Source organism: Actinia tenebrosa, unplaced genomic scaffold (assembly GCF_029948245.1).
Source record: "Actinia tenebrosa isolate PJP-AT-01 unplaced genomic scaffold, QUT_ActTen_1.0 PGA_scaffold16__25_contigs__length_10494907, whole genome shotgun sequence".
Taxonomy (NCBI): domain Eukaryota; kingdom Metazoa; phylum Cnidaria; class Anthozoa; order Actiniaria; family Actiniidae; genus Actinia; species Actinia tenebrosa.
In genome coordinates this window covers 5,044,606-5,188,784 of record NW_028292576.1, presented here as the reverse complement: position 1 = coordinate 5,188,784, position 144,179 = coordinate 5,044,606, and the positions used below count along the sequence as shown (strand labels likewise).

The 144,179-nt window shown below is 38.5% G+C and overlaps 6 protein-coding genes and 2 long non-coding RNA genes across 9 annotated transcripts; 4 read left to right on the top strand and 4 right to left on the bottom strand.

Annotated features, from left to right (window-relative positions):
- Positions 1–49,665: 49,665 nt before the first annotated feature.
- LOC148910640 (uncharacterized) lies at positions 49,666–54,412 on the bottom strand. The gene is made up of 3 exons (XR_016119955.1): positions 54,241–54,412; positions 51,914–52,230; positions 49,666–51,077 (listed from the first exon to the last, which is right to left on the bottom strand). It is a non-coding gene; the product is annotated as an uncharacterized LOC148910640 (long non-coding RNA).
- A 3,469-nt stretch (positions 54,413–57,881) lies between these two features.
- Positions 57,882–61,209, top strand: LOC116304895 (lactadherin-like). The gene is made up of 3 exons (XM_031714686.2): positions 57,882–58,267; positions 59,245–59,561; positions 60,061–61,209. Exons 1-3 carry the CDS (start codon positions 58,009–58,011, stop codon positions 60,205–60,207), a joined length of 723 nt encoding a protein of 240 aa, XP_031570546.2. The 5' UTR covers positions 57,882–58,008; the 3' UTR covers positions 60,208–61,209.
- Positions 61,210–67,926: 6,717 nt separating this feature from the next.
- Positions 67,927–70,232, top strand: LOC148910639 (uncharacterized). The gene is made up of 2 exons (XR_016119953.1): positions 67,927–68,015; positions 68,313–70,232. It is a non-coding gene; the product is annotated as an uncharacterized LOC148910639 (long non-coding RNA).
- A 472-nt stretch (positions 70,233–70,704) lies between these two features.
- On the top strand, positions 70,705–84,763 carry LOC116295298 (uncharacterized). The gene is made up of 13 exons (XM_089031046.1): positions 70,705–70,902; positions 71,502–71,961; positions 74,382–74,567; positions 74,901–75,143; positions 75,584–75,739; positions 76,666–76,911; positions 77,370–77,530; positions 78,297–78,525; positions 82,995–83,113; positions 83,334–83,510; positions 83,602–83,860; positions 84,269–84,427; positions 84,527–84,763. The coding sequence occupies exons 1-13, from the start codon at positions 70,705–70,707 to the stop codon at positions 84,643–84,645; spliced, it is 2,712 nt and encodes a 903-aa protein (XP_088887172.1). The 3' UTR covers positions 84,646–84,763.
- Positions 84,764–87,529: 2,766 nt separating this feature from the next.
- LOC148910638 (fucolectin-3-like) lies at positions 87,530–97,605 on the bottom strand. Its single transcript, XM_089031044.1, has 3 exons — positions 97,566–97,605; positions 88,164–88,224; positions 87,530–87,798 (listed from the first exon to the last, which is right to left on the bottom strand). The coding sequence occupies exons 1-3, from the start codon at positions 97,581–97,583 to the stop codon at positions 87,530–87,532; spliced, it is 348 nt and encodes a 115-aa protein (XP_088887170.1). The 5' UTR covers positions 97,584–97,605.
- Positions 97,606–102,034: 4,429 nt separating this feature from the next.
- Positions 102,035–103,582, top strand: LOC116287047 (neuropeptide FF receptor 2-like). Its single transcript, XM_031693659.2, has one exon. It carries the CDS (start codon positions 102,079–102,081, stop codon positions 103,147–103,149), a length of 1,071 nt encoding a protein of 356 aa, XP_031549519.2. The 5' UTR covers positions 102,035–102,078; the 3' UTR covers positions 103,150–103,582.
- A 2,767-nt stretch (positions 103,583–106,349) lies between these two features.
- On the bottom strand, positions 106,350–112,695 carry LOC148910637 (adrenocorticotropic hormone receptor-like). 2 transcript variants are annotated; one of them, XM_089031112.1, is made up of 2 exons: positions 112,470–112,695; positions 106,350–108,908 (listed from the first exon to the last, which is right to left on the bottom strand). In XM_089031112.1, exon 2 carries the CDS (start codon positions 108,888–108,890, stop codon positions 107,883–107,885), a length of 1,008 nt encoding a protein of 335 aa, XP_088887238.1. In that variant the 5' UTR covers positions 108,891–108,908; positions 112,470–112,695; the 3' UTR covers positions 106,350–107,882. The 2 variants fall into 2 exon arrangements, with proteins under 2 accessions (XP_088887238.1, XP_088887237.1); XM_089031111.1 differs by lacking the exon at positions 112,470–112,695 and adding an exon at positions 111,563–111,801.
- A 106-nt stretch (positions 112,696–112,801) lies between these two features.
- On the bottom strand, positions 112,802–116,129 carry LOC116292163 (uncharacterized). The gene is made up of 3 exons (XM_089031114.1): positions 116,043–116,129; positions 115,024–115,276; positions 112,802–114,174 (listed from the first exon to the last, which is right to left on the bottom strand). The coding sequence occupies exons 1-3, from the start codon at positions 116,083–116,085 to the stop codon at positions 113,472–113,474; spliced, it is 999 nt and encodes a 332-aa protein (XP_088887240.1). The 5' UTR covers positions 116,086–116,129; the 3' UTR covers positions 112,802–113,471.
- Positions 116,130–144,179: the final 28,050 nt, after the last annotated feature.

Here is a 144,179-nt window from a genome sequence, read left to right as displayed (position 1 = left end):
CATATTAAAAGGGGGCGGTTCGTTACGCTACGATAGGCAGGTCAGAAGGCGGCTACTCAAAATCCTAGGGTTTCCGGACATGCGGTCTTTCCTCATTGTTGGAAAATATGAAAGCTCAGCTAGCTTGGTCAAATTGTATACTAATTAAGATCTGAAAACATCCAAACCTTACTGTATCAATAATGCACAGAAGAGGATTTAAATAATGCGACGGGAACAACACCCCTACTCCCATTTGTATTCAGAATACCCCCAGAACGAAGGAAAAAGCTTATTCTAACCAAATCAGTTTATCATTAAAGTCTTGCCCCCACTCCTCCTCTGGTTCACTAATGCATAGTCAGTGAGGTTCGTCCAGATAGGCCTTTTACAACAACAGGTCACGTGACCCTACCCAACTAAAAAGAGGAGTTGCCTCAAAATGTATACCAGAGAGCTCCTCGATATTAGTAAGAAGGCGAAGTTTCAGCTCATGTTGACTACAGGAGAAATGCTGTTAAGTATACAATCAAATGTTTACATGTTATATGCGTTAAATGTTATAAGCTGAAACTTTGCTCCCTTACAGATATGGAGATTCTCTTTTCATTTTTTGCTGTTGATTTTGACACAATGTCTTTTTTACGGGGGTATAGTCGCGTGACCTGTTCTTAAAAAAAGTCCTCTTCAGCTTCACTTCCCTCCCCTCTCAGGTTCCTGGATCCGCCCATAGTGCAATGCTCATTACTTTTTATCTTCCAATACTACTCACCCAATTTCCCCAAAATGAGATGTAGGTTCAGGCCAACTAGAGGTGGATGGAATGGCAGAACTCACAGTTTCTCCGAGGCTACCATATATCTTGACCAGAATAGAAGCATCTGCACTTTTATTGTGAATTTCATTTGTGAAAATCCGCACTTCGAAGACGTCACTTTCTGCTGGGATAAATTTCGTTCATTATTCTAGTTTGTAATGTTTGTAGTTGGAGTCGCAGTTGCAGCTGTAGTTTTTTTGTTGTAGTTGTTGTTGTAGTAGCAGCAGCAACAGCAGCAGCAGCAACAGCAGCAGCAGCAGCAGTAGTAGTAGTAGTAGCAGTAGTAGTAGCAGTAGCAGTGGCATTAGCAGTAGAAGCAGCAGCAAAAGTGGCAGTAGTTCCTGGTGTTATTTTACTGACCTTCCCCAAGGTTATGCTTAGCAGCTATCAGTACCTAAACAATAACAACAAAAATGTAAATATTTTGCGTTCTCATTTGTTGTCAGCATTACAAGAAATTATCGCTAGGCTTTAATTTCGCGATTTTTAAATAAATAAATTGACCAACCATAATGTATATTTGAATTAATAATTGGACATGAAAAAGTACTAACCAGTTCTCGTTGTCGTTGCTGTTCCTTAATAAGGCCGTAAACTGTGTTTAGTACCAGAACTGAACATGCGAAATAAAAATCGCGAAATAAACGTGTCGCGAACATTTCATGTAATAAGGTACATTATGATAAGGCTGTTCAGCGGTACAAAGATCTGGAACAGCCTTCCGCTGGACCTGGGGGGAGGGGGGGGGGGGGGTAAACGACTTAACAAGATTCAAGTCTGGCCTTAAAAAGCATTTTAGATCTCGCTAAAAATTAACCTTGTATTTTTTGTATTCTGTACTATATTTTCTGTATGTAAGTTTATTTTAAACAGAGCCCCATTCAAAGCAGTATTGCTGAACTGGGTACCTCTATATGAATATTGTTGATAAATAAATAAGAGGCTCAGGTTAAAAGTTGAACTTCACATGAGCCGAACTTAATTGAAACAATGGATAACAAGGCGGTCAAATAGGTTCGACTGATGTGAAGCTCAACGTTTCACATGAGCCTGACAGAGATTTGTACGTCCACACTCTTTCCATAGTTAAAATATATAATTATTTATGCCTTGATCCAGACTTATTATTTGAATGTTTGCCCGTTCTAATCGGTGCTGAATAACTGAAGGATTTAGAGAAGAGAGAATATCTGAATACTGTTTTACATATCTTTGACACTAGTACTGAATCTTCGACCTATATGACGTCATTCTATTGTTTACATTTTGCCACATTAGCATAAATCGAGTAACCAACTAAAACATGCATAAATAGAATAAAATGATTACGTTTTAACACTGCTAAAAAATCTTCGGTATAATATTTGTTTTTTGTCTGTTTGTTTGTCTTACAATTATTTTTTTAATGCTAAAAAATTAACAGGAAATGTATGAACCTGCGATAATACATTTAATATGATAACAATAATATAATATAATATTTTTTTCCGGTCCGGTATTCTAACAAAATGTGCGTTCTGATTGGCTGTTTGAGCGGGCGGTAGTTTGTCAGCATCTGCCCGCGCTCGCTGTCCGTATCCTTTGTTGCTAAACAACAAAACAAAACGATTACAAAAACAAAAAAATACGGGAAAAAAATAAATAAGTTATTTACCGTCCTATAGTCGGTCCGGATAGGAAACAAATGTGCCCTCGGTCTTGAAAACGGACCTCGGCCTAACAGCCTCGGTCTGTATATTCAAGACCTTGGGCACAGTTTTTCCCTATCCGGACCATCTGGCCGGTAAATAACATATATATTCTCTCTTGTTTATAATCTTTGATTTTAGCTTTGAGTTCAATTCATGTTAATGTCCAAAACGATGTAAACAATACAAGTTCTTCCCAATGAGTTCAAAAATATAAACGATTAAATACCATTTTCGAGTAAATACCCTAGCAAGCCATAGCGGTACCATTGTGGGATGAAAGATGAAACGGAACTAAACAGTTGCACATGCAGCTCACTTGGACTATTTTTCAATGAAAAATCTAAACATGATGAACTGACTGTTTTACTTACCAAGAACATTATCTTCATTAGGCGATCCATGGCTTGAACGGCTTTTCTCTTGCTCTCTCGTGCCTGTACCCGGATAACTGTATGCAATTCAGGTTTTGAAAATAGATTTGAGGGTGAATTATAAAGTTAAAATCAACTAGGAAATACATTTGTCATCGCAGCTGCAGCCGTTTGTATTAAATCTCTCGAAGATTAACTGGAGTAAGACACTTTGCAGTGCCGCAATAACGTTCAGTCATTACAAACAGTTCTTTGATGACCAAAGGGCATCATATTTGTCACTAAGCTATTTCTGTAATTGGTATGTATTTCATCAAACATGACACCTTTTCTTATAATTAGCTTCGTTAAAAAAAATGTCTTCCTTCAAGACCAATATGTATACACCGAACTTCCTGCATGGTCTATATAATGTTTGTCTTGAGTATTTTATTCATACCCGATAATAAATGTACAGCTTTTGGAAGTCAATAGCTTTGTCGAACCTTATTAATTTGAGTTGAAAAGAAGACTTTGCGCGGTGATAAGAATTCTATATTCGAGTGTTGCATTTAGGTAATATCTAATGAGTGAGCACTGGGAACAAGTTATATATGAAAATAAATCTGTATCTTCAGCCTCCCATGAAATATACCGTTTATATATATATCGATGAAATACTTTTTAATGGATTATGTACTGTTTAATAAACGAGCAGGAGTGTTTTATCGGGTATAAAACACGAGGCGTAGCCGAGTGGTTTTAGACCCGATAAAACACGATTTGCTAGTTTATTAAACGGCTTAAAAAACTCCTGATGTATGTTCTCATACTGTACCGAATTCTTTACGAAATGAACCAAGTTTGATAGAGAAAATCCAAGTTAAAATTTATGCAAATGAAGACGAATCTATATCAGATATAAAACCTCCTTCATGGTCATGATTTCTATTGTGTTTCCTTCATGAATTATTAATGACTTTTTTAATACTATTCAATGCGATTCCTAAGAATTCTTAAAATGGTGTTATTTTATATGTGAAACAGGATATCAGTTATAGTGAAAAATTTTTCAGTTATAGTGAAAAATAGTTATTTCATCGATGATTATTCTCAAAGGGCTTTTTGCCACTTTTCCCTTGTTCTATTGAGTATTTGTTCTATCTATTTACTTTTCGAGTCTTGTATATGTGTGGTTGACAAAAATGTCGTAGGTATAAGATGTTTTCAGCCGACGTCACGACAAAAAATGATGTTTCGTATGACATGGGCCTGATAGTATGCATACATTGCATTCTTCTTCGTATAACATTTTCAGTACCTTCATTAAGTCATAAATCAAATAGAAACAAAATACAATGTTCATTTGAGTAAATTATTGTTATTATTACTTTTATTATTATTTTAATAACATACACACAAAAAAAATACTCAATTCTGATTGGCTTAGAGCAGTTTTGTTCAAACGTAATACAGTGAAAAAAAGTGTAATTCAGTGCAGAAAAGTGTAATACAGTGCAATTACGAAGCGGAATTCTCGCTTTTGATTGTATAACAAACGAAAGAAATTGATTTTAACCAATAAGATAACAGATTATGGTGACGAAAAATTGGAGGGAAATTTAGCAAATGGATGGGGAAAATGGCAGCCATTTTATCTTAGGTAAAGGTAAGCAAAGATTTTACGGATTTTACTATCAAGCAATTAAAAGTTCAAAAAAGAAAGCACAATGCAAGCACATATTGAGAAGAAGAATGAGCCAGCCGATCTAAAAAAAAATCCTCGAGCTATTCTTAGCTGAAGTAAACCAAAAACAGAAACGAAAAAGACAATGAGTAAGACCATTAAATACGACGTGGTAAGTACCTACATATTTCGGGTCTACGAAATCCCAAGACTGAGCTGCAAAGTTTTCACTTTTAACTGTAAGGTATAATTTTTGTGTCTACTGCTTCGTAGAGGCGAAGCCACTATGTCAATATCATATCTGTTATACACATATCCACTTGGCGATATTGTCAGAAGCTATGGCTTATCATGTCACTTCTATGCCATTGATACCAAAATATATTGTGCGTTTAAGCCTGAAAAAGAGGGTGTCTCCATAGTAACTATTGAAGCGTGCGCCAAAGCAATAGATACATGGATGTTGAATAACAGGCTAAAATTAAACACGGATAAAACAGAACTGCTAGTGATTGGTCCACAACAAAAGGAACATCTCTCTATTGATGGTATAAAGTCGCTGATGACTATATCACTGGCTCTGAGTATGTAGGCAACATAGGAGTTGTTTTTGACAAGAACATCAACCTAGAGAATTATGTCAGAAACACCTGCAAATCAGCCTTCTACCACTTACGAAACATCGCTTAGGAACTGTCTTTTACAAGATGATGCCGAAACACTCGTGCAAGCATTCATTTCCTCGAAGTTAGATTTTTGTAACGCAATTCTATATGGCCTTCCGAAGTACGTTCTTGATAGATTGCAGTATGTACAAAACTGTGCTGCAAGTCTGGTATCACAAACTCAAAGATCAGAACACATAACTCCAATTCTTTACAAACTACATTGGCTCCCAGTCAAACAAAGAATTACCTATAAGATATTGCTTCTCACATATGAGGCATTAAATGGAATGACACCAAAATATCTCACTGAACTTGTTCAACGTTACAAACCATCTAGGCAATTACGGTCATCAACCAAGAATTTATTGAAGGTACCAAAAAGCAATTTTCACAGGGAGAACAATTGGAATGAAACCGAAAGCTAAAAAAAAAGAAAGATCGGGGAAAAAATCTTCAACTATTTTTTATTCGAGATGAAGATAATTTCTCCCATAATAAAAACCATGCAGTGAAATCGAATCGAAATGCACTACATTGTTTTTTGTTTTTTTGTCTTTTTTTTTTTTTGTTTTGTTTTTTGCTTTTTGCGCGAGTATACTCTCCCACTTAGGAATTTTGTACACAACTCACCACCACCCCCAGGGGCTAATTTTGTTCTTGGAAGATTCTTCGACAAAGTTTTCCAAGGCCGACAGTTTAAGGCTTTGAATTTTGGGTCCGTGGTTGGGTGGCCACGACACCGTTCAAGCACTGTTTTGGTGGCGCTAGAAAAAATAAAATATTTATAATTTCTGAAAGATTTTGCTATCAAAATGAACCTTAATTTATACTCTTTCGTTATATCTAGTTAAACCTGGAAATTATTTAAAACGTTTTGTCAAACGACTCCCATATGCATAGGTATTATGAGCCTTTGTAGACAGGTCTAGAATGTTAGGTAAATCTAGAAGCCGATATCTCCACTGGTATGTCGATTTGGAAACTGCCATTGCTGTTGAACATAGTTCGATTATAGCTTATTTCATTTCTGAAATAAAAAACTGGGTAAGTTTTAATGCGTTGCCGAACGATATTGCCAAACTTGAGTAAAATAGGCTTTTTTCTAGAATCGTTCAGCATTGTTGTTACCTCATAATTCTAGTTTTATTTTTTTCCTCCACAATAAAGGCTTTAAAAAGTTGACTTGAATGAAATTTATTACAAATCTTACTTTAAGAGTGTTCTTTAAATAAGTTTTCGATATTTTTTTTACGATATTACGCGATTCCGTCGGGTATGCCAAGGTCTAAACTAACACTACAGTCTGCTGCCGATGGATGTTCAAATTAGCGTACGTTTTAACACTAAGAATCAAAAAAAAATTCTCTACAGCTTCCCGATCAAGCGTTTGAATTGAGGAATATTAAAGCATTTTGACCATTTTTTTACGCAATAACGAAATACTAATATCATTTATCTAAAGCAAATATGCTAATTAACAAATGCCTTTGTCTTTCAGTAATGATAAAAAGGTAAATTGTACACCGTGAAAAGATGAAAAAACTTACTGACGTTTCGGACGCTAGTCCTTCGTCGGAGTAAAAGAGGAATATTAAATGCTTTAATGCTTTAAATGCTTTAAAGAGGAATATTAAATGCTTTAATATTCCTCTTTTACTCCGATGAAGGACTAGCGTCCGAAACGTCAGTTTTTTCATCTTTTCACGGTGTATAATTTACATTACTGTTTCATTAGAAACACCGACGCAGCTCACACTAGTTTTTAGCTAGTTATCTCTCCTTTGTCTTTCAGTATGATAGGTCAATGTGAGGTCAATGTCAGATCGATGATAGGTCGATGTTAAGTCAATATGAGATCGATTATAGGTCAATGTGAAGTTTATGTAATATGTGGGGTCGATGAAAGGTTGATGATGTGAAGTCGATATAAGGGACCTGTCATTATTTAAGTCGGGGGGAGGGTGGTTGGTGGAGGAGGAGAAAAATGGTTTTGATGCAGAAAACTTTCCAGACCTACTTAATAGCATTGATGTTTATCGGGTACCCCCCCCCCCCCCCTTCAATCGTTTAAAAATTCGTCCTAATCCTCCCCATCCTTTCATTTGAGTTTTGAAGGCCCCCCTTGTTCCACTAAAAAAATTGAGGGCCCCCCATTTTCTCCTCCACCCCCTCCCCCCCTTCCCTCCTACTTAAATAATGACTGGTCCCTAAGGTGGATGTGCGGTGGGGGTGGTGATATCGCTATCGACTATACATTGACCAGACATCAGCCTTACATTAACCTCAAAATGAAAGAGACTTAAAATATCTTTCCTGGATATATATATATATATATATATATTAAATTCAGAGCATATAAGGTAACTATCAATGACGGAAAAGAATCCTTTCATACTGGGACAGCTGACCTTTGTCCGTATTAGCTGCTTAATGAAAGCACGAGGCGTAGCTAAACTCATGAACAATTTATAAGATTTTGGTTCAACTGAAGCCACCATACACATCACGAACATAGACTTTTATACATCGATAGCAGTTCGTATGTACCTGTCATGCGCAGTTGAGGTTTGTACGTCACTATCATTTGCAGTCATTCCCAATAAAGGCTCCCACATTTTAAAGACAGCATGCTAGTCTCAAGAAAGGATTGCTAGTCAAATTAGATTTCGTGGGTCGTCGGTGAGTCTTCATCTAAATTGGATGTACCTTTATCTCTGATAAAGTCGTCCTTATTAGTATTCTTTATATAAAGAATACTAGTGTAGTGTTCTTTATCGGATATAAAGGTCCATGAACGTGACGTGTGTGGTGGCTCCAATTGGACCAAATCATCCTTATTAGTATTCTTTATGTAAAGAATACTAATGAAGAGGATTTTATCGGGTATAAAGGTCCGTGCACGTGACGTGTATGGTGGCTCCAATTGGACCATAAGCTTATGAATTATTGATGAGTTTTTGAAAGAAATATAAAAAGTTTTGAAAGAGTCTTTGATTTGTCGGTTCGTCTAGAAAAATGCTTGTCAAAAAAGCTGAGACCAACAAGGATTATGGGTAATTACATTTTACATGTTTCGACCGCTTTAATAACTGTTGATGGATTTTAGATCTTTTGCCATTTACAGTCTCACCTCTTCTGAGCATCCTCAAGCTGCAAATTGTATCAAAAGCTTTGCTTGTTTGATATTAAAAGTTTCCCATGATCCTCAGCTTTCTAGGTTTTTTGGTGACTAACTTTATTGAAATAAGTATATATGTATACGATGGTTTGCTAAAAAACACACACCTGAATTCTTGAAGAACACTTCTTGATCCATCTTTGCCTACATGAAAGTTGTTTGTTAATTATTTTGGTCTATAACTTGTCCTAAAGCGATTTTTTTCTGTGCATTTGAGAGCGGCATTTGTGAGTAGTTTTGATTTGACATCAGGCGGGATTCCTGTGTTGTGTACACGGACGGACGGACAGACGGAAGTGACGTCGGCCAGTAAGACCAAGACTCTTGATGATCTGTACACGCGAAAATAACTTTGAATAAACTGATAATCAGTATTGTACAGATAAAAGCAGGTATAGTATAAATTCAATTAAGAAACCTTTCAATTTGGGACATTTTTTTATCGAGTTATGTAAGTAACTCCGTAACACCACAGGAAGCCGAAAATTTCTCAATCCATAAACTTCGGAAATAAAGTTGTATAAAAATATCTTACGACACAAACAAACACATACAACAAAACATACAAGCATTGCCCAAGCCTACGGCTTAACAACACAGTTTACGAATTAAATCGGCCACCAAAAGTAACCTTCAATTAAAATGTGAAACTGCTACATATGTAAGCGGTAAATTTTGTCCGTGACTGGTCACTATCTCTTGCTATTTTCAACTGCCCCTAGATGTCATCAACTGTCCTTAGCTATTTTCAACTATCCCTTGCTGTCATCAACTGTTCCTAGCTATGATTACAATTTGAAAAATTTTTTACATACTTTAACGTGTAAATTTGTTAAACTTAACATAGGCCTATCTAGGGGGCTCAGGGGTGCCTGTGACCCTATTTTCAAAGCCAAAGATAAATCATCTGACCGTTGATGCAGTATGTGATATGATGTCATAGTGACAATTTGGTATGTTGTGACCCCCACGCCCCCCCCCCCCCCCCCCCCCCATGACAAATCCTGGATAAGCCCCTGCTTAACATAATTCAGCTATGATGCCTGCAAGTTTTTAAGTTCATTAAACTATATAACTGGAAGTTAATCTATATATAGGTTCAGGAAACCATTAGTAGAGAATGGTGAAAATAGCTAGGGATAGTTGATCATAGCTAGTGACAGTTGATCATAGCTAGGAACAGTTGATCATAGGTAGGGACGGTTGATCATAGCTAGGAACAGGTAATCATAGCAAGGGAGAGGTGAGGTATAAGTGTGGAATACTTCTATGGGAGACTATACGTATGAGCGACTATATGACATTCTACCATGAAGTACATCCTTTCCAAGGAAAACAAACACTTGATCGATCGATAAAAGTCAATAAAATACACAAACTGGACGACAAACTCGATGGAGACTCAATGTTTTGGCTGGTTTCAGGTGGTTTCAAGATGGTTTCAGGTCGTTCCAGGTCGTTTTAGGTGGTTTCAGGTGTTTTCAGGCCGTTCCTTGTTTTAGTAACAGTACCCGCACGAGTTATATGTATTAACTAAAGTAATGATTTTTGTTTTGGTTAGCTAAACGTATCTATTTCGAGTCCAATATTTTTATGAAAAAGGGATTTTCATGCCGAAACCTTCAACGAGTGGATGGACGAGGAATTTACTGCGTCATAACTTACATAAAAGAGTACTCACACGAGTTTTATATTAGTTTATTTATAGATCCTTTCACGGTTTCCGACGCCATATTGTTTGGGGGGCAAATTTACTAAGGAGCGTAGGGAAAGAGAGACGTTTTTCGTAATATTTCCATTCTGAGGTTACCCTGCGAGCAAAGTCTCCTTTACCTTCCCCCGAGTGAGAGAAAGGAAAGAGTCTTCTTTTTCTTTCTCTCACTCGGGGGAAGGTAAAGGAGACTCTGCTCGCAGGATATTCTGAGGTAAATTTTCGAGACCAAACTTTTTTTGTAGATGGAGAATCTTCTGTTCAATAATGTTTTGTGTGGTGTTTTTGAGCCGATGGAGCCACCATAACACTGGTTCTCAGAGAGACGGAGGCTTGCTTTGGGGTTTGCGACCAAGACTCGTTTATGCTGGTTCAATTTGACCGTAAAAAATATTCAAACCGCATCCACGGACTTTCTTCTGTCTTACAATGACTAAATCCCAAATAGTCTTCTACTCTATTCAAAGTATCCAATGTGCCCAGCACATTTGACACGTTTTCCCGTGTCAAAACTTGTTAGTATTATAAATTAGCATTATATTTTATGTTTTATTAGCATAGTACTAGTACCATATTTTAGTATTTTACTTAAATTATATTTATTATTATATGGATTTTTAGTCCGCGACCAATAGGTTTCCAGAGACAGCATCGGATACCTCCCGACTATTGATGTACCAGCAACCGAACTGGTGATTGTCCATGAAGTTCTTCAGCAATTTGTTATACCTAAAGATTAAACATAGATTACCACATTAATGCAAGATATCAGTTCAACTGACAGAACAAATCTGTCAGTTCCTTGGACACAACAGTATTCAATTCTCGACAGGGTGCCTGACTCAAATACTGACAACACTAAGCCAAAGAAACCATTGAAAGACATCCAGCTGATTGATTTAGGCAATTTTGCGGGTTTATCAACTATCTTGCTAAGTTCCTACTCCATCTGTCCCAGGTGCTAGGAACAATTCAACAGCTGACGCACAGGGAAACCGAATGGAAGTGGTGTCACGAGCACGATGCAGCCTTTGAGAAAGTCAAGAAGCTTTTGACCACTGCGCCATTACTGAAATACTATGACCCAGAGCGAGAACTAACAATACAGTGCGACACCAGTGAAAAAGGGCTTGGGACAGCTCTGATGCAGGAAGGACAGCTCGTGGCCTTTGCAAGCCATGCACTGACAGAACCAGAAACGCGGTACGCACAAATAGAGAAGGAGACGCTCGCCGTGGTTTTCGCCCTTCAAAAGTTTGACCAATATGTATATGGTCGAAGAGAGTGATCACAAGCCTCTCGCAGCCATTACAGCCAAACCGCTACGGAGCGCACTGAAAAGGCTCCAGGGAATACTGCTGAAAGTATAGAAATACGACACACGCATAGTATACAAGCCTGGACCAGAAATGTACCTGGCAGATACGCTGAGCCGAGCCTTCCTACCGTCATCCCGGAACAACCAAGGCGAGTTCGAAAGGGCGAATGCTGTCAAGTACCTACCGATAACAGCGAACGCCTCGATGAGTTAAACACACTAGATGATGATAGTCTCCAACAGCTAAAAGAGGTCATACAGTTTGGTTGGCTAGAGGATAGGAAGGACCTCCAAGCCATGGTGGCGCCCTACCACAGCTATTGAGATGAGCTGAGTGTGTATGGCGGACTTGTGTTCAGAGGTGAGCGCCTGCTCATACCAAAGTCCATGCGCCAAACCATGAAACAGCAGTTGCACAGCTCACACATCAGAGTAAACGCGTGCCTGAGATGAGTAGGAGAATGCCTGTTTTGGCCAGGCATGACCTCAGGCATAAAGCAGTGCATCTCACAGTGTGAAGCTTGTATCACCTATGGAGCAAAACAGCAGAGAGAAACCCTAATGAGCCACGAAATTGCAGAACGCCCATGGGAGAAGATTGGAGCAGATCTATTCACCATTGATGGCAAAGATTACCTTGTCATGGTGGACTATTTTTCTAATTTCTGGGAAATAGACCATCTACCCGACACCAAAGCAAGCACCATCATCAGGCAGATTAAGCGTCATTTTGCCAGACAAGGGATTCCAGACATCGTAATAAGTGACAATGGCCCTCAATTCAGTTCAGACAAGTTCAAAGCATTCACTAGTGCGTGGGGGTTTGACCACTGTCCTGGTAGTCCTGGGCACCAACAGAGCAATGGGAGAGCCGAGGCCACAGTGAAAGAGGCCAAGCGGCTTCTTAAGAAAGCCAAAGAGACTGGTGGCGACCTCTATCTCGCCTTGTTGGCACACCGCAACATGCCAACGGAGTCCATGGACAGCAGCCCAGCACAACGACTCATTGGACGGCGTTGCCAGACACAGCTTCCAACAATGAGACAGCTGCTGAAGCCACAAACTGTACGTCCAAAATTTGTAAAGCGAGAAACAAAGGCAAAACAGCTGAAACAGGCAAAGTATTATGACAGAGGAGCTCGAGATCTAATGCCCCTCGAAGTAGGAGATGTGGTGAGGATGAGACCATTTTGCCTTGGAAAGAAAGAATGGGACAAGGCTATGGTCGTCAAGATATATGACAAACGGTCTTACGAGGTTGGAACGGATGAAGGCACATACCGTAGGAACCGAGCAGACCTGAAACAACAAAAACAGCACCAAAGGATACCTGTAGCCAAGAGATTCCAAACAAGGAAGTGGCTGTGGAAGTAGTACCAGCACCTCCAGCAGCCAGCTCAAAGACAAAGACAGTGCAGCCCATGAATACACTACCAGCTGCTGCTACAAGGCCAAAGAGGTCTATCAGAGAGCCTACCTGGCTCAAGGACCATGTCAAACAATAAGGACTCGCATCAGTGCTAGTGCACGATTAACATGGATAGGACTGTGATTTCCAACAAGAATATAGCTGACTTAGATAATTAGTAAAATGAACTCTAGCTTGTATTGTTGAACCTTAAAGGAAAGGTGATGTGACATGACTTTGATGATGTAACTATATCTCAGATAATAATGCTACCACGTGATCATCAGTTAAATGTAACCATATAAAATAGACGTCCTATACATATTAATTATTTTCAACCACATGCAGGATGTAGTAATACGCCATATTCCAAATCCCTACAGTAACAAGATGGCTGAAAAACCTGAAAAGTCTTTATTTCATTTGTCATAGGAAGCTTGATTTGATTATATTTATGTACGAATAAAAACACTCACCAGTGTTTTGGTGCCAGACTATCAGGCAACAATTGTATGGCCACTATATAGAGTTTGTTGGTTTTTTTAATTCTGGATTGTAATCATTTACCTTGTGTGTGTGGCAATGGCAGGATCTCTCAGTCACTCCTATCCCAAGGGAGCATGGCCTTTGAGACTAGCAATGATTTCTATTTAGCATCCAAATAAGACTGAGTATATATGTACTTTGTTTATACTTTCTTAAAGGTTCTTGGAAATGGTCATGAAAGCTTGTTCCCCTTATCGTGAAGGTTTCTGTGAATTGCTCTTCACCTCTGTCATTAACAAAGTTATCTTCAACAGGAGTGCAAGCACCACCACTATCTTCAGAATCTGACAGTTCTAGCACGACAATTGGGAATTGAGCTTGCCCAATAACCGACTCCAAATTCTGGACTACTGATTCACCAATTATCCTATTTATAAATCTATTTATAACGGAAAATGTGAATCAAAACAAAAATTTTGAATATACCGTTAAGAGCCGAAATGTTTGAGCTACTATACGTGTAAAAATTTTAAAAAATTACCGATTGTTTTTGAAGCTGATACCAAGGGCTACCTGAGTAAAATACGCTGAGATGTTTGTGCGAAGCAAGGAAAAGATAAGTTCCCCTGCAGCCGAGTAATTCTTCTGGGATTTGATTTTCAATCTTTAGAGAACGTTCATTTGATGTCGTTGAAAGAAGCAGCGATAACATGTATATCATAATATAACTTATATAGCAGTTACGCAAATGTGTACTAATAACATGACTTTTTTTTATATGGGCATCGGATATATGTATCAAAATTAAAGTTTATATTAAAAAATAAAATGATTATTGAAGAAATGTATGTCGCATTTCTCATTTAAGCATACGAGTTCATATATTAGCAAAAGCAAAGATCATATCCTTACTACTTCAAGCAAGGAATATATACACGTATTTTTTAAATATAAAGGAGATTCAGAGCGTTTACCGGTAAACGTTTTAATTAAAACCTACATTTAATAAGATTAATAGTATTCTGGTTGGTTAACGAAAAGTATAATTTACAGATATTCAATTGCATAATCTGTCCGTATTAAATATGATATTTAAATGCGCTAGCGTAAATTCTAAATGCGCATAAAGCTTAGTTTAACAATATTTAAGTAATCCGTAACGTCATGGAAAAGTGATATTTAAAAAGCACTAGCGTAACTTTTAAATGCACATAAAGTTAAAAATTTACAATGTTTCTGGAGTTCTGAACGTCATGAAAATGCGATATTTATTATAATTTCAGTGTTTCATTAAAGTTAATTAAAGAAAGCATTTCGATGCCTTTACGAAGCCTGTAAATGCATGTCATTATTGACTTTAAGATTTCTTAAAGCTACCGTAAAGCTTATTAAAAACTACATTTAACTGCAAAAAAGGTATAAATAATGGACCATTAACTTAATATTTTCGCGCAGTGAAGCACCCAAAGCTACTGCGATCGACCGACTTTGAATCGATTAAAAGATATGTCAAAGTCCTCTCTTCTTTCGTCGACAGAAATAACCAGCAATCACAGTTGGCCTTGAGAGCTCCTTCAACATCCTTGAGTGATATTTCCTTCCAAGCCGGCAGCATTTTGAATAGGTTAAAAAAGGATGCAATCCCAGTGCTATTTTGCTTTCAGGAACATTCTCTAATTGCTCTTTTTCACTTAAGGTGGCTGCCTACTTTTGAACGTTCGAATTGAGCCCACGATGAGCGCGCGCTCAAAAACCGCTGAAAAATCTACAAGATTTTATTGAAGAACCATACACGTTTTGAGCTTCAACAGGGCAAAACCCTCACATTTTGCACGGGACTCTATATTTTTTGATAGCTCATTCGAAAAAACTTCTAAAAATTTAGGTTATATCAACATTTTAGGAAAAGTTTAAATCAGGAACACGTGAAAAAATAGATTTTTGTAGGGATTTTTGTTCAACTTGATGAGATTTTTTAAGAGCACCGAAACTACAAAATATGACAAATCAATGTATCCCTCTGTCTTTTTGTCGAAAATATCCAAGTATTATTGTAGAATGATTGACTAGCCTTCATTCATGCAATCATATAGTCTGCAAATAACTATTATCTTATGAATCTTAATTTTTTTCTAATCACTTCCGGAGGCGCAATTTTTACTCCAAAAGCTCGTGCGTAGGCTTCCATTAAATGCTGATTATCTCGAAAACGAGCTCGGGACATCCTATTTTTCTTTCCAGATTTGGAATCAGCATTAAATTTCAATTCGGAAAATCGAAGTTTAAAAAAAATCTTAAATCAATTTCCAAAAGTAGGCAGTCACCTTAATGTAAACAATAACCACTAGGAAGTTTAGCTCTTTGTAGCTCTGAAATAGATGTATATTCCTGTGTATTTGAGCTGTTAAGAATGAGCACAATTTATATGTAAAAGTTTTGACACAACAAATATTTTTGCATGCATCACATGTTTCACGTGACACCTTTGTGAGTGTGCCTGTGTCATAAGTGAAAGCCGCGTTTGCTACTTCGATTAAAACTTTTCCTAATCTTAAATACTTTTCATATCCTTTATTCTTATTATTTTTCACCTCCAAAGAGGGTGGTGACTATTTAATCCCCTTGGATCTGCCTATGAAACTAAATGTATTATATAAATATATATATATATATATATTTTTCACTTCAGATTGACCACAGAAGGAAAAGATTGTAGAGAGCAACCAAAGTGTATCGTGTTTTTATCTAACCTGATCTTGTTATTTCAATTTTGTCACCTGTGTTGTCACCCCAAGCCATCAATTTCCACGAAACAAACTGGGACAACAGTTTGCAGTAAATGTAAAAAGGCTTAGTCAGCCCTTGATATTGGGAAAATTCCCAGCTGTAAACATTCTTTTAAGTTTTGGCATTTTAACTGCTGGGGCCTCCATCAGGAAAGTGCTATTGGTGCTGAGGCACATCAACGTAATCGTCTATAATGAAACGACCTACTATTATCATCAGAGACATTTGTTAATACCAGCAAATGTTTCATTCTGGCGGCAGTGCCAGCAAGGTCTAATAGACAAATGAAATGGGGTGGAAGTGGATTTGGCAGGAGATGCGCGCCATGATAGCATGGGACACTCAGCCAAATATGGCACTTATACTATCTTCTGTTGTACATTGGGCCTCATCATTGATCACGCTTATAATTCGTAACTACTGGGACAAATTGGGGAGAGAGGGTACAGCTTATATTTTTTTGCTAATATCCACTTATTATTGTTCTTCTTGTTGTTGTGTTATTACTACTATAACATTGTTATTGTTATTAGTACTGCTAACTGTAATAACAACAATTATTGTAGAAATATAACAATGAAAGGGAATATTTGTTTTTTGTTAGTGGCCAATTATCATTAGACTCATGATTTTATGTTCAAATGATTTTATTCTTACAGGTCAATGAAGCTGGAAGTAGTTCCCACATGGAATTCCTTGGTCACCAAAGGTCCATTATGTACCTCCTCACCATAGGGATGCTGATGAATCAGTTCATATCAGACTGTCACACATCAATCACTGTATGGATGAAAGAAGATTGTCCAAAATTATGCAAAGACAAGGGAAAGCCTACAATCCGCTATCACTTTGATTTAAGGCACACTGCAAAAAGTATGTGTGTACACACACCTATATTGCGGCTAAACAACGAAGATCCACACATGACGAGAGTAGCAAAGACATACTGTGTATGTTTTGTGGCAAGAAACATGCAAAAGATCGAGAGCAGTGTCCAGCATGGGGAAAAAAGTGTTCCTCATGCCACAAGCCAAACCACTTTGCAGCAGTCTGCAAATCCACAAGCAAGTCAAGAAGCAATACAAGACAAGGTTAGTATGGTAGACCAGGATAGCTCTGATGATGATGATGTATTAACCCTTGGAGAAAAGGAATCAATTGATGTAGTACGCTTTAAATTGGACAGCGGAGCAACAGTAAATGTCATGTCTGACCATATACTCAGCAAATTATGTGGAAATGTCAACCAACTTGAAAACTGTAATACAACACTGGTAATGTACAACAGGTCCGAGGTAAAGCCTGTGGGAAAGAAGAAGCTGCTTGTCCTTAACCAAACCAACAACAACCAGTACACAGTGGAATTTGTGATTGTCAAAGGACAGTGCAAGTCTATTCTACGATTGACCACGTGTGAAGAACTGGAATTGTTGACAGTGAATTGTCATAACATATCACTAGTCTCGTCAGACCCCGCAAACATGCAAGGCCTGTCAGCACAAGATATAACTAGCGCTTACGCAGATGTCTTCAAAGGCGAAGGAAAGTTAGAGGGCCCGCTACACCTGGAGCTTGATGAGACTGTTCAACCTGTACAGCTGCCGCCAAGACGTATGCCAAGCATCTTTCACTTACACTCGCTTGTGCTCCATGAACAGTTTCTTAAATTCCCTTCTAGGGAATGGATGTTTCAAAGATCGTCCCCTGAGTTATATAACCAGACTCCAAGCCATCCTTGGTCATCCCGATTGCCATGCAATTGCTCAGATCGAAATCGATCGCGATCTAATGGAAGTCAAAGACGGTTGGTGTTGGTCGTTTCAAGGGCGCCGATTCGTGGAGCGTCCTATACCAGTATCAGATATTGGCCGCAAATCCCCAAGAGCATCATGACCAACAGCTCAGATCATAGAGAAACGCAGTCGTTTTGTGAACATTTTCTGAGGCTGTTCGAGTGTTAGCCACGAGAACACAAAGAGAAAGTGCCATGTCTCATTGGATCTTCAAACAGTGGGAAAACATCCTTGCTAATGTCCACCAACCGAATAATTGATCCTGCCAAGGTCGCAAGAGTCACGAAACAGCGAGAATTCAATAAAGCCATGATAGACGAGGAGACTGCATGCATTCCATTTCACGCTCAAGCAGCAGTAAGGGGGACTCGCGGTCAATGTCGAAGATTTACGGGTTTTACAGGCGGTTTAAGGAACGGGTCGGCAGCGGGAATAACCCGTGTCCCATTGTACGTTGCTGCTATGTTAGGAATCAAAGGTAGCCGAAACGATGGGCAAGGTCGCAAATGAGGGTTAAGATATTTCATAGATATAGATGGACACCATCACGAGCATTCGTAACAAAACTGTGCGCCGACTGCGAACTCAGGTGTTGGATCGCCTGGATGCGGACTTTGCCTTCACAACGTTTATGGAGGGAGATACAGATGAGACGATGAGCGAGGAAAGAGCAGAAAGGATAATTGACTTAATGCCCGAAGGTAATTACCGTCTGGAGTTGACGTTTATAAAGTATTTAGACGGTGAGTGGATAATAGAAAAGGGGCGTAATCCAATACGGGCGTCGGGTAAGCAAAGCTTGTTCGTGCTGAATAAAGACACCAGACCGGGAGTGTTAGTAGGTGTGGACATGCTGTTCTACGAGGTTGCTTACCCGGTTACCGTAGTTATATACGGCGCGTACGAGATTAAAAAACCGGATGTTAAAAAGCTTAAACCAATGCGCCATCCTGGTAACTGCGTAGGAAAGCTGGTTAGAGAGTTCTTTGAGGATTCCTCTAGGGGTGGTAAGTTAACTTTAAAGAGAAGAGAAGCCATCAGGAAATGGGGAAACGCCACTTACAAGACTGGAGGAACGATAGACAACATCAAGAAGTTAGAGGTTGCTTTAGAAAGGCGCATACACGTGAAAGACATTACCGACGGCTTCATCTACTCCGGGACGCACAAGTATGGGGGCCGGGTGCGCCTATCGTAATTTACCAGCATAACGCACATGCGTGGAGGGAGTTAAGGTTCCCCAAAAAGAAAGAAACATGCGTTTACAAGGAGTCACCGCTTGCAGAACTAATGCACGAGAATTCCATTTGGTTAATGGACGCGGAGGGAAGTCAATTTATGACCCAAGACGGCACCTTGTATTGTCCTGAAGTGGAACAGCTGCGCATTCGAAGCGCCTGAGAGACTTTAGGAGAAGACTTCTCTGACGAAGTGCTTAGCAGTCGCAGTTTGGACTTCTTAGCCGCAAAGAAAAGGAACGGGTGGAAATCCACACCGGAGGAGTTCAAAGACATAGCTAAAGCTTGTGTAGAACACGGTCACGGTGGTCTGTGGAACATGGAGTACGATGAAGATGAATACGTGTCGCTGGATATGAAACATTGTTACCCCGCAAGCTTCAAAGGCCTAGGAGATTGTAAGGAATATTACGACCGTTACGGACATCCAGATTCAAAGTTCTTTCATGTTGCGTTGGATGGTCACTACGACGCCCCAGCAACGGGGTTTGTACGGTTGACCACCTGGAAATTAGCAGCGGGTCTGCACCCCATAATCTATGCGTGGTATGGGAAGCACCTGCAGGAGAAAGAATGGATACCGGTGCCCCTATTGAAGTTCTTTGAAGAGCGCAAACTTTTAAAATACACAGCGCATGAAGCCATACTTTGTCACAGCGCCTTTACGTAATGGTTACCGGAGCATAACCCCACAGCGCGTGTGGTCATAGGTAAATTCACGCAGGGCGCAAAAGAAGGTGAAAAACATATGCAGCGGCGCCTAATAACGGACGAAGGCGAGCTAAGCTTCCTCATCAAGCGCGCGCATGACAAAGGAACGATGGTGTCTGTAGAGAAATGGGACTACCTTGTCGACGATAAACTACACGAATGGAATGCGCTGTGTCATTACCAGGACCATCGACCGCAGTATTACCATCTTCGCGCCAGCATGCTTGCCTACGCGCACATTAACCTTCTCGCAATGCTCTTGCGGTTTGACAAAGAAGACATTCCACGCGTAGCCACGGATTCCTTATACGTAAAGCCTAGCGTGTTGGAAAAGATGAAGGAATTCTACACTGCCGATGAACTCGCAGAAAGTGGACAATGGTGCGTTAAAGATGAGGAGATAAGAGCCTGGAGGGCACGCGTAGAATATCACGGCGAGCACACCCGTGGTTCCGTAGCGCCTACCAAAGAGCCTCTACCTTCAGTTGCCGACCCCATTTCCTACCAACGCTTCTCTTACCTCTACGGTACGGGAGGCAGCGGTAAGACGACGCGTGTGTTAGAACTCTTTCCTAAGATAAAGGTGCTAACGCCAACGCACCGTTTGGAACGAGAACTCTGCGAAATGGGCCACGACGCGCAGACCTACCACAGCTTCTTTCGTTGGAATGGCCAAAAGTGGGTGCCGGAAGCCATCCACGACATACCACCAGTAATACTTTGGGACGAAATCTGTACCGTTCCTTTAGAAATCCTCAAAGAATTCGTAGAATTCCTTTGCGGGAAATGTCAAGTAATATTCGCCGGAGATCCCTGCCAGCCTCCTCCAATAGCCGGAGAGATGCCCCACGAATGGCTAAAGGGGTTCGTAGACCATGCGGAGGAAATTAACGCCGACTACCGCAGCAAGGATCAAATAAGAAACCTGAAAGCGGAATTGAGGGGCCTTAGTGATGCCGAGCAATGCAAGACACTGCGCAAACGCGTACGAGCGAAGAAATACGAGGACTTCCTTTACACATGGCATCCAAAGGATCTGGTGCTGAGCAGCAAACGCGCAGCACAGTCTCGCATACAAAAGGATTTGCTAAATATACACCGAGAGCGCTTCCCTACGCATCCCGTACCTGTTTGCTACAAACCCCACGACACCCGCATGCAAAAAAGAGACGTCTGGGTACCTGGTACCGACATCCAACTGCAGAACGCAGTAACGCACGATAAAGCCTGGGTGCCCATAGAAAAGGTGGAAAAAATAACCTCCCATCCAGACTGGCGCTTAGGCTATTGCATGACAGTCCACAGCGCGCAAGGGCTTACCATAAAAGAAACGCTGTGGATCATAGACCAGCGGCTGTGTTGGAGCAACCTTATCTACACCGCCGTAAGCCGTGTAGAATATGCCAAACAGTTAAAAAGAGCCTGGGGGCCGCAACTGCGTTACGACCGCATCCCAGAAGACATAGCAAAGGAGAACATTGCCAAAAAACTCCTTCGCTACAAAAGACACGACGAAGAGAAGGGTCATGTCTTTGACTTATGCGTGGACGACGTCTATAAGAAAGGGGCAAGGTGTGCCAAGTGTAACATACCTCTACTATGGAGGTTTGATCCAAATGACGATCAGCAGTTCTCCGTGGATCGTATCAACAACAAACGCGGGCATTGCAGAGGCAACGTAAGGCTAACATGCCTAGAGTGTAATCGGGCGCGTGGAGCAGCACTACTTTGAGTCTTTGGGGACTATGAGCAGCTCTTCCTTGACAAATCCACGACTTGGGCCATTTAGGTAATACAACACGGGTTGCCCTTCCTTGGTGACGGACTTCGAGATCTCATACGTTTCCAAAGACCAGTTAGGATCCGTGGCTCTCTTACTGCCACCTTCGAGTTCCCCCGGCTGATAGAGGTATCTGACCACTATGTTGCGGGGGAGCTTTTTTTCCTTCAGTCCGACTGCCCTCGAACTTCTGACGTAGGACTTGTGTTCCACGTGTTTCTTTTTTATGGCATCCTTGGGTTTCATTCCCGTAGCCCTGGCCGCCTCGTTGTTCAAAGCCGCGACGACCTGGGGGAGCCTCTGAGTCCATTCCCTGTTGCGTTTGGAGGGATCTTCCAGCTCTTTCCAATACTGGTATCCAAAGAGGCGCTCGGCCAGGGTCTTATTGAATCTTTCGACGATGCTCTGACCCCTGTGGTACTCTGCTTCAGCTCTCCTAATTTTAGTGCTGTGGTCTTTAAGGGTCTTAGTAACCACGCCCATGAACTCTGTCCCCGCATCCACTTGCAGCAGCTTAGGCCATTTCAAAACGCGCTTATAAATCCTACCTAGGGCTTCTGCGACTTCCCCAGAATCCTTGCTGGTTATGGGTTCGGCGTCCTTATATCTGCTTGCGATATCAACTACGGTCAAAGCGTATCTATAGGTCTTTTTTCTCACCTTGTCGTGCGGTAAGAAAAGCAAATCCGCCTGATGAACTTCATTAGGGGCATTTACGGTGAAGCTGGGCCTGGGAATGTACTTAGGCACGGGAAGATAAACCTGCCAGAGGGTTTGTTTTCTTAGCCAGTTCTTAACCGTTTCTTCTGATACCCTGGCCGCGGTCGCGAGTTTCTTGATGGCCGACGCTCCTTTCCAATAGCCTTCAGGCCCATAGTAAATCCTTTTGAGTTTGTCCTCAGTTCGACCCATCATATGAATTCCAAAACAAGATTGATCTTGCGTCCGTTGAAATCCACCGTCTTTCCGTCCACTTTAATGGTGATGTTTATGCTTTCTACCAAATTAGACAAGTCATAGCTTAAAGAAATGGGAGTGTATTCTACTGGGTCAAATGGATTACCTTTGGGCAGAAACTTGGACATAAGAGAAGACTTTTCTCCATTGTTGTAACTATGGACCAAGTCGCAATAGACTTCGTAAGAGGATGCGACTTTCCATTTCACGGGTATGGCTGTGTCGGTAATTGTCTTGCCCGAGGCACATAATAAAGATCCCAATGGGTCAAACTTTCCAAAAGTTACTGAATAGTTTGGCATATTATGTTTGAGGGTCATTTCGTGTGGTAATCCCTTGGTTAGAGTATAACCGCGCTTGGCGAGCTCCTTAGCAAGGGTGATTGGCGTGTAATGTCCATCGGGTAGCATTTCGCCTTGATATTTGCCGGGCGCCTTAAGTACGGTGACCAAGGCATTGACTAAATTATACCAAGAATTGTACAAAGAGCAACTAACCAGCCGAACCTTATGGGCTTTGATGGGGGGATTCAGATAAGTGGTAAAGTTATTTTTATCGCTTTCCAAAAAGACGATCATTATATTAGATACGCCAAAGCCGCGCCTCCTGCCAGCCCTGCGATTCCTACGAAGACCAACTCATTGTCTTTTTGTTTCTTAGAAGGCTGATAGTAATTCTTAAACTGAGGCTTTCTCATTCTAAAGTCGGGATGCGCCTGCGCATAGAGCTTAAAGGCGTAGTCTGTATTTTCGAAGTTCTTATCCGCCTGCATCTTGTCTTGGTAGTTCTTGTCCAACCAATCCCTGTAAGCTTGTCTTTTTTCATTCCAAGCCGCCACGTCTCGCTGATATATTTCTCCAGCGCTAAGTCGTGTCTCTTCCTTTCGGCTGCTAAATCTCCGCTTTTGTCGCCTCTGACTAATCTATCCAAATACTGACCACCATAATTAGCTCCAGTGAATGCTAAAGCTGCAATAACTCCACCTGCAACCACGCTAACCATTTATACATTAGGCAGGTACTTTTCCTTCCGTAGGTAATCCTTTACCATGATAGCCCCACCCACGGCAGCGGTCATCTTAGCAAAATTAGCGAAGCTCTTGCTTGGGTCTTCAGTAAAGTCTTCTTTGAGCACTTTCTTACCTACTCAACCAATACCCGCAACGATGGAAGTAATAATAGCTGCTTCTTCAACAGTTTTCAATAACGCGGTTGACATTATATTACAAAGCGAGAAGGTTATTACTCCATTTCAGGGATTTTGCTCCTTCTCACGGGCGGCTCCGTAGGCGTGTAATGCGCTGGCTCCAATTTCGCCCCTGGCTTTGCTGCCCGCCATTGTAAGTAGAGGCTACCTGCCGCTATGATGACTCCTAATGCGCCGATGACGTACCCAGGATTAATAAAGGATTCCTCCACCTTTTCCTCCACCTTTTCTTCTTTTTTGGCTTTGTTCTTTCTATTCATCTCCGCGAGCTTCTTTCCGGCAGCGACTCTGCCTGGAGATTTAGCCTTGGTAATCTTTTGCTCCTCTTGGGGCTGCTCTACCTCTGGTTCACTCATTTATATCTAAGGACTTGAAGGACTTGACAAGTAACTTGATGACGACTTACGGACGACTTAATGATGACTTGGGAATGACTTAAGGACGACTTGACTAAGTACTTGAGGCGACCTGGGTAATTCCTGAGGACGACTTGACTAAGTGATCAGGTACCTCAGCAAGTGCCGCCTGGAAGACCTTTTCGACTTCTCTGTCCTTCTTGAAGTCCTTCCAAGATGTCGTAAGTTCCTTTGAGTCGACGTGCTGAGCTATGTGAAGTGCCGCAGAGGCGACTGCCATTAACTTACCGCACTTCAAAGGCGACCAGCCGCAGGTTATTTTAAGTTCTTGGGCGATGACATAGTCCTCGTTAATGTCCTTCCGTAGTTGCTCCACGTCGTCTATGGGCAGCGCAAGTCCAAGCAATTTAGTCACAAGTCGGATAGCGGAGTCTGCTACGGCGTCCGTGGTCTTACTTGCAAGGGCAGCCTCGTACCTCTTATGGAACTTTTTGACTTCCTCTTCTGACAACTTATTAACCTGCTCATGAGTAAGTTCCTTGCCTATCATTTCTTTACATTTCCCAGAAGACACCAGGATGTTAAGTTGTTCCTTAAGGTCACTTTCATCTAGTTGTGTGGGGACTTCATCTAAGAGCTGCTCAATCTCCATATACATTAGGAATCAAAGACTTTAAAGATCGCAGATCTTTATGGAATACGGAAACCTCAAAGAGAAGATCATCTTGGAATGTTGGTGCGTCTTTAAATGCCGCATGTATTCATGCAACTGTTCCTTGCTTATCTCGCCGCCGTAGTCGCTTAAGATGGTTTCCAGGTCAGACTTGCTCGGAGTATAAAATACGACAAGTGAACCTATGTTTTCCCTAAAAGGCTTAGAAACACTGGTAAGCTGCTGGGAAAGCAACCAAACGCTAATATTGTCATGTCTGCCGCTAAAGGCAAGCTTCACCAACTCGGAAGTGCGCCTTTTTACGTCGTCCCCACAGGCAATGTCATCCAGTATGAGGAGTGTCTGTGTATCTTTAGGGAATTGTTTGTGCCAAAACTTAAGGTGGCTGGATAACTCGTTAGGGTCTAAGATATCTACGAAGAAGTCGTCATCTTTCACTCCTATGCCCGTCCAGGTGCGGTTATTCACGTAGGTGGGACAGAGCAGCACTATGTAGTCAAATCGGTATCTAAAGGGTCCTAATAGCTGCTCTACTACGAATTGGGTCTTTCCGCAGCCGGTGGGTCCTACTATCAGAGCGTTACAAGGCATGTGATCTGGGTTCATTTATATCCCTTCTTTCGAAGGGAACTTGTTCCCTGATATATATGGAAGCTCTGATAAGCGCGCAAACTTTGCTCTTGAATGCCCGTACAAGGGGAGAGCTGTTCGATGGAATGCACAAGACGAATATTCAATTAAGGCGTTTGGAGGACCGTACGAAGGAAGAACTCATAGACGTTATATGGAAACTGTGCTTAGATATACATGGAGGGCGTCAAAGCACTTGTAAACGTTGTCAAAGAGAAGTCAGATTTGCAGAGGACAGTAGAAATGCAAAGGGAGGAGATAGACCGGCTGCATGAGCGTGTGAAAGAGCTTTACGAGGAAATGTGCGGTTTGAAGCGCGCGGAAAGGTTAGGTGCGCTGCTGACAATGGCGGGCTGGGCAAAAGAGTCCATAAAGGACTTCATTCGGTATCCCTTATAGTGGTTATTAAATCCTTATTGTATATGGAGTGCACGCAGTGCAACAAGGAGTTCAGCAGTAAGCAAATGTTAAAATACCACGTCGAAAAGAAGGTGTGCGCCAAGAAGGCACGCGAAAGACGTTGTAAGGAGTGCAATCACCTATTCAGCAGCGCCCAAATGTTGGATTATCACGTAGAAAACCGCGTCTGCCTAAAGAATGTATGTGAGCGCTGCGAGGAGGACAAAGACGACGAGTGGCATCGTTTTCGATGTCGCGGCAATTACGACCTGGACATCACTTGTTACGAACATGGGGATGTCGCGGCACGCTGTTGTCCCGCTGATACCAAAAGGAAGTTAACGCAGCGTAAGGAGATAGATATGCGCTTTGCGATGTTCGATTGCGTTGAAGGCGTGCGCTGGGAAGACAGGGAATATTGGGAGGCAAACTGCGATCGCTGCGGCTGTCAAAGAAGTGACCAACATGTTTGGCAATGCTTGTATCCCCAGTCCAATCCCGTACCTTTTAAAGAGCATGCGAGTACGTTCCAAAGTTGGAGCGCGAACAACTTAAAAGATAAAATCGCTCGTAAGGAGTAAAAAGAAAGGAGGCAGATCAGGGTTTGCGCAAAGAGTCTCAAACCTTGATCTTATTTTTATTTATTATTATTAAGAATATTTAATGATAATAAATAAGAATAAAGGCCCCTCTTAAAGCAGCCTGCAGAACTAACTAAGAATAAATAAAAAATAAAGGCCCCTTTTGAAGCAGCCTCGATATATGCTAGCCTACGCAGCCGCATTCCTTAGAGGATTCCTGATCGCCCTTTCAATATATGGACTGTATTACGTGCGAACTACCTGCCGACTGCATAATCCCTGAAACTTGTAAGCCGCCGATACCCAAACCGCGTAAAAAATACACCTGCCTTTATTGCGAAAGGGTATTCCCCGTTTTTTTTTAGTCACCATTTCAGCAAATTTGCTTGATCCGCCTTTATTGTCGTAAAATGGGTAATCCTCCGTTGTTGACAACAAATTCGCAGGGAAGTTAGGCTTTGCAGGTGGCAAAATCTTAGGCTTAGGACTCAAATCCTCATTGCTGTACATCCTGGGGCCGTTAAAGTAAATCCCATCGGGTCTTCTTTCGAACTTACTAGGGTCTGCATGTGGAAACATCTTCCTAAAGGCCCTCCAATTCCAGTAATCCCGGTTGTCATGATGTGGCTGCTCCTCGATATCATTCCCAAAAGCGTCGTACATTAGTACATATAATGGATGTCATACCATCAGCACCTCCACTTTATCCCGATTTACCTAGGGAGGGACCTAACGAATTAAACGCGGAAAACTTTAGGCTCAACAAAGCAAATTTAATCCTGGCTTACTTGGAAGGGCAGGCAAAACACTACGAAAAAGTTAGGAAGAAATACGTTAGAGCCCGGAGTACGCTACATAAGATTGCGATAACTTCAGGATCCATATCCGTAGTGTTAACAGGCTCCGGCGTTGCTACTTCGCTTACTGGACCGGGAATAATTGTTGGAGTTCCTTTGGCCGGCGTTGGGGCAGCCTGTGGTATCATCTCGGCTGTTGCTACGGGCATTATGAAACAGTTGTCAAGCAAAATATCCAAGCATGACACTACAATAGCTCTGTCAAGGGCTAAAGTAAATACAATTACCGATCTTGTCTCAAAGGCTTTGCGTGATAGAAAGATAGACGACGTAGAATTCTCGCTTATCTTAGCCCAAGAGGAAAAGTACGAGAAATTAAAGTCGGACATAAGGAATAAAAAAACAGTCGTAAAAGATCTTTCCGAGGAATCTCGCAAAAAGATCTACCAGGAGGCAAAAGAAGAGCTTCAAAGAAAGCTTGCTCAGTAAACATCTGCTTTGAAAAGAGCGTGACGGGATTCTATTTACATATTGAACGCCGGCTGTCTGGTTCATATGCAAATTAGAGTGTAAGACATAAATATAATAATTTTCACATACATAAGCGTCCAGATGTGTCTGGCGTTCGCTTGTGATCGTGGACTTTGGAGCTGGGGAGGCCTAAAGTCCCGAGTTCAAGCCTCGCTGTAGACGCATTTGGACCGGTTGCTGTGAGTGAAAAAAAAGCCTCCCCCACTCACAGCAACCGTGGGGGGAGGGGTGGAAAAGATAGAAAGTGCGATTCAACCCCGCGATGGGGGGTTTCGCGAGGAAAAGTTGGAAAAGTCAGGGGGTGTCTCGGGACGCTGTCCGGAGTTCACCCTCTCGTGGGTCGTAAGAAAGATATATGTGTATGTACTAGAGGGCCTCTGGCGTGGGATGAAATAAGCCCCGTAAGCCCAAAATGCAAAAAACCCCACTGGGGATAGCTTGGTGTTCTGCGCGATGCATTCCCCAGTGGGGTTTCTGGCAAAATAAACGCCAGTTTTGCATTTTTATTTTCTCGGAATCCATCCTAATAGGGGGTGGTTGGGGTCTATTTTGTAAAATATTTCATAGATTACGTCAGGGTAATAAGGAATATCCTTATCCAGCCGACAAAACATCCACTCGGCTCTGCTCATATCAGAAACCTCGGGAATAGACTTACCGGTAATTTCAGACAAAAGATAGGGAATAGCTTTGTAATATTTCCCTAGCTTTAATTTTTTCAGCGTTTTCCGTAAACTTTGTGGGGTTGGCTCTTCTAAGTGGTCTATGATTTTCTTCCTTACTTCGTTGTTTAAATATACCGGTCGATAACATTGGATATGAGTCATCCAGTCCCTAAAGTATTTTATTCTCTCATAAGGTGTTTTCTTGCGACCTCCATTGGCGTAATATTGCTCTCTGGTAGCATTTGGTACGGCATTACGAATATTCTTACCACACTCGTAACACTGTGCTGACGTGTCGTCTTCTATTTGCATTTTCTTACCACAACACCAGAAACCCTTGGGCTTGGGTATGTTAACTTTGGATCTTAGGCAAATTATACAGAAGTCATTGGTGAACTTTTTACATTCATGCATATATAAGACAAATATTCCCAACATAGCAGCAACGTACAATGGGACACGGGTTATTCCCGCTGCCGACCCGTTCCTTAAACCGCCTGTAAAACCCGTAAATCTTCGACATTGACCGCGAGTCCCCCTTACTGCTGCTCGCTCATCTGCCCTGCGGCTAATTACTTACCATCTTATGCTGCAAGCATTTTCTAGTTCACTGCAAAACTCCTTCCTAGCGACACAGGCATGTCTAACATTCCTTTCTCAGCTATTCCCGTGCAACGTTCAATTCAAAATTATGGCGGCGAGTAGAAGGTATGAGTTCAAAGTCGAGTATGGAGGCGGGGGAAGTTTTCGAGCAATTTCTACAAATTTTCCAGGAGAAAATCCTGTTATGATATCCCCACCACTTTCAACAATCTCATATATAACGAGAGATCTCAAATCACTACTTATGCTCTTCCCCTACTGTAAACACGACCAAGTTCGCTTATGTTCATTGTGCATTTCGCGAGAAAGGAATGCAGACAAAATCACACCTCCAAGTGGGTGGAGTCACAGCATCTCAAAGGCAAATTCGCAGACGAATTTTTTAATACGTACCACACTTCGATGAAATCCGTAGTAGATGGAACGACTGAACCAACTAGCAAGAAGAGGAAGAGTGATAGAGAAATAGCTCGTGAAGCACAGGAAGCACACAAAGAAATGTGCAGTAAGGAAATGGAAACTATGTATCGTGTAAACACATTGCTGAGTAATGTAGAAGACCAAATAAAGAAGGAACAGTAAATAAATTTAGTATTTCTGCTACAATACTTGTAATGTTTCTGATATTTAGGTCACTATATTAAAGTTCATTAACTTGGGAATGCAATGTTCTTTTTAATACTTTTGGTTATCGCAAGTTGTCGTATTTATCGAAGAAAATATGCCTCATTAGCATGCTATTTTACTACCTAAACTCATTTGCATGTAAAAAGACGCTTACGCGAAATCGTTGTAATAGAAACTAGATCTTCCATTATTCTAAAATTCGCTGATAATTTCTCTCAAAACTACGTCAGGATACCAATTAGAACTTAAACTAATATAATACAAAATTGTAAGACTATTGAACTCATTTAAAGCGATCTAAAGCGAACGAGAAATACAAAAACATTGATTGTTTCCCAACGATTTGATGCTCTGGGAATTCTATTGTTTGCTAATGATCATAACATAAAATTATTTCACACCATGCACGGTCTCATCTCGCTTGGCTACTTTCCGATTTATTCTCGAAGTATGGTAATAAACAGCTGGGTTTTTATTCAAATGTTGGACGTTTGTCACGCTGTACTTTGTCAGTGTGAGTGAGTAGAATCGGCGAACATACCTCAAATGAAAACGTCAAGAAAGAAGCGAGCCAGACGTTCGAGTTTAATTTAAGAACGAAGGAAACATAACAAATAATAATAATAATAATAATAACAACTTTATTACTGTCTCTATTTCTTCTAGCCGGGCACAAGTGCCCTACTAATCGGGGAGACAAAGAGGTTTATTATGTGTATTAGCCTTACCACCTTCATCGGAACTAAGGGGCGATTGCAAAGCAAAACCAAGAGTTATATAAAAGCCTCGTATACTCACAGGAATTATCAATTATTTCAAACAAAACTCAGAAAATAGTACAAACCGTGTATGAACCGATTGATCGAAATTATCACTACCAAAACCACCACCATTCCTTAGACCTTAGGGTTTTCTGATCACTACGCAATTTTTGCAACGAGAACACTACACAAAATTAAATTTCCTCCAAAAAAAAACTTATAAAAATTACGGCCCATCATTGTTTAGCAATGATTTGAACAATGTCCTTTGGGAAGTTATTGAACTTGAAGAAACACCTGATAAAAGCTGATGAATTGCATTCTAAGATTTTCGTGACTTGAAAAGCTTGATGCAACAACGTGACAATGAACGCAAAAAGGCTATACGAACAAACAATTAGTTTAACTGAAGTAATTATAAACGGAATAGATAACTAGCTAAAAATATATTATTAGATATCGAATGATTAGCTTAGCTATGTCAATTGTTATATTTTAGTTATTCTTGATTACAGTTCGAACCGAATTTACGACGAAATTGTGACGAACTTACAACGAAATTACGACCGAAAGTACGACTATTGGGAAACAACATCAACATCATTTAATACATCGAACTGTTTATTGATTGCTCAACAAATTATCAATTTCTAATCGAGTTCGGGTTGTCTCACTTAAAGCACCAGGGAAATAAGTGTAATCGTGTTGACTTCATATACGCGAGTTACATGCTCTTTCTAATAAGTTACCATCAAACATCAAGAATGCTTCATCTTTCAGTAATTTAAAGAAACTTTTAACGCAATATTTTCACAACAATGTTTTTTAGTTTTTACAAATTCTACTTCTACTTTTTAAATTAGTTATTATTTAATTAACTTAGTCTTTTAACTTGTATAGAGTAGGATGTAACTTATAATTGTAAGTATATATCAATAACTTTTTGCTATTGTAATCAGGATAAATTAGAAGCAGGGCCCCTCTGGACACCAGCCTAGTTGCTGAATGGGCCACCCTGCCTAAATAAAGTTTACTTTTACTTTTATCTTTACCTTGGGAGAGTAAGAATAAAAACTAATACATGAAGTCAGGTTATCATTAAGGTTTATTGAATGATATGTGCAGTTTCAAGTATGTTTTGCACTTCGGCAATCTTTTATGTTTTCTGGAAGTTGCTTCACATTCATATCTACCTCTTTAGACACCGATTTATGAGGCCAAGTGCCCCAAAAACGATGAGTATAGTTTTGGTTTCCATTCCCCACATTTTGCTCACTTCCATCTCTAGATCGCTTTATACATACATATGCATACGTATATATTTATGAGACCGCACCTGATATTTTTTGATACATTCTTTACTCTTTGCTCGGAAGATGAAACCATAGAATAATTAAATAACTGCGGTACGCAGTTTAGCTGTTATTTATTTTCTGCACGTTTCGTAAGGAATTTGTCAAGTGTGTATATTAGCGTAAGTACAATGATGTAGTACAATAGCGTGAGTACAATAGTGTATATTACGCTGATTGTATAAATAGCGTGATTGTTTTAGTGTTCGTCCTTCGGGTCGAAAGGTAAGCGACGACTCACTTCACTAAAGCCAACGTTGCTCTCTCTCGATCTCTCTTTCTCTATAACTTGATCATGGCTTTCGATCCTTCCGCTATATCTTCTGTAATAGATGAAGCTCTGTCGGCTTCGGCCGGCAGGTTTTCCAAATTAATCAATGAGAAGCTTGGTGCTTTTGCCGAGTCCTTTTCACTGCAAAATGGAACTCGTGTTAAAGAAGCTGTCAGACAAGCCAAGAAAGAATCATTCGTTTGCAAGAAAAAAGGCAACCAACAGCAATTGGATCACTGTCTGCAAGTCCTGGAGAAGCTAGAGGATGCCACCGAATGTTTAGACACTAACACTATTGGAAATGCAAAGAGAAAGCTTGAGGAAGGAACGCAGTTAATTCAGAAGCGTGTTAAAGCCATAAAAATAGCCGACAAGAGTGAGTTTGGTTGGGCTACAGTCAATGAATACTTATCAGACGATTTGGCTTCTGACACTGACGACGAGAAACGTTTATACCGTTCGGAAAGAAGAGCTGAGAAAAAGTACAAGGATAAGCAGCGTCAACGCAAGCAGAACTACGCGAAATCTCGATCTGAGACTCAAAGTTCATCGAAGTCTAGCGACGGAGGCGGTGCCCGTATGAAGATTGGTCCCTGTTTTAAGATAAGTTTTTCACTTTTTGCTCACTTGCTTTGTTCAGTACTTCGAGCGTATATATATATTACTGTCGCTTACTCGACTAATATACCAACATTCTCAATGCATATTGTGTGTTGTGTGTTAAATCTCGAAGATTAGGGCAGAATAATTAAATAACTGCGGTACGCAGTTTAGCTGTTATTTATTTTCTGCACGTTTTGTAAGGAATTTGTCAAGTGTGTGTATTAGCGTAAGTACAATGATGTAGTACAATAGCGTGAGTACAATAGTGTATATTACGCTGATTGTATAAATAGCGTGATTGTTTTAGTGTTCGTCCTTCGGGTCGAAACGTAAGCGACGACTCACTTCACTAAATTTATTTTAAGTTCAATTCTAAGCCGTTTTTAATTTTGTTTTTTCCGCTTCGTTTTTTAGTGCGGAGAATTTGGTCACCTGAGTGCATTTTGTACAAAGACTTCCACTTCGTCTTCCTCTTCTGCTTCAACATCCAAAGCCGGAAGCTCCAAATGACTAGCCGGTGCTGATGACCATGGAATTGATGATGAAGTTGAGTATGGCCCAATCATTGATTTGAGTAATTTACAATCCGGCGAATTTACCGCTGGTAGTGGGAGTAGTAAGGTTAAAGGCCGCATTAGAGGTGCCGTGGAATTTTGTTCCAATGTCTTGAATGCTTCTGATTTTGTTTTAAGCATGATAAAGCAGGGATACAGATTGCCTTTTGCTGCATATCCTTCGCGTTGTTTTTTGCGCAATAATTTATCAGCCCTGACACACAAGGATTTTGTTGCTGAGGCGATTTCTGAGTTGTTACAAAATGAGTGTATTTTTGAGCACGAGTCTCCACCATTTTGTGTTAATCCATTGACCGTTGCTGAAGGTAAAAAGCTTCGTTTAGTAATAGACCTCAGGCATGTCAATCAATTTTTGGTTAAGCCCAAATTCAAATATGAGGATTTGCGCTCTCTTTCTCAAGTCGTTGGAGAAGGCTACTGGTTTTTCACTTGGGATTTAAAATCCGGATACCATCATGTAGAAATCTGCGAAGATCATCAGCAGTATCTAGGATTTTCATGGGTGTTTGAAGGCGGTGTGCGCCGATATTTTACATTTTCGGTTTTGCCATTTGGCTTAAGTAGCGCTTGTTTCTGTTTTACAAAGTTATTGCGCCCTTTGGTTAAGAGGTGGCGCGTTAAGAGAGTGTATATATATATTACTGTCGCTTACTCGACTAATATACCAACATTCTCAATGCATATTGTGTGTTGTGTGTTAAATCTCGAAGATTAGGGCAGAATGTGGTCAGATTTCAAATCAACAAGCACTGTACTCTATGCAAAAAAATCGTGTAAAACGCCCTACAACTGCAAACGTCACTTTTTACAAAGTCAAGATATGCTGTTTTGCATAATGGTCATACATGTTATCCATGCAAATTATGTCACAATGATGTCAAGGAGGCGACCGACAGACCGCATTATCACTGTCCAATTTGTGGATTGACGGTGACCTACCAAGGTCCATTCATGTCGCATTTGAAACTGCGCATGAAACTGAGAAGTCGGCAACAAAGCAACAAAAGCAACCCAATAAAAACGGTTACAGTCCTGAAGCAGAGCTTGGAAAAAATGTAGAGGGAACCCCCGAACCAAACTGCCAGAAAGATGTAGAAGAAAATTCTGCAAACGATGGAAGAGGAGGATGAGGAGGAAACAATCAAAGTCCAGAGACATGTCACCGGAAAGAGGTCATTTCCCATTTATTGGAAAGTCCATGCACACTAAAAGTGTGGTTCGCCATCGTAAAGATGTACATGACCACCGTGTAACACATATGGCGACATGTCTTGACGAAAAACGGCATTTTTTAGTCAGGCATAGCTCAAAGGGTGGTGTAACGCACTCAATACATGCCAAAAAAGGAAGTAGAAGCCGAGAAGGTTGTTGGTCGTTGTGAAATTACTGCATGGATTCCATAAGGGTGGCTTGGCGAAGCGGGATTACATAGCTGAATGTTGCCACGTCCAAGAAGTTGGCAACAGCCTTTATTTTCCGGAAAACATCTCTCTCACTGGACGCCCTTAACGATCTTTCTGCAGATGGCGCATACAGAATATTTTCAGACGATAAAGGTTTTAGAGTCGAGAGATACAGGAAAAAGCACAAGAGGCCAGCGCACAATGTCTTGTTCCACTAATGGATGGAGACAGGTTTATTAGTTTTTCGGTGTATGATGGGAATATTAACTACTAAAGCAGGTTTGGTAGGATTGTTGTGACTGCTGATTTGTTAAATGGAACGCTTGACTGCCATTGCTGTCGAAGAAAGGTTACTTGCAAGCACAAACGGATTTGCTTGTGGTACTTCAGGGAGACGAACCAGCTTGACAGCTTCCACGTTGCAAGTAGCTCTGAAGAGCAAACAAAAAGGACACCAATGAAAAAAGAACTAGACATCGACACAAACAATGAAGAATTAGTTTATCCTTCAGATGAAGCGGACGTGTTGACGAAAATGTGTGGTTACATTCTGAAAGAGAAGAGGATTGAGTTCAAGAATAGCAAGAGTGATGGGCCAAAACCGGTTTTGTTAAAGAAACTAATACCGAAGGAGGCTACTATCATAAAGAATCCCTTACCAGTCTCATGCGGATTACAAACGAGGCTAGAATTTTTAACAAGAGCAAGGTGGTAGAGAATGTGGAAACATATATTAAGAAATGTCTAAAGTGTAACATGTGCTATGGGTTTGCATAATTTCAATGATTCTTTTATTATTAGCATTGACCTGTGTTTGTTTCCCGCAACATTGGCCAGTTGGAAGCTTGGTTAATGTATTGGAGAGACAACTTCACACCACCCTAAATTCTCAAACTGTATTGAATGCATACTTACATTTTGATAGCCTAAGTATGCATTCATGTGATTTTAATTGTGTACTGTATGGTTATCATCCAATGACAATTGACAAGAAGGTTACGTTTGGACTGTCCTGTATCAGATCTCCAATTACCTGAAGAATACGACATGTTAGGCAGATTTGGTCGACGCAGAGGACTTCTGGTATAGACAAAATCATAACCTCCATGAAATCGAACATATCGAAGTATGGATGTTAGTATACACCCGCACAGCAAGAATGGTGGAAAACCTTTCTCCTCAACCTGGGACAGAGACAACATAGGGAAGCTCCAGAACGACCATGGCTTTTTCAAGAATAAAAGAAGAGTAAAGTCAAGTCAAAGATGCCAACTGTGTCATTGTTAACTGAACAGGATGAGCCGATCCACGAGGAGCTCAAGAAAAGAGATTCAACAACAAAAGAAAAGAACCTAAGGTAGTTTTCATTAGCTAACCAGCTGTCTAAATTGAGAACTACATGTTCCTAAGCACTTTTTCTCAGATTAAAACACAGGTGACGTTGAAAAAAATGTCAGTTACTACTGACAGGAAAGAAAGGTGAGCATTGAGAAAACCCAAGAGATATGGGAAAAGACAAAAGAAAACCACTTGAATAAATTGAATTAGTATCATTACCCAGGTGATTATAAAAAATCGCGAACCACAACAGTGTTGCGTCGAGATCTAATTGCGGCTTTGAGTGTCCAAGACAAGCTGTTGGCAAAGGATCGGAAAAGTCCCAAACAAAAGAACTTTCAGAGAAAAACTCCTAATCAAAATTGCTACATGGATTACTTCAGTGATCGACAGGCCGCCTAAGGTCTTGTGAGTGATTGCATAAAATCCTGATTGGACGTGTAAACCAATCCTACTTTACAAATTAATCCCATTTTAGATAGATTTTGCCGTGTAAGTATCTATAAAAAGGTAAAATGTTTTAGAATACATAATATCACGTGTCCTGAACTGCAAGAATAAACTAGCTTGAAGTTGAGCTGGGTGGTAAGCTTATGTAATGCTCAACCGGATATTTGCTGATTGACAGTTTTGATCGAGGACGATAAGCTTGATTTGTAAGTAAGTGTTGACCTGAGTTTCTCTAGCGGCGAAACGATGAAGCGCCAATTCATATAAAGCACTGTTGAGACTGAACTGGACTTTCGTCAACATGGATCAAGAAAAAAATTTCGGAAAGTAGAAGGCCTTTTTAATCAACCTATGAGCAAGAAGAATAGAGGTTTAAAGACTCTTGGATGTAGAGGGGGTAATGCACAGAATTTGCATTTCTTTTAAGTATTTTTCACATAATTATTTGCTCAAATAGAACTTTCCAAATAACATTATTAGTTGATTCCTACTGATGTTGAACCAAGATTGAATTCTAAGAGACATTTTTGTATCTTTAAACTTACTGGCATTAATTATTTAATTAAAACCTGGAACCCAAAGCCTTTAATAATTGCCATCAAGAACCCTGTTTAATCAAATAGTTATAAAGGTCCCTGGAAATTGGTTAATAAACAACAGACAGTTTAAATTTGGTTAATAGAACCTAACATAGTTGGTGCAATGTTCAAATCAAATATATAGTATTCATTTAGCTTCCTAATAGCTCTCTCCACATGGATTTAAAATTTTGCTAGGAGAAATGTTCAATTCTACTCCCTTATTGTTTAATAATTTTTTTGATGTCGAACCCTTTATCTGCCTAAAGGGATCTAAAATGCCTGAACATCGGGTTATTTCCTTGTCTGAAATCCCACCTGTTTACAAACTAGACCCAAAAGTAATGGTTCCATTTGGTGCAACACCAATTAGCCCTTTCATGTTTATATTACTTTTACACTCATATTCTTTTTTTCCTCAGACAGAACTTCTGCAAATGCACTTGAAAACATTAACTACTTTTTTAATTGTAACTCAGTCTTAACATTTCTCCAGGTATGCTTTCACAAATGCGATTGGTACAATATATAATTGACTGTAAATGTGGCATTCTGTAAAAGAGTAATTGAAGTTAAATGATGATAAGAAAAATCATACGTAAAACAAGAAAATTTCAAAATTCATATTAACAGTGTTTATATGTAGAATATAACTGTGATTGTACATACATTTCAACATAAATTTCTGTGGAGTCCAAAATAACCCTGGTTGAAGAATAGAATTTTTTACAATCTTCTGGCATTAGTAAATGGATGAGATGGCAATATTGGCTGTGTGGTTACAACCCTTTGGTGCCGGCCCCTTTAAAAATCGTTCCTCCACGATTGATGATGTAATGGTTGCTATGGAAATGTTTTTTTGAGCATCATAACAAAAATATTAAAACAAATATATTTCAAGTTTTCAGAAGTAGAGCTCTATATATCTCTGGGTATGTTTCAAGTGAAGACAGTTTCAAAACGGCGTCTTCTAGTAAGTGAATGTGTGCAAGATTTACACCAGAATAAGCTGATGAATGATCTATCTATCGGTGACTCCAAAAATGATATAGATAGTGAAACTGGAGGTATTTCAAAAGAATAAAAGTTTGAATTAGACCGTGAATTACTAGGAGAATGTGATGAAGAAGCAGAATTGAGTTTGATGGACGCTAAACTTGTCTCCGTGACTCGACCTACCATTACAAGCAAAATATAAACTTTTTCAGACTGTTTTTACGGCTATATTGATAAAAACGAAATCCCATAGGTTTTTTTTTTTTTACTTAATAAAGTGTATTTGAAAGATGTGTTATTTTGAAGCATTTTCTTGGGGTTTTTTTTTTTTTTTCATCAGGTGTTCATGGTAGATGTGGCGCTGCAGCTCAACCAAATACTCCTACTCAACACACATAGTATAGTCCCCGAAGTTCTTTACCAAAGTTGACAAAGTAACGTTCTGTACTGATCGACGATATTTCAGGTACAATGGATTTCAGGTACAACCCAAGAGGGGATTTCAAAAAGAAGTCAATGAATTGAATGCAGAAAACAATAACTATTTTGACGTCCAGTGCTATGTGGTCCTTCTTTTTGATGAAATGAAGGTATTAGCAAATCTTGTGCTTGAAAAGACTACAGGAGAACATATTGGATTCACAGATCTCGGTGACACTGAAGTAAACTTTGCAGCTTTTGAGAAAGTTGACATGGTTGCTGCACATGCCCTAGCATTTATTGTTAGAGGAGTTTGCACTGAGCTAAGGTTTTGCCTGGCCCAATTTGCGACCACAGGAATTACTACTGCCCAGCTGATGCCCATCTTTTGGGAAGCAGTTTCCATTCTGAAGACAAGTTGTAACCTGTGGGTGATAGCATCTACAGCTGTTGGTGCCTCACCAAATAGGAGGTTGTTCCGACACCCTAAGCCACTAGATGGAAATGCTGAAGGAGATATATGCTAGAGGATGCCTATCTTTCGAGTTTGGAGGGTGAGGGAAATTCTTTTACATTAGGAAAATTTTCTGAGATCCAAAATTGAGATCCAATGTGTTTAATATCATTGACCAAAAACCACAACACATTAAACATTGTTGATGATAAATACATAAAATAAAGTTATTATTATCATTTAATTCTTAGCAACCGATGTCTCTAGAAGGTTTATTTCTTTTATTTTTTGGTGCTTATTATTTTATTGTCATATATTGCATTTTTTATTTATTTATTTATTTATATTTTATTACAGGTTCCAGTTCTTAATGGACGTTTCGGACTATTTGAGTGGCTGGAAAGAAAGCACCAAGACAAGACAAGGCAACTCCACTCAGAATGCCAGAGCACGAATGTTTCTATCAGGGCAGACGTATGAGGGCTACAGAATAACAGTCCATTCTGTTATGGAGGCAAAAAAATTTCTTCTGCAAGAAGGAATGGAGTTTGTTTTAACAGAGCGCTTCTGCCAAGATCCAGTAGAGGAATACTTTGGCAAACAATGCAAAATAGAACAACGCAGTGGTAACCCAGTCATTCATATGTTTGGGTACAACAATAACACAATCAGAATTCAGAGGTCTGTATTATGCCAGAGTGGCAACACTAGAGGAAGAAGGGACAAGCGTAAAGCATATCAAGAAGTTTCTGATGACAAACTACTATGTCGAAAAGTTAAGCGTTCCCAGTAACAAGCATGATCAGCTTTGAGACATTTCGCTCCTCTCCACACTCTCCATCATATTTATCTCTAATTCACCCTTATCTTACTTATGGCTTAACTTTATGGGGGCAAGCTGCACAAACTCACCTAAACAAAGTTCTTCTTCTACAAAAAAGAGTTCTTAGGGACCGTTCATTTTTTATCGGGAGAGGGGCTGGTGGTTTTGAGGGGGGGGGGGGGGCCACCCTAAAAAAATTGCCAAAAATGGGGGGCCGGGCAAAACGTGAGGCATTGAGAGGGGGCCTACGCTTTTTATTTACATACTTTTCTTTAATGAGTCTATTTCAGTCAATATAGAAATTACAACAAGAACAATGTGCTACAAATGTGTAAACATAAATGTCTATAGTATATATTAATAACGAAAGTGACATAGATATATCAGCAGTCCATTAAAAATCTTCCTCCCCACTCTCGGCATCTTCATCAGTGCCAGCACCATCGTCACCATCGCTGTATTCATTTTCATAAGTATCATCATCGCGTTGTCCTCACTGTCATGTAAACCAACTTCAATATGGGCATCAGTATTTGAATTGGAGTCCTGCTCTTCAGGATAAAGTTAAGAGAAGACTTCATCCGCTATCTTTGTTCGTACATTTGTGAGCAGTCTACTAGCAGCTGCATTTGTGAGGTGATTTCCAACTATTTCAGCGACACACTTTGCTTCTATGCCACCTTTCACCGAAGCAATGTTTTCGACAGCAATGAATAGTTCGGGGACCTTAATGGACGGAGGTTAAGAAAAGAACTTGGGGAGTTCAGCATCTATTGGATTTGATATACAAATACTGTATACTCGTTTAATATTGGCATCATATCGCTGCTGTCTTCTCTTTTTTGTTTTCCTCTTATTTTCTTTCTTCTTTCTCTTCTCTGAGTTAAACTTCTGTGCAGAGCCTTTAAAAATTTGTTTGCAGTCGTCCAGAAGCCGCTGTAATGCTTCTTTGTGTTCAGTCACATTAGCAATTACTTTTTCAATGCCCACTTTTTATTTTGCAATAAATTCATGTTGAAATGTGCTCCCTTCCTTTAGGTTTCTCCCATTTGTGCTGAACAATGTGTTGTCATGTTTTTTAATTTCGTCAAGTGTGTCATTGAGCTTATTTATAATGATAGAATGTTCATCAATGGCGTGGTTTATTTGTCTTCCGTCACCTGGTTTCACAGTGTAATTTGGTTGCAAAATTTCGCTATACCTGTTTGAGCAATTGTCAACCTTCTGGAAAAGTTTCTTTTCTTTTTCAGAAGGTCAAACTGTCGCGAACGTTCTGATTTGAATCTCAAGTCAAAGAATACTGTAATTATGATTGGGACCAGCTAGTCCAGGATGTTGATGATCTGAAAAAGCTACGACTGGCAGAGCTAAATAAATATCTGCTCCACCATAATCTTAACAACCACTTGAAGAAGAGAAAAGGCGAGGAACTGTTCGCCATTCTAAACCATCACCTACACACACAAAGTGAACCAGCCAGCAGCAGGGTACATACCGAGGATGAAGACAGAGATACAGAAGAAGAAGAATCTGAATATGAAGATGATGATCAAGATGATGAAGATGGTATTGATAAAGATGATAATGACGAAGTCAATGACATAATTCTTGCAGTCATTGGCAATGACGATGACAAGGCATCCTCCAATGTTTCACGTTCTGGCCGAAAAATAGCGAATAGAAATGAAATGGATAATTTTTACTTCTAAAAACAGTTTCAACAAATTAAACAATTTTCCTATTTTTGCTATTGTTTGATGAAATAAAGTCATTCAGGTGTATTGACTACATTCCTGGCCAAAGGCTGCAGATCACCTGATATTCTCAAGAATGATTTAGAAGTCAAAGACAAAGGAACAAAAACTTTATATAAAGAATGATAGAATGACTCAACAGACTGGTATGATACTCTAACCGCTGAGCTGATTTAAGCAACGTCTGACGTTCATAATTACGACAACCGGTAAGAAACTTTATACTTATACCCTTCAACTATCTTTAACGAAAGTAGATAATGTAAACATGAACAATAAGACAATTCCAATAAGTCTGTCATATCCCCATCGGTGTGTTGAACAAAGTGTACAAATTTACAGTAGACAGCTGTTGTAGACAATATGAATGTCAACAGGAAGTGCTATACCAAATATTTATCTGAAGTAAGGAAGCTAACAACAAAAAGTATGCGGAGACATCATAGTACTGAGGAGACAATGATCGGTCCATTAGATGTTAACCCTATTACAATGGCAGCCTTGAAATGTATATTCTTTAGAATGTGAGTACTCCCTGCTAGTTTAATCAACAATGTAACGTTACAATTACAGAATCACTGAATTGTACACACACATATGTATGTTTTTGAGGAATAGGTGAAGGGGGATCATCTCAATGAAATATGAAAGAGAGGGTGGGCCACCCGAAAAATTTGTACCAAACTAGGCGGGCTATACATTTTTTTTCTGAGAAAGCTCCAAAAACCACCAGAGACGTCCAGACACCATTTTACAACTTTTTGTTTTCTTTGTTTTTTTATTTTTTGTTTTTATCTCAGTCCGTGCACCTGTGTCTTCCAATGTGGACAAGAAAAACGCCATCCTGGAGAGATCAACTCCAAACGTATCGAACAAATGCTACAAAAGGAAGAAAAACGTTTTCTAGAATTGTAGTTTGAACTTAAAAATCGAAGAAAAACAATTGTACAGTTTAAGGTCTCAAAAACAAAACGAATCGAATCGTTACTTCTGGAAAACGGTGACTAAGCACAAAGTGGTATATTGGATTGGAGCTTACTAAGAAAGCATGGTGCATTAATCGAAAGATACTCTAAAAAACACCTTGATTGAAAAATACACGGGAAAGATTCCATCTCTGCAATATTCAAAGAAAGGTACAAGGACCAGGAATGCGTCTTTAAGCTGAGTGGAAAGGAAGGGAACCCCTTTACAAGTGTACTTAGAAGTCACGGAGTTATTTTCCCAGAACCCCCAAACACAGAACAACAAGCGAAAGACTTTTAAATAGCCGTGTCTATGCAAATGATGAAATAGATGAAGCCAATGCCGCTGATGCACTTTTATCTTTACAATCACGAAAATAAATGTTAACTAGTTTATTCAGTAAAAATATGAACACTTTATTTTCCAGACAAACTGTTGAGTTGTATAACTGTTTATAATAATAGTTCTTTTTGCAAAATCTGAACACTCTTTTGTGGGAAAAACTGTTGAGATGTACACTGAACTGTTTACAATTTATTGCAGAAATACTAGTTTATCATTTCAACAAAAATATAAACACTTAATGATCGTTACCAATTGTTGAGTTGTATAACTGCTTGCAATCAAGAACATTATAGTCGATCCAGCAAATTATGAATACTCTTACAGTATTGGAAAAACTGTTGAGATGTATTGTATGAACTGAACTATGACTGAACTGTTTACAATTGCAGAAACGTTAGCTTACATGTACATGTAACAGCAAAAATATAAACACTTTATTGTAACAAACTGCCGAGTTGTACTGTTTACAATGATTGTTTACAATAGTCACGAATTAAATTCAAGCAAAGATTCAAATGCCTATTTGAATGTTATTATTGTACCTAATACATGTTCATTGATTGTGTTGCAGTTTATTAAACAAACAGTATATCAGAGTCTCACACAAAAATATAACAGGCGTTTCTATAATAACCCGTCACATCGAGCGGGGTAACATAGGAAACGGCCTCTGTAACAGCAACTTTTAAATCAAAATTCACTAACTTTTGAATGTCATACCTTAGTACAGTTTTGAGTTTGGAAAATACTGATTCTACAAGATTAAGATCTGGTGAGTACATAGGTGTGTAGAGAAGTTCAAGTTCATTGTTGTTGAAAACATCTTCAAGAATTTCATCTCTTTCGTAATGATGTACAGTGTACGTTTAAATTGTCCATTATGACAATGTCTTTGTATTCTATAACAGGTCGATCGGTCCTTGGAGAAATGGCCTTTAATGCGTCACTAAAAAAAAAGCAACTCTATAGTGTTTGATGGTGCATCGATCATGTCATAGTATGCAACTCCATCTTGCAATGAAGCTAAAAGTGTTACATTTGGAGATTGGCATTTACGTGTAACTTGTACATACACATCTTTCTCCAACAAGTGAGTGGCCATAGCTTCTGTTACCGAAATCGGGAGGTTTCAATCCAGATTCGTCAAAAACTTTCAAGTGATATGAATCCTTGATAATCAAATAGTCGACAAACAACTGACTGTATACATCATGTTGACAGGGGTGAATCGATATGAATCCTTGATAATCAAATAGTCGACAAACAACTGACTGCATACATCATGTTGACAGGGGTGAATCGTTCCTTGGCAAACTGTGTAATTTTTTTCTTTGAACATGACCCTGACAGTAGTCTATTTTTGATTGCTCTGCTAATGGCTGATATTGACGTGTTTTCTCCACAGTCTCCGAAAGCGTCGAGAACATAGTTCCATTGAACATCTCTCCGAGTAATATTGAACCTTTCTGCCATTTTAAAACCTCAATCAGATCTAGATCTTCTGCTGAGAGATTACTTCGGTTCCCACCTGCACCATCTTTCGGGTTTTCAGTTAGATCTGCGCAAAATAACTCCCATATTTTTCGATCTGTACTTCTAGTGACTCTAAACTAGGTTGCAACATTCTGGTAGAAACCCGGAAAAAATTCCTGTGACGACATTATCACCAAGAACAACAATTTTGTCAATAATTGCTCTTCGAATATCTGTGTGCAAAGGACGACCAGTTTCGTAGCTACTGCAAGCTTTACTTAACTTTACATTGCGTTGTGACATTATCCCAAGAACGCCAACGTTCTTTTAACGATCGAGCAATGTTTGGCTGACCGAGACAGACTGTCTGACACATCAAACGCGTTAATTAGCGAACGAACGAATTCGACAAATTCAACGAATTCGGCTCGCAGTGCGCTCAAGTGGAAATCGCTGTATGCAATCAATTTCCTTTGTATGTTTTGTATTTCTGAATATATTGTGTTGCGGACATTACGCAAAATTTGTTACGGACATTACTATCTGAAGCTTCATACATGTATATCATAAATATAAATATGTACTTATTTCTGCTTCAGTTTATCACAAGACGTGGTTAAATCAGTTGGACCATTTTGACATAGTTGCATGGTCAGCAAACTCACTTTTAAAGCATGCTCAGTAATACCCTAATTAAGTAAACTGCTGACCAGCTTGACAATTTATGACATTTCTTTTTTTTTCTGAAAATAGTATATCTAAACTATTTAATTGCATGATTAATTCACATATGATAAATAAATGTCAACTCGGTGAAAATTGTCTGATTGGAGACGAACCCCTAGTTTATGGAAACTACAATGGTTAATCAGCAAGTTGCTGAAACAGGAGCAGAAAGTATAAGAACATATAGAGAAAAATTAAAAGCCAACAAAGAGAAATACGTTTAAAAGGCAAAGGATTTGAAGAGAAAGAAGGTGGAAAGACGAAGTAAAGTTCATAGTCCTAGTGAAGTTGCTTATCATAAGATGTTGAATAGAGAGAGAGTTAGACGATGCAGGCAAAACATGAAAGAAGATTCCATCAAGGGTAATTCCGTGGAGGGAGTTTCGAATGCCTAACTAACACCTCAGGCTTTGGGAAAAGCTGTAGGAAAAGTAAAGAAACACCTGCCACAAAGTCCAAGAAAACGAACAGCAGTAGTGGTTAAGCTTTCCTCAGGAATTTCTCTAAAAAAAATCTAAGTTCAACACAGCTTAATCTGGTAATAAAGGCATTCCTGAGAAACTAGTAAAGCTTGTGCAGGATTTTTACCAGCTGGACTCTGTGTCCTGTTAAGCTCCAGGTAAAAAGGATTTTGTGACTGTGAAACAAAGTAAAGAAAAAAAGCATGTCCAGAAAAGGCACTCTTTTTGGTCGCTGAGAGAGTTGTATGTCATGTTTATCAAGGACAATCCAACAGCAAACATTGGTTTTAGCAAATTTTGTACTCTAAGACCAATCAATGTCAAGTTATCCTCTGATATGCCAAGAGATGTCTGTCTATATTCTTACCATGAAAACATCAAGTTGTTATGTCATTGCTTAAAATGCCTATACCACATAAAAATTTTATCGTCTTAATAAATTTTATAGATAATTTTAAGCTCTTTGGCATTAAAAAAAATCCTTCGTAACTTTCCGTTGATTTTTTATCGTCTTGCAAAGTTGAGTTTAATAAAACCACGTCTGCGTTCTGGGGAATATGGTACCGAGTATTCTGTGACGTCATTATAGTACAACTTTCAAGAGTTATTTGACATTGTATAAACAACAGGTCAACTTTAGGTTCTTCTTTCGTTTTTGCTTGAATTTTTACGATATCTTCTACTGAATCTATCTCTGATGCAATCTACATAACAGAAGATTCGTAATATGACTTTATACGACAATATGAAATCCAGGACGAGTTGGAATCTGCTTTTGTTGACAAGACAGACGAAATAAACCTACAAGATGCGAGCCGTGGCGCGATAGAAATTCAAGCTACTGGTCCATATAGTTAGGGACCGATTGCTAGTGCAAAATGGTTAGAAGAATATGAAAGAGAGAAGAAAAAGAAAAACGTCAAGAGCTTCAAGACAGACGATTCATGGAAGGATCAATTGCTGTGGGTTACTGGTAAGTTCTTTGTCCGCCATTGATTGTTGAAAGTCGGTTCAACTTCAAAAAAATTAATCCATTTTTTAAATTTTTTAATTTGTTCTAACTGAGTTGCTCTTAATCCTGTGCTTTTTTCCTAGGTGTTCCTGTGGAAAAAGCAATACTAGTTAGCTCCAACACGTGTATGAATGCTGCGTAGAAATTGATGAGTGCTTTGCTGCTCTTCAATCTCGTTTTGCAAGAAGTGTAGTATCATCCCTATTGCATTACTCTTCATCCCAGTTTCGAATAAGTTAGCTTGGACAGATGGTCCCTAATAATGTCCCCTGGGAAATACAAAACTAGAGACAGAAGAAGATATCGACAAAATGGTTCCGAGGAAGCGTAAGTCATGTTCTTCTAAGCCAAAATGTGATCGGTTGAAAACACAAAACAGTAATCTACCTAAATATTCGCTTTCAATCCACAGAAATATAATTATAATAGTTTACTTGTATCAATGTTACAGTTCTAATTCTGGTTTAACAGGTTTTTCCGTAGTGTAGCATACAGGGAATTTACGCAATTGATGTATGGATATTTGGGACATGTTCGGAATCCACTACCAGCATGTGCTTTTAACCTAGTCAAGTACAAATGTGCTTGACCTTCCATACACCGAATCGAAATATGGCAACAGCGCGGTTGTACTGGGCTGCGTTTTCACGGAAACGTGGCTAGTCAGTCGTCTGGAAGCAAAGTTTTCCTTCGAGTTTTGTCCAGTTTGTTATTGTTGTCATAAAATCGGGTAAAATGCTACAGATCTGATGGAAATCACCCTTACTGAAAAAGATATTCCAAGAGCTAGTCTCTATGGAAGAAAGTCATGCTCTCTTAAAACCGACGAATTGCGTTTCTGGCTCAACTGCCGAGAAGATTCGTTGAAAGGCCTCAAAACGAAGGTTAAGTTAGTAAGAAGGTGAGATTTAAATCTACACACGTTTACTCTGAACTTTAGAAAATTTTGGTATTCAAACATACAGAATATATTCAAATTTATGTGCTTATAATTCTCAAAGTACAGCTTTATTATTTTAACTGATATTAGAAATGATTGCCGCCGGTCGTGCCAAACTTTACATGGCATTGCCCAGTCAGCAAAATTATCATCTTTCTTCCAAACAGACTCTTTCCACACAAAAAAACTAAAAGAAATAATAAATACAAATTTCCTTTAGTTGATTTACTTTATTGATGTTGATGGCGAACTGTTTTTCTTTCATTCAATAGGATCGAGGAATATATTGAGTCAGGTAGAGACAAAAATATTGTCCATCCAGATGCCAGGAAAATCTACACGAAGCGAAAAGAGTGACAGCAAGCAAGCTACCCAAGCAAACCAGATTCATACCTTTTGCCCAGCTACCCTAAAGATGGATGGCCTAAAGACATCAGGAGAATGCCCTTCTTCACTAGGGCCGAAATGAACGCGCACATTTTGAGGACAGGCAAAAACTCGATCCCAGCAACAATCATTCAGTGCCAACTTGTATTAGAAAAGCTACAACGTTTCTAAATGACGAGTACCTAAAGGACATTCAAGCTGCAAATGAAGGAAAACTCACCAAAAATGAATGTTATAAGGCTTTACTCACTATGAAAAACGGTAAGACTCCCGGTAATGATGGTTTGAATGCAGAATTCTACAAATGTTTTTGGCCAGTTCTTGGTGAATTAGTAGTCAATAGTTTGAACGAAGCATACGAAAAAGGAGAACTCTCCACCTCGCAGAAGCAAGCTATTATAAAGCTCATAGAGAAAAAAGAAAAAGACAAAACCTTCCTAGGAAATTGGAGACCTATCTCATTGATAAATGTAGACGTGAAGATCGCTACGAAAGCTCTTGCTAAACGATTAGAGCCTGTTCTGCCTCATATTATTCACAGAGATCAGAATGCCGATTTGAAAGGCAAACTAATTCATGATGGCGTAAGATTAATCGATGATCTAATGTCGTATACAGAAGAACATAATTTACCGGGTTTAATGTTAGCTATTGATTTTGAAAGCTTTTGACACCGTAAGGTGGAGCTTTCTGAGGAAATCGCTTAGGACTTTTAATTTTGGAAATTTATTCATTAGATGGGTGAACACTATGTATAAGAATATACAGAGCTGTGTCCTCAACCATGGATATGCTACAGGATTCTTCGGAATTCAAATAGGTGTTAGACAGGGCGACCCTCTTTCGCCTTACTTGTTCATTATTGCTCTTGAACTATTGGCAATTAGCATTAGAGGTGATCTTTATGTGAGAGGCTTTATCATCAATCATCGACATATAAAACTCAATTTATTTGCAGATGATTTAACCTCTTTTTTTGGCGGATAAACATTCTTATAACAGGTTGATGGTAATTCTGCTAAGTTTTGGAAAGTGTTCTGGTCTTAAGGTGATTCGATACAGTTTCGTGATCACCAAACAGAACTTTTTCAATCGCCGCGTTGACAATGTTCTGTTTGCTGGATCATTTTAAAATTTATACCAGTTGTTGCTCTTGGTTTGAAGTTTGTACTAATGTATATTTTATTAAAATCAAAGTCTTCAACGCAAGAAAATCGAGAAAAATCGAAAATTGGAAAAAATAAAAAAATTCAGAAAATATAAAATCAAGTTACTCTCATGAAAAAAAACAAAAAACAAACAGACAGACCCTCATATTTTATGGCTCAAAGGTATTTTTGGTTAATGATTAGTGGTCTGATTTTTATATTAGGATCACCAAAACTAATTTTCTTCCACGGAATACTGGATTTTTGACTTAAACCTGCTATCTATATTTTTGCACTTGCTTAATTATATATAAATCTTTAGCTTCATATTTTTGCTAGAATCATGTACCTTGTCAATTAAATGACTGTATTTCTGTCAGTGCATTGTGTATAATTAAATACTTCTTTCTTTCTTCTTGTAAGTATATTACATATAGAGGATATTACATAGGCGCGCGGAGATACGAAATTTATCTTCGAGTGTTGAAAAGATCTCTCGCAAGTGAGAGATTTTCAACACGAGAAGATAAATTTCGTATCTCCAAGCGCCCATGTAATATTCTGTTTATCGTATAATTATCAATGGAGTATGTTTTGGCTTTTTCAGGCAATTATTTCCGTGTATTTTTGAATAGTCATCGCAATGGTGTTATCTTCACACGTGAAAATAACATGTTATTTTCATGTGTGAAGATATCAATTTTTCGAAATAGAGAAAAATAGATATTTCATTGGTAATTACATAATAAAATGTATTATTTTCTGCAATTGAAAAAAAGCAGTCCCAATGACAAAAGCTCTCTCAGTTTCTTTTTGGTCTGCTTTACTTTCCTTTAAATGAAACAATAAACATCACCTTTATCTTATAGTTAGCAAACACCAAAAGTATGTGAAATATTCCAAACGTAATGAAACAACAGAAAACTAGAATTAGCACAATTTAATACTATTTTGTATTTCAATGTGACCACTTTTAGTGTTTGCACTCTTCCCCACTCAGAAATAAGAGGATCATGGGTATTGCATAAGAAAGGACAGACAGTCCCCATGTAGTTCAGTCCACATTCCAAATGTGGAATTACTTTATCCCAGATATGAAATTTCTTGATCTTGATGATCATAGCCTCCTTTGCAGCCGCTGTGAGGCGCTTCCCGCTCCTGTCATTCCCCCACTAGCGTCTGCTCAAACTTGAACAACATTCCTATCTTCATTGTTTTCTATTAGCCAATCAAATTGCTAGGAATGCATTTTTTAATGCAATTTTTTCATTTTACTACGCAAAATGGCATAAGAAAGTTTGCAGTTTATATTTGCACATGTATCACGTAAATGTGGAAAATACGCCCAAAAAAGTTTCGATTTTTGACGATATATGTTTTATAAGTAAGAAAGAGGAATCTAAGAAAAGCCGTACCAGAATATTTGGTAATTTGAATAATAGCCCTTGTAGCTTTCTCAGCATAGCTCATGTTTATACAGTATATAGCACAAGTAAACTGCGTGACACAACATCCTAAATGATCCTGTAAATGTTCTGTTCTTCGCGAACTACTACTTTCAATCTAAACCATATCATACAGTCAGGGAATAGTTGTTCGTGGGAAAGACGGCCAAGGTCAAGGTCATACCCACAAGATTTTGTGGGGCCCTCCCTTATTGGTCAATTTTAAAGTGCTACTACGACGAAAATCACTCAAACTAGGATTCAGCTGAAACTTCCTAAAAATACTCTTTAAAGGTCGAATAATCACTGTATGAAGTGTTTTCTCAATATTCAGTACGAAAGTATGATATTTTTACGATTATTTTTTGTGTGACTTCATACACTCAACATCGAACATCGCTCCATACATTTTTTTGGAGTTTATGATTAAAATATCAGTAGTAAAGGGAGAAAGAAATACCCAAACACCCCAAAATATAAATTATAGTCACAAGTAATGTGAAATAAGCACATTAGCCACCCTTTGGGCTTGATAGGAATAAAATAAATTAAGGATTTATATACGAAGAAATATATATAGCAATTAATAACTAGAACCACAGATGTCAAGAAGACATCATAATTGTCAACTGGAACTACTTCACAAAGTACTTCTTTGTCAAAAATAAGAAAAATCTTGCCTTGATCCAGCGTGTTTAAGCTTGCCTCGAGGCAAGCTGAGTTTGTTTTATGTCACAGAGTACTACTGTTTCCAGGATGTCTTCATCCCCTAATATTGCATGAAAATAATAATATTAATTAATTAGAAAGTAAATATTGATTAAATGAACCATATAAGGAACTCAGAGAAAATAAGAGCTGCAGATCTTGTTCTCACCAATGATGATGAAACCTTAATAGGGTTTTTGCAGGACTTGGTCATGTGCCTGGATACCACATAGCAATGCATTGCTAGTGAGCAAGCAAACCAATGTCACGCTTTGACAACAGTAGCTCGAAAGAAACAAAGAGTGACCTTTGTCTTAATTTACCCGTTATTTTAAGCAAAAAGTTACCATCAATTGAAAATTATTGGCTTTGTCTGACAAGAAACAAACCTCTTGTTGGATTTCGCTTCAATTCTGGCCGATTTTGTGCCGTATGTGGAGTTCAAAGGGAAGACATGTTAGCTGCATCGGGAACCAGCGGAGGCTAGTTTACGTTCTTAGTAGATACATTTCATTGTATTTTGACTTATTTGAAGTCTAAATCCATGAACATCCCGAGTAAATTTAAGGATTTACAGCTTGTAAAGCCATCTGTGAACAAACAAATTGTTCTACGACATTGTGAATCTAGATTTCTTAACCTGAAATTTAACAACAAACCCGTTCTCAACATGTGTTTGTTGTTGTTGTCACGATAAATATCAGAATAAATATGGCATTATGAAGTAAAGACTAGGCTTTGAAATATATTTTTCTTTAATTTATTTGATAATAAATAAAACTGATAATAAATAAAACTAAAAGATATTTTTATTATCAGCTTTCTTATCATATCCTCGCGTGTGTAAAACTTTACGAACAAAAATATGGTGGTTTATTATAGTAATGGAATTCTTACCTTTATAAGCCAATTGTATACTGGCAGCATCTCAGATAGAGAAATTGTTGTAAGGAGTGGGTTGCTTTCTCAAGGTTTTCAGGATGGCGACCAGGTCATGGCCGACAAAGGCTTTCAAATTGATAATCTACTGCCTTTGGGTGTAAAGGTAAACATACCACCATTTTTTGGAGGCGATGCACAAATGTCTGCTGAGGATGTCATAAAAACACAGCAAATAGCCAGTGTACGTATCCATTAGGAAAGGGTGATCATCTAGCCTCCTTTGCAGCCGCAAAGCCGATTCCCGTCATTCCCCCACTAGCGTCTGCTCAAACCTGAACAACATTCCTTTCTTTAAAGTGCTACTACGACGAAAATCGCTCAAACTTGGATTCAGCTGAAACTTCCTAAGAATACTCTTTAAAGGTCCAATAATCACAGTATGAAGTGTTTTCTCGATATTCAGGACGAAAGTATGATATTTTTACGATTATCTTTTGGAGTCTGTGACGTCATACACTCAACATCGAACATCGCTCCATACATTTCTTTGTAGTTTATGATCAAAATATCAGTAGTAAAGGGAGAAAGAAATACCCAAACACCCCAAAATATAAATTATAGTCACAAGTAATGTGAAATAAGCACATTAGCCACCCTTTGGGCTTCATAGGCATAAAATAAATTAAGGATTTATATACAAAGAAATATATGTAGCAATGTTTGATGTTGAGTGTATGACGTCACAGACTCCAAAAAATAATAGTAAAAATATCATACTTTTGTCCAGAATATTGAGAAAACACTTCATACAGTGATCATTGCAACTTTAAAGAGTATTCTAAGGAAGTTTCAGCTGAATCCAAGTTTGAGCGATTTTCGTCAGAGTAGCACTTTAATGTGTATTATGCATATTTGTGTTTAATTAAGCTAGCATGGAATAAAGAAGACGGATTCTGACCTTAAATGAAGTTGTTTGTCTTAAATTAAGAACACTTAAATTAAGAATTGTTTTGCTTATTTTAGGGTGATGTGTTTTACCATTTTTATATGCTCTTTAATTAAGAACCACATTTTTTATTTCAATGAACTAAAATCTCCTATTTAAAATTCTCTAACTTATTTTAAGATTCCTGAATTGCTAACTGATTTTAAGGAGATTATTATGTTGGTGTTGCCCCCTATTTTTACCCCTAGGATCCTGGGATCTTGCTCCTTAATACATAACTTAGCTTAATAATATACACATAACTCATATGACTTCTAATATTTATATTAGCTTTCATTACTTATCTTAGTTAAAAAGAAGGTAAAATAAGCTTGAATCACTCGATCGAGTGTTGACAAGAAGAGTGTAGGCACTAAAACATGGAATGACCTACAACCACCTAAAACCACCTACAACCACCTCACAAACAATCTAAAACCACCTAAAACAAGCCATAAATGTCTAAAAGTAACGCAAAACAACCCCTTATACATCTATGGATTAAAGTCATGTTTTTACACACACATTCACAAAATATGAGATCATTCTATTTATACTTTTATAGAACAAAACCTTATTATTCAGGTGGAAGGGGGTATGAGGTCAGGTTTTTCTTATAATTTCTTTACCAGACGAATTTCAATATGAGAAGAACTCAATTGTTTGTTGTTGTTTTTAGCATGTTAATGCCTTTTCGAAGCTAGAAAATTGTTCGAGGAAAATATTGATATTCATTGATGACCTGAGCACCGGAAATATAATAGGAGGAAAATATGTGAGTCAACATTGCGTAAGTGGCATCATTGGCACAACTGCATGTGTGTGTATGTGGTGTGTATGTTCCATCTTGTAGGCACGATGTAGTTGGCCCTAAAGGAAGATCGATTATATATACGAATGTTCGATTATAATGTATTTATTAGTCATGATATTAATATTTTTTTGCAGTTATTAACAAAATCATTATGTAAATTCATCATGATAGTGATTATTGGACAAAAAAAAGACATTGTAAAAACGTGACTTTAATTCATAGATGTATAAAGGGACCAGGGAGAGTAAGATTTTTTTGGTGGGGGGGGGGGGGGGGAGGTGAAGGTTTTGTTCGATTCTCGTATTTCATGAACGTGACTTGTTGTTTCTGGGTTGTTTTGCCCTACTTTTAGACATTTATGGCTTGTTTTAGGTGGTTTTAGATTGTTTGTGAGGTGTTCGTAGGTGGTTTTAGGTGTTCGTAGGCGTTTTTAGGTGGTCGTAGGTGGTTTTAGGTGGTCGTAGGTGGTTTTAGGTGGTTTTAGGTGGTTTTAGGTCATTCCATGTTTTAGTGCGTACGACAAGTAAAGAGACGGTTGCTTACCTCATGTGTCAGTTTGTTTTCCAAACCCTCGACTTTATCCAAGACTTTTACCAAGAGCACAAGCAAAAAGCATTATTTAGCAGTAAACAGGGGTCTTGAGTACTCGTTTTTCTCTTTTTCTTTATTTTTTAGGGTAGAAAAAATTATGTTCTGCCATCGCTACGAAGTTGGTTTTGAGCGGGACAAGTGATAAAATAAAGCATGATGGGATACTATCAAACACAGGGAGACCAAGCACGAATTTCTCATCGCAAATTTTGTTTTTGAGTTTCTTCCTGTTCATAGCCTTTTGAAATATTCACTGCTATATATATTTTTCAAGACAGTTCTCTAATTTTAACAGGACTTTGTAGCAAGCGTTCAAGAAAAGCCAAGCCAATGTCAATTGCAGATAATGTGATGAAACTCGAAATATTTGCCGAACTTTTGCCAAAAACAAAAGCATTTAGGTAAAGCATTTGTCCCTACTTTCAGCTATGTTTCGGGGAGTTTTGTCCATTGATTCCTTTCCTACTTTTCGCACATCGAGGATCTGTCAGACTTTAGTTTTGATTGGTTAACCAAAGTTAATCACAGATAAAGGGAATGTAATTTTGTGCTTGGGTAAGGAGTCGCGACTTAGGGGAGTGAGCGACGCGTCACGTCTTTTGGTCAAGGGTCGAGGGAAGTTCTTCAAAGGTCGAGAGTACTACTACTTTATGGTACTACGTCGAGGGTCCAGTATTATACGTCGAGGGTTAACTATACTCCCAGAGCAGAGGTCTCCGACGTAACAAACGTTTATGCTCGGGAAAAAAAAGGTTTGATTTTATTACCAAGTTGTCCTTTTAATGTTCTGGGAGTATCGTCAATCCTCGACGTATAATACTGGACACTCGACGTAGTACCCTCGACCCTCAACGAACAACCCTCGACCCTCCACTCTCGAGCTTGTCTTAAATTAAAACTTGAAGAGCCCACAAATGTTTTACTTGATATCAGTAGTTAAGCCTTGGCCTTTATTCACGCAAAAAACAAAGTTTATCCTGTGAATCCTACTTGAAAAAAATGTTTTTCAGAAAATACGTCAATTTGACAAGTTAACATACAGTAATATAGAAATCAGACTCTTCGGCAGTGCCGTAGTCCCCCGCTCGGCCATCCTATACTTCTTCCTGCAACCCAACCAGGCTGGTCTTCATCGCTTTCAAAACATGAACACTTATTGCATATTGGCATTTCACAAGAAATACAAACGTATCAAATATAATATATGCATTAGGTTTGGTTCATAAAAAGTTCGTCGTTTGAATCAGAGTAGCTCCAAAGTCGTAATTCCCGACCGCTTCAGTCGATCTTAACTATTGGTTCGATCTCAATGTTATGGTCGAACTTAATTGGTTCAGACGTCGTATTTTTCATGATCTTAATTCTTAGCATTTGGTTCGGCGCTTGAAAAGTATGAAACGGGCCTGACAGTCAAAAGTGATAGCTGATTGACAACAATTTTTTAAAAAATTTTCAAATTAAACTTAATCAAAGGTATCCTTTTATTCTTCTATTTTAAAAACCCTAATTTTACAGCCTTAATAATTTAAGGAAGCATCCACTCTGTATTATTGGATTTGAATTATTATTCAAATCACCGCTCTAGCCGGCAGTGAATAGCTTCTGATCACCTGTAACTCGACCAATCACAGCGCAAGAAATTCTGATCTATATTCAAGTCTAAAATAATATCAATACGACATATTACGATCACTTTGATTGCTTTAAAAGAAGTCCGACAGATTCAAGTTATAACTAATCGATTTTGAGCCATTTTATCCGACGAAACGTGAAAATCGAAGATTTCAGAGAACGGTGAGTTCTTTTTAAGGTTAATGTCAAATTTCTTGGCATCAATTTTTACCGAAAGATTTTTTTTGCAACGATGAACTCTTTTAAGGGGAAAAACTTCCTATGATAACAAGAACTATTGTGAACAATTTTATTCTGAACGAGATTTTGTCTCGTTACTGACAACTAATTTTTAAGCTATTATGGTTCAATATTTTAGATATTTATGTTTACAAAACTTTATTTAGAAGCCAGATTTCTAGCTTTGTATTTTGCGAGTTTTAGTCAACTTTGAAAGAATTATGAGAAAAAAGTTACGGTCGGATGGTCTTGAAAACTGGCACTGACAAACCTTACTCAATTCAACAAAAAAATAAAGCGTTTCAGGATTTATTTCGATTGTCGACAACTTGGTTTCCAATTTATTATGTCAACCTTAAACTTTCTCGTTAAATATTCACGCTTCGGACTTATATTCTAGTAACTTCTAAGCTAATTTAAAATTTTAAATCCCTGACACACTTTGCACCTGACATTAACTCAGGTTTTCCTCACCCGTTGCGAACAAGATTTTTTATTTAAAATAAATTCACAAAGATATTTCGACACAAAGACATTTCGAGATTTGTGGCGACAAGTTTCGACCCCATCAGGCATCATTTTCAAGAGTGAAGAGATCAATTGAGTTACAAGTACTTATAATAATGTCAGAGAATAAATTCAACTAAAGTCCTGCGGGAAAACGCTAGCTTTGAGTGCATCTGATGGTACGTTTAACAATGGCTTCAGTTCTTTGATGAAGACCATTGATGGCATTGGGATCGCACTGAAAAATTCCTTCAAGACCGTACCTTACATTCCCCAAGGACTTTTATATTGACAATCCTATTACATGTTGCTCAAGAATTAACATTTTTGGTTTTAATAGTCAAAACTGAAAACGCCAAAGCGAGAATAAATACGGAAACTCTGAACCCACCCCAAGGTTGTAACAAGCCTTGAGGATCCATAACTCAGCCATTAATCATTTTAAAGCAGTAAGCCGTGTGGGATGGGCTCGGATATCAAATAAGAACATGCGTAATAGGTAAATTACGAGCCTTAGATGAAACGACTATACTGAAGAGTGCCATACAATGAATCGTGGGATTGCACCGATATAAAGTGGATTTGGCGGGAACTTTCGGGTCAAAACACATGCGTTGGCACCCTTTTCCCTTAAGCTCTGGAAGTTTCGCAAGGACCCTGTACTGCTTCATCTCTTCTTTTGACTAAGTAGTTTGTTGTCAAACGAATATGAACTAAGAGAAGGAATCCCCGTGTCCCATCATGTGCACACTTTGATGCTATTTTTATAATCTATATATTCTAAAAATATCATCCAATCATATTATTTATTTGATCGTTTGATTTTTTGCACGCGCATAGTAAGCGCGCTCTACGCTGTTTGCTAACGTTTTCTTGTGCTTTTCTTAGTTCAAGATGACGATGTAGGTTGAAAGCTTTGAAAAATAAATGAAAAAATACTCCAGAAAATTTTAACAAATTGCTACTTCAATTTCCTCGTGTATTTGCCAAGCTTGCGACGTGCACATTTATATTCAGGGCACAGTTGAAATAACCAAAAAAACCCAAAAACGTAAGCAAACAGAGCGAGCAGAAAAGCAAATGGTTTAATAAACAAAAAATAGCATCAAACTGATGGTTACAAGGCTATATAGGGGGGATTCCTTCTCTTAGTTCATTTTCTCTTGAAGCGTTCTTTCCCTATTTTCCTAATTTGCACAAGTTAACTCGATCTCTCCTTTTCAGACTATGATAAACCGTGTGGTTTGGCCTGCAACATTTTTAATCCTCGTGTTGCCATGGCGATACTCACATGCCAGCTGCGGTGAGTCTGAATACACCCAGCCAGGTCACGTGCTTATCAATCACGTGATAGAATCACTCATGGGTACGAGTTTAATGGGTTGTATGCAGCATTGCGATGAAAACGTTTTCTGTTCAAGTATAAACATTTACACAGACAGCAGGTTGTGTGAATTAAACAGTGCCAATCACATTTCCTTTCCTGAGGATCTTGTCCCGGTCAGCCATCATGCAAGCTACATGATTTACTCTCTACACCCAGCATTCGTCTGTAGCAACCATCGCTGTCCTGATCCAGATACTAGGTGTTTTTTATATGGAACCTCCCGTCATTGTCATGGTACGTGCATGAACTTGTATTCACCTCTATTTTCAAATATGAGAAGATTAGGTTTCACAGCCGGTTCATATGCCCAAATTGTCATGTACAAATACATTCAGAAATCTTGGTCTACATGTGACGTCATAGCCGCAGTTTGGTTTACGTTGACAAAAGATTTGGTTTTGGGGTCTTTTCTTACGTCAACCGACATGACGGCCACGTCGTTTCATCATTTTATTTTCATGGGAAGTTATGCATGTCACCAATATCTGTTTATTCATGTCTTATTAGTTTCCAATCTTGAAATTCTTGGCATATTATATCACTTGAGCAATATTAAGAATAGAAAGAAGAAACTGCTCTAAATACAAAAGAATGTGACTGCATCTTCTGTTATATAAAGAGATGACTTCTGTCTTCTTGAGTTATATTTGTCAGGCTTTAGATATATGTACCTTATTGCAAAATCGTTGTTGGGGAGTCAGTTCAAAACCCCAGGGTTGAGGCCATAGAAGTTGAAACCGAATTGGTGCATGGGAAGTACGTTAATTAAATGCATGTAGTGATGCTAAATTGTATATACCCTATATGTACCCTAAAACAGTCCGAAGATGCTCTACATTGCCAACTCCATACAGTTTCTTCCTCAACCTCGGAATGGCCAATTGTAACGGTAAAGCATGGCGGTGCTTGAAGTTGTTTTGAAGTTTTCAGTTAAAGATGCAAAGTATATGACAACGAGTTTGATACGAAATGCGAGCTAAAAATTACCTATATATTTACTACAGTCATTGATCTAAAGACCTTTGCACTTAATTTCAACACAGGTGTTATATCTCTGTACTTTAAAACATTTAAGGAAATATTATCATATGTCATTGGGTCTTGCCTCCTACGTTTTGTCTTGAACTCAAAAATAGTTTTGCAATTGGGTATATAATATTCTCTATTTAAGAAATACTTGTTGAAATAATTGCTTTTGGATTGCTCCATAGTCTGCGTCAATCCATTGGGGATGGAAGATGGTCGCATAACGGACGCGCAAATCACAGCCTCCTCTTTTTTCCGCGAAAACCACGTGCCCGCAAATGGACGCCTAGGCAACACTGTAGGTGCAGGTGCCTGGGCTGCAAAAAAAAATTTAGTTGGGGAGTATTTACAGATAGATCTTGGTAAGGCGATGATCATCATTAAAGTAGCTACCCAAGCAAGACATCGATATCCTTATTTCCAATGGGTGACCAAGTATTATCTGACCTACAGCATGGGTCCTGGTTACTGGCTGCCATACAAATACTACAACCAAGTTAAGGTATTTGAATACAGTTTCTTAGTTAGAAAGATTTGCAATTGTATTCATTAAAGCAAATAGAACTCCTTAGTTTCACTTCCCGTCATATCTGTCTGCGAAATGCACGTCAGCTGAATCGCAAGTTTTCAAGTTCTTTATTTCCTAATGTTCGACCACCATTTCGAAGAGATAATGAGATCCAAAGAATTTATCGTGGCTTAATACAATGTTTTGTTAAAATAGGAACATAATGTAAAGTGTGAGCATTAATACTAAATATTTGCCAGACTTTTGGTTGAAAATCGCAGAAGTAGAATTTTTATTTATTGATATATTTATATATGAGTTTTGCATAATTTTTTTGCAATTCGCTATATATACACATATGAGATAAGCTCATATGAGCAACGGAAAAATGCAGTCAGGTGTGTTAGACAGCAAACTGATATCTCGATTAGGACATTGTCTAAAATATATATGACTCACAAAAACCAACTTCTTTCTTCAAATTTTTTAAAAGGAATTCCAAGGAAATCATAACAGAGATATCGTGGTCACCAACAGCTTACCATTACCATTAAAAACAAGATATATCAGGATCGTTGTTTTGGAATGGAATAATCATATCTCGATGAGAGCTGAACTATATGGATGTTCACCACCATAAGCATCAGACAACATCACGGGAAACCCAATCAATAGATGAATGGCGTGCATGTATGGACCACACCCACTCGATTACACCACAACCATCAGTACTCATGAGATGAACTGTATGGATGGATAGACCACACCCTGTTAACTACACCACAACCATCAGCACTCATGAGATGAACTGTATAGATGGATAGACCACACTCTGTTAACTACACCACAACCATCAGTACTCATGAGATGAACTGTATGGATGGATAGACCACACTCTGTTAACTACACCACAACCATCAGTACTCATGAGGTGAACTGTATGGATGGATGGACCACACCCTGTCAACTACACCACAACCATCAGTACTCATGAGATGAACTTTATGGATGGATAGACCACACCCTGTTAACTACACTACAACCATCAGTACTCATGAGATGAACGGTATGGATGGATAGACCACACTCTGTTAACTACACCACAACCATCAGCACTCATGAGATGAACTGTATGGATGTATAGACCACACCCTATTAACTACACCACAACCATCAGCACTCATGAGATGAACGGTATGGATGGATAGACCACACTCTGTTAACTACACCACAACCATCAGTACTCATGTAATGAACTGTATGGATGCATAGACTACACCCTATTAACTACACCACAACCATCAGCACTCATGAGATGAACTGTATGGATGGATAGACCACACCCTGTTAACTACACTACAACCATCAGTAATCGAGCAGAGATAACCAATATGGTGGTTTGATGTGTATAGTCGTTCTTTAAAGCATACATAACACTCTATAAAACGCCAAATCATGTGCGCCCAACAAGGTATTTATTGGAATTAGTAATCTACACTAATAATCTAAAACTTGCCTGACATTGATACAGAAGGTTTTGAGCGATAACCGTTGCATCGCGACCAGCGCCGTTTCAAAAATTCGTTTGAATTTTAGTCTATTCTGAAACAATTCTTAACTGAAAATAACTTCCCTTCGCAAATCCTTGGAATATTCTTGAGTCATTTTAGATTTTAAAAAATATCATTGTTATGACCGAAGCTGAGCGAGCGTGTTCAAAGACTTATTTGCATAAGCCCAAGATGATTGACGGTTCCAGAAAAGACCAAAACCAAATTGAAGTTTTGAAACAATGGGTCGCGATGCAAAAGTATCGCTGTAAACCGGTTTGCTTTTTTATTATTGGTGCAATGTAGGAATTTTTCAAAGAGGGTCATTCTCCATTTATCCAAATAAATCGCCCCTTCCCTCACAAAACTCTCCTTGGACCCTCCGAGTGCATCACTGAAATCAGTTATCAATGGACCACTTCCACTTGGGCGTAATATTTTGCCCATTTCAGACCACGTGTCATTCCCTTGAGAATAATATTCTTAGTCTGAGTTGTATCTATATTCAAGTGTCTTCTAATGTGCAGTCGTTAAGGTTGGTGCCTACTAATTGCGAACCATTTTTATTCTTTTCAAATTGTGCCAGTTATATAAATCACCCAAGAGGCCACTGGAATTCGAAAAAAAATTTGGGGGTACCCACGCATCTAAGCGAGACAATTGATGTTAAACACCTATGACGTAAGCACTTTTTTACGCAAGGGGAAAAAATCATATTACGAAGTTGTTTTGATCGATTTTATCTGAAACTTGTTTCAAATAAACGACTATTTGTGCTCTTTATATCAAATATATAAACTTTTATGTATCATATAAGAAACTTTTTTTATTTATTTTTAACCAAATTTTGCCTTCAAAAGTGTAAAATATGGTTCTAAAGGGATGCTACATCTTTGCTTACATTTGCATCCAAAACCATTTTTATTTTAAAAATTCTATTATAAAAAATAATTTTAATATTTCTGTTACATTTTGGACGAGAAAAAAAGGCGATATTTCTAGTTTTCAAAGTACCAGAAAGCTTATACAATTCGAAGAACAATAATAAATAATTATTTCCTGTGTAGAAGAAAAGATTTCCTTAAGATAATGGTATGTAAATTTTTTTTTGAAGTCGGAAAAAGAGCGGCTTCTCATGAATGTTTCACGGCAGTTGTGCATGCAAAGCAAGAACCAGGCAAAAACTTTCGTAAAATACAAACCTACATTTAGTTTAATTTCACAAGTGAAAGAGACAGATTTAGGAAATCAGTACTGTTTATAACAGACACTTTATAGTTCTTTGTGTAACAAGAATTTAATTCCAGTGCAAAAGACGCTGCAACGGGGATTGAATCGCTTTTGTCTGCAAGTTTTTTCGGTATCGTTTTCCCCCGTTATGACAATATTACATACGAATATAATGCATTTAAACTTGCAACACTAGCTAAAAACCAATCTTTTTGACAGTCTTCGTGAACAGTCTTCAGGGTTCTCTTTGCAATATTGAATAATTTATGTTAATTAACATGTAAACGAGGCGAAATGGTGTGTTGTTTCTTATTCTGCTGACGTTATGTCGCAGTGTCTTCATTCGTCTCGGTGGATGCGGTTATAAAGTGCTTTCTGTTTTCCTTTTCGACTTTGCGGCTCAGTTTAGTTTTGCTTGTCAATAATTAACTCACCGTTTGTCTCCTTTCGATGATAACTATCATAGTTCATTCACAAAGAATTACCGTGAAGGGGACTATTCTACATTAGTATTTTTACACAAGTGAATATAATAAATCCGGCGCGTTAATTGATCACAATTTACGCCTTATGGTGTTATATTATGCTGAATATGACGTCCACGCTCGTTAATCGATTTGTGCCGCTTGCAGAATTAAGGAGGCTGGAAAGTGTTTTCTGCCTTCACATACACTCCCAATTATGAACTAGAAAAAATTAATATGACTATAATATGACAGCAAGTAAACCAGGAAAGCCAAAGACTATAAACCAAAGATCACAATGAACATGAAAAAATGACGTAAGACGTTGCCATGACAATATCAGAACCCTTGGTATGCCATCAAAAATGTTCATTTAAAAAATCATAACTCAGGAAACAAATGGTGAAATTTTTTAAAAACAGGAATATTTAAACTTTGTATCGTAATCTTTTTGACGAAAAAAGAAAAAATTCTGTAAAAGGGAATTCGTAAAAATTAATAAAATTTGTTTGGAATAGTTCCCTTTAACAGAATTTTTTAAAATTTTTTAAAGTTTTTGAAAACATAAACTAAAGCCCTATGCAACATTTGAATAAATTTCACCGCAGAAGTTTTGAGTTTTTTCAGTTTGAACATTAAAATTTTTGAGTACGAAAATTTTCCTTTTGCAAGTTCCTCAAAACTTCCTGCAGTTAATTATTTAATAATTATTTAATTATTTATTTAATTATTTAATAATTATTTAGGTAGAGAAGAACGGATTTTGAAAAACCCACTAAACGGCCTCAAATCGCGCTGAAACTTCGCCAGAAGACTGAACAGAGTAAAAGCAACAACTGCAGCAACTTTGGAGGCAAATTGTTGAGTGAAACATTTTATTTTCGCAACTTTATCATAACTTCCATACATTCCATTATAAAGCATACACAGGAACCTTGTTTGGGCTGCCTGTGGGATGAGGGCAAAACAACTGTCATCTCACGGTATCCAATTTAGGGGAGGGGTGGTGTTACCCGGTACCCACCACCTCTGGATGTGAAATCTTAGATTTTGTCACCAAATATCTCCAAAGCTAAAAGCCAAATCACAGAAATGAATGGACTGTCTGTCCGCATGTGTGCTAAAAAAACATATTTGTGTATAGAAATTGCCACTACAGACACTACAGAAGAGGTACCCACCACCTTAATTCATAAAATCGGATCCCTATTTTGGACCATTGTTTTGACCTCGTCCCGAAAAGTGCACTATAGTTGGTAAAAATATCCGGTGTGTAAGATAAAGAAAATCGTAGTCGTAATCTTATTTTAGTGAGCATTCGTAGATTGTGATTACGCCATTTTCAATGTTTACGCTTATCCCACATTGCAGTAAACAAAGTCTCATTAAAGTGGGTTTCTTTAACTTCTTTTTGAAATTGGTACCTTGAGTTTGAAACGAGGGGGAAAAACTTATTACAAACTCAAGGTTAATATCTGGATATTGACCTGCTGATATTACGTATTCATCGCGTTTGTATTATCATATAATTGAATCAGTTTTCTTTGTTTTTCGGAGGGCTTTATTTATACCCCATGTTGCCCTGCTTGTTACCAATTCAAAGGCAATATGCAGATATTGTCCTGCTTCCCAGGGTAACATGTAGATATTGCTCTGAAATACTAAAATATATTGCTCTTGAATGAGCAATGAGGTCAAGAGCTAAAGACAAAATGCAATGAATAACAAAGAGAAAAGTGTGAAATTAGAAAGATTTGTATTAGATAGAAACAGAACAAAGACACGGCCAGCATCATGTTTTTTTGCATATTTTAAATGTTCGTAAATTCTGATATCTCTTACTCATTACTAATAAAGTCATCTCTCACTTGGTAATGAAATAATTATCCAATTAACAAGATTTCAGTCTAATTTTAAGATTTTAAGTCAAACTCGCTCAGGAAAGACCCTTGTGGACAGGAAGACTGCCTAGTGTGCCAAACAGTAGGTAGGGGAAATTGCAGAGCTATAGATGTAACGTATGAGATCAGTTGCAAATCCTGTGGCGATAAGTATATCGGAGAGACGGCAAGAAAGGCGTACACTAGGGAAAGAGAACATTTGATGGCACTGGATTCGAAAGGCGAATCATCAGCACTAAGTAGACATTGCAAAGAGAAACACGAAGGGCTTATTACAGACTTCACCATGAATGTGACAAGATCTTTTCAGGGTGATGCAATGTTGAGGCAAATAACTGAGTCTGTTAAAATTAGCAGAGAAGAACAAGATAAAATAATAAACAACAAAACAGAATGGAACTTAATCAAGATCCCTAGAACAATTATAATGTAAATTTTCTTTCTTCTTATACTTTTACAGCCCGCGCAAGTTTACTGCGCGCGCTCTCGTTCATCACGAGTATAAACACTATATCGCAACGTTATCATTCAGTTAGATTCATTTAGGTTGAACAGGTCCTAATAAACGGACGAAACTAGTCCCTAAACTACAATTGTGTTGTTGTTAGTGCGTGGGGGATTATAAAAATCACCATAGAGTGTGTGTAGATATGAAGATAAGCAAGTCCTTCAATGTCTCGATTGAAAAGTTATCAAGAAAAATTTTAAGATGATTTTGGTTTTATTTATGAAAATTAGGAAAGCACTATTTTAGCAAAATGTCTAATAGTGATTCAGAAGATGAAGAAAAACCTGGCTTGACTTCACTTTGCAATGCGTTTTGGGGTTCTTTTGAGGAACATATTTCCAAAATGGCGTCTATTTCGTCTCCTAAAACAGCCCCCAAATACACTGCAATACTAACTCGGCCCAGTTTTTCCCTCGACCTCATAATGTCTACTACAAGAAATACTATATACTATAACAAATGAAGATTTGGGCATGCGCGTCAACATCTACTCTTTTGACTCTCCACTCTCGATCTCTCGCATCCTGTCAATCCTCGAGCATGCGAAGTACAGGAATGTAGGTGGAGTTAAGTGTAGCCCACTTAAGGGTAACTGATTCACGAAAGCGAGGTTTTGTGATAAACTTATTGGTCTTTGTCACAGGCAGCCCAATTTAGATAAAAGTGGAAGGTGAAAATAAAATCGCTATATAATATGAACAATATTTTGCATTTGAAATACCAGAGAGTCAAATGGGATCGGAATTATATCATAGGAAAACTAGTGAACACGAAAACGTATTGTACTGCACTTTTCCTAGATTGTTTTCAATTATTTTTACCTTTCACTTTTATCTAATTCGGACTCCCTGTGATCATTTTGAGTTTCGCTGCTGCTTCGGGCATCAATTCATTCGCACGAAACCTAGCTCGTTTTCTCAAGTTATTGTCTTCACGTACCTTCTCATATTAAGACCTTGGAAGTAAGTTATGATCAATGATCACTTTTCACAGGAACCATTATCGATTGTTTTAATCATTTCGTACAGGGAGATTCCTTGTCTTTCCATCCAATCACTGGACGACACGTCACTTTTGGCAGCACTGTTCATCTCACACAGTCTGCTACTTGAATAATAGTTGATTGATTTGCATGACTGGTGTGACAGACAGACTGCTACGCACTCGAGTGGGTCAAGGTCACGTTCAGTATGAATCACGTGGTTTACGACGCCGCCATTGACCGTCACGTGTTTGAAAGCAACACTTGGGCTCAATGCATTGGAGATTTCTAAGAAAAACAAAAGCCATGTACTTGTAATAGACCTTTTTTGTTTAACACTACACCTTTTGCTGTTCATTAACAGAAAATATACATTCATTTGTGCCAATAGTTGTATCAATAACGTGTAATGTACTTTCATCAATACCACAAGTAACATCAGTAGCGCGGATCATCTTTCAATAACAATATTTGAATATGCGTGTACATTCACAGGCATCAATGGACAATCAATAGCGCGTTCGTATATTCATATGCGCGGAATGTATTTTCTTGTGCGCGAAATTCAACTTCAATAACACCAAATGACAAACAATTGCATTTATGGACAATCATTTACCCAAAAGTGAAAATTCATTAGTGCTATTAGCATAATCATTGACAATGTATAACGCGTTTGGACAATCATGAGGGTCAAAGTTATATTCTATAGCGTGGTTCGACAAACATTTGCATGATTGGAATGAACAATATAGGCCACTATAGTTGTGAGACCTCTGTGCAAAAACTTTTCATATTATTGTACATATAATATAGGGTTATTATTTCTTACTGCCATTGCACATGGATCACATGGCGTTAGAGACTAGTCATTAGTGCACTATATCATGTATGTATGTAATTATTCTCGTGTGTGTGTATGTGTGGTGTATGTGTGAGGGTGTTCATGTGTGAGTGTTTGAATGGCGAAGCTAAATAAATAAATAAATAAATAAATAAATAAATAAATAAATAAATAAATAAATAAATAAATAAATAAATAGATAGATAGATAGATAGATAGATAAATAAATAAATAAATAAATAAATATTTAGTTGTTAAACCTCTGTACAAGAGCTTTTCATAGCATAGTGTATATATGATATATGTTGTTTTTTTACTGTCGCTGCACAATGATCACATGGTGTTAGTCAGTTCAAGTTTAGATGATCAGATGCCACAATATAGAACGCAGACTATGCTACGTTTTTTCTCTAGTTTTATTGATTCCACAGCGAAATTATGTCGGTATCTTTGACTTTGTTTCTGCGTGCCATCTCAAGATCTTTCAACTGAGGAAAGAACGCCTGGTTAATCCTTTTTGTATAACCGTCAAATTCAAAATGGCGGCAAAATGTTCAATGATTGCGACTCAATATCTCGAAAACGAATACGGTGACCTCCTATTTTCTTATTCTTTAAATCGACATATAAATTATTCGTCAAAATAAAATAAAAACCATTAATTCAGGAGAAAAAAGACGCAAAATAACCAAAAAATCTACAGTGATTATTTAAAGTGCAGTAAGACAAGCTACTACATAAATCTGATTGAAGACAGCAAGGGAGACTCAAGCAAACTATGCAGTTATTAAATCTACCTGCCGTAAAAAATATCCGGCCTCAGCTCCTAATTGCATAATCTTGGACAAAGTTCAGTTTTTCTAGGGCCTAAGTCCATTGTGAGCAAAGCTACTTTGGGTCACAATTTCCAGTAGTATTCATGCCTTATTTGTTGAGAGAAAGAGAAGACTGAATAGATATAAGCTAGCTGTAAGTAAAAATGAACCTTTTTAATTTATTTTAAATCGCCATATCAGTCTATTTGAAATTTTAAACGCATATTAGTTATGACATGTCTTTCCCGCCATTTTGAAGATAATGTAAAGATTGGTTTTCCTTCGCAAACAGATGTCTAGAAAAGTTATGTATTGAACTTCGTAGCTTCTGGTATTATACCTGACATGTTTCAGAATTACAGCATCATATTAGTACACTTATGATCTAATATAATATCCTTAAAATTTTGATTTGTTTCTAAAAGCGTATAATAATTTTTTTGCACTACAGTAGAATGGGTCTTCATTCAAAGGAGGCGAGGAAACATTACAACAAGAAAAGAAATCAAATGTGACTAAAAAAAGGAGCCTGCCAGCATTAACGAATTACCCCTCATTTCTGAATCAGATCCAAACCTGAATGATGAGGCAGAGACTGATGCTATACATGTAACTCAAACAGCTCGAATTCCATATAAACCATAGCAGCTCAAATTCAACAAACACAAACTGCGCCAAGTCAATTCCCTGCAATTTCAGAAAGCCAATCAGCTCTAACACTACTCACCAAGACCTACAAAATAGAAGAAGAGAACCAAGAAGAGAATGGAATTGGAAATGGTCTTGTACTATCTTTATGGTGAAGGCCAACCATGGTCGACACCGCCTATGCTACTTTGTATTGCAAGAATGCATAAGTAAAATGTGCTTGGTTTTTTTAATTAATTATGAAAGAATTTCATTTTTGAGAATTTATCTGTAATTGAAATAAGTAAGGTTTGTATAATCAACTGCTCCACATATTGATCAGCCAGCATTTGTTTTCTAACCTGAACAGTTAGCTGCATGATTCATTAGGTCTTCACCCTCTTAATCATCTTGTTTGGACAATTTATTTAATAGTGCCATTATAAATGTTGAAAGATCTTTAGCACTTTACATACTCAGTGAGTGACCACTTTCATAGTGAGATCTTAAAACTGGGCTGTGAAGTGGAGTGGCAGCTACATTTATACATGTGCTCTATTGGATAGAAAATTGAAATTTAAAGAAAGGATTGTTTTCGATTGAGTCAAATGCAATTGGAATACTGACGTAATTGAATGTTTTTTTTATGTTATTGAGCATTGTGGTTTAACCATCTATAGTTTTGGACTATTTATTTAATAGTGCCATTATAAATGTTGAAAGATCTTTAGCGCTTTACATACTCAGCGAGTGACCACTTTCATAGTGAGATCTTAAAACTGGGCTGTGAAGTGGAGTGGCAGCTACATTTATACATGTGCTCTATTGGATAGAAAATTGAAATTTAAAGCAAGGATTGTTTTCGATTGAGTCAAATGCAATTGGAATACTGATGTAATTGAATGTTTTTTTAAAAATGTTATTGAGCATTGTGGTGCAACCATCTATAGTTTTGGACTATTTGTTTAATAGTGCCATTATAAATGTTGAAAGATCTTTAGCACTTTACATACTCAGTGAGTGACCACTTTCATAGTGAGATCTTAAAACTGGGCTGTGAAGTGGAGTGGCAGCTACATTTATACATGTGCTCTATTGGATAACATTTGAAACTTAAAGTAAGCATTGTTTTACAAGAAGTGGGTGTTGTCCTTCTTTGAACCTTTTAATACATGATCAAAAGTATTTATCCAAAATTGAACAGCTAAAGTAGGTCTTGATCACATTAACCATCTATAGTTTTGGACTATTTATTTAATAGTGCCATTATAAATGTTGAAAGATCTTTAGCACTTTTCATACATGTACTCAGTGACCACTTTAATATTGAGATCTTAAAACTGGGCTGTGAAGTGGAGTGGCAGCAACATTTATTCATGTGCTCTGTTGAATAACAATTGAACTTAAAGTAAGCATTGTTTTCAATTAAGTGAAATACCTTTGGCTTACTGACCTCAATGAATCTTAACTTTTTGATAATCTCTTGTGTGTGTGTGTGTGTATATAATTTGCTCATATTATAGTATATTACTTAATTGTAATGTAGTACATAAGGGTGAACAGCACTTAAAAATATATACATAAACATTAAATTAGTTCACATTATGGTATGGTAATTTCAGTACATAAAGGGGAACACCTAAACATTGTAGTCGATAATTTTAAACCAGAATGCTACCTTTTTAACATCAATTGTTGAAAAAATGAAATATCAAATAAAATACATTCTGTATATTGACATATACCAGTACGCATACTCCATTGATAATCAGTTGTTAAGTTTATGTGTTCTATCTGAATACTACAGAAACTTCGAGTGTGTGCTAGCAGCATACTCTAGAATATTTGTATGACAAGTATACCATTGTGAATACTCCAGCAATACTTGGTACGTGAGGTATGGCTTAGTATTCATCGTGAATACAACAGGCATACTTCAAGTATGATAGGTATCTTGAATATCCTAGAACACTAAAAGTACTGAGGGGATATGCGTTTCTTGAATACCATCGAATATTAGCTTTTTGGCACAGTGCAAAGGCTTCATCGAAGAAAACAGTACCGATCAGAGGAAACTGTTTTCAGCAACTAAGAGACTGCTTGGAAGAGTGAACGAGATTGAGTATCCTCAATTCGAGGATAAGATTGTCCTTGCCAATAAATTTGGCGACTTTTTTGTTCAAAAGATCAACACCATTCAGACCAAACTTGACAACATGGTTTCGACCTCTCCCCCTTACAGTGCAAGCGAGAATATTCCTGAAGTACCCTCTTTTGACAAGTTTAATCTACTGAGCCAAGACGATGTCCGGAAACTCATTGAGGCCACGCCCAAAAAGTCTTGCTTGCTGGACCCTATACCAACAACACTTGTAATCGGCTGTATCGATGTTCTGTTGCCAGTAATTACACAGGTAGCCCAAGCTTGGTTTCTGTGGTGTCATGTCATAAGGAAATGTATGGCGATTCATCAAAAAAGTCAATAAAATCATTGAAACGTGAAATAAAGCCTCGAAATTTTAGCCGATCATTGATAAAGAACACTTCTTTCGCTCTGCGTGGTTATTTTTTGAATTTAGCCCGTTTTAAGATTTTTTCCCCCACCAGTAAGAAAGAAGAGAAGGTTGGAAACTCGAGTCCCAAAAGCGAACAATCACGGGTCTTTGAAACCTCGTACGTCTTCGAATTTTCTTTCCAGCGCCAAATTTTAGTCATAACCCTTCTCTCACATTCCTATAGAACCGAGAAAGTCGCATTAGAGATTAATGTTCGCGTCTTTAAGCCATGAAATTTGCCTGTATTCACATACTACCTCGCTTGTTCTGACCCGTACTGGGAGCTCACTGTACACCAGTTCAACGGATTTCCTTCGGCAACCGACCCGAGGTCACGCCGGGAGTCTTCGTATCATATTCGCCGAACTTCGACGTCATGCCTCGGCAAACGTATTGTCATAGAGTAACCAATCACAAGAAGACGCAGCTCAATGAACTCGTTATATCCTGAACTTCAGTCTTCGTACCGCCAACACCACAGTACGGAAACAGCGTTGCTGAAAGTGATGAACGAAGTTCCTTTGAACATAAACTCTCAGCATGTCACACTTATGGTGCTGCTCGATCTCAGTGCGGCCTTCGACACCGTCAACCACGACATTCTGTTGGAGAGGCTTGAGAAGGACATTGGAATGCGCGGCGTTACACTTGACTGGTTCCGTTCATATCTCTCTAATCAATGCCAACAAGTCTGTATTGATGGATCTCTGTCCAAGCAATGCCATCTCAACTGTGGGGTACCACAAGGTTCCTGTTTGGGTTCTCTACTATTTGTTATGTACACTTCTACGCTGTTCAAGCTTATTGAACGTCTTCTCCAAAAGGCCCATTGTTATGTCGATGATACTCAGCTATACGTGAGTTTTAAGCCTGATGATGCTAACGCGCAGGATGAGGCCATTCGCGAAATGGAGGAATGTATTAAAGATATAAGGAACTGGCTGATTAAAGGCAGACTCTTACTAAATGATGATAAAACTTAATTTCTAGTAATTGGAACTCTTCAACAATTAAATAAATTAAATCCGTCAGTACTTCATGTAGGTGATCATACGATTGATCCTTCTGTTAAATTTAGGAACTTGGGAACTATTTTTGACAATTCAATTAGTATGGATGCTCTTATAAATCAAGTTTGTAAGGCTGCTTTCTATCATATTCACAATATTCGCCGGATTTCAAAATACCTTTCTCAGGATTGCCTTAAAACATTAGTCCATGCTTTCATTACGTCTAGACTAGATTATTGTAATAGCTTGCTGTATGGCCTTCCTAAATATCAGATCACTAAGCTACAACGCGTACAAAACACTGCTGCCAGATTAATTACGAACACTAGAAAGTATGAACATATTACACCCGCTCTATATAACCTTCACTGGCTACCTGTTTTTTACCGCATCTATTTTAACATTTTAATTATTACTTTTAAGGCTTTATAATATAATGTCTCGCCTAGCTATATTAGTAATTTAGTGTCTATTAAGTCCTGTTCTGTTTATTCTCTCAGAACGAATGATTCATTATTTTTAGACCGTCCCAAGGGGCGTATGCTTTCTACGTTAGGGGCTCGTTCTTTTTATGCTGCTGCCCCCACATTGTGGAACAGCCTTCCTATGAATATTCGGGAAATTAGATCACTTGGCGTTTTTAAAAAACAGCTCAAGACATATATTTTTAACACAGCTTACAATAGGTAATTTTTATCAATTTTAACATAGTTTTCTATTATAGTTTATTTTCCTCATACATATTATATTTATATATACATATATATCTTTTCTTCGTTAGTTTTTTATAGTTATATCTTAATTTATTATAAGTATTTTATATATATGTTTATTATATGGCAAGGTAATTTCACGCGCTATGATTGGTCAATTTGCGGTCCATAACTTACGGTACGGACCGAAAAATGAAATGGTTCACTGAGTGTACGTACTTATGATCTTTTAAAACATTCAAATCTTTATCAAAAAAATATATTTCTCGATGAAAATCGTCGAGGAACCTTCAATAAATAATTAAAGATAACTGAAAGTCACTGGTATTTAATATAAAACTTATCAAACAAGCGACAACTCTTTCATACAAGCGAAACTCTTTCGATCAAGGCTCTACACGGCAGTAGTTGAGCGATTTTGTACTACTAAAAAAAAACTAGAAAAACTAACTATGCTAAAGCTAAAGCTGAGTCAAACTACGAACTAAAGGGTGGTGAACAGCGGCTAATTCAGTAAATGAAATAAAGATAGGTTTACAAGTAGAATTAGCGTAAATTTGTTATTTCAGTGAGCTAACAACGTCCAGTTTGAACTTATCTGAATCGATCGGGTGAAGAAGCCAGTAGTTTCTTTGGTAAACGTTTTAAGCAGTTTTCTAGGCTCATCCATCTTGAAGTATTTCCATATTTCAGTAATAATTCACCCCCACTTGAATTTGAATGCATTTTTAGACAGGAGAGTTGGCAGTACCTTTTTTAATTGGGTCGAAAGTGTGCCGTCTTCATGACTTCAGCCATTGTGCATATGGCGGCCTGCTTCAAACAGTCAAAACGTCGAAAATTGACGAAAACTATCCATGTTCAGCCAGCCGTAATTTTCTAAAGCTTCGCATTCATTTCTGGAGACAGGTTTTTCCTCAATAAAAGGCTGGAAAACAAGCGGAAGGCTGTAGTATTTTTTATCTTGGTTGTGAATAGCTTGAAGTTTGAAGTACGACGGCTTTCTTCTCAATCTCATGTTGAGTTCTTGAGGTCTTCTTTTGATGCCTTTTTTGCTTTGCATTTACATGTTTTGCAAAAGAAAGCCTCAATTTTGTTAACTAGTATTTCATAAAACTTTAAGCTATTGCTAAATTCTTTCAAAGTAAACTAAAACTTCTCTTTTTGAGCGACTCAAACACTACATGACTTTTGGCATGTACAGGAAGTCCTTCCAATGCAGTTCTCGTTTGACATGCGCTGTTAAATTTACTTTTTGTTACTTCGCCTCTTTTTAATCTCAATGCCCTGCCATATAATAAATATCTTATTAACCTCGTTTGCTCTGTACGTACCGTAAGTTATGGACCATATGGATCCTCGTTTTTTCCACTTTTTTATGGCCCGCGCGCTACGCGCTTGTGCCATAAGGCAGTGGAAAAAACTCGGTCCATAACTTAAGGTACAGACCTCGCACTCGGTTAATAAGAGCTATTATTATTATTATTATTATTATTATTATTATTATTATTATTATTATTATTATTATTACCAATACCGTGCAATATCCTCCAGAGAACTTTTACTGTACTTGTATTATCGACTTATGGAGCTCATCCCATCAATCTCATTTCAGGTGACCAGTTTGGAGAAGGTAGTGCTTCAAATCCTAAATGCGCAGACATTCCATCCTTTTCCGGTCAGTTAAAGTCAGCGTTTAAATGTTCACCTGGTTTAAGAGGGAGGTATGTCAGTGTTCACCTACCGGGGGCCAGCAAGGAATTAACTTTATGTGAAGTAATGGTCAACCGCAATCCTACCGGTAAGCAAAGCTCCCTCGTATTCCCATTAGCCTGGCCCGGTTGTAAGAATGTGCGATAATATGCGAAATAGCGCTGTCCGACGGATAAATCCTATCTAGAGAATAAATGTATTGGATAACAGCTTCGATTTCTACACTGGAGAAGGATTTATCCATGAAAGCGCTATCCACCCCTCGTACAACTGGGCCCTGATACAAAAAGAAAACGCTTGCATATAAGTGCATATGTTTGTGTTTTAGTTCAGCTTAGTTTAGCGCTTGCCTTGCCTTGCCTTGCCTTGCCTTGCCTTGCCTTGCCTTGCCTTGCCTATAATCATTTAATTTCTTGTATAGAAAATATTGCCCTTCAAAGACCTACTTCACAATCCTCCACTGAAGGGGGAGGGACACCAAACAGAGCAGTTGATGGTAATTCAAATGGAGACTTTGGCGGGAACTCTTGTACGCACACAGCAAATGAGAACAATCCGTGGTGGCGCGTGGACCTTGGCTCTATTAAACCTGTGTCTGAAATATTTATGGTGAACAGAGCTGATGCAGGAAAAGAACGACTGAAAAACATTGATATACGAGTGGGTAAGTTGATATAATTTTAAAAACTGCCATGACGGAGCAAAATTTAAGGGTAAAACTAGTAAAACTATATACAAGCTTAAGGACCCCAACTGACTTCCCCTTAAGACGGTGGGGGAGAGGGTTGGGTATTTCAAGTTATGAATGCAGTGGGCCAACTGAGAGAGGGCTGGGTGAAGATTGGCGAAGAACAATGTTTTGGAAATATATAGAGTTCCTCCAAATGATGAGTGGGAAAGGATGGCCATGACTCATCTCAACCTCATTAGCTCGGTAGTAATCTAAACAAACTTATACTTATACTAAGGTGTTGTGTATTTTAGGAATTTTACCCTCACCAAATATATTTTCGTTTGCTGGACCCGTGCTGCTCAATCTCACACTACCTCAAAGATTATCGAAATGATGATAACAAGGTAGTATTGTAACGTTTTATTGAACAGGTGGAGACAGATGTGGAGGCATTTATACCATGGAAACTCTCAACAAAAAGTCCTTCTACTGTAAACCGAGAAAGACTGGCCGCTATGTCAACATCAGGCTGATTCACATGGGAATACTGACACTCTGTGAAGTTGAAGTTTATTCCGAGAGCAAAGGTATTCCATGACTAGCTATAAAATATCATACTGATAATATCATCATGATATGGTCTTACATATAATTGTCGTATCAGAATTACCGCGCGCGATTGGTTCATAGCGTTTGATTGACGGCGAAAATACGGCGCATACTACCACGCATGCGCACTACATAGAATCAACGCATGCGCTCTGAACGCGTCGGCGATTTGTGACTTAACGCAAAAAACGAGGCCCAATTTATAACTCGGCCGTTTCCTTCGGAAAAGCTGATAAATTTGAGCGCAGAACATTTTTAAAAGAAATTATAATAACCACTTTTTTTCGAATAAGCTTAAGCTTACTTCGGTTTTGTATTCTCGAAAATGTAAATCTTGCTTGAGCGAACACTTGGCGTGCAAATTTACAAAGCATTAGGATATAAAGAATTAAGTATAAAAATAAAAACAAACAGTGCAAGCAATAAAATTATCTCAAAACTTATATCATTTTATCATAATGAAAGTGGAATTTTGATGAAAACAAAGAAAACATACAAAGTTTTCAAAAACGACGAGCATTTTCCAGAAACCTTTGCTAGAGAGACGACTGTCAGGTAGTGAGAATCTGAAGAAAATCATTATCACTTCTCTGGCTTTTTCCTTTATTTTATTTTATTTTTTTCCTTTATCCTTATTTAATTGAAAAATATTAGAATCGCGATACAAAACTAACTGCGATTTTGAGACGGCAATACCACAAAATATTGACGGTTTTGGGCTTCTCGACACCGCCCAATACGGCATATATTTTCTCCCAACTAGTCGTCAATATTTCGTGCTATTGCGGTCTCAAAATCGCAATTAGTTTATAGTATGAACTTGATAAATATTGCACGCTTCATTTTGTTATTGTCCATTCAGTTTTAATTTATAAATTGATTTCATGCTTGGTTGTTTTTTCAGCCATCATAGATATTGATCAGCCAGGCCCCACCGTGGTTCAGGGACTCCCAACCGCTTTGACGTGTCCTGTATTTGGTTACCCAGAACCCTTTGTGGCCTGGGTACGAGACGGAGTCATCCATCAAAACACCACAACCACATCAGTCTTCAAGGAAAACGAGCTGAACGAAAACCGCAATCAATCAAAATGGGAATGCATCGTCTCGAATATCCATGGATCAGATTTCCATCAGTTTCACATTACAGGTGTGATAGTAGAAACATAGTCTACTCTACTCTTATCCAATCACATTACAGATGTGGTGTGATAGTAGAAATATAACTGAACTAAATCTGATATTTTATCGACCGTTACCATAAAACAACCTCAGATCAAAGGGGCCAACTACCTCACAGATTGAACCCTAGAACAGCCTCTGGGCTGATCTAAGTCAGGGCATGGCTAACTTACAGATTGAACCCTAAAACAACCTCTGGGCTGATTAAAGTAAGGGCACGGTTAACTCAAGGACTGAATTAGAATTTACCCTCGGATCAAGAAAGAGTCCAAAATTTATTCACACGTGATTGTGGAGTCCAGGAATTGGAAGTGAAAGAGACAAGTTTACTACTCCAATGCCACTCTTGATTCCCACTTGAGCTCTGTCTATTCTCCATTAATAACTACATATGCAAATCCATAATAAAAAGATTCGTTTTTCCAGGAGTGTCATGGCACAGAATGTGTGCAAAGCACCATATACTTGCTACCAAACGAACCTTGAACGATGTTATTAGTAGTCCTGATCAAGCTTCCAATGACACGTCTGTGAATGAGTCTGTGTGGTTCCGCCTCCAGGATCCTGTTACATCTCAATCTATGCAGGTAAGTAAATATGTGTCTAAAGCGACTTTAGAATCCAGTCAACAGCTATTACCAGCTGAGTGGACAAAATGACCGGCCTAAGCAGTTTTGGAACTTGAAAAAACAAAACAAACATGGCGATAAAGTGAAGTTATTTTTATTCTTCCTTTTCATGTTTTTGCTTCTTGCATACAAGTTTATTCTATTTTATTCAAAAGAAAATAGAAAAATACACAAAAGAGGGGCTACAGTAGCCTGAGAATGAGGGCTAAACAGCTAAACGCGCTGTGATTGGCTCCAACCCTCCAATGCTACGCAGATTAGTATTGGTTATTACATAGTAAATGATGAGGATTAGATCATATCAACTAAAATCTCCATTCTTCAATTTGTCAGTATCGTTTTCATCTTTCATCACCAATTTCATCACACTGCACCTTCATTGATCATCATTATTATCATTATCCTCGTCATCATATTCCATTAACCTCTTCATCACAATATCACCTTTCTTGAGCATCATCATCATCATCATCCCCATCGTCATCATCGTCGTCATCTTCCATTACTACCTCCGTCACACTACCAACGTTCTTCATCATCATCATTATCCTTATCGTCGTCATCTTTCAACACCACCTTCATCGCAATTCCACTTTTTTAGATCATCAGCAGCAGCTTAATTAGCTTAATCAGCATTTTCATCAACATCGTCATCATCATCATCGTCATCGTCTTCCATCACCTTTCTTAATTTTCATTTTACTCGTCATACTTTATTTTATAGATCCCTGAGTCTTGTACTCCTTCCATGCACTGTTCAACCCAGGCCACCGGCTGGCTGCTTGGTTCTCATCCGGGTATTCAAGACGGAGTAGTTCGTCGTACTGTGTGTTTTAACTGGGATGGCAATTGCTGTAAATATAACACCACTATTCTTGTACGAAGATGTCATGGCTTCTATGTTTACAAGCTCCAAAAATCATCGTTTGATGTTCACGCTGGCTACTGTGCAGGTAAAATATTTAAATTCTATGATTTAACGTTGCATATTCATAAAGAAAATTTATTTATTTTAATTCGGAATGTCATTAGATCTTTTTGGTTTACACTATTTTTGAATTTCTTGCAAGCTAAAACTGAAATAGGTGACAACCATGATGGTACGCAATGTTTTTTAGCTACATTGAGATTTCCTAAATTTTTCCTGAACATACCCTGTCATCTTCTTGTTCAGAAATTGAAATAAAGCATATCATCATCGTTCCTTTGCTATATCCAGTAAATATACATACATACATACATACATACATACATACATACATACATACATACATACATACATACATACATACATACATACATACATACATACATACATACATACATACATACATACATACATACATACATACATACATACATACATACATACATACATACATACATACATACATACATACATACATACATACATACATAACCTTTATTTCAATACGGAATCTCTTCATAAAAATAAATGCTCTTCCAGAGAGCCGTATATACAATAACAAATAATAAATAATTAGATCAAATAATATGTACAAAATTTACTACAATCTACTAAAAATAGCTTTATAATGCTAATAATAAATTATTCTAAGTTTCTTACAAAAAATTTAAGATTTGGTTGCCCTCTAGTATGATTGAGCAAATTATTCCAGAGAACTGCCCCCCCCTGTAATGGAAGCTGTTTTTTCTAGCTTCAGTATATGGTTTTGGTACCGTGGCTCCTCAGAAGTGCTTTAGCTAAACATGACACATCGCATAAACACATCGAAATATTGAAAATAAACGAAATTCGACAAAAACATACCAGAACATGAACAGTATTGTCCTTCACATTTCTGACACAAATGTTTGAAGAAACGAGAACGAAACACGGAAGAGCCTTTTCATCCGCGCGGTGCCAAACTAATTTTGCAATTGTATGGAATTTTAGTCTATTTATTTATTTATCATAATATCTAAACAGAATGTTTCTTTGCTATAGTGATTTTCAAGAAGGTTCTGTAAAGCTAATAATATAACAAGATTGAGTTATGAAAAAAATGATGAGACAAAATACAAATTGATAAAACATAAAATTACATGTTTTGGAAAGTTACTCTTACTTACTCTGTATGGAACTTAAGGTGGATTTGATTAACCATATTAACTCTGGACGGTTGAATATTACTGACGTAAGGAGCATCGCGCGGTCGCGTTGTTGTTGGTATAGAACAAACAGAGTCAAGTACGGAACGGCCGTTAAAGAAGTAACGCTCATATAGGCTATTCAAACCGTTTGACCTTTGGAATGAAAACGCCTGCTTTACAACAGCGAACGAAGGAACACGGACGCAAGATAAGTAAACAAGTATAACGTTAATTTAATTCAAATAATCGAAAGGAAAAAAAACCTATAGAAGTCCAACCACATTCGTTGTCCTAGTGCCCTTGATATGATTACTTAAATTGTTCCATTCTTCAATGGCTCGATAAAATTTCCTTTGTTTTTCCCAATTCGTTTTAACGCTTGGCAAACGAAACCCACTTCCATTTCTTCTTTTTACTTCAGTATGCTGCACAATGTCAGGTAGATCGTTTAAGTAGACGATAAACAAGAGTGGACAAAGAATACTTTTTTGTGGCACACCAAGGTTACATGGTAATGGATCTGAGAGTTCCACACCACAGGAAGTGCGTAAAAATCTCGATGTCAAATAGGAATCAAACCATATAAGATCGTTCTTATAGACACCAGCTTTTAGGGCACAATATAGATTAACTTTCGGAGAGCAGATTGCTCGTAATTAGGTATTCATAGAGTTGAAGGTGGACAACTTTTTCGAGGATTTTACTCAGAGTTGAAAAAATAGAAATTGGTCGATAGTTAGTAGCATCATTTCTATTACGGAATTTCAAGAGCTGTGACTTTAGCACATTCTCTCCAGATGAGAGAAAGGGAGTGAAGCTTGATGGATAGGTTCAGTAGATTAGTAACTGGCTTTCCAATTACGTCAGCAGCATCCTTAAGAAGGCGAGCGCTGATGTTGTCCAATCCAATCGATTTGTTGGTCTTCAGTGATTTTAGCTGTACATTTAACGACAAATGACTCATCAATTGAAATGAGACGCAAACTAGAGACTGTTTCAGAAGTGACAAGTGCGAAGACAGGCATCACAGAGGAGATTTTATTAACAAGAAGTTGACCAATTAAAGCAAAGTGATTGTGCAGCTAGCAAACATCCTCATTTGGTCAGCGGTTTAAGACACAGGGAACCCAAAAACATAATTTGTTGAGCCAGCGTCGATGGCGGTCTGCGGTTATTTTGAATGTTCTTCGGCCAAAGGTCGATTTTCGTCTGTACAGCAGAACAAACGGCAGATAAAATGGGTGTTCTTGCAGCTACAGAAGGCGCTCCACTTCTTCTTCGCCGATCACATCAGATATAAGACCAAGTTCGTTGTTTTCCAAAAGAAATTTTACACTCCATCGAATCGATGAAGCTCAAATTCCAGTAAATCGAGCCATATTTTTTTTATAGTCACAGTCGCCGTTTGTCCTCAATGGTCGAAACGTAACTCCGACTTCCACGAGATCTCACAGTTGTCTTGTCTTCTCCAGAAATGAATAAGTTGTTCAACTATCATAATAAGCTATCAAAAAAGCTTCAGGAACACTCAAATGCACTGGATTGACTTTGGAATTCACAAAAGAAGGTATTTGAGGCTGTTTCAAAGGTAGTGACAAGATCGTTGATTTTGGCGCCATCGTGAGTCAACGTAAGCATGATCTCCTACACGATAACATAATACCACCAGAAGTATCGGTAAGTTAGAGGAATATATTTTCTTGATCACGATGAAAAATACGCAATTTACGAAAGAAAAATTCACGAAAGAAGCCCAAAATTTCATAATTTCTGCCAAGAAAGATCAGGTTACAATAACGGTAAATCTCAAAGTTTAAATTTAATTTATTCCAGAGTGAAATTCCACCTAATTTATGATAATATGGCTGAAAGTGAATGATTTAAGACTCAAGGAATACCCAAAAGGAAGGTATGTAATTTATGAAACCATTTATTTTATTTTGAGTTCTGCATGAGTCAAATTATACTGAAGATCAGCTGAACTATATATATAATTTTAAAGATATTTTTATGGGCCGGTTCACATTTCAACATAAGCATGCATAAACATATGCATAAGAAACATAGTACTATTGTAATTCTTATGCTTGATCTTATGTACGCCCAGTTTACACGTTGGATTTCACAAGCATGAGCATAAGGAAATAAATGTAAAAGTTTCCATACTTTATGCTTATGCTTATGCTTATTTGTTATTTCATTCCTATGAAGCCCAAAGGGTGGCTAATGTGCTTATTTCACATTACTTGTGACTATAATTTATATTTTGGGGTGTTTGGGTATTTCTTTCTCCCTTTACTACTGATATTTCGATCATAAACTACAAAGAAATGTATGGAGCGATGTTCGATGTTGAGTGTATGACGTCACAGACTCCAAAAAATTATCGTAAAAATATCATACTTTCGTCCTGAATATTGAGAAAACACTTCATACAGTGATTATTGGACCTTTAAAGAGTATTTTTAGGAAGTTTCAGCTGAATCCAAGTTTGAGCGATTTTCGTCGTAGTAGCACTTTAATAATCCATGAAGGAAATACAATAGATAATCATAATCATGAAGAGAGTTGTATATCTGCAAAATTCTGTTCACTTGCATAAACTTCAACTTGGATTTTGTTGTTATTATTGACTTTTATTGTTAAAATTTCTTTAAAACCTGAGAGAATTAATCTAGATGCTTCATAAGTAATATGAGTGTCTGATCTGTATACGATATAAAATCACTCGCCTTCGGCTCATGGTTGTATATCGTATACAGATCGGCCACTCGTATTGTATGTATTACATCATATGGGTCTAGGAGAAACACAAACCATGAAAGGAAAAATACCTTAGTGCTGTGAGGGCATTTCTGGTGCAAGAACTAACCAAAGAAGAAAATGGCTATGAAAAACCAGTTATTATGAGTAAGTTTTGGATTTTTACACAAAAGTAATATGAGCCAAGACAATGCTCTTGCCCTTTTTCTCGCAAAATTACTTCCACCGTATTAAACAATGATTACTTCCTCCCTATTTGTAAATGATCTGTAAAAATGGTTCTTAACAAAATCTTTTATAGAACGTGCAGAATTTAGCAATCTTTCCCTCTGCCAAAGCAGGTCCGGTGATATCAGAAGAGGCGCGCAATGAATTGTTGTTACTTTTCTGACGGTTCATGGGAAATTCTTTATGTCCAAACCAATGAACTTTATAGGCAAAATGGAGGCTTTAACCAACTATTTGACCAGATAAACCTTCTAATTTATAAACAAAGTTTATACTTATTGAAATGACCATTAATTAAAGCACATCTTTTCTTAAGGGGCTGTTACTCGATACTTCGAGACGAAAAGACAGCAGTACTTGGACAATCTGCCACAAAGGAAAGAGGCGACAGAAAAAAAACTGAAAGACAAGATCCTTACTTCCCGAAGAAGAAGGGTGAGTCGTGAGCCGTTTTGACCGCTGTAATACTGCTCAAAGTAGTAGTATAATAATATAATAATAATAATTACAATTTATAAAGCGCTTATCAGTTGTGTGGGTTTATTGTTGCTCATTTAAATCATACCTATTAAAACAGAACATTTTAATATTATGGACTGAAAGAATTATATGTTTAATACAACAAATATTTCTTCTTGTGTCCTTCTACATTTAGCGATATGTTCAAAGGATGAAAGTGGCAAACGAAGCAGAAAGAGAAAGGCTGTCAGAAATAGACCATAATTATATGAGCGACGAGGAAGATGGAGATGAGGAAGGGATATGGGTCGTGCGTAGTCCATCCTGGAGAAGTGCTGAGCTGTCAAGCCTCCTCGAAGCTTTACAGAAAAAAGTTAAGGAGAAAGACAGCACATCAAAGCACCTCAAAAACAAGAGAATGAGGGGTGCAAATTGTACGAGGAAATTACCATCAAGACCTCCAGCATGGGCTGTTTCTCAACAACGACAAACTTCAATACGTCAACCAACAGCACCACAACAGCACCACAGCATCAACCTTAAGAGATCTGGAAAATGGGGGAAGACCATCCCTCTCAAGAAAAAACCCACAGCCTTTAACAAGAAAGCGCAACCGACCAAAACACCCGCAGGAAACAAGAACTCAAGATATGGAGGATGAGGACAGCAGCTGCAGAAGTTCTTCTCCGAAGAGCCCATTCTTGAAAGGAAAAGGGGCACATGGTATAGTAATTATATACAAGTTAATTGACTGTTTATTGGCATAATTATTATGCATGATTGTTTATGATTATCTAATATTCAATGGCTTCGCATTTTGTCAGCTGGAAGGAAGTTGTAGGAAGCTGAAAGTCAATGTCATAATGTCCCCCCTCCCCCCCAAACAAAGACATTTAGAACAAATTATCTCGTAATAACTAAAACATCACTCTAAATCCTCAATGCCATCAATCATTGTATATTTAGAGAGATTTTGCTCATTATACATTAACAAATCATCGCGTGGCGTAATTTGACTAGCGCGAAGAGTGATCTTAAAGGTCTTGAGCGCCATCTGAAAGCATGATCAGAAAAAAAAATTCACTGATCATTCAAACGCTAAATAATAATGAATTATATTTTCTTCATAAGATTCGGATGAAGAGGATGAAGAGTATGAGACATACTCCTCGGAAGAAGAGAGCGAGGAAGAGTTTGCCAGAGAAGGAGAGTTTTCAAAAGATGAATCATCAGACGCAGAGGTACGCGAAGACCGACATATCAAGAAAAAGAAACTATCATTTTCTCAAGGTTAGTCAGGTTTATTGTATAGAACATTTGTCCCTGACGTGCAAACTAATTTATTTTCTTTTTGGAACTGTAAATTTCCTTTTTTTTTTTTTTGAACAGTTCAACAAGAGTTAGCCCTTCCTGACCCCAAGACACCAGAGCAGATGCCCGGCGCCTTCAAAACAAGCACCCCAATCGCTGGAAGACGGCAAAACAGCAAAAAACCAAAGAAAAAGTGAAAACGAAAGCAACTTTCAATTATATATTTTATAGTTTTCATCAATACTTAAATTTCATTAGTAAAACATGTTAAAGTTATCTTTCACAAAAATTATATGATTGCATTAAAAATGTTTTTGATGAAACCAAAATGTAAAGAATGCTCGGGAATCGGAAAATATAAGATACGTTATTCTCGAATGCTTGAAATGGCATGGGAAATCATTGAGAATACGAGATATAAACCCGGGGAATCGGAAAATATAAGATACGTGATTCTCGAATACTTGAAATGGCATGGGAAATCATTGAGAATACGAGATATAAACCCGGGGAATCGGAAAATATAAGATACGTGATTCTCGAATACTTGGAATGGCATGGGAAATCATTGAGAATACGAGATATAAACCCGGGGAATCGGAAAATACAAGATACGTGATTCTCGAATACTTGAAATGGCATGGGAAATCATTGAGAATACGAGATATAAACCCGGGGAATCGAAAAATATAAAATACGTGATTCTCGAATGCTTGAAATGGCATGGAAAATCATTGAGAATACGAATTATAAACCCGGGGAATCGGAAAATATAAAATACGTGATTCTCGAATACTTGGAATGGCATGGGGATTCATTGAGAATACGAGATATAAACCCGGGGAATCGGAAAATACAAGATACGTGATTCTCAAATACTTAGAATGGCATGGAAAATCAAGGAGAATACGAAGTCGATACTAGACGTATCAGCTTCGTACCGGGACCCCTGATATTCCATGACAGGGAAAAACAGTCCGAATACGGGAGTATACGAAATCGCATATTCCATTACACTTTAGATATCCGATTACCGGATACTTGCGTATACTTACGTATTCTTCAAATATACGAGTTCGTATACGAGAATATCAAGACTCGTATACCCAGCTTTTCACAGAGTGTTGAAGAACGCTTTTCGCGCCTCATTCATAAGAATATTGGTATTGTTCTTGGTAGCTTTGTATACAAGCCAATCGGCCTCCAATCCAGTACGCCTCCATCTCCTCTCCTCTCTACGCCTCTGTCTTCTAGCCTCCTTGATGTCATCGTTGAACCATGGCACGAGGGGCCTAGCTGGTTTGGTCTTTGTGACGAGTGGTGCATGCCGATCAAGGGCAGACGCAAGAGTGGAATTATAACAAGTAACAAGATCACTCAGTGTGTCCGGGGTATTTGTACATAAATCCGAAGATGAAATTTCATCAGACAGTGCTCCCAGATCAACGGCTTTGATCCTCCTGAAGGTCACTGCTTTCTTGGTAATCCTAGGCTTGTCGAGGTTTAACCGACATATAACAGACCAATGATCGGAAATGTGATAGTCCGATATCGGAGTTTCCTTGACCAAGTCATCGCATTGTCGTGTTATGATTAGGTCCAATGTGTTACCAGACTCATGAGTTGGTGTTATGACATGCTGTTGTAAACCCATTGTCTCCAATAACTCGAGGAGTTTCAATCTGTGCGGGTCCCCAACGACGTTGACATGAATGTTGAAGTCGCCAGTTATTAGGAAGTGCTCAGATGAGAGGATTATAGACTCAGGATAATCAGAAAACTCCTCAAAGAATAAACCAGTAGTCACAGGATGATTGGGAGAATATTGCAGACGATACACAATAACAATACGAATCTTGCGGGAACCCTGTCCAAGAATAATCCACTCAGAGAACTCAAAAGATCGTTTCTCGGCAACCGCAACCTTAGTAGCTGTTATACTTTCACGACACATTAGTGCAGTCCGCCACCAGTACGTCCCGTTCTTGGATGATCATACAGCTTATATCCGGGTGGGATCACCTTACCTCTGTGCGCACAGTCCTTGTTACTTAAACAAGTCTCAGTAATGGCAAATATCCGCAGCACACGATTTAACATAACAAACAAAATCCGCAGATTTACTCTTAATAATAATATTAAACTCTATATTTAAAGAGGGTAGCACGGAATAGTTACAAAATAACTAATAAACTGGTGGCCATCTTGTATTAATATTGCAGAATTGAATTGAATTCGTATACAGCTCGTAGAATATCGAGAGTTCCACAATAGGCACTTCAATTAAAGTGCGACATTCCACAGCTGCGATTCTACGAGCAAAGTTATTGTGAGCCCGCATCGTAACTAATGAAGTGATGGGGTGTGACAATGAAGGCCAATCACGAATGAATGAAAGTGTTGTTTTAGCCGGTTTGGGGTTTTTCAAATTATAACGGGCTTGAATCGAACTGCTTCCATTTTGAAAGTTTGTAGACAGAACCGGCCCAGGATTCAATGAAATATCCATGAAGACTGTTATATTCAACGGAGGATCATGTCCAGCTACAGTTAGCGATGTCTGTCCGCGTTTTGTCCATTTCGTAAGCGACAGTTTGGTGCAATGGAATCCGACCCGACACGCCAGAACACTAATCTGAACAGGCGATGGCTGTACATTCGCGTAATAGACTCCACTTGTCCAATAATATCCTCCATGGATAGTCCCGTGTCGTTTTAGAGTAGATATAGTCGATAAGTTCAAGTTAAAAAGTAATAACAGACTGAAAAAGCGATAAAACAGAGAGCCCTAAAAACACGTTCGCCATCGCTCAGGCATGACAGTGTATTATATATTAGTTGGGTCGGGTGGTGATGCGGGTCTTTTAGTTTTAAAGTAACATCGTTTAAATAGCACCCTTTACAAAAGTAATATTTATTTGTGCCCCCTCAGAATTGTAGAATATAAAGCTGGCCCCCATTTTGATCGCCCCCTAAATTTTGACTAAAAGAATTGGTGGCTTCGTTCAATATCCACTAAGCCCCCCCCCCCCCCCCCCCCCTCACCCCCCACCCCAAACACAACGCATAAATCATGAATAGCTAAACATGTTTTTGCGCCTTCTTACCTACTCTAATTTCACTGCCAAACATTCTTGTAAAGCAACAGTCAGATCGTCCAATAATGAACACTTTGTCGACAATGAAAGTTTTTCCCAAATCAACAATCCAGTATGGATTATCTTGGGCAGAGATAGCGCAAAGAGTTGCAGAAGGTCCGCCGTTAGGAGAGCCATCAACGGCATATGTAGGGAGCCTTGCGTTCTTGTAAACAGATGATAACTCAGATGGCTGCTGAAGGGCAAGATTTCCTGGAAATTAATTATAACATGGTTTTGGTTATGTTAAGGGTTTAGGGTTAGAATTAGGGTAGGGTAGGGTAGGGTAGGGTAGGGTAGGGTAGGGTAGAGAGATAACTTTTATTTATCCACGGTAGATACTTCAGGAGAAATTACATCATATCATGATCATTGATTCATTAAAATTATATCAAAGAATATATTAAGCTTACTAGACTAAACTACTCTACACTCACTACACTACACTAAACTATATATGTATTTACAGCTATAATAATAAAATGTATTACTCAAGGGAAGATGAAACCTGCTTGTATAACATGGAAGGGAACGGCCTGGTATTTTACTGTATATTATTGATGCCGTGTTATTCTTACCAGCTTGGACTACTCCACTCTTCCACATACAGAAAATTGAAAGTAGTTGATAAAATGCCATCTACAGTGGAGAAATCAAAGGAGAAAATAAAATGAATATTACTTCTCAGGTCACGTAATATTTGATTTACAAATGTCATTATAACATTTTATTGGCATTATCTGGCCTCTTGTGGTGGCCTGAGGAGTTTCGGGCAATAACTGCGATGACGCGTGTGAAATTTACATAAAAATTGAATATTTTGCTTTATATTTATATTGATTTTCTGTAGATTGAACATTTATCGAATCAGGAGAAAATCTACTGGCTAAGTTATATTATTATAGCGGTGCTCCCGCCATACTTAAGAAAAAATGGTAAACTATCTATTTGATTTTTGATGCCTTGGCTGACGTCACTTCCTTCCGTCCGTCCGGCGGATTTAATTATGTGTATTAAATCATTACCATAAAACGACAGGGAGAGTATTGTTAGGCAAGTTTGGGCAAGTCTTTTGTTTACCAATCCAATTTATAGAGCGCGGGGATTATGAATTTTTAACTCCAAAACACAACCAACCAAACGAGCAAGCAAGACCTAAAAAATTTACTTTTGAGAAATGCAATGCCTACGTTATTCCAGATAGGATCTCGAGGATATCACGCTACCGTCAATGAAATCAAATGTGTTGAGCAAATTCATGATAACATCCTTCCATAATTCTTTTAGGCCCCGTCCACAAGTATCAGGAAATTTGTGGATACGCAAAATTTTTTTTGCGGATACGGGTTGCGTCCACACGTGTCCGGAAATTTTTGCATCCGTATCCGGAAATTTTCGAAAACCGTCTCCAGAGTGGAAATTTTCGAATACGCTCCGAATACGGATACGTGTGGACGGTCGTATCCGCAAATTTTCGAATACGATGACGTAAACACGGTTTTGCGCATGCTCAATAAGAAAAACTATCCGTCAAAGGGACTAAGCACTAGCGTGAATCAGGGCGGATCATGAAATTTCCGGATATGTGTGGACAGTGAAAACGATTCGAAAACGATTCGAATACGCTGCGTGTGGAAGCGAACATTTTCGTATCCGCAAAAAAAAAATTTGTGGATACAAAAATTTCCGGATACGTGTAGACGGGGCCTTAAAAGCAAACACCAAAGTTCAGCAATGAAACAAGCGTAAATCTTCCAAACTCTCATGAAACGCAAGAAATACTTCGAGTATTTCATGACTATTGTATCCAACACTATGCACTTCATACAACTTTTTAATGACTCATAAACGATAAACAATAAGACCTACTAAGTTCTTCCTAATTATGCAAAAATCAGCTGAAAATGATTAGTTCTGTTATTTTCTTCTTTATTATATAAACAGCGATCGTTCTATTTCATACTGGACCATAGTACAATGATTTCCCTTGGCATTCAAGCTTATTAATGCTGTCATATCTCTTTTGTTCAATCATTTTTTATCACGTGATAAAAAAGTCACGGCATCAAAACAATTTTATGAATGCACAAATCTACAGGAAGCCCATATCCGATTTAGTTATTGAAAAACACAGGAAGCCCATGGCCAATTCTTATTTCCACGGCCAAGACCATTTGAAAAACTGTACCAAAATTAATAACTGATTTTATAATAATCTTACATTTGCTTATTTTTTCTATGATTGAGTGTCGATGAGAGGTCGATGAGAGGTCAATGTGTGGTCGATGAGAGGTCGATGAAAAGTCGATGAGAGGTCGATGTAAGATTACCTCCTCCTCTCCTCCTTTTATCAGGCTATCAATAGCTTAGCTATCAGGCTATCAATAGCTTAGCTATCAGGCTATCAATAGCTTAGCTATCAGCCTATCAATAGCTTAGCTATCAGCCTATCAATAGCTTAGCTATCAGCCTATCGATAGCTTGGCTATCAGGCTATCAATAGCTTAGCTTCTTGGCTATCAATAGCTTAGCTATCAACAGGCTATCGATAGCCTGGCTATCCATACATTAGCTATCAGGCTATCAATAGTTTAGCTTCTTGGCTATCAGGCTATCAATAGCTTAGCTTCTTGGCTATCAATCGCTATTACCTCCTCCTCTCCTCCTCCTCTCCTCCTCCACCTCCTCCTTTTCCTCCTCCTCCTTCTCTGGATGAAATGATAAACTAGAACTATGAGTGAATGAAATTTTATAGCGTGTAGCCGGGTGGCTAAGCTATTGATAACAGGATAATTTGATAGCTAATAGCTCTAGTTTCTTATATCATCCAGATAAGGAGGAGGAGATGAGGAGGAAAAGGAGGAGGAGGAGGAGGGGAGGAGGAGGAAAAGCAGAAGGAGGAGGAAAAGGAGGAAGAGAAGGAGGAGGAGGAGAGGAGGAGGAGATGAGGAGGAAAAGGAGGAGGAGGAGGAGAGGAGGAGGAGAGGAAGAGGTAATAGCCATTGATAGCCAAGAAGCTAAGCTATTGATAGCCTGATAGACAAGAAGCTAAGCTTTCATTGCTGAACATTGGTGTTTGCTTTCAAAAGAATTATGGAAGGATGTTATCATGAATTTGCTCAACACATTTGAATTCACTGACGGTAGCGTGATATCCTCGAGATCCTAACTGGAATAACGTGGGCATTGCGTTTCTCAAAAGTAAATTTTTTTAGGTCTTGCTTGCTTGTTTGGTTGGTTGAGTTTAAGAGTTAAAAATTCAAAATCCCCGCGCTCTATAAATTGGATTGGTAAACAAAAGACTTGCCCAAACTTGCCTAACAATACTCTCCCTGTCGTTTTATGGTAATGATTTAATACAAATAATTAAATCCACCGCATATAATACACGTAATGCGTGCTTATTAGAACATAATTAAATCCTCCCCGCTCCTCACCCATCCTCACCCAAAATTAGTAAATCCTCACCGAAAATCCGGCCCGTGCGGTGCGGCCTATACTACGTGCATTTTTTCTCAAGACATTCTCTCAAAAATTTTTATATTTCTATAGATAAGCTTTATTTATTTTAATGCTGGATGAAATATAACACGGAGAGCATATTACAACAAATATTCGTTCTTTATTCAGCTTTGTAAATCTTATACAATTCGGTTGTTTTAACCAAATATCGTATGTTTTTCGTTCAAGAAAAATGAAGCTTTGTTCGCCTCCTATCAAAGGTCCCATCGGCAAAACAAAGAAGACTACAGATAATTTGTTTAAAAATATTCAAACCTATTTATAAGTCACAATTTACTGACAAAAAAATTCGTCATTTTGAATTTGGCATTGCATTTTGCTTGCCATTTTGTCTCAGTTGTTTTTGTTAAGTTTAACTGAATATAAACTCTTTTTTTCCGAAAACTTTTGTCGTTCGTGATTTTCGAATCTAATATCTCACACATGAAAACAAACCATGACTTCCAGCTCAATCTGTTCAATATTTCTTGAGTTTCTAGAAAACACGTGTCGGTTTCTGCCTTTCTCCGTCCTCTGTGCAAAGAGTTGAATTTCACTAAACTTGACATTTTATTGGAATAAATGTAGTTATCTGTCGTTTTTCAAGTAAAATCAACCAGGAATTCGAAGAATTTCGGCCATGCAAAACTTTGTCGAAGAATATTTCAAGTACAAAACTAGCCCCTATGGGGTGGACGGTGGTGGGTTGTGTACCTGTGACAAAATTCTTAAGTGGGAGCATCGAGTTTGCTTCCTTGACTCCAAACCTCAAAATAGGGTTCGCTCGGTTTAAAAAATTGCGTCTTCAATAGAAACTGGTGACTAAGAGCGTTGTTTCCAAGCCAACGAGGATCCAGGCTACTCAATATAGCGGACGAAGAATGATAAAAACGATTGTAAATTTGACGCAAATCTAGAGGGATTCTGGACTTCTCATCTCAAAACCAGCCCCACATTGTCAGTGACTGAACAAATACTTCAAAAATCGCATATCACATTCAAAGCCGAAAGAAACAAATGCAGGATTCATTTAAGGCAGTAAATGTACATCAAATTTCCGGTGCTACATTTTTTCAGAAGCGCATTTACGAAGACATACTATGGCGTTTCTTAATGGCATTGTCATACTTTGCATACAAAGGTACGCCATTTTGACACAGTATTCACTCAAAGAAAATCGCTGGATCGACCAAGAGCTAAGAGGCAAGATTAAAGCACACTAAATTATCGTTGTATTACTCTTATTTTCCGGTGCTACATTTTTTCTTGACGCTTCCCCGTGACTCCGATCGAGAGTTGAAAGTACGAATTCTTCCTTATTCTTTGTAATTCCTTGAGGTTAATGAGCATGAAATGTGACAGCCGTTCCGTGATATAGTATGCGAATTGTACGCGATGGAGTACTAAGGTCGAAAACCAAGACTCATGCGAAGAAAACGATGTAGTGCATTTCGAAATTGGGCTCCATGTGCCTACTGGGAGCTCCGCTTTTAGCCAGTGCCTAAATTTATTTATTATATATATATAACTAGAATTCCATACAATAAATCTCTATTAGAAAAATCTCTATGCTTTATATTTCGCTGGTGAAAAATGCAATACGACCAACAAGCGTCGCATACAGCTTTTCATGCACAGCGTAAAAAATATAACCAATCAAGACATAGAATTGAACAAACCAACCAATCATAAAACGAGCAATTGTGACATTTGAATGGCTTCCCGCTAAAGCAAATTTGCTTTTTCTGTAGTTTTGTTGATGTGAACAAAATGGCGATTCGTTTTGTGCCACTAGATGTGCCAATAAATGAGTTTATTCAAAACCAAGAAAACAAAAACACACTAAGCAAGACAAGCCTGGCTTTATTGACTGAATATGTCGGGACAAAAAATGTGCAGCAAAACCTGGAAGAAATCCAGCTAAGAGATTTAGACGGGCTGCTTTCTGCTTTTCTCGTTGAAGTAAGGAAGAAAGATGAGGGTAAATACGAATCGACGACTTTAAGGTCAGCGACTAATGAAAAAACAATCAAAGTACATTTAAAAAACTTATATTGACTATTTGTATATAACCGGTTCCAAAGTATTTTGGGATTTTCCATTTTAGAAAATTAGCAGCGATTTGTTATCATTATCGCAGGTTTATGTTAACCATGGCAATCGAATTGATTTTTTTGGTTGATTTTTCAGTACAAATGTTTTTGCACTTCATTTTGAAACAAAAACCTTAGGTATTATCTCCATCATGTCATTTGAAATTTCATTTGAGTAGTTTTTATTGAAAAAAAATGAAGCATTCTGGTGGAAGGTATGCTTCTTGTCATCCGTTCAGTCCACGGCAATGCTCAAAAATTTTGAGCACTCTGATGGAAGGTCATGCTTGTCATTCTGTCCACGGCAATGCTCAAAAATTTTTAGCACTCTGATGGAAAAGAATGACCAAGCATTTTAAAATAAAAGGTTTAGAAAGTAAACTTTTATATGGATAAACTATTATTGATGTGACAAATAGACCCTTCCACGGCTTTTTCAACTTTTCCACGTCTTTTTCAACTTTTGCATGGACTGGTTAAGATTCCACCGGAAAATGCTGGAAAAACAACCTCAATTATCAATTTACTGGTTTCACTAGCTTAAAATATTAAAACATGCACTACAATGATATGAAAAGATGAACATTTATTGAGTAAAACACAAAAAGCAGGAGTAAATTGAAAAGTGCAATATAAAACACACAAATGCTAAGGTAAATCTCCAGGTTAAATAGTAAGCTAAGCAATAGTAAGCTAAATTAAACTAAAAAACGTTTCTCACAAGAACTGGTAGATTTCCGAAGTGCAGCACTACTGCCCAACTAAATTCTTTTATTCAAAAAAGGATATCTTTAAAACAATATTCCGTATTTAACCATTTTTGCGAGAAAGACACACCTTTGTTTACATTATTATGCATGCATGGTGAACGAAGATCTTCCTTTTCAAATGATTATATTTCACTGGTATTCCATTCAATTTGCTTGATAAGGCCTTCTTTTGCTTCTGGTAAATGTCACGAATTCAATTTTACGATTAAAGTAGCTTTCAAGTATTGAAAAACGCTGCATTTTGCAGCTGATTTTCAACGATTTAGTCATCACTTACTTTGCAGATGATGCAAGGTCGATCAGAGGTCGATCACGAATTCAAGGAAAACCAGTTTTACTAGGTTTTGTCTGTTAGCCAATCAAAAGCTGCGACAGGCTCACGAAATCAAACAACTGATAAAAACTGGTTTTTGAGTTGAAGACATTCAAACTAAAAACTGTGCAACGAAGCTTCAAAACTGCTACGAGTGATTACTGGAAAGTTTTGGTTCAAAAATCATCATTATCGATAGAAGGAAGTATGAAGGAGTTCAAGTGGCAAAGTCATAACAAAAAAACTGGTTTTGTGCTACATTTGAGGATGTAAACAAAGCGAAAATCATTGAGTTTAAAACAAGAAACTTCCTGATGACAACTCAACTTTTATCGGAGAGAGTTTCGGAGGAATTTTATTTCAGGGACATTTCTTTTTTTCAATTTTCATTGCGGTAAAAATATACGGTCCATGTAAAAACAAGACTCTTCATATAGATAACCAAAAAGCAGTAAAAGTAAGATTATATATTTTGCTTACCATTTTTTTAAAACCAGTTTCAAGTCTGTTTTGCAATGTTGATTTGTCCTTAAAAAGTTCGGAAATCTTCAAAATTTGGATTTTAATGAAAGACATCCAAGGTAAATTTCACTAAACCTGATATTTTATTGGATTATCTGTAATTATCTTTCGTTTTTCAGGTAAAAATAACCAGGAATTCAAAGCGTAATTTTCGTAAACATCCAAATACACAAGTAATTTGTTTGCCTTGCGCATGCTCAAAAATTTTGAGCACTCCCATGGACATACATTGTATTTCTGTCTTAATTTTATGATGCCTTGAGCATGCTCAAAAATTTTGAGCACTCCCATGGACATACATTGTATTTCTGTCTTAATTTTATGGTGCCTTGAGTATGCTCAAAAAATTTGAGCCATGTGGTGGTAAAATTTATCATATAATGCCAAATAGCTTGTATAGGAGGATTTATACAGCTTGTTTAGTAATAAAAAAGCATACAGATGGACGTGAAGGATTAAAAGTGTTAATTTTAAGCCAGTTTTAACATTACATTTACAAAAAACACTGAACCGTGTCTTCTCACACTGTTTTGTAATAACCATGGCAAGCGATCACTGAAAAACCATTCATTTTGTTTATCCTTATCCATGCCTTCATCATGTACATATTGTAAACACAGATATTTTGCGTGTTGATTAAAGTAAAGGAGAACCATACTTGCGTACTGCCTATTTATTGAAGTAGCTTCCAAAGTCCCTCTCTTAGGTTTTCAAACCAAAACAATTGAATTTTCGCTGAAGTTTGCTAGTGTTTAAAAAAATTGATAAACAACGAATGGCAGTTCATCCATTGGCATGCTAGTTTGGCTAATAAAACCATTCTAATTCATTATTTTCTAAAATGGAAAATCCCAAAATACTTTGGAACCGGTTATATTCATTTTTCCTTTTATAAACTGATGTGCGGAGTTTTTCCATTTCGTATATTTGACATTGCATCTACTTAAAATATAAACTTAAAAATTATGAAAGTTTCGGCAAAATTTGTCCTTTTTACTCACTTAAAATAAACGTGTTTGTGTGTGAATTGTAGTCATATACAGTCAATTCAAAAAACGTTGTCGTCGACCGGCTCAAGCCTACGCGACTGGACCGAAAGGAATATGGGTAAAAATCACTGAAGCGGTTAAATATTCGTTCTGAATTAATTGTTCCCGCTAGTAATAAGATAATATTGGAGAGAAACATTCATCAAATGCATGTCTTCGGGTTTAGGGAAAGAAAAACAAAGTAGTTATGATTCAGTTCACAATTCCGAAAATATGAAGGCATTGAAAAAACGTCTCCTTCAACACTTCCCGCTCGCCTACGAAGGTTCGTGCTGTAAACCAGGCATAACTAGTCAGATAAAATTATGCAGTCAACTCGGCTTCAATGATTATTACCCAGAGTTCCTTTCGGTCCAGTCGCGTAGGCTTGGGTTGGTCGACGACAGCATTTTTTGTATTGACTGTATATAGAGATATAACTAGCTAAAAACTAGTGTGAGCTGCGTCGGTGTTTCTAATGAAACAGTAATGATGAAAAGGTAAATTATACACCGTGAAAAGATGAAAAAACTTACTGACGTTTCGGACGCTAGTCCTTCGTCGGGGTAAAAGAGAAAGAAGTGGTAGAAAGGAGTATATATATGATAGAATAAAACAAAAGAAACCAATGAGAGCAAGGTAGGCAAGGAAACAAAAACAAACAATCAAAAGACAAAAGAAAAGGTTAGTTGAAAGTAAAGCGTTCATTAATCCAGTTGGGACTAAGAGTGCCCAATAGGTGAATAAGAATATATATCATATATCATATATATAATGAAGAGAAACCATCATAGAAAGTGCTTTGTACGGGGTTATATTTACTCGTTGTTTGCGTAAAACACTCACTCGCTCGTTCGTGCTTTACATAAACAACTCGTGAAGAAAACCCCGTGCGCCGCACTTTTTATGAAGTAATTTATATATATTACATTTTACTATTTTACTATCATAATTTCTGTAGGTTTTTGAATATTATACTAAACTATCAAGACCAAGGCCGTAATATCTTCCAAACCCGTCCAACCTAAACCAACAATTGTTTATTGAGAATAATTAATGCGGGTTTTTGCCATTCTGATGTAATTAATAATTTAAAGGCAACGTTCAAGGAACACTGAGTTCATCCACTTGCATTGTTAAATAATCGTCTTTGTAATTTTATTGTTGATTATAATGGCTTCTCTGACTTGTCGAACTAATTGATTAACCGACTTATGTACCACTTTTATTTTCTTAATAATTTTATAAAAACGGATAACAAATACACGCAGCTGCAAACACCAAAAAAGTTTAAAGAAGAAGATGATGATAAAGAAAAAAAAAATTTTCAAGAAGAACAACAAAAATAAGAAGATGAAGATGAAGATGAAGATGAAGATGAAGATGAAGATGAAGATGAAGATGAAGATGAAGAGCAAAAGGAAAAAGAATGAGAAGAAGAACAAGTAAAATGAGAAGAAGAAGAATAACAACAACAAGTACAATGAGAAGAACAAAAATAAGAACACAAACAAGAGAAGAATTTGATAATGATCATGGAAGAATTTCAAAGTACGGAAGCCAGAATAAGAACTTCAAAATGATTAAGACAAGAAGATGCATGAAGAAGAAAAAGAAGAAGAATCAGGACAAGGAGGTTACCAAGATAAACAAAGGAAAGATATTGGACTAAAATGTATTTGGCCAATTAAACTGTTAACGTTAATATCTTAAAAAGATCGGAAGTCGTTCGTGAACTGGGATATTTACTTACTTTGTTCTTCATTGCCATCCCATGCCATCCATGAACGGGATCTTCCTAAGATGTCACCTGCCTCCAATATTATCATGCTTTTATATTCGTTCACCTGTCCAAAATCCAAGCGCGCAATTGGCTAAAATCGATCGCGTGATTTTCCTTTGTTTGGCGATAACACATGAAAATTGTGTGTTATAGGAAGATTTAATGATTTGAGAGATGGAAATATCTTCAGCATGATCGGAAATCAATACAATCAATCACGAAAAGACAATTTAATTGGAGTGTGTCGGTTTTCAAGGAAAAAAACAATGAAATTTTAGGTCTTTATATATAATGCGCAATGTTTTGAATTCCGAAAACACAGCTTTATTTTGGACGTAGTTGAGCATGCTGTGTGTATAGCTTTGTCAGTGAAGGATGATTATTTTCTTCAAATATTGAATGAAACCATTTGTTAAAAATTTACAGTGAACTCGAAATTTCTTCATACTGCACTTGGGAAAACACTTATTTTACATCACCCTCCCCTACATATACCCTTTGCATGTGACGTCAAATCTGGGGGTCAAAATAAAAGTATTCCCATCTCTTAAGGATTGAAATCTTTTATGATGTTAATACGTTCAATTCTTTTCACCCCAGGAAGGGATTTAGTGCAAGGGGTCCATACGTTAATTCGCACAGTATCTCCAGTTTTGCATAAAAAATGAAAAGCTATTGTATCCATTCACACTTCAAGCTGGAGTGCTTTGCGTTCCGTAAGTGAGAACTTATGGAAAAAATAGAGCTAGTTGAGGGACAAGAGTAACTACTACTTTTAAAGTTTATGAAGAACTGAATAATAAATATTAAAATAAATGTATGAACTTAATTCAAATTTCTCATATCCAAAACTACGTTCAGCAGGTGACATCGTTATAGCGTCATTTAGAATAGTACGTCTTCCAAGTTCTAGTTCTGTCAACGTTAAATGTATCATGTGAAGGAATCAGCTAAGATGAATATCACCCTGCCATAAATATCTTGCCTATATGTTAGCACAGTGTTCCTAGTTTTGCATTAGAGATGAAAACCTAGAGTGCATTGTGAATCTATCGGTAAATCTACGTATTATTCCCTTGGTAACGACCACCCACACGTACCGGCCGTTTTGGTTGGTTAAGAGAATTTCGAAAAGTCCTCTGATTCTTCCACAAGATAGTAAATACATTATACACTTCATATAACGAGAGAATTAGTTTTTTTCCCCGAGAGTCTCGATGGAAAGGTATAATAACTAATTTCCCAAAGAACCAGACATAAGCTAATGAAATAATCTTCCTAAGATGTCACCTCAAATATTATAACTATACTGACGTTCGCACAGTGCCCCCAGTTTTGCATAAGAAAAGAAAAGCTATTGTATCCATTTATACTTCAAGCTGGGGTGTTTGCGCTTCTAGTTTTCCACTGCGCATCCCTACTGGTGAATAGATTGTTATAATTCTGTCTGCCGAGTTTGAAGAAAATCTATCAAGTAGTTGCGCGGCAAAACAGGTTGAAAACCTAAGCATCAAAATAGTACAATCGAAAAATATTTTCTATGACAATCTCAGTATAACAAGAATCTGAAGTTTCATGGATGAAATTTCAAGCGAACGGGAGGACAATATTGTGAATACTTAGAACTACAGCAACATGTGAATTACTCTAAGCTAAATGGGATTTCCTGTTATCCATTCAATCACAGTCCATAATTGTGCCTCATCGCCGCTTATTTAGCGGGAATGGACATTTGGCTGGGCTGGTCTCAGCCAGAGCATGGCAAACTCAACACAAATTGAATTGGAATTTAGGTTGTTAGGTTTTTCGATGGGAGGAAAATAAGAGAAAACCTCGAATTAAGGGAGATACTTAACATGAAACTCTACTCGCCACAGGTGTTTTTTTTTTTTTTTTTTTTTTTTGAAGTAAGGAAAGATATTTTCCCACAGGGCAGGTTAAAGTGGCACCGATGAACATTGCTGTTTAATATCCTTGATCCCTGAATAAACCAAAAACATTAAAATTAATTCACAAAAACCAGCTTAAATAGGCGTGCCATGCCTTGGCTATCATATTAGTATTCTTAAAGAAAGTTTAATTTATTTTCCATTCACAAAACAAACGGACTTTCTTTGCTCTCAGAACATGACAAAAAAGCAGTTAGCTATCTCTTCCCGGCCCACTTCCATCCTGTGATACCATAGTTAACTTTCATAGAAATGCAAAAATACACGCAATAGTCCACTACCGCGAAATTAAATTTATTCTTTTCTCATTTCACGAATCATTGAACATTATGCGCGAAACATCGCATTGAGACCTTTGTACGTGACAAGCGAAGCATATTTCGGAAGTGGGCTATTGCGAAATCATCGTCGAATTCATGGGTGGGTTAGGCTCAGGTCAAACGTCGAACTTTATATGAGCTGAACCCAATTACTTGTTATCCATTGTTTCAATTAGGTTCGGCTTATGTAAAGTTCGACGTTTGACCTGAACCTTAGTGTTTTACCGTAGCTCAGATTAGATGATATGTGAATTGAGTTTGTATGATGAGTTTTTCTCTCTCTCGCTTCAAAGGTTTTTCTCCGGTTTCTCCGGTTTTCGTCCCTCCGTAAAAACCTGACGTGAGTTGAGTATTGTATGTTGTGAACATAGAATAAAGAGGTAGTAGGTGTGGAGGGAACCTCACTGAAGAGCCCCGTACGGGGAGAAATGGTCGTAAAATTTATATAAAAATATAAAGTTTAAAGAAAGGAACAAAGAGGCTGCGAGACCAAGAGGTATTCTAGGAAATGACATAATTTTTATATACCGACACTTGCATCGAATTCCTTGAGGAATTGTTCAGGGGGACAAAACAGTAGGGCGTCTATTCTTATGCAAAAACAATCCATTGTTTCATCCCTCAGAACAATTCCTCTGGGGACTCAGTGCAAGGGGTCTATAATGTATTTCTCTTAGAAATACAGTATACGAAACGTTTTCAAAGCCTCCACGCTATTTGTCAGTGCAACAATTCATGGACATACTCAGAGTGTTGTATTTAACAAATTAAAAAGCCTTACCGTACTTCGTTCAGTAATAAAGCACACAGGAATTGGCGTAAGCACGAAAGAAGTGAATGCTTACGGCGCTTCCTAAGCGCGCAAGGTTCTACTACATCCTATAGCTTTTTTTGTAAATAATTCAAATTCGAAATAAAATTAGTAACTATATAATAAAACGAATAAAACAGCCTTACCGTGCTCCGTTCATTAATAAAGCACATAGGAAGCGCCGTAAGCACTCACTCCTTACACCTCTGTCGTGCTTACATCGCTTCCTGCGTGCTTTATTACTAAGCTGAGACGGAAAAGTGGTTTTATTTGTTAAATAAACATGGTGGGATATTGTATATTTATCACAAGCCTGTTTTATCACAAAAGTTACAGCGCCTGATCAGGAACGGATTTATAGTTCCTAATTATTATTTGAAAGAACGTTTTTACGTGATTCCTATTTTATTATGCCTATTTTTGTCCCGTGGGTATTTAGATTTCATATATAGTTCATCTCTCATTCTAGTTTTCTTTAGGCTTGATAATGACTTTGTTTATTTAAAAAATGCGACACTAGTAAAAAACATATATGTGACGTTTCGACGTTGAATCTCTTTTTTTTTCTTTTCATTTCGCCATATTTATTTGTACATTTACAAGTATATTTTACAGTATAGATTTTTTATGGAATTTACAAATGGCAAGGGGACCTCCTGAAACGATCAGGCTTATGAAAGCAGAGAGTTTCCTTCTGTAATTAAGTAAAGTCTATAAAAACATACTTTTTACATATTGGCGACTTACGCGAAATCACAAAACAAAATATATAGATATTGTCAACATAATAATAGAGAAGATTTTTACAAGCAAAGTGATAAATACAAAAGAGTAGTTAATTATCTAGCTCGTATTGGTGGAGTAGATTAGATTTACAGGTCCCCTGGTGCCTAGAGCAATATTGAACACACTTTTAACAATAACTGTGAACAAATGAAGTATGGTTACTTAATTAAAACAAAACCCCTCAAGCGATGATACGCTTTATTATCGTTTTATTATCATGTCTCACAAGAAATTCATACTGATGATCACTATCTATAACTTGTTCCCAACATCTGTTAATTCTTCCACATGAATGAAACAGAAACCACTGAAGATTTGTTTCTCAGTGTCTAAGAAAATTATAAATTGTATTTTAATGTTTGTTAGGCGTATTTGAGTCGTGAAGGCCAGTCGTATTTCATTAACATTTGAAATAAATTAAGCACAAGTTACGGGAACTGTTGGTTTATCGATGACGGAGATCTTAAAGTGGTTTTCAAATGAAAAGAACATCAATTGACCTCAAGACAGAGGTTGATGACAGTTTCACAGTAAAATATTCCCCCATGACATCGATATCACGGTTGACAAGAATGAATGAGCAAAGAGGCACATCTAGAAGCTGAGTATCTCAAAACATGGCTTTAAATTTCACTACGACTGAAACGACACTATTCGGCAGCAAAACAAGCGAAGTGGATAGTTGGGTTTTGGTTTTTGACTTTCTATTTCACGTTGCCATTGGAGTAATTGGAACATTCGGGAACATACTTGTATTCAAAGTCATCCTCAGCCAACGGAAAAGAAAAGTTAGCGAATATCTGATTTTGAATCTCTGTGTTACTGATCTTGGAGCTTGTGTGGTAAGCGTTCCGCTGGATTTAGTAGAACTAGCTTTGAGGAGGTTTCCTTTTGGCAAGTTTATGTGCAGCGTTGCATATCCTTTTCAGACTGTTCTTATGGCGGTATCTGTTATGACGTTATTGGAAATGAGTTACGAGAGGTATCGTTTGATTGTAACACCTTTTAAACGACGAATAAACTCAAAGATAGCTATTTGTACGATTATTGTAACTTGGGGTATATCTAGTCTTCTGATTTTACCATATATGATGGTTCTACGCCTTGAAAATAACCAATGCATTGAGAAATGGCCCTTGGAATTCTACCGTAAAGTATATACAGTATCTGTATTCCTTGTCCTATATATTATCCCTCTTCTAATAATAACCATTTCTTACACACTTGTAATACGGAACTTGAACCAAGACTCAAGAAAACAAATTATGGAGTGTTTTGAATCGACATGTAATAGAAGTGCACATATGCGGAGTATGATGATCTCCATAGTACAACGCAACATGAAAGTTGTCAAGATCTTTATGTCTGCCGGAGTTGTCTTTGCGGTCTGTATGCTACCTACACATCTCTGTTGGCTGTGGCATGATTTTGGTTCGGGTTACACCAACAAACATTTCACAAAGCTTGTAACATTTAGTAACGTACTTATGTACTTAAACAGTGCAATCGATCCATTTATTTTTGGATCGTTGAAGGTGAGGCAGTTGTGTTTGGATATCACTTGCTGTCGTGTTTGTAGAGAAAAGCGGCACCGGGGAAATTTGTTTAGGCTGCGTACCACAACCAAGCAAAACCTGTTGCATACGACAGAACAAGAGGTTATACATGATCGTGTGACGAGCTTGTGAAGAATATGTCGAAGTAACCTTTGATTCCCGCATGATGAAATAATTTTCTGTATCCTAACAAATCTGTGATAGGTAATTTTGAGCACGTGTTTCCAACGAATGCTGCATTTAGCAACGGCTGAATGACAGGCAAAAGTAAAGCGAAGTATTGTCTACAAAAATGGCTATTTTGGATTAAATTTATCACTAGTTTAATGTTGCATTTTGGTTGAGCGTGTGATATCTAAAAGACTCGGTTCATAATCAATTTACCGCGATAACTCGAGCAGCTATTCACTGGCTAAAGAAAGTTTCAAAAAATCTAAAACACTTCTAAAACACTGTAAAAATAGTATCCAGAAAAACAGAAGAAAGGACTAAGAAATGGGAAGCAAGGCTCCTTGGGTACTATATCTTTTTCATCCGGTGAAATTTCAAACAGCAGGTGGTATGAAGAAAAAAAACGGATTATCTCTAAGTTTGAGGCTATAAAACAATGTCTTTAATTCTAAAGTCGTTTTGTTTTTATGATGTTGTTTGGAAGCAAAGTTTTTTTATGGCCTATATCTAAAACAAAGGTAAACAGAAAGACAAGAAAGAAAGACAGATAGAAAGTAGAGAAGAGCGAGGAAAGGAAAGAAAAGAAAAGGAATGAAAGGAAACTCCTGCACATGAGCTAATATAAATACTCTGGCGTTTCTAAATAGGCAAGGATTTTAAACAAGGCTTGTACCCTTGATAAATATGTATTCCGTTAATTATTAGGTGTCAGATAAAAGACATAAAAATGTATGTAAATTTCTCATTTTTCATCTAAAGTTTTCTCGACCGATATAAGAAAGATCTCTTCAATGGATGTGAAAAATATTTTTTGTGTATTTGCAGGGTTTTTTTAATCGACCGGGAACTGGAATTCTGTGGTGTGTACAAGCACGTACTTACGGACGGACGGAGGGACGGAATGAAGTGACGTATTCAAGTCATGAAAAATCAACGTCGATGGGTTACCAATTTTTATTTAGTATGGTGCTCCGGTATAACATGTAACGACGACGAAATTAAGTTAGTGTATAGATTATATACTTAATTAGTAAAAGCTCTTAGTCAACTGCTCCAGACAGTTTTAAAGCAAGAAAGCACAGCTCAGCCTTTTAGATGAAGATTGCTAAACTGTTAATGCTGAAAATTAGAAAAAAAGTAGACCTTTCAAAGAAAAAGAAATAGAATCCTCATTTTCTTGAATTAAGAAAAGTCGCTTATAAAAAATAATCATTACATATTTAACAAGTTTTGACACGGGAAAACGTGTCGAATGTGCTGGGCACATTGGATACTTTGAATAGAGTAGAAGATTATTTGGGATTTAGTCATTGTAAGACATAAGAAAGTCCGTGGATTCGGTTTGAATCTTTTTTTACGGTCAAATTGAACCAGCATAAACGAGTCTTGGTCGCAAACCCCAAAGCAAGCCTCCGTCTCTCTGAGAACCAGTGTTATGGTGGCTCCATCGGCTCAAAAACGCCACACAAAACATTATTGAACAGAAGATTCTCCATCTACAGAAAAAGTTTGGTCTCGAAAATTTACCTCAGCGAGTCTCCTTTACCTTCCCCCGAGTGAGAGAAAGGAAAGAAGACTCTTTCCTTTCTCTCACTCGGGGGAAGGTAAAGGAGACTTTGCTCGCAGGGTAACCTCAGAATGGAAATATTACGAAAAACGTATCTCTTTCTCTACACTTCTAAGTAAATTTGCCCCAAAAACAATATGGCGTCGGAAACCGTGAAAGGAACTATAAATAAACTAATACAAAACTCGTGTAAGTACTCTTTTATGTAAATTATGACGCAGTAAATTCCTCGTCCACCCACTCGCTGAAGGTTTCGGCATGAAAATTCCTTTTTCATAAAAATATTCGACTAGAAATAGATACGTAAAACAAACACTCGATCGATCGATAAAAGTCAATAAAATACACAAACTGGACGACAAACTCAATGGAGATTCAATGGTTTGGCTGGTTTCAGGTGGTTTCAAGATGGTTTCAGGTCGTTTCAGGTGGTTTTATGTCGTTCCTTGTTTTAGTAAATACCAATAGTACTATTTTAGATCAATGACGCAGTAGAAATTCCTGGCCTGCCCCCATTCAAGCTTACAGCATGAAATACGTTTTTGTCATAAAAATATTCGACTAGAAATAAATATGTTTTGCTAATCAAACCTAATATCATTTTTCTTGCTAATAAAATAATATAAAACTCGAGCGAGTACTATTTTACATCAATGACGCAGTAGAAATTCCTGGCCTGTCCATTTACAATCTTTTGTTTACGTAACCAATTCGAGTTGTATCAAAAAACAAAAATCGCACTTAAAGTTTATAATTTAGTTCCAGTTTCTAATTATCTGCTTAGGACTACCAAATTAAGTTTAAAGTAAGTTGGATGTTCAACCTCTTTCACCTCCTCCGTGTCCCGATCTTACAGATCTCAACATGCATTTTCACCTCGTGTTTCACCAATGTCAATCATGACGAGGTCCACCAATGACATTCGTAACACTAAATTCCGATCATACCTTACTCACCAAAAACAAATGTACTGTGCCCATAGGCCCAGCACAAAAAAAGATCCAAGTCTAGAGGAAACGAAGAAGAGGAAGAAAAAAGCACTCCTAATACCGTGGGAATCGAACCAGCGTCCACCATCTTTAATTAGATAATTAGTTCCAAATATACAGAAGAAAAAAAGAACAGTGCCTTCATGCCATACCCCAAGACATCCGCTGGGTCGTCGTATGGATTTCGGACATGACGGCAATTAAGTCCCTCTGCCCTTGGTTGTACGGATTACGCAGGATAGTGTTCTAGCCGAAGCATCAGGGGAGAGACTAGCCGGCCCCCAGACCATATCTACAGCTAATCCCTTGCACTCTGCCACGCACTGGCACATCGATTTGAAGTGGGAAATAATCTAGTCTATCTGGTGCATTGTTTTCATGGCTATTGTTGTGTTAATTTTCTGAAATCGTGGCCCAGTTGAAAGAACTTGGGCTTCCAAGACACTAAGTCAAGCACGTTTGAGTGAGATTAGTGCTTGGATGGGTGACCTGAAATTTATTACCCAACACTGTTTTTGAAATTCTTTTTATTTTTATTTTCTTTTAACTAACTTACTAACTTATTTTTATTTTCTTTGAAATAATTTACTAACAAATCACTTATAATTGTAAGCTGCACGGCTGCTAATAACGCCTAAATACGCATGGTCATGATTGTGAAGCACATTGAGACCATGTAAAATGGTTATTTGAACCAATCAGCACCGTGCAAAAAACGGCTGTTCCCTGAGCCTCATCGGGGGAGGAACGAGACCGAGGAGCTCTGGGTACGAGAATGTTTAATGGCGGACCTTTAAATTAGTTTATGATTAATACATAAGTAATACATAAAAAGATATACAAACATCTAAGTAAATAATGCATAGAATAAACAACCCGTCGGTATTTTTATTTCTGATTAATATTAATTCGACAATTGATAACAAAGCATTTATATTCGCGTCATATTACGTACAAACACACAGCAGTTCAATGTGTAATATTAAAACAAGATTAATATATTTTGTATGGGAGGATCAAAGAGTTTTAGTAGGGGAGGGGGGGATGGGCAAGAGATTTAGAAGATGCCCTGTTAAAGCAATAGGACGTTTGCACGATGGCGTCATTGACTTCTACTACCAGATCCCCTTGCACACTTTTTTTTCTTCAGTTAATTAGCACCAACTGTCTTACAATTCTCATGAGGGAATACAAATTTAAATAAGAAAGAAATTTTGCCAAGCATTATGGTAATGCGAGTCAAATGACGCCATCAGGCAAATGTCATATTAACACTATTTAATGTTAATTAACACATCAGTATAGTTCCAAGCTAGAAAGGGGGGGGGGAGGGGGTTTAATGGCCACCTTGTTACCACTCCCTACTCCCTAAATCCGCCACTGCCTTGCAGATTACAAAATAAAACACGAGCGTTAGTCAGCAAAAAAACTGACTGATTCAACTGTCATTAGTAGCAAGTCAGTCCAGTGAGACAAACGATTGCATGTGTAGATTATAATGATTGCTAAAGTTGGTTTTCGAAGCGAAATGATAAAAAATATCGCGATACAGGCGAAAGACAATCGCCTGTTTTAAACGGGCATCAAATTGGTTTTCAATCTCGAAGCTTAAGCACATCATGGCTTTATACAGCTGTTTCAAAAAGAGATTGATCAGTGATGGCACTACTAACAGGAATTGTGGGGTATAAGAATTTCTTCACAGTCATTTCTAAATGCCTAAATAATGTCTGCACCTTTCAGCGAAACCTTATATGGCGAGTATTAGTTGACGCGGATGTTATTCGATTCATGTGTCCGTAAAAGTGTGACAACAGTTCTGTTTGGTGGTGCAATCACCGATCGCCAATCTCCGTTCGCCCCTTCATCCTGTATATGATTATGCTAAGCGTACTATTATATGTTTGCAAAGCTTGGACCATAGCAGACAAAATCCTATAACTTCTGGATTCATTTTAAACCAACTGTTTTCCACCAAGAGTCTGGAGGAAGTAAGGGTTGAAGTATTGGATAGGAAGGCGTTTATGAGCACGAGCTAATAAGAGAGACTATAAGAATGAGTCTCTTGCATACAGTCCATCTTGGCGTTCATATTATGCAAAAATCAAAGCACAGACTAAAACTAATGAAAATGCATTTCAGCGAGTTAATTCAAGTTTATCATTATTCCTTTGTTCGTTATTCGATGATTTTCTTTGTTTTACTTTAGATACAGACGGTATTACTTCGCTTGTTACATCGATTCGACTCACACAAGGCAAGGAACACGGACACCACTTCAGTACATTTCTCATTGCGCGAATAAACAAGGGCATGCGCAGGGCGTACAGAAACTGGTTGGCGGAGCAGTTGAACAGAGCTGATAAGAATTGGAAATCTCTTAACCAATGAATGGTCTCACAGTCACACGTGACACAAAAATTAATGACGTAAGCCATGATGCATGATGGGACATTAAAGAATATAAAGACGACAAGAATATATAGGAAAGCTCTGGTTGCCTTCTTTTCGTATTTTAAAATTTTTACTTGTGAACGACTGTGGACTGAGCTAGCGCCTTTGTCGATGTGTGAATGAAGACTTTGGTAGATTTTCACATATGAAAAGGTGATAATTCCAAGCGTTGTCATGGTAGCAACGTTAGAAAATATCAAGACGAACTTGTAAAACCCGGTCGCGAAATATATCATAGAGATACTAAAGGACAGCAACCAGATGGCTATCGACACGTACACAGCTTTATGGATAGCAATTTTGCGCCGGTATCTAGATGTCACTGTCAGATAACGGTCGATTGCCAGAGCAGCAATACTAAGTAAAGATGCCAGGCATGAAATGAAATAGGTCACGTGAACAATCCACAGAAACCTCGTAACTGGGTCACCGTGAGCCTCGCTTGCATGATACCATACAAAGATCGGTTCTGTCACGAGTCCTGAAATGAGGTCGGAGAAAGCTAGATTCAGAACGAAAAAGTTGAACGACGATCTTAGGTCTTTGTTGGGATTCTTGAGTACTGAAATACAGATCAGTAAGTTGCCTGGAATCGTTATGACGGAGAGGAGAGACGCGATGACTGCTGTTGAAAGGGATAAGTTTCTTGGCGCCCAAACACCGTCACAGATACCATCTCTTCCGAATGGCATTGTGGCAGGATGAATAATCTAATAGAAGTGAAAAATGCTTTAATTAAAAGTTGTTCATAAAAGAAAAAGATTCTAAAACTAATCAACTTTCCACATATAAAGAGAAAAACCACACTCATGAACTTATTAATTTCACAAATTTGTTTTGCTTTCGTCTTCCCTCCTGCGTCCCTCGGCGGTCTGCGGTATACCCGCTTCCTCCTACTCGCTGCGAGCCCCGCAGACCACCATGTATTGCAGTCTACTGACATTCCTCTACCCCTCCCCCACCCAAACACTAACCACCACACAGTTTTCTAATCCTATTCAAACATGATCTTCTTTAACAAATACACGTCGGATGAAAGTGTAGAAAGATGAAGGTTACTTTAAAGCACAGTCAATAAGCATATCTCTTTTGGGAATAATATGACCATCGTTATTGAAATTATAGATATGTTTCCGCTTCGTTTATTAAAATCAAGTTCTACCTTGGAAATCGGCTTACTTCAGGCTTACATTATTATTTTACACGTAATTAGGATACATTATTAGCATAGGTAGATAGACAGGTAGGTAGATAGCATATATAGTTATATATTATTATATATTATTACATAAACAAATATATAGCTTTATATTCTTTATTTGTATTTATTGCTTAAATTTTAGCACGGCACGCCTGAAAAGCAGTGTAACAGTCGTTAACCGTGAGTAAATAAAGTTCATTCATTCATTCATTCATCCATTCATTCATTCATTCATCCATTCATTCATTCATTCATTCATTCATTCATTCATTCATTCACTTATTTTTGCTTTACAAGAGCGTCACGAAGGAGGACGGGGGGAGGGGGGGGGGTGGTGTGGGGGTCCTAGGTGCCCGTGACCCTCGTTTCGTAGAAATGAAGTGATAAATACAACAACGATATGGTTTTAGCCTAATTTTAATCTTTTTCGTGTACCGAACTTTCGCTACCCTCTTCCTTTCGAAGCAAATCTAATAGTAAGTATTTACTGTGATTCCTGTCAGTGTGTTGAAGCATAAAAAGGCTGCGAAGCCTTTTCCACGTCCATTTTCCGCGTTTTGGAGGGAAACGATCTGAAATGGCGGCTTTTTGAAACTGTGAACCCCCTTGGAAGATCCTAGGTATTTCCGTGCCTTAGTTGAGGAGTACTGTAAATAGACTCTTCGAAATGGAATAAAATTATGCCCAAATCCCATATCCTCTCTTTTCTAGCCAATAAACCTAACTTACTACCATTCTTCAACTTCTTGAGAAGCTTGTCGAAAGATGAAGTGAAGACTATTAACGATGAAAGAAAAGTGGAGACATCTGGCATCAGTCAAGGGCTGAGTAATCAATCTCAGCTTCTTTCAAACATATAATTAGGATTTAGGAACATTGAAAGTAATTTTTTTGACTCTTGACTTTTGACTCTTCACTAACATGAAGTGACATTTCTTGTTATCTTGAAGAGAGAAACACCAAATACTAAGACATTAATCATAACGATTAGAATTTTCTCAAATCTGATTGGTTGACAGACTGTCGTATTTTATCATTATGGATAGAACAGAATCACATTACTTTAACGTAAGACGCGCCTAGTCATCGAGCGGTGTGAGATTTTTCATTAACTTTTCTTGCTTTTTCATTAAAATCTCTCTCATTGATTTTGATCATTTTTCTGGTCAGCATTGTTTATCTATGGTTTGTTTATAGACCGAATTGGACTCCACTCTGTCCTATTACTAATATTAATAGCGACCGGCAGAAGACTGCGCGGGGGATCAGATGCCCTTTACACCCTGTTTCTCATATTATTTCAACTTGACAATAACTTTAAAAGGAAATTTTTTTCCAATAATGAGCAATAATGGCAAAAAGCGCCAAAAACTAGACTTTCGTATGAGTTTTGATCCCAATTTTCGTTTTAGTTTAACACTCAAAACCTTTTTTAACAGTTAGAAACTGATGTACTGTGATAAAATGCTTGTTTGAAGCGGTATTTTCAATTGTACAAAGATGTTTCGTTGCATTTGTGTTAGAATGTAGCTTTATCAGGCTTTTTTATAGAAAATGTATGGGAAATAAGCAAATGAAGGCCTAAACCTCATTTTCGAATAAACTTTTTGCTTTGGGTTAACACTTTGATTCCACTTTCATCGGTCATCTCCACTTCCAAACAAGTTAAACTTTCTGAATAACAAGATTTTAGCCTTTCTTCAAGAAAATAGTTTTTTTTGCGCTCACTGCTTGAATACGAAAAGAATTCTCTCTTAAACCTTTTTATTCTTAATAGAATAGATCTCATATTAATCTACAGTACCTATTAGCTATGAAGAAGACTGATGCCAAATAACAATTGGCGTAAGCTAGCTTTTAATATTTCCTGAGTAAATGTAACATAAAATATTTAAAACATTTTGTAATTAGAGTTCTCAAAAAAGTGTTCTTAGCTTTAAAGTAGTTTTATAGATCCGGGATGTTTTATTGTGATTGAATAAAAGGAAAAGATTAATGAAATCGATAAGTCTTATAATTATTAGAACTAGATTGAAAAATATATTATAGATAACAAGACAAAAAACAATCTGCGTATGGTATACCAATACTTATTAGAGTGACATATGAATGAACACCAAAAAATATATTTATTAATTAGATAGTACGTCTGCATGAACATACCGTTGATCGAGAGGGAAAAAAATACCGCCAGGGGAAAAGATCCTCATCCAACTCTACTTCAGTGTGAACTTTCCTTAGTGGAGACCTTGCGAGTGTATCGAAAAGTGTAATCCAAAACAATCGTTGAACAATCTCGATATTTTGTGAAGTCTCTTCATGCATGTGTTATGCCTATGTTAAGCCACCTGTTCAAGGACTGGGACTGGGTCAGGAGTAATTGCTGAGGCAAATGTTCCATAATTATTGACATTGGTCATCGCCTTCCACTTTAAGATGCGAAAAGTCAAATCGAAACAAATGAAATCCCTCCAAAGAAAGGAAAATAATCGCATCGTTTAAGGATAAAGGGTTGGAGGTCCGGGCCCAGTTGTACGAAGCCTGGATAGCGCTATCCAGCGGACAAATCCTTATCCATTGGATAAGTTGATGCTGTTATCCAATAAATTTATCCATTGGACAAGATTTATCCGTCGAATAGCGCTATCCAGGCTTCGTGCAACCGGAACCAGTTATGTAAAAATAAATTTAAAAAGGAAAGAGAAAAACAAAGAGAAAAACAAAACAAACCAATGTGCCATAGACACAGACTATAACAAAATTGGGTTGATAACAATAAGTTCTTTAGTAAAACTGTGGCTTTCAAATACAGACACTTCGATGTAATGAATTATTCGATACTTTTCTAAAGAACAACCCGGAATATCATATTAAATTTCTCTGCTAACTCAATAGAAATTCGCCCGTTTTTCTACTTTTGGAAAAACAAAAAATAAAAAAAGGATTTATCTATTTAATAAAAGTATGCATCGTTTTCTATGAAAGTTAATGTAAATACCAAGTGAATACCAGTATTTAGAAAGCGAAATTAAGATCTGCAAAGATGGAAGTAATGATTATTGGAACTTACCTTTAGTGTTTTCAAAGCTTTCTTCGGTCGTTTTAATGTGCCAGGATACCAGATATGAAGTTTATTTTACTTTTTTTGAGATTTTTTTTTTTTTTTTTGATAATATTTCTTGTCGAATTTAGGATGAAGGCGAACTCAATGCAACTCAGAGGAACAAACAGTTCAAACGGGAATAAAGGCTTAAGTCAACACAGACTAATACCCTGTCAATCACATGCAGTCGATATCATCCTATCAAAAGAGATAATTACCAAAGTCACCTAGAAAAATACATTATATTTTCGAGTTGGAAATAACATGTATCGGAAATAGATACGACGCAGAAAAACATCTGAGTTGCATAATTTGTTTTAATGATGTAATTTATATGTATATATGCGTCATGAGAATTCTGCTCTCATGGGGATAACGAGAGAAAAACACAAAGCTGGTTTTCCAGGCTGGTTAACGATGAATACACATGCTGTCTTCTGAATGGCTGACATAGAAGCGTAGTCTCTTATCGTAGTTCCTGTTAGTGATGGCTTACGCCGCATATATCAAACTCCCACGGACACTAGAGAAAAACTTTTGCGCATGCGTGAACTTCTGCACGTTTTCTAAGAATTTTGAAGAGTTTGAGTGAGAAAATAAATGTTTGTTTTCTCCAAGTATACAAAAAAGTTCGAGAGTATACTTTTGTCAGACCAAGATACTGTATTAACAAACACAATATGAAAGAATTAGTCTTAAGTTTCAAGCATGTACACTAAGTTTTGGCATTTTGTGAAGTCCAATTTATCAGGCATGTTTGTAAGTCAAATTTACTTATGTTTTGACTAATTTGCATACGGATTCAGAGCATGCGCAGACGTTTTTCACTCGTGTCACTCTCACGTCCTTGAGAATCGGGTTTCAGGACCTAACAACGCATGCGTCATTTATTTATCGTTCATTATTATCAGTTTTATAAGTTTTACATTGAGTATTGTGCGTGCCAAACTTTGAATGAGTAGCTATTGATCATTGTTTGTCACGCGTATCTTGTGTTTGGATCACTGATGCTTCGTCGGTCAGCGGTAGATGCACTAACGAACGGAAAGCCCTCGTAAAACTCTTCATTCTCCAAGCATAAAGAAACTGGTTGTCCGAACAGTTGACCAATACGCACAAGAGAAGGAGGTCACGTGACCAGTGGATAAAATTACAACTGCAGCTTGAGCAAAAGTTGACGACAAAGATGAACACAAATGCGGGTAAGTTGCATATCGTGTAGAAGATAAGAATAGCTGTAAATATTATAGTCACTCGCCGCTCTCTCTCGGCACGTTTTAGTTGTATTTGTGAAGTCTTTTCGTTAGCAGATCCCATGGGCTGAACAGTTAAGACTCTGGCTGTCGTGCTCCTTATGCTGCAATGGATACGTATGAAGGCTATCACCATAGCAACGAATGTGACAATGATCATTAAGATTGCAAAGATGAAAGCGAATTTGAAATAACCAATTTGGAAGTAGATACAAGGAAATGTAAAAGAGAAGATCCAGATTGCGACGGACATGTTAACTGCTCGTTTTCTTGGAAGTTTTCTGTGGTAGTTGGCGTTAACTGCAATCGAACGTTCCATGGCTAACATGGCGATACTTAGAAGCGAAGCTGTACATCCGATAAAGAACGACATGTGAGGTAATGCGTACCACGTGATCACGGTATAACCCAAGGCTTCCCTAAGACATAAGCAGTAAGAATATAAGCAATGCCGTGGAAGTCAGTTTGGTAGATTGGGTAGTTAGGTCCTTGTCATGATTCATCGTCAATCATTGTGAGCTAACCCACAAGCTTTACACAATTACACAAAAAATTACAAATTTGTGTAACTCGAATAACAAAGAGTAATTTTCATCTAGGCCCTTTTTAGATTGAATTAGGATTTAAGAGTTGATTTTTGCGAAGGGAGGAAAACCGGAGAACCTGGAGAAAAACCCTCGAAGCACAGGAGAGAACCAACAAACAACTCTACTCACATACGACAAGTCCGAGAATCGAATCCGGGTCGCATTGGTGAGAAGCGAGCACTCTCTCGGCTACGCCACCCATGCTTCCCATTAATAACTTTTTTCTCTAAGTTTCACATCCCCATAATATTTTGCGTCTTTGGGGGGTAACCAGAGGGTAAAAACCCACTTCTTTTGCTGAAGGCTGATCAGACAATGTTGACAATACCTTGTTTGGTATCCAAAATTAAAATGAAGAGGTTAAAAACAGAAAAAGGTAGAAGCTTGAAGAAGTTTAAGGTAAATTTTAAAAACATTTCGTAAGTCAATACATTTTCCATCTGGTTGGGGATTTCGTAAGTCAATACAAGACCAAAACTCTTGATGATCTGTACACGCAAAAATAACTTGGAACAAACTGATAATCAGTATTGTACATATAAAAGCAGGTATAGAATAAATTCAATTAATAAACCTTTCAATTTGGAACAGTGTTTTGATTGGTTACCCCCCGAGGCGCAAGGCATTATGGGGATGTGAGAGAATAAAGTAGAGAGAATAAAATATGACATTGATACTTACCTTATATGGAAGTAAACAAAAATCGGGTCAGTCACTGCACCAATGAGAAGATCCGAGATGGCAACATTCAACAATAAATAATTGAACGTTGTTCTTAGTTCCTTATTTGGGTCTCTTAATATCGCTATGCAAATGAGTAGGTTGCCAGGTAGTGTGATGACGGTGAGAAGACTGGTGATCACTGAAGTTGTGATCGATAAACCAAAGGGAGCCCAGACGTGTTTACAGTAGTCATCGCCGAACCCCATGTTATCTACAAAAATAAATAATAATCTATATATACTTATTTCAATAAAGTTAGTCACCTGACAACCTATAAAGCTGAGGCGACAAGGATTATGGGTAGATACATTTTACATGTTTCAAACGCTTGATAACTGTTGATGGACTTCTACCAGTTATAGTCTCACCTCTTCTGGGCATCCTCAAGCTTCAGTTTGTATCAAAAACGTTTTACTTGTTTGATATGAAAAGGTTTCCATGATCCTCAGTGATCAATAATAAGTCATGATAAATTATAATTATTATTATTTGGTACAGAGAATCACTAGTCCAAAACTGGTGAAATATAACAGCGCTGCAAAATTGCATACCTGAAATCTATCAGTGCTGATGACAAATGAATTATAAAATGAAATGATCAAAATCTCGGGGGTTTTTATTTCCAGTGGAAAATTTAGTGTTTACTCCAAAACCGGTTTCTAACAAATAAGTACGTGACCTTCGTGCTAAACATTCTTCTCGAAAAAGAAAAAAAAATCATATAAAAAGGAAATGGGACACGAACCGCGAATTCATTAGTAAAACAATTATCCAACGCAACAAACGTGATTGTCAGTTTGTTCCTGCTAAATCAGTATAGCAGAGTCAACATGGCTGTCCTTGATTCATTCACCTGCTTATTCAAGTTCTCCTAACAAAGTAGAAGATCACGCTTGAAATATAAAAAATAGTTTTTGGCACAACCTTATTGGTTGTAGTTCCTTCCCCGTTGATTTCACTTACCGTTGATTACTTACCGTTGATTTCAACTGATTCCTTAATGAAGCCTAACTTGTGCATCAACCCTTTTAATAGAATTGTTCCTGTTTATCTCTATACTAACCAATGTTAATGGAATTCTACAAATAATCAAATATAGCCTGGTTAATGAAATTCCATATATTATAAGTTTGTTTTTACCTTGCCCGTGTGAATGGAAACTACGTACGTGCAGATGTGCTTTTTATCATGCTTGAGAATCAATTCTACTTTAACCCCAAGCCTATCCCATATTCCAACCCCCCCACCCTCCCTCCCAAAAAAAAAACGATTGAACCACTGTTCAAAACAAGATGCAAAGTAGCAAGAAAAAGATTTCTAAAACACGATAAAAAGATTAAAAAACAAAAGAAAAGAAAAATCAGTTGGCTTAACCACGAAACGAATTGAAATAAAGACTTTATTGCTTTGTCAATCCTTCGTTGACTTTTAAAATTTCAAATTTTTAAGATAAAAAAATTGCCTTTATACTTTGTTTATTTTCCTCTATCTACTATTAATTACACCTACTACATATTGTATAAAAAAAGAAGAAATTAAATTAAGAGCAGAAAGCCAACGCATTGTTCTTCATAATCAACATTCAATTTGATCAATTAAATACACCCAATAGCTGGTAGCTTTGCTATCTAAAATATTAGGTGGGGGGGGGGGGGGGAATCGTGTTGCGTGGGATCCGGAATTAAGGCCTCGTTTACACGGGACGATTTTATTTCAGCAATTCATTTGAGGTGCGATGTTTGCGGCGATTTTGGTCATAGTTAAGATTGATAAAGACATCAAAATGACATGCACAAATATCTCTTTTTCACCATAAGACAAAATTTATTATATTGTTAAAAATCACCGCAAAAAGGGTAAACCCAAATCTCCGTAATCAAACTGAAATATGTTGACATAGGACGACAATATGATATCCCATTTGTAGATTACGCTTTTTGTCGAAGAAATAACACTGCGGTACGTCAGTCGAACATCTGCTAAATGACGAGTGTATAATTTCGAGTTGAATTAAAGTTTCTAAATAACAATTACGCCAAAATATTGACATATGCAGAAATTTGCCATCCAAATTTTTAAATTACATTTAGTAAAACAAGAAATTATTTGTTTGAAATGATTAAAGACCACATATACTGTGCTTAGAGGTTACTACATGAAGGGAAATGTAGTCACGACAGAATTATCACGCGAATTTTACTCAAAAGGTTCCGAAAACATGAAAATATGGCTCGTCAGGCCTTGGTTTGGTTGACTTCCAGGTATTCAAATAAAATATAGAATATGAATGTAAATTCATGCTAAAGAAATAAATGAGAGTTTTGCTCTAATAGCGAAATATACTGGTTGTTATGACTTTACTAAGGGAAAAGATAAACGTACTTCTTGTCTATACTATAGCTTTTTTCGCAAGCACTTGCATTTTGGAAAGGAATGCGTGAGACTTGAGAGAATAAAAAGGAACATTGAATCATCCAACCAATCAATTCCTAAAAAAATACAACCTCACCCAACTCGTTCACCAGTCGGGTTTTAAGATAACTGACAAAAATAAGATGCTGAACCAAGTAGAAAAAGGCACTTTTGAATTTAAGGACGCGGAATTTAGAGCCGAAAGATGTCACAAAATCTTGATGACTTACCTCGACGGTTGATGAAACAAACATCGAATACCACAAGTTCATTCAGCAATAATTCACAAAGCGGCCCATTATATGCACTTGTCAATACAAAATCGATAATTGGTCAAAAACCTGTTTTCTGTTTTATCAAATTGACATCCACAACTAAATTGGTAATTCGTTTTTGAACCAAAGAGCATGCGCGTGGTCAAAAACCCGCTGAAATACCATAGTGTGTTAGTTAACTACATATCACAAGATTCTAGATGTAGCTGTGAAGCTTGCGTGGGATCTAGCTTCAACAGGTATATGAAATCCCATCGCAGTACCATTCATTTTAGGTAGAAAGTGTTTTTAAAAAATGAATTTGGTGGAATTTAAACAAAAGAACATAAACGTCAGTGGTAGTGAGGTTGGTGCGTTCTTGTGCTAGTCTAGCGTTTACAGCTGAGATGGCCATCAGAAAAAATCTGTTAACATTTGGACAGCTACGATTTCAAGCTCACGCCCCCTCATGTGAGCTCATACATATTATTTCTCAAAAACACGGTTTTTGGATCTTTTCTCAAAATTATGACTATCTAGGCGAAAAACAGAAGTGGATTCAGTTAATTCAGCTATTCACGGACTGTATTATATGGTTTAGATTAAATCCTATTGAAAAAAAACCACCGTACTTTTTGAGTTGAATGTACGTTATTGGATGTATTTTACAAGAGAAAATGCATGACATAACCGGGGTCAAGCTAGAAAATTGTCTCTCCTTGATATAAAACAGAACCTGTCAAAAAAACAGAAGTGGATTTGAAAACCCCGGGCTTTCCTGAACGTTTTGGTATATAATTCATAGGAATTTGTTAAAATTTAGAACCGTATTTTTGCTGATTTTATAAGCTCATACTATCTGTTGGCCTATACATTCGCCTTTAATGGTTTCTTAGGTTTCGTAGCGTCGAAAACACGCTAACTACTAATTAGCAAAAAAGACAGAAGATTTACGGGTCATATAGGATGTTTTGTAACGCAGTTTACTATTGCTATATAACTTTACTTTTAAGAACAACCTTTTGCTTTGGAAAGAGAGAAAAAAGACCGAAAAGAGCAAATATTCAAAATGTATGGGTAATTTTTTCCAATGATGTCGGTAGGGATTGCTGTAAAGAGGGAGACTAGTGACGTCAAAAGATACACGTTCCTCGTCTCCATCAAATTTCTCGCAACCGGCAATTTTTTTAATTATTTATATCGAAATTCTTCATAATTGGTCATTCTTTTCGGTGGGGGTGATCAAAAATTTTGAGTATTGCTTTGGACAAATGATGACAAGAAGCATACCTTCCACCAGACTGCTCCTTTTTTTTTTTCAATAAAAACTACTCAAATGAAATTTCAAATGACACGATGGAGATAATACCTAAAGTTTTTGTTTCAAAATGAAGTGCAAAAACATTTGTACTGAAAAATCAACCAAAAAAATCAATTCGATTTTGTAACTCGATTTCCAATCAGTTTTAATCCAAATTTATTTTCTACTCTCCAAGACACACGATCTCTCAAACATACGCTCTCGTCGTCTCCGTCTCTCACTTGGGCCTAGGCCCCTCTCACAATAAGCCTTTTCATAGTTTAAGAATCGACTCCACTGCGCATGCGATTTTATCCCGAATTTCTCACCTTCTTTTGTCTAAACCTCCTTTCGTTCTTAATTAAACAAAAGAAGGTGAGAAATTCGGGATAAAATCGCATGCGCAGTGGAATTGATTCTTAAACTATGAAAAGGCTCATTGCCTTGGTTAACTTAAACCACAGGTAGCCCAAGCTTGGTTTCTGTGGTGTCCTGTTATAAGGAAATGTATGGAGATTCATCAAAAATTTCAATAAAATCATTGAAATGTGAAATAAAGCCTCGAAATTTTACCCTATCATTGAGAAATAGCACTTCTTTCGCTGTGCGTGGTTATGTTTTGAATTTAGCCCATTTTAAGATTTTTTCCCCCACCAGTAAGAATAAAGAGAAGGTTGGAAACTTGAGTCCCAAAAGCGAACCATCACGGGTCTTTGAAACCTCGTACGTCTTCGAATTTTCTTTCCAGCGCCAAATTTTAGTCATGACCCTTCTCTCACATCCCTATAGAACCGAGAAAGTCGCATTAGAGATTAGTCTTCGCGTCTTTTTAAAGACCCGCATTTACGACCCTAAGAACGGCTGCGAAGGAGACTAGCGTGACCTCGGGTCGGTTGCCGAAAGAAATCCGTTGAACTGGTGTACAGTGAGCTCCAAGCACGGGTCAGAACAAGCGAGGTAGTATGTGAATACAGGCAAATTTCATGGCTTAAAGACGCGAATATTAATCTCTAATGCGACTTTCTCGGTTCTATAGGGATGTGAGAGAAGGGTCATGACTAAAATTTGGCGCTGGAAAGAAAATTCGAAGACGTACGAGGTTTCAAAGACCCGTGATGGTTCGCTTTTGGGACTCAAGTTTCCAACCTTCTCTTTATTCTTACTGGTGGGGGAAAAAATCTTAAAATGGGCTAAATTCAAAAAATGTGCTAAATTCACAAAGAAGTGCTATTTCTCAATGATAGGGTAAAATTTCGAGGCTTTATGTCACGTTTCGATGATTTTATTGAAATTTTTGATGAATCTCCATACATTTCTTTATAACAGGACACCACAGAAACCAAGCTTGGGCTACCTGTGCTTAAACCTGCGATAATCATAACAAATCACTTCTATTTTTCTAAAATGGAAAAGCCCAAAATATTTTGGAACCGGTTATAGTAATTGGGAAGCAAATTGACGAATTTTGTATTTTGTTTTTAAGAAACAAAAATACTGGGTAAGTCTGAGTACTCAGTATTTACTTTTTCTCTATATCTTGATCAGCAGCAGTAAGGGGGACTCGCGATCGATGCCGTATATTTGCGGGTTTTACCCGGGGAATTACGAACGCGGGTACAGCAGATTTACGGGAATTCCGCGGTGTGTCCTTACTGCTGCTCTGTTGGGTACCGCAAACGAAGTATAAGGTATTCTGTTGGATATACGATGCATGAATGTAAAGAGTTCGTAAACAACTTCTGCATAGTTTGCTTAGCACCTAAAGTTAACATACCTAAGCCCAAGGGTTTCTGGTGTTGTGACAAGAAAATGCAAATAGAAGACGACACGTCAGCACAGTGTTACGAATGTGGTAAGAATATTCGTAATGCCGTACCAAATGCTACCAAAGAGCAATATTACGCCAATGGAGGACGTAAGAAGACCCCATACAAGAGAATAAAATACTTCAGGGACTGGATGAGTCATATCCAAGGTCTTCGACCGGTATATCTAGACGATGAAGTATGGGAGGAAATCATAGACCACTTAGAAGAGCCAACCCCACAAAGTCTACGGAAGACATTGAAAAAATTAAAGCTAGGGAAATATTACAAAGCTATTCCCTATCTTTTGTCTGAAATTACCGGTAAGTCTATTCCCGAGGTTTCTGATATGAGCAGAGCTGAGTGGATGTTTTGTCGGTTGAATAAGGATATTCCTTATTATCCTGACGTAATTTACGAAATATTTTACAAAATAGACCCCAACCACCCCCTGTTAGGATGGATTCCGAGAAAATAAAAATGCAAAACTGGCGTTTATTTTGCCAGAAACCCCACTGGGGAATGCATCGCGCAGAACACCAAGCTATCCCCAGTGGGGTTTTTTGCATTTTGGGCTTACGGGGCTTATTTCATCCCGCGCCAGAGGCCCTCTAGTACGTACACATATATCTTTCTTACGACCCACCAGAGGGTGAACTCCGGACAGCGTCCCGAGACACCCCCTGACTTTTCCAATCGCGAAACCCCCCATCGCGGGGTTGAATCGCACTTTCCACCCCTCCCCCCACGGTTGCTGTGAGTGGGGGAGGCTTTTTTTTCACTCACAGCAACCGGTCCAAATGCATCTACAGCGAGGCTCGAACTCGGGACTTTAGGCCTCCCCAGCCCCAAAGTCCACGATCACAAGCGAACGCCAGACACATCTGGACGCTTATGTATGTGAAAATTATTATATTTATGTCTTACACTCTAATTTGCATATTTTCTAGACTGACGTTCGATATGTAAATAGAATCCTGTCACGCTTTTTTCAAAGCAGATGTTTACTGAGCAAGCTTTCTTTGAAGCTCTTCTTTCGCTTCTTGGTAAATCTTTTTGCGAGATTCCTCGGAAAGATCTTTCACGATGGTTTTTTTATTCCTTATGTCCGTCTTTAGTTTCTCGTACTTTTCCTCTTCAGCTAAGATAAGCGAAAACTCTACGTCGTCTATCTTTCTGTCACGCAAAGCCTTTGAGACAAGGTCAGTGATCGTATTTACTTTAGCCCTTGACAGAGCTATTGTTGTATCGTGTTTTGATATTGTGCTTGACAACTGTTTCATAATGCCCGTAGCAACAGCCGAGATAATACCACAGGCTGCCCCAACGCCGGCCAAAGGAACTCCAACGATTATTCCCGGTCCAGTAAGCGAAGTAGCAACGCCGGAGCCCGTTAACACAACAGATATGGATCCTGAAGTTATCGCAATCTTATGTAGCGTACTCCGGGCTCTGACGTACTTTTTTCGGACTTTTTCGTAGTGTTTTGTCTGCCCTTCCAAGTAAGCCAGGATTAGATTTGCTTTATTCAGACGAAAGTTTTCGGCGTTTAGTTCGTTAGGTGTAGTATAGGGAACATCTGGGTACAACGTAGGTGCTGATGGTATAACATCCATTATATATACTAATGTACGACGCTTTTGGGAATGATATTGAGGAGCAGTCACATCATGACAACAGGGATTACTGGAACTGGAGGGCCTTTAGGAAGATGTTTCCGCATGCAGACCCTAGTAAGTTCGAAAGAAGACCCGATGGGATTTACTTCAACGGCTCCAGAATGTACAGCAATGAGAATTTGAAACCTACGCTGGTCGATCAGATAGACTCTCAGCTGAAGCATCCTAAGATCTTACCGCATAAGCCTAAACCCGTGCAAGGTTGGTCAAAGGAATTATTGCTTGGTACCAGTACTTATCCGATACCCACGGTTTCATTTGATGAACATCCAAGTTTGGATTTGACATTGAACATGCGGATCTCTAACAAGCATTCCTTTCCGTTAAAGGTGCGAGATATCTTCAAAAACGTGCCCATTAATCATACCACCGCTAAGGAATCTCATGAATGGTTAAGTGGTCCTAACATACGTTATTGGCCGCAGCAGCTGAACTTTGCGGTTTGGTGTGCCACTAGCGGCTGTGGTGTAAGTGCAAACTTAATGAAGAATTCAATATTTATGTTTCATTTTCACTTTACGGTTAGAAGAATACTGCATGAGATGGGCGTTACTGCATTACCAGGAGATGCCACGTTTTATCCAAGAGATAACAAATACAGCGTGCCGGCCTATAACAGGCTTTGTAAGGAGTTTGGTGTTGTAGGGAAGGATTTCCGATGCACTACGGGCGCTAACAATGGGCTGGGGCATATTTGGGCTTATTGGGGGATTGGTGGGCACGAGCTAAGCGATAAGGAAGTGCATACGCTGCGGTTGCAGTGGGACACTGGGTATCACAAAGAAACTCACGACAGTAGCACCTTCTTTGAACCAAATGCCAAGACCACTAAGGAAGTCAGAGACGGACCTCTGTTCAAAGACGAGGGTGGTAAGTATGCCGGGGCCAATCCACTGATTATTAAGATTACCAACGACGAACACGCAAAGCAATACTTTAATTTCGTACCTTCTGGAGGTAAAGGACTAATCAAAGCCGGCCTTGCCCGTTTGAATCGCAGCATAGAAGCTTATGTGTATTCCATTTTGGGAGCTCAGGTAAACACCCGATCCAGCATAGTGGGGAATACCGGCGCCGCAGAAGAAACGCGAGCCGAAGCTTTGATTCTATTCGAAAGTTCGATCTTGGAGGGCGACATTAGCAAGGGCGTACAGCGGTACCAACTAGCCATACAAAATTCTAAGGCCCGACTGGACTACGCAGTAGCCCCGGGTTGTTGGTTAATGCCTAGTAATTTATCTATAAATTCTGGCTCTGTAGTAGGATACAACAACAAACTGCAGCGAGCTACTAAGGATATGAAGTTTGGGGTGAATGACGTGAACTCTGACACTCTTAGGAACATTCCCCATTTCGTGGAGAAGCCAAAGAAGGAGCACGTAGAGAATCCTGCAGGGAAACCAAAAAACGTAATCAAGAAGAAGGTCCTACCTACGATACCTGAGGAATATGACCATAACTTATTAAAAGCCAGCTTAGCCGCCGCGGGCGTTGGTCTGAGTTATTATATATGGCGATGAACAACCCCTACGTAACTGGAGTAGATTGTGTTTATACGACTTACACAGGCAAGAAAAAATACACCCAAGCATCTTGGGTTGATGTCACGGGCATGTCCGTGAATTTGAATTATTCAGGTAAGAAATTGATCCTTTGTAGTATTTGCATTGGTGCGACCAGCCATGCCAACGTAGGATTTCGTTTCTGCGATGACAATGGCATACTACAACCCATGCGCGTGAAGACGAACAACAGGGAGCCTGCGCATTTCTCCGTAGAGCCCAACCCAGGCAGCCTTGAAAATCATTCCGTTTGGACTTTACACATGGTTGCCGACTGCCATGGGAAGGTAAAGCTGCAAATGCGCGTAGACGATACGGGAAAGGTTACGGTAAATAGCATAGAGGATCAAAGAGATTACTTTTATAATCACAAAACTATTAGCACCCTTACGGTGCTTAGTCTATAGATATATATGAACAACGCACATGTAAAGGAAGATTCGGTTTTCTATTACTTAGAGGAGAAGGAGTACTTTGGTGATAGATGGTATGATACCAACCTGCAGGTAAAGGTTGGAGGTCTTGGTATAATCATATGCACTATTAGCATTAACACGTGGAATAACGCTAACGTTGGGCTTAGAATTCTTGATGAAAATGACCGCCCACTACAGCCCTACAGGAAAAAAGATAATAAGAGGCATTTGACTCATTTTACTTTCGAGCCTGCATACATAAGCTCGGAGAACCTAACATCGGTAACTTTTCACATAATAGCCAACTGTCAACGCGCGAGGCTTCAAGTTCGCCCAAGCGATCGTGCTGCTGTCAACCTACCGGGTATTGTTGGGATAAATACCGCCTATTCGGCAGCTTCTTCTCCGGCGGACGCTGCCTGGAATCATAAGACCATTAGTACTATGACTTTTATACCTTTAGTTTCGCATTATCAAGGCGGCGCGAATACTATCTTTACTTATCCCCAGTCGAGAACACCTCGGACGCACGACGACGATAAGCCCCCAGTAACGTACCCAGATGAGATTAACCCTTCATCTTCTTCAAGAGTACCACTCCAATAGCGACAACCAAGATCCAAATGTTATTCCCCACGAACTTCAACAGTTCGCCGCCGGCCCTAAGTGCCAAGGAAACAACCGAACCCAGCAGCCCAGGAAGACCGGCTGCCATCTTTTTTCCCAAGTCCGTCAGCCCATTGCCTAATTTCTTTACGCCCGCGCCCGTAGCCTTAAGCGTGGATAGGATGACTCCTACTACGGTGCTAATAGCAACCGCGAATGCCAGCGGAACGCCATACTTCAAAAGGGCTCTTTTTATCTTTTCCTTGGTGGTAAGTCCCAATTCTCTTTCCAGGTTGTCCTTTTGCGTCCGTAATTCTGCAACCCTTTCCTGAAGAGTCTCTACTTCCCTTTGAGCTGCTTCCCTTTCCTCTTCGGGACGAGTTTGGTCCGCAACTACTTCTTGCTGCCGCTCTATTTGCCCCTCCAGGTCTTCGACGGCCTGTTGAAGTTGTCGTATTCGTTCCTCCGCCACTGCCTTGTCCACCATTACTTGCCTTTCTCTGTCAACAGACTCCATCAATTCTTTTCCCAGGCGCTGTAGTTCTGCGTCTTTTCCCGCCGATTCATTCAAAGCAGCCCTTAGCTGATTTCTTGCGGCGCTTTTTTCTTCCAACAGCTTAGAAAGCCTAGCTCTAAAGTCTGCAATTTCGGCGACATGGCTTTCAGTGGTCAACCTACTTTGTTTCATGAATTCGTCTTCTAATTCTTCTATACGCCCCTGCAATGCTTGGTTTTCCTCCTGGACGGCATTAAAGTGACTATCGACATTACCCCCTTTCTTGGTTGCTTCGTCGAGTTGTCGCCTAAGGTCGTTGATGGTTACCTTATTTTCCTGCATTTCCTTTTGAAGTGCTTCCTTTTCAGCTCTTACCTTTTGCAAGAAGCTCACCAAGCCTCCAGTCGCGTCGCTATCTTTTGGAAGTTCTTCAAGTTGTTTGCTTTTTTCCTCTTTGACGGTCTCTAATTGGTTGAGTTTTTCCTGGCGCTCCTCTTGCAGTCTGATTGCGGATCTGAGGGCATCTTTGTAGCCAGGCTTCGAAATACCTCTAATAAAGGCCCTTTGAGCAACTTTTGTTTCCTCTTGAGTCAAAGTGCTTAGCATCGTCAAGTTGGGCGTTCCCAGCGCATTTGTGACTCCTTTTGGAAGCTGGTTGTTAAGCAGGCTGGTATTTCTCCTTTGATACAGGTTGTGCCATTTTTCCCTACCCGATTCTCTAACTTGAACCTGCCCTTTGTCTCCTATTTGGAAGTCCAAAGTAGCCAGGTTTATGTTTGGGTATCGCTCTCTTAGGTCATTGAGGAGGTCCGCTGTTAAGTCCGACCGCACGCCAAGGGATTCCATTTGTAAGTACTCCGGAATGGGTGTGTGGGGGTTCTTAGACTTGAATTTATCTCTTAAGGAACGCATAGCATCGCGGGCCCTGCTGCCATACTTGCGTGTTAGCTTGTCGAAGAGGCCTCGGGAGTCTACGTTGTTATCAGGAAGCAAAGACTCGTATTCTTCGTCGTTAATGTCGACTTGACCTTCTTCAGTGGTGGGATCGAAATCCGTCCCTTCTACTTCCATTATATATGATAAGCTCAAAGTTAAATCCCAACGTATTACCTAAGCAGGTTGGCGGACTGAAAGCAGAACGCACCTTTCACCGGGTTACATTCACACCTTCTAGCGCTAAGCCAGGGGAGACGCTGTATGTGGGCGTACCCCGCCTAACGGATAACCTAGTATTGGTTCCTGGTACCCTGGCGCTAAGGTTTGACCTAGCAATACAACCAAGCACCAAGGACAAGCGCTATACCGTCAATAACGTGGGTAGGAACCTCGTTTCTAAGATGAGAATCAAGTTCGCAGGGGAATCCCTCTTGGATTTGAATAGGTACGATTTGTACACCACGTATAAGGATCTGTGGCTAACAGCCTTTGACCGTGCACAAAAGATAGAGCAGGGAATTGGAAGCGTTATTATTCGTAAGCTTCGCAGTGAAACCAACCCCGCGCCTACGGACTCCGGCGGAGCAACCGCAGTAGCAGACGCGACGAGGGTAAAGACCGCCTATGGTAGCAAGTACGTTATCCCTTTGGATTTTGAAGTGATTACGAGTCATGGCGCGTACTACCAACATTACTAACGTAGGGGTCAACATAAACGGCGTTCCAAACAAGGTCTACTCGCAGGGAATAAAGCCCGCAGACGTGTACAGGGAGGCAATGCGCAAGTTTGGCGACCAAATTAGCCCCGAGGAATTCTTTAATGATAAGTACGCGTTATGGATTGACATGCGCACCATTAACGACGAAGACCTACATGGTCAGGGTCTGCGGCTGGTAAACACCCAGGATGGCATAACATTGGAGATCAAGCGCACCAAAAATGCCTCCGCGGGCGACGGCGACAAGATAAACTGCTACGTCTTTGTGGTGTCTGACGCGCAACTGAGCGTAGAAATGAACCAACTTAAAAGTGTTGCCTATTAAGGTTAAAATGTTTCTTAGATATACAATGCTGCAAATATTTGAAAACAACTGTACGAAACTGCAATGCATAGTGCAAGGCGAAACTTTGTACTTCAAAGCGAAGGAGGTGGCTTTGGCGTTGGGCTATGAGCGCCCTAGAGATGCAATTAGAGCACACGTATCTGAGAAATACCAGAAAAAATGGGTTGATCTACAAGGGGCTGCGAATCACCGCTCCTTTACTACGCAACCAAATGCCGTGTTTATATCCGAACCTGGTTTGTACGAACTGATATTTAGCTCCAAACTACCCAAAGCTGTGGAGTTTCGTGATTGGGTCTTTGAGGAAGTCCTACCCACGCTGCGTAAGACGGGTAAATATGCAATAGACAAGCGCTTCGACGGTCCAAACAAGTTGGTATTCAAAATAGAAAATGAGTTCGACTTACATAAAAAGGTAGTGGACTACATCCGCAGGTTTTACCCCCAAATGCTCATAGCCCCTGGTCTGGGTGAACTGCAGGATTCGGTTGGCAAACGTATAAAGTGCTGGCAGAAAGGATATCAACGCGGTCAACCCGACTTAATGATCTTGAATGCGCATACACATTACTGTGGATTCTGCATAGAGCTAAAGACCCCGAAAGGCAACGGCAGGTTATCTGAAGATCAGCAACTACTCTTACAGAGGTATGAAGAAAACGGCTATAAGGTGCTCGTAGGCAGCGACTACGACGAAATCTGCAGGGAGATCACTGCGTATGCTGAACACCTACGAATTCCCTGCAGGTGGTGTTGTAAGGTCTTTAAAACCTCGGAGACTTTGGCAACACACTTAAAGATATTTCATAGAATATATGGACAAGGATAAATTTAACGAGTTAAAGTTCATCCAGACACGCTGGAAGGATTTAGGAATAGGGGAAATCTACGAGATAAAGAATTATGTGGTCTTCGAAGACTTGGACCGCCTGCGCTTGGTCTTAAAGAATAAAAAAAGAACATACACCCTTTGGGCGCCCGATAGGATAAGGTACGCCATCGAAGGGCAGGACGTTACCCATGTTATGAGTCACGGTAAAAAGGATGGCAGGTGGGCATTTGACGTAGTCAAGTATGAGCCTGAGAGTCCTCTGCATTCGTAAGGACGTCTGCTTTAGGATCCGCAGAGCACCAATGCCCCACAAAGGATCCTTCGGAGAATACCCTGTCGCAATGAAGGCAGGTGTATTTTTTACGTGTTTTGGGAGTCGTAATGCAGTCGGCAGGTAGTTCGCAAGTAATACAGTCCATATATTGAAAGGGTAATTAGAATGCCTCCCAGAAAGGCAGCTGCGTAGGCTAGCATATAACATACCTCGAAATAAAGACACCCAATAATGTTAACAATTAGGTTAAATCTTTGTTAAGGAATAACATACCTCGAAATAAAGACACCCAATAATGTTAACAATTAGGTTAAATCTTTGTTAAGGAATAACATACCTCGAAATAAAGATGTCTGATAACGTTGACATCTAGGTTAAATCTTTGTTAAGACACCCGGAAGCTATTTCAAAGAGTGTCTTAGAATGTTAACAATTAGGTTAAGTAATTGTTAAGCAGTTGAAGATATGTTCTTCTTCTCTGACACAACCACAGCGATCACACTCCTGCCTCCAATACTCCCTTTTAGTCCACGGAACGCCTTCGGCGCGTTCAAAGGAGGGGAAAGTACGGACTATTTTCTTATGGTAATCTATGCGATTCCTCAAGTAATCCTCTTTATGCGGGCAGCGACTCATCAAATCCGCACATTGGTAGCAATCCACGCCTTCTAAGTCGTAGCTCCTAAAGTGGAACTTATAACTTAGTTCATGCGTTTTCCGGTGCGTTTGAAGACGTTGTCGACTACTAAGTATCTTATTGCAGAAACCACACTGCCTGGTCTGATCACAAACTCCTCTCTTTAAGTGTTGCTGCATTCCCAAAGGGAATTCCTTATTGCAGCCCTTGCAAAGTATGCAAATACGCTTGTCCTGATGTTGTCGCATCTTTTGAACAGTACTGAATTCCTTACCACAATCCTTACAAACTTTACTCAATTTCTTTGTGCAAACACCATTACGGACATGGTATTGCAGTCTTTGCTTGGAGCTAAACTTCTTTTTACACGCCGCGCAGTCCATCTATACATAACAGTACGATAACCACTATATAACATCTTAACAATTACTTAACCTAATTGTTAACATTCTAAGACATCTTTATTTCGAGGTATGTCATTCCTTAACAAAGATCTAACCTAATTGTTAACATTCTAAGACATCTTTATTTCGAGGTATGTTATTCCTTAACAAAGATCTAACCTAATTGTTAACATTATCGGGTGCCTTTAATTCGAGGTATGTTATTCCTTAACAAAGATCTAACCTAATTGGTAACATTATCGGGTGCCTTTAATTCGAGGTATGTTATTCCTTAACAAAGATCTAACCTAATTGTTAACATTCTAGGGGGGATATTGAATGAAGTCCTTAACGGACTCCTTAGCCCACGTCGCCATCGTCAACAAGGCGCCAAACCGTTCTGCACGCTTCAGACCACACATTTCATCGTACAACTCCTGCACGCGCTCTTTTAACCGGTCTATCTCCTCCCTTTGCATTTCTATGGTGTCTTTTTTATCCTTTGCGTCGGCGGTAATCCTTCTTACTGCTTCCACTGGCTCCATATATATGAACCCAGATCACATGCCTTGTAACGCTCTGATAGTAGGACCCACCGGCTGCGGAAAGACCCAGTTCGTAGTGGAGCAGCTATTAGGACCCTTTAGATACCGTTTCGACTACATAGTGCTGCTTTGTCCCACCTACGTGAATAACCGCACCTGGGAAGGCATAGGAGTGAAAGATGACGACTTCTTTGTGGATATCTTAGATCCTAATGAGTTATCCAGCCATTTGAAGTTTTAGCACAAGCAATTCCCCAAGAATACACAGATACTCCTCATATTGGACGACATTGCCTGTGGGGACGACGTAAAAAGACGCACTTCCGAATTAGTGAAGCTCGCTTTCAGCGGCAGACACGACAATATCAGCGTTTGGTTGCTTTCCCAGCAGCTTACCAGCGTCTCTAAACCCTTTAGGGAAAACATAGGTTCACTTGTCGTATTTTATACTCCAAGTAAGTCTGACCTGGAAACCATCTTAAGCGACTACGGCGGTGAGATATCCAAGGAACAGTTGCATGAATACATGCGGCATTTAAAAACGCACCAACATTCCAAAATGATCTTCTCTTTGAGGTTTCCCTACACGGTTGGAATCTATGATTCCTAATGTATATGGATATTGAGCAGTTGATAGATGAAGTCCCCACGCAGTTAGATGAAAGTAACCTCAAGGAACAACTTAACATCCTTGTGTCTTCGGGGAAGTGTAAAGAAATGATAGGCAAGGAACTTACCCATGAGCAGGTTAATAAGTTGTCAGAAGAGGAAGTCAAGAAGTTCCATAAGAGGTACGAGGCCGCCCTTGCAAGTAAGACCACGGACGCCGTAGCAGACTCCGCTATCCGACTTGCCACCAAGCTTCTCGGACTTGCGCTGCCCATAGACGACGTGGAGCAACTACAGAAGGACATAAGCGAGGACTATGTCATCGCCCAAGAACTTAAGATAACCTGCGGGTGGTTGTCTTTGAAGTGCGATAAGTTAATGGCAGTCGCCTCTGCGGCTTTGCACGTAGCTCAGCATGTCGACTTGAAGGAGGTACTGGTGTCTTGGAAGGACTTCAAGAAGGACAGAGAAGTCGAAAAGGTTTTCCAGGCAGCACTTACTGAGGTACCTGATCAAGTCACCTCAAGTACTTAGTCAAGTCGTCCTCAAGTACTTAGTCAAGTCGTTGTCAAGTCACCTCAAGTACTTAGTCAAGTCGTCCTTAAGTACTTACTTAATTCATTCTCAAGTCGTCATCAAGTTACTTGTCAAGTCCTTCAAGTCCCTTAATATAAGATGAGTGGCACCGAAGAACAACCACCCGTAGAAGATACCAAGATTACCAAGGCTAAATCTCCAGGCAGAGTCGCTGCCGGAAAGAAGCTCGCAGAGATGAACAGGAAGAACAAAGCCAAAAAAGAAGAAAAGGTGGAGGAAAAAGAAGAGGAATCCTTTATTAATCCTGGGTACGTCATTGGCGCGTTAGGAATTGCTATAGCAGCAGGCAGCCTCTACTTACAATGGCGGGCTACGAAGCCAAAAGTAAAGTGGGAGGCCGCAACATATCGCGCACCTGCGGAGGTTAGAAAAAGTAAGATCCCTGAAATGGAGTAATAACCTTCTCGCTTTGTAATATAATGTCAACCGCGTTGTTGAAAACTGTTGAAGAAGCAGCTATTATTACTTCCATCGTTGCGGGTATTGGTTGGGTAGGTAAGAAAGTGCTCAAAGAAGACTTTACTGAAGACCCAAGCAAGAGCTTCGCTAACTTTGCTAAGATGACCGCTGCCGTTGGCGGGGCTATCATGCTAAAGGATTACCTACGGAAGGAAAAGTACCTGCCTACGGTGTAATATATATGGCTAGCGTAGTCGTAGGCGGAGTTATTGCAGCTTTAGCATTCACTGGAGCTAATTATGGCGGTCAGTATTTGGATAGATTAGTCAGAGGCGACAAAAGCGGAGAATTAGCCGCCGAAAGGAAGAGACACGACTTAGCGCTGGAGAAATATCAAAGGGATGTGGCGGCTTGGAATGAAAAAAGACAAGCTTACAGGGATTGGTTGGACAAGAACTACCAAGACAAAATGCAGGCGGATAAGAACTTTGAAAATACAGACTATGCCTTTAAACTTTATGCGCAAGCGCATCCCACAGTGGCGTTAAAAAAGCCTCAGTTCAAGAATTACTACCAGCCTTCTAAGAAACAAAAAGATAGTGAGTTGGTCTTCGTAGGAGTCGCAGGGCTAGCAGGAGGCGTGGCCTTGGCGTATCTAATATAATGATCGTCTTTTTGGAAAGCAATGAGAATAACTTTACCACTTATCTGAATCCTCCCATCCGCGCGGAAAGGGTCCGGCTGGTTAGTTGTTCTTTGTACAATTCTTGGTATAATTTAATTAATGGCTTTGTCATCGGAACTTCCGGCACCAAACCAAAAATACCAGATTCCCATTACACCCCCATAACACTGGCTAAGGAGCTAGCAAAGCATGGATATACTCTTAGCACAGGATTACCCCATGAAATGAAATTCAAGAAAAATAGTGGGAGCGCTAATTTAAAGGACAGTTCATTGGTAGAACTCCTAGGTCTTACTAGTACCACGATAAATAGCGGCAGTACATATGACGTAAAATGGAAAGTCGCATCCTCTTATGAAGTCTATTGCGACTTGGTCCATAGTTACAACAATGGAGAAAAGTCTTCTCTTATGTCCAAGTTTCTGCCCAAAGGTAATCCATTTGACCCAGTAGAATACACTCCCATTTCTTTGAGCTATGACTTGTCTAATTTGGTGGAAAGCATAAACATCACCATTAAAGTGGACGGAAAGACGGTGGATTTCAATGGACGTAAGATCAATCTTGTTTTATCCTTCGCTTGAATCAAGCGAAGCGCGATTCTATTCATATAATGGGCCGCGTAGAGGACAAACTCAAAAAGATTTACTATGGGCCTGAAGGCTATTGGAAAGGAGCGTCGGCTATTAAAAAACTCGCGACCGCGGCCAGGGTATCAGATGAAACGGCTAAGAACTGGCTAAGAAAACAAACCCTCTAGCAGGTCTATCTTCCCGTGCCCAAGTACATTCCCAGACCCAGCTTCACCGTAAATGCCCCCAATGAAGTTCATCAGGCGGATTTGCTTTTCTTACCGCACGACAAGGTGAGAAGAAAGACCTATAAATACGCTTTGACCGTAGTTGATATCGCAAGCAGATACAAGGACGCCGAACCCATAACCAGCAAGGATTCTGGGGAAGTCGCAGAAGCCCTAGGTAGGATTTATAAGCGCGTCTTGAAATGGCCTAAGCTGCTGCAAGTGGATGCGGGGACAGAGTTCATGGGCGTGGTTACTAAGACCCTGAAAGACCACAGCACTAAAATTAGGAGAGCCGAAGCTGAGTACCACAGGGGTCAGAGCATCGTCGAAAGATTTAATAAAACCTTGGCCGAGCGTCTCTTTGGGTACCAGTATTGGAAAGAGCTGGAAGATCCCTCCAAACGTAACAGGGAATGGACTCAGAGGCTCCCCCAGGTCATCGCGGCTTTGAACAACGAGGCGGCCAGGGCTACGGGAATAAAACCCAAGGATGCCATAAAAGAGAAACACGTGGAACACAAGTCCTACGTCAGAAGTTCGAGGGCGGTCGGACTGAAGGAAAAAAAGCTACCCCGCAACATAGTGGTCAGATACCTCTATCAGCCGGGGGAACTCGAAGGTGGCAGTAAGAGAGCCACGGATCCTAACTGGTCTTTGGAAACGTATGAGATTTCGAAGTCCGTCACCAAGGAAGGGCAACCCGTGTTGTATTACCTAAATGGCCCAAGCCGTGGATTTGTCATGGAAGAGCTGCTCATAGTCCCCAAAGACTCAGAGTAGCGCAGCACCGCGCGCCCGATTACACTCTAGGCATGTCAGTCTTAAGTTACCTCTGCAATGCCCGCGTTTGTTGTTGATACGATCCACGGAGAACTGCTGATCGTCATTCGGGTCAAACCTCCATAGTAGAGGTATGTTACATTTGGCACACCTTGCCCCTTTCTTATAGACGTCGTCCACGCAGAGGTCGAACGTCATATTTTTTTCTTCGTCGTGGCGCTTGTAGCGAAGGAGTTTCTTCGTAATGTTCTCTTTGGCTACGTTATCTGGGGTCTTATCGTAACGCAGTTGCGGACCCCAAGCTCTTTTCAATTGCTTGGCGTATTCTACGCGGCTTACGGCGGTGTAAATTAAGTTACTCCAACACAAACGCTGGTCTATGATCCACATCGTTTCTTTTACGGTTAATCCCTGGGCACTATGTACCGTCATGCAGTAACCAAGTCTTTAATCGGGGTGGGAAGTAATCCTTTCTACGTCTTTCATTTGCACCCAGGCTTTATCGTGGGTAACTGCGTTCTCTAAAGTAATGTCAGTGCCAGGTACCCGTACGTCTCTTTTCTGCATTCTGGTATCTCGGGGCTTATAGCAAACGGGTACGAGATTAGTGGGGAATCTTTCGCGGTGAATATTTAACAGATCTTTTTGAATACGGGCCTGAGAAGCACGCTTACTACTTAAGACAACATCTTTGGGGTTCCAGGCCTGTAAGAATTCCTCATAGGACTTGGCTCGTACTCTCTTACGGAGTACTTTACATTGCTGAGCGTCTGTAAGGCCCCTTAGTTCCGCTTTGAGGTTCCTTACTTGATCCTTGCTACGGTAATCGGTGTTAATTTCCTCTGCGTAATCTACCATTCCTTTTAGCCATTCGTGGGGCATTTCCCCTGCTATTGGGGGTGGCTGGCAAGGATCTCCTGCGAAGATTACCTGGCACTTACCTTTTAGGAAGTCTACGAACTCTTTTAGGATTTCTAAGGGCACAGTACAGATTTCATCCCATAAGATCACAGGAGGAATATCATGAATAGCTTCTGGGACCCATTTAGTGCCATTCCAACGAAAGAAACTATGGTAAGTTTGTGCTTCAAAGCCCATAGCGGTGAGTTCGCGTTCTAAACGATGTGTAGGAGTTAATACGGTTACTTTAGGGAATAGTTGCAGGACTCTGGTAGTCTTACCACTGCCTCCTGTTCCGTAAAGATAAGAGAAGCGGTGGTAAGAAATGGGGTCTGTGACACTTGGTAATGGTTCCTCAGTCGGGGTTACCGTTCCTTTAGTATGATTACCGTCGTAGGTTACTCTTGCTCGCCAGGCCTTTATCTCTTCGTCCTTGACCCTCCATTGCCCGCTTTCTGCTAATTCGTCGTCGGTGTAGAACTCTTGCATCTTTTCAAGCACTGCAGGTTTGACGTACAAAGAGTCAGTAGCTACTCTTGGAATGTCTTCCTTGTCAAACCGCAGCAACATCGCTAAGAGATTAATGTGGGAGTAAGCTAACATGCTAGCACGCAGATGGTAATACTGCGGTCTGTGGTCTTGATAGTAACACAAGGCATTCCATTGTTGCAGGGAATCTGTGAAATGATTCCACTTCTCTACTGACACCATTGAACCTTGGTCGTGAGCTCGTTGCACGAGGAAGCTTAATTCTCCTTTATCTGTGATTAAGCGGCGTTGCATGTGCTTCTCCCCTTCCTTTGCGCCCTGAGTGAACTTACCAATAACTATGCGGGCGGTAGCATTGTCTTCTGGCAACCATTTGGTAAACTCCCGACGACATAATATTGCCTCATGAGCAGCGTACGTAAGGAGTTTCCGTTCTTCGAGGAACTTTAATAGCGGCACAGGGATCCATTCCTTTTCTTGCAGATGCTTCCCATACCACGCGTAAATTATGGGATGTAATCCCTCCTTTAGCTTCCAGCTGGTCAATCTAACGAATCCTGTTGCTGGGGCATCGTACGTACCATCCAAAGCTACCCTAAAGAATTGGCTGCCCGGATGTCCGTAACGGTCATAATACTCTTTACAATCTCCTAGGCCTTTGAAAGACGCAGGGTAACAACGTTTCATATCCAGCGAGACATACTCGTCCTCGTCGTATTCCATATTCCAAAGACCTCCGTGACCATGTTCTATGCAGGCTTTTGGAATTGGAAGGTCGCTAGGAGTCGGCTTCCAGCCATTACGCTTCTTTGCGGCTAAGAAGTCCAGGGAACGAGAACTTAATACTTCGGGAAAATCTTCACCCAGGTCTTCACAAACGCTGTCTATCTTCAGCTGTTCCATTTCGGGTCTATACAAAGTACCGTCTTGTGTCATAAATTGCCTACCTTCTGCGTCCATTAACCAGATGGAATTCTCATGAACCAAGTCTGCTAACGGAGATACTTTGTAGACTGAGGTCTTAACCTTCTTAGGAAACCTTAGTTCCCGCCAAGCGTGCCCATTATGTTGGTAGATAACAATAGGAGCTCCTCTACCTCCATATTTGTGAGTCCCAGAGTAAATAAACCCGTCTGTGATATCTTTAACATGTATACGCCGCTCTAATGCCACTTCCAACTTCTTAATATTGGCTATGGTTCCTACAGTCTTGCGGGTAGAATGCTCCCACTTTCGAATGGCTTCTCGGCGCTTTAAGGTTAACTTACCACCACGGGAAGCATCTTCAAAGAATTCCCGGACTAGCTTACCAACACAGTTACCAGGATGTCGCATTGGTTGTAACTTCTTTACATCTGGCGTGGGCATTTCATACGCCCCGTAAATTACCACTGTAACAGGGTAAGCAACCTCATAGAATAACATGTCAATTCCTTCTAATGCTCCCGGGTTGGTAGCCTTACTTAAGACGAACAGGTTCTTTTTACCAGACGCTCTAATGGGATTGCGGCCCCTTTCAATAATCCATTCCCCGTCCAGATACTTTATAAAGGTCAACTCCAAACGGTAATTACCCTCGGGCATTAGGTCGATTATCTGTTCTGCTCTTTCCTGCGTCATAGTCTCATCCGTATTACCTTCCATAAATGTCGTAAAGGCAAAGTCTGCGTCTAACCTGTCCAGAACCTGGGTTCTAAGTTTGCGCACAGTCTTGTTCTTGATACTTTTGATGGTATCCATTATATATAAAGGATATTTTAACCTCCGTTTGCGGTACCCAACAGAGCAGCAGTAAGGACACACCCCAGAATTCCCGTAAATCTGCTGTACCCGCGTTCGTAATTCCCCGGGTAAAACCCGCAAATATACGGCATCGATCGCGAGTCCCCCTTACTGCTGCTTGATCTTTTGCAGTTTGATTATTTTTCTCAATGATTTCAATTCCTTTTGGTAGTTTTGTTTCCTCAATATTAATATTAACTCGACAGGAAGCATTTCCCATCGATAATTCCTGTGTTGGACATGTCAGCGCCAGTCTGGGTGAGTCTCTCTCAGCCTTTACGTCTTTTTGTTATATTTTTTAGAAGCACAGTTTCGTCTCTTAGCATCCTGACCTCAGAATTTGCTGGAGAATGAAGCCGAATCAATTTCATTACTTTAAGTTCTTGCTTAAGAAGTTTAACATCTTTACAAACAGTTTTTATTAGTGCTTCTGAATGTTGAGGTCATTACCTAAGACCTTCAGAATATTTCTTTAATAAGGGAGGTCTCGAAAGCAAAGGTGAAGTTGTTGAAAGACAAGACGCTCCTGGAGCGTGCACTGGGTTGCCCAATGTGCTGGTATGCTGCAGCTTATTTAACACTTTATCTTTTTTATGTACCTCTTTTTGGGAGGAGGGGGTACTTTGAAACATTCTAGGTGTAATTTTCTTTCAGAACTTCCGAGCACCAAATTTATTCAAAAGTGTACACCTTTTTAATGTGTTTTTTTTTTCAATAGTCTAAAAATGCACCGCTTTTGTATATCTTTTAACCAATGAAGTAGAATGACACTCGATTAGTAAAACTATACAGATGCGGTTTTGCAACAGGAGAAAACAGCATTGCGTTACTGACGTCAGTAAGTTTTTTGCTTCAGAAACCAAGTACAGTAATTGATACAAGTAAATATCTGTAGATTAGGAATGAGCCTGATTCATACTATGATGTGTCCATACTTTTCGCACTAATGAAAATGATAAAACTCTCCAGTATTCTACTAACGAAACAGCAATATATGAAACAGCTGGTCGTCTGTGATTGGCTAATAAGCTTACATCTGTTTACATAATTATACTTAAGATTATTTTTAGGCAATTATGCAAAGTAGCAAATTCTCATTGATATGGGATTAAATGTTTGAATACTCTTTTCATTTTAAGTCAACTAAAAGTCTCTATAAATAAGCTACATTATTGCGATAACAACGATTAAAAATATCAATCCCAGAAGATAGAACTAAGGATTCTTGTTTTATCTTTAAAAAAGCCTAGGTCCAAGGGCAAAAAGGTAAAGGTAAAGGTAATTTGTTTTACTTCGATAACGCGGGGAGTGGTTGCTCAAATCTCCCAAGACAAGGGCTCATGTTTAATGTGCTAGAAGGTGCGCCCTCTACCCCCTCCTACTAGAGTACAAACACTAAAAGTGTGCAACACTTTGCACTATTTAGTACTAAACAGTGCTAATTAAACAATAGAAAACAACAGGATTTGCATAATTTAGCAGTATTTAGCGGTATTTATGTTACACACTCATAGTGTTTGTACTCTATCAGTGCTCCTTTTAACGGGTATTTAAAGCTAATTAAAGCTACACAGAACAGAGAGAACCGAACGAAACAGACGTGGAGTTCCTGAGGATTTAACTATGGACCTCAAGCTCTCAAGGCCGCGCACTAACTAACTGAGCTACGCCTACTCCTATAGGTTGTTTCCATGGCAACACTATCAAGCACCCCGTTCACACGTATCCGGAAATTTTTGTATCCGCAAATTATTTTTTGCGGATACGAAAATGTTTGCGTCCACACGCAGCGTATTCGAATCGTTTTCGCCGTCCACACGTATCCGTTTTCGTAAAATTTGCGAATACGGACACAAAAATTTGCGGACACGTGTAGACGCAACCCGCATACGTAAAAAAAAATGCGGATACAAAAATTTGCGGATACGTGTGGACGGGGCCTTACTCTATACTATAACCAACATAAGTTTCAGCCATTTTGGGCTAATTCTCGCGGAGATATTTTCAATACGGTGATTTGACTTTTCACTAGGTCGCTTGTGTGACGTCATCATTTTGCAATTTCTATATTAAATATCTCAGCTACGAAAAGAGAGAGCAAAAAGAAAGTAAAGGGCCTATTTCTTATTTATTTTAGAAGGGCTTTCAAATTAAGAAGCAATCCTGGAAGGCTTATAAGCACTTTAAATTAAAGATTTTTTACAAGAAAAGCTGTGATAAATTCAAAGAGTAGGTCATTATCAAGCCAAAAGAAAAACCTAGAATGCCTGTGAATACATATAAAATCTCAAAACCTAGAAAACAAAAATAAGAACAATAATAAAATGGAAATCGCGAGAAGACGTTCGTTAAATAATTAGGAACCGTAAATCCGTTCCCGCCTAGCTTTTGTAACTTGTTTGTAATACTCGATAAATATACAATATCCCACTATGTTTACTATGTAATAAATGAATGCTCTTACGTTTTGTATGCAATCAATTAAAAAATCATTGCCGGTTGCCGCGGGTAAAAATCAACATGTGAGTTGAGCGTTGTGTGCATAGAATGTTAAATGTAGTGGTAGTACGTGTGAGCGAAAAGTGTCTCCAATTAGTGCGAAAGCACTAGAACGACTAGACACAAATAAAAGTGATTTATTTAATTTATTTTATTTTATTTCAAAAACAAAAACGTAAAACCTGTTACCGGAATGGTACATGGGAAGTGATTTATTTAGATGTACCAAGAAATACAGCACATGGAATATGTTCATGAATTGTTGCACTGACAAAAGACATGGAGGCTTTCAAAAGGTTTCGTATACTGTGTTTCTAAAATGAATACATTATAGGGTAATTATACATGTGACATCTGAATAATTGTCCAAAGTGTTAAAAAAGGTCTCTATCATTGCAAGCTCACCGTTCGTCTCGCTTCGATGCAAAGGCATGGCTACCTTTCAAGATGGCTTAGGGAACTGTGAAGGGGAGTATTCCGAAATATGCTTCGCTTTTCACGTACAAAGGCTTCAATGCAATACTTCGTGCATAGTGTTCAATTTAATTTTGCACGTAGCCTTGTACTAAAACCTTTGTGTGTGACAAGCGAAGCATATCTCGGAAGTGGATTACTGAGTGTATTTTTGTATTTCTATAAAATATAACTATGGTATCACAGGGTGGAAGTGGGCCGGGAAGAGATAGCTAACTGCCTTTTTGTCATGTTCTGAGAGCAAATTAAGTTCGTTTGTTTTGTGAATGGAAAATAAATTAAACGTTTTTTAAAGAATACTAATATAATAGCCAAGGCATGGCACGCCTATCTGAGCTGGTTTGTTTGTTGTTGTTGTTGTTGTTGTTGTTTTGTGTGTATGTGTGTGTGTGTGTGTGTGTGTGTGTGTGTGTGTGTGTGTGTGTGTGTGTGTGTGTGTGTGTGATTATAATGTTTTTTTGTTTTTTTTTTCAGGGGTCAAGGGCATTAAACAGTAATGTTTATCGGTGACACTTTAACCTGCCCTTGGGTAAGTATCTTTCCTTACTTTAAAAAAAACACCTGGCCGACTAGAGTTTCATGTTAAGTATCTCCTTTGATTCGAGGGTTTCTCTTACTTTCCTCCCTCCGAAAAACCTAACAAGCTATTAAATTCCGATTCAATTTGAGTTGAGTTCGCCATGTTATGGCTTAGATCAGCCCAGAGAATAGGCCGAATGCCCATTCCAGCTAAGTAAGCGGCGATGAGGCACAATTATGGACTGTGACTGGATGGATTACAGGAAACCCATTTAGCTAAGGGTAATTTACATGTTGCTAATCTAAGTATTCACAATATTGTCCTCCCGTTCGCTTAAAAATCGACCCATGAAACTTCAGATTCTTGGTAAATACTGAGATTGTCATAATTCTGTCTGCCGAATTTGAAGAAAATATTTCGATTGCCCTATTTTTATGCTTTGGTCTTCGGCCTTTTTTGCCGCGCAACTACTTGATAGATTTTCTCCAAATTTGGCAGACAAAATTAAGACAATCTAATCACCAGTAGGGATGGGCAGTGGAAAACTACGAGCGCAAAGCACCCTAGCTTGAAGTATAAATGGATACAAAAGTACGCCTTCCAGGTTCTAGTTCTGTCAACGTTGAATGTATCATGTGAAGGAATCGGCAACAATGATCTTAAGATGTCACCTGCCTCAAATATTATATCTATATACTGACGTTCGCACAGTGTCCCCAGTTTTGCATGAGAAAAGAAAAGCTATTCTAAATGTCGCTATAGCGATGTCCCCTGCTGAACGTAGTTTTGGATATGAGAAATTTGAATTAAGTTCAAACATTAATTTTAGTATTTCTTATTCAGTTATTCAATGTATATATTATAAGTAGTACTTACTCTTGTCCCTCAACTAGCTCTATTTTTTTCCCATGAGTCCTAGTTGCGGAACGCAAAGCACTCCAGCTTGAAGTGTGAATGGATACAATAGTTTTTCATCTTTTATGCAAAACTGGAGATACTGTGCGAATTAACGTATGGACCCCTTGCACTAAATCCCTTTCTGGGGTGAAAAGAATTGAACATATTAACAGCATAAAAGATTTCAATCCTTAAAGCATGCTCAACTACGTCCAAAACAATTTTTCGGAATTCAAAACTTTGCGCAATAAAGACCTAAAATGTCCTTGAAACCGACACACTCCGATTAAATTGTCTTTTCGTGCTTGATTGTATTGATTCCTGATCATTCTTAAGATATTTTCATCTCTCAAATCATTAAATCTTCCAATAACACACAATTTTTATGTGTTATCCCCAAACAAAGCAAAATCACGTGATCGATTTTAGCCAATCATTCGCTTGGATTTTGGACAGGTGAACGAAGATAAAAGCATGATAATATTTGAGGCAGGTGACATCTTAGGAAGATCCCGTTCAGATACTCATTCTCTCAGTTAAACAACTTCTCTCAGTGGCATGTGATGGCAATGAAGAACAAAGTAAGTAAATATCTCAGTTCACGAACGACTTCCAATCTTTTTACGATATTAACAGTTTAATTGGCAAAGTACATTTTAGTCCAATATCTTTCCTTTGTTTATTTTAGTAACCTTCAGACTTTAGTATGATAGTTCTTCTGGTTTCCTTATCCTGATTCTTCTGCTTTTTCTTCGTCATGCATCTTCTTGTCATAATCATTTTGAACTTTTTATTCTGGCTTTCGTTTCTTAGAAATTCTTCCATGATCTTAATGAAATTCTTCTCTTGTTTTTGATCTTATTTTTGTTCTTCTCATTTTACTTGTTGTTGTTGTTGTTGTTCTTCTTCTTCTTCTTCTTCTCCTTCTTCCCGTCTTCTTTCCCTTCTCATCTACTTCTCAGCTTGTTCTTGTTTACTGCGAGTATCAGTGCCTATTTGCCGTCTTTTAAAATGAAAATAATTAAAATTAAAATAGTAATGATGAAAAGGTAAATTATACACCGTGAAAAGATGAAAAAACTTACTGACGTTTCGGACGCTAGTCCTTCGTCGGAGTAAAAGAGGGAAAAGACGAAGGACTAGCGTCCGAAACGTCAGTAAGTTTTTTCATCTTTTCACGGTGTATAATTTACCTTTTCATCATTATTTCATTAGAAACACCGACGCAGCTCACACTAGTTTTTAGCTAGTTATCTCTTAAAATTAAAATAATAAAATAAAAATTAATTAAAATAAGTTTATTTCAAAAACGACATCTGGAAGCTGGTCAATTAATCAATTAGTTCGACAATTCAGAGAAGCCCTTATTAACGATTACATTAATTACAAAGACGATAATTCAACAATGCAATTTCATTACAAGACGTTGAAATTGTTTTTTGTTACGTGAGTCATTTGGGGTGTGTATGGTCTCTTTTCTATCCTTAAAAAGGTATTTTTACTCGTAAAAGAAAGTTTGTAGACATTAATTAAATGATACATAGAGTGCAAACGATATAACAGTGAAACTTTAGCAATACTAAATAGCATAATTTCATGCAAATTCCATTGTTTTCTATTGTTTAATTACACAGCTTCTCATTAGTCCCATATTGGTAACTGTCCAATTAGTATATGTAATAGAACTCCATGCTGTCCAATTAAGAAATAATTGGACGAAGAAAATTCTGAGGACTTCCAAAATTGGATGAGGCCGTATGCCGAGTCCTATTTGGCAGTCAGAGGAATTTTGAAAATATTTTTCTTCATCTTCTTTATCATCATCTTTTCGTCTTCTACTTTTGTTGGTGTTTGCAACTGCGTGTATGTGTTATCCGTTTTTATAAGCTTATTAAGAAAATAAAAGTGGTACATAAGTCGGTTAAACAATTAGTTCGACTAGTCAAAGAAGCCCTTATCATCAAGAATAAAATTACAAAGACGATTATTTAACAATGCAGGTGGATGAACTTAGTGTTCATTGAACGTTGCCTTTAATTATTAATTACATCAGAATGTCAAAAACCCGCATTAATTATTTTCAATAAACAATTATTGGTTTAGGTTGGACGGGTTTGGAAGATATTACGGCCTTGGTCTTGATAATTTAGTATCACATTCAAAAACCTACAGAACTTATGATCAATAGTAAAATGTAAAATAATAGAACTTAGCCAGTAGATTTTCTCCTGATTCGATAAATGTTCAATCTACAGAAATTCATTATTAATATAAAGCAAAATATACAATTTTTATGTAAAATTCACACATCATCGCAGCTATTGCTCGAACGTTCTCAGCACACCACAAGAGGCCAGATAAGACCGGTAAAATGTAATAATGAAATTTTTTGATAAAATATTACGTGACCTAACAAGTACTATTGATTTTATTTTCTCCTTTGATTTCTCCACGGTAGGTGGCATTTTATCAACTACTT

Bases quoted from the DNA above. Each gene is read 5' to 3' on its own strand.
- LOC116304895 (XM_031714686.2), top strand. From the start codon at position 58,009: ATGGGTACGAGTTTAATGGGTTGTATGCAGCATTGCGATGAAAACGTT. The intron at 58,268-59,244 runs GTACGTGCATGA...ATTGCTCCATAG, and splicing joins AACCTCCCGTCATTGTCATG to TCTGCGTCAATCCATTGGGG. The intron at 59,562-60,060 runs GTATTTGAATAC...ATTTTTTAAAAG, and splicing joins AATACTACAACCAAGTTAAG to GAATTCCAAGGAAATCATAA.
- LOC116295298 (XM_089031046.1), top strand. From the start codon at position 70,705: ATGGTTTCGACCTCTCCCCCTTACAGTGCAAGCGAGAATATTCCTGAA. The intron at 75,740-76,665 runs GTATTCCATGAC...TTGTTTTTTCAG, and splicing joins AGTTTATTCCGAGAGCAAAG to CCATCATAGATATTGATCAG. The intron at 84,428-84,526 runs GTTAGTCAGGTT...TTTTTTGAACAG, and splicing joins GAAACTATCATTTTCTCAAG to TTCAACAAGAGTTAGCCCTT.
- LOC148910638 (XM_089031044.1), bottom strand. The intron at 87,799-88,163 runs GTAAGAATAACA...ATTAATTTCCAG, and splicing joins GAGTGGAGTAGTCCAAGCTG to GAAATCTTGCCCTTCAGCAG.
- LOC116287047 (XM_031693659.2), top strand. From the start codon at position 102,079: ATGGCTTTAAATTTCACTACGACTGAAACGACACTATTCGGCAGCAAA.
- LOC148910637 (XM_089031111.1), bottom strand. From the start codon at position 111,724: ATGCATGAAGAGACTTCACAAAATATCGAGATTGTTCAACGATTGTTT. The intron at 108,909-111,562 runs GTATGTTCATGC...CACTTCTATTAG, and splicing joins TTTTTCCCTCTCGATCAACG to ATTATTCATCCTGCCACAAT.
- LOC116292163 (XM_089031114.1), bottom strand. From the start codon at position 116,085: ATGCACAAGTTAGGCTTCATTAAGGAATCAGTTGAAATCAACG. The intron at 115,277-116,042 runs GTAAGTAATCAA...TTATTTTTGTAG, and splicing joins GGAATCAGTTGAAATCAACG to ATAACATGGGGTTCGGCGAT. The intron at 114,175-115,023 runs GTAAGTATCAAT...CTTATGTCTTAG, and splicing joins TTTGTTTACTTCCATATAAG to GGAAGCCTTGGGTTATACCG.